The sequence below is a fragment of the Agelaius tricolor genome, unplaced genomic scaffold (genome assembly GCF_023055355.1).
Source record: "Agelaius tricolor isolate 1412-34295 unplaced genomic scaffold, bAgeTri1.0.p SCAF_3, whole genome shotgun sequence".
Taxonomy (NCBI): Eukaryota; Metazoa; Chordata; class Aves; order Passeriformes; family Icteridae; genus Agelaius; species Agelaius tricolor.
Window position 1 is genome coordinate 8,439,739 of NW_027269263.1, and position 115,996 is coordinate 8,555,734.

The window sequence follows — 115,996 nt, forward strand, 5'->3', positions numbered from 1 at the left end:
ATGTTTTCACTCTTTTTGTTTGCTTTTTCCTTCTGTTGCATATACCACCTATTCTTGCTACATGGTGACCTGATGGAATAGGAAAAGTGGCAAATGTCTTCCCAGCCCTTGCAACAAAAAAAGCTGATAAAGTCTACTGATTTGGGCATGCTGAGAGGTTTGAATGCCATCAGGCTAAATGTGGAATGAAATCAGATCTCCCATTGATTGTGCACATCCCTCAATTAGCTTAAAATTTGCAGGGGGAGAGGGCAAAGCCACAATGCCAGAATTTTTGGGGTGCCCAGTGCTACACCTTTAAGCATGCCCTCAGCCTCTCATGGCACACAACATAACCAAAATCACTTGAAGATATTTTGGGTTCAAAATCAGATAGAGCAGGGAAAACCAGTTGTTTCCACAGAGAAGCTGCCAAATTTTTTTTTCAGTTTTTTTCTAGGCTTTAGTATTTCAGATACATTTTTAAGTTTCTGTCACATCTATAATTTTTATTCTAAATCAATTTACAGAGAATCAGTCTCTTACCTGTGTTTGAATTCATATGGTTTTTATTAAAACTACCTGCCTGCAGAATCCCCACAAGAATTTGTACTCATACTGTACAAGGGGGAGAATTTTCTTCATTTCACATTCTTCAAACCCTTACTTTCCAAATAATGTTTTATATCATTTACCTTTCCTGCAGATTTTCGTCTGGATATTATCATTGTTGGTACTTCCCAGCTTCAAATACTTTTTTGTACACATAACTTCTAGAGCCAAATCAGTCAGTAAATTTCTTGGTAATTTAACATGCTGAAAACAATCCTGTACTGCTTTAAACACATTCCGTTGTTGTTTATTAATCAATAAATAAGCAATTGACTTCAGACAAAACACTTCAAGTAGCCTTTTATGCAAATAAATCTTACTATCAAACATATTTCCTGCTGCTCATGTTTTGTTTAAACAGCATTTATCTTATTTTACCCATCTTTTCAACTTCATTCAAATATTACATATTCTCTGCCATGCCAGCCAGAACCACTGCACCAGTTAATATTAAAATATGCCTTCCTATACTTAATCTCACTTTTTGCTCTACCTATCTCACCATCCGTGCTGTTTTGAATCTCAAAATCAAAATAATTTAAGGCTGAACTTGCAGCCTGCTAACTGTATCTAAGGCCTCCAGTGATTCAAGGAATTTCACCAGCACCTTACAAACTTAGACCTCACGTTCAAATATGGATACTTCTACTGCCCTCAGAGGTAACCACTCATCCAGGTTCTCCTTTTTAAATTTTCCAAGTTTACAGCTTGTGTTTTTATACCCTGTAGAATGCCAGAGTCCAGCAAGTCCAGCTCTGAATACTTCTGATTAATTTTGAGGATAAAGTCAATCTTCTTTCTAACCATTCTATTCTGAGACAGACTGGAACTTTCCTGGGCACTAAATAAAGAAATTCTCTGGTTTGAATGATTTCTCTTTTAGTCTTTCTGCATTTCTACTTCCTTTCTAAAAGGAAGAAGACTGGTTCTTTAAACTTACTTATTCTAAGCTCCAGCGCAGTAACAGAATTACCAGGATGAAATGCCATCCAAGACTTGGGCCAAGACTCAGTAAGTTATTTTAAACAGTACATAAATATATACCATAAGGAGGTCCATTTAAAAAAATCCTTTCTCAAAAATGAAAGTGATATTGGTACAATTATTAAAATTCTTATTCCACAAATATTTTTCCTGTAAGTTTATTAATATAGATATATTATATTTTTCCTTTATGAGCTCATGATATGCCTCTTGCTACTTCAACAGAAGGCTTTGAAATGAGTTTTATTCTTTTTCAATTTCTCTCCTTTTTTCTTCCTTCACTGACATTCTTCAACAATATTTAATACGCGGTACATTTAAACTGTATTTCATTTAAGGATTTTAAATTACTATATGTCTTTCAGATAAATTAAAAATTATAAACTTCAGGCTTCCTATATTTCATATAGCTCAAACTTGTCCCCCAGCCAGAGTAAAACTCCCTTGACTAGATTTTCTTTGGCTAGTTTCCATTTATGCTGTCTTACTTTTCTGCCTTCTTTTACTTTCTTCTATTCCTTTGCCAAAAAAAAAAAAAAAAAAACCAAAAAAAAAAAAACCAAAAACAAAAACAAACAAACAAAAAAAAACAACAAAAAAACCCAAATCAACATATTTTTTCTTTGATTTTTGAAGGACCATTCTCAAAGAGTAAGGTTATTCAGTGGCCCCTAGCACCATGAAGATTTTTAATTTCCTTACACCTTCTGTTTTCTTTATGCAAGCAGATCTTTACTTTTCAGGTAACATTGTTGACTGAGGAGCCGCCGCCACCATTTGTTGGGGTCAGCTTCCTAGAAAGTGTATATACAATCCCATTAAGCTAATACAATATAGAATCATACAATATTCTGAATTGGAAAGGTCATCAAAGTGCAGCTCCTGGCCCTGCCCAGGACAGCACCAAGAATCACATCATGTGCCTGACAGCACTGACCAAATGCTTTTTGAACTCCAATCAATGACCACTTCCCTGGGGAGCCAGTTCCAGTGCACCCTCTGGGCAATAAACTTTTCCTGATATCCAGCCTAAACCTCCCCTGGCACAACTTCATGGAGTTCCCTCAGGCCCTGTCACCAGAGAGAAGAGATCAGTGCCTGCCTCTCCTCTTTCCCTTGTGAGGAAGCTCTAGACTGTAAGAAAAGAACATTCTGTAAATGTGTGATTGAATTTTCATCTGAAAGTAACTTTCCAGTATCTTGATAAACTATTGCTTCAGAAAATGGCAATTATTATATCCTGTCCTAAAACAATCTTTGCTGGAATTATCTTGAGCATTCATCAGTACTGGAAGCACTTTCCTTTTTACTCTCTGCTCCTTTTTCAACTGTTGTGTTGTGTGCAAACAAGTTTCTTTATACAAAAAGTATCAGTGCTAAACATTCTTTCCCATTCTTCACATTCTAGTAATTATCCATCCAGAGAATCTCTCAGAAAATATTTTTCACCCTATATGCCTTCTTGTGTGAGAGTAAACCTAGGCCATGAGCAAGAAACTTTGCCTGCTCCTTGGAGTGCTTTCTATTTCTTCAAGCTTCCCAGCAGCAAATAAACACAGTAACTTATTTACTTAAAGCTGAAAATTTCCAAAGACTATTTTATAAACCTCCTTCATTATACCTCTTACATTCCCAAATATGATAAATTATTCACACTGTTTTTATTTTATTATGGATTACACGGAATAACTTCCCAATATCAGTCAGCACAATAGTGTTAGATACAGGTAAATTGTCCTTGGGACCTTGATTAAAAAAATCAGAATTAATCCATGACAACACAGTAGTTTTCCAGTATCTTGTGATTTCTTCCTGACTTGTTATAACAGTTTCTTAAACTCTCTCAAGCTTTAGAGAAAGCAAGAATCATTAGATGTATGCAGCACATGCTTGTGCAGATGAGAGATCCTCCAGCTGCACAAAAAGCTGACTTAATGTGCAATATACAATTTGAAAAGGTTATCCAATCTATCAGTGCAAACAGTGGAACAAACAAATGCAATTCTTATTTGGAATGTCTCTTCTATTCTAAATTTTTTTTTCAATTTTTGGCTAGAAAGAATCCATGGTAATTTATAATACAGCAGATTCTTTCCTATGGAGCTTGCCCCCCTTATCCAGAAATGTCTGTTATTTGCCAAATTTTAGAATGTTCACACAACTACAGATACTGCTCAGGAAGAGAATAAATCTGAAAAATTTTAACCTAAAAAGTTTCAGGGAACTGAAAGGACAAATGCAAAAATGTAAAAGCTAAAACATAATAGCAAATATATAATAATCTATGACAAAAGCCCCTCTAATACTCTCAGTTTAGAAATCTGTTGTGTGGTACCTCAGATTACTGAAGTCTGAACACATTATCAAGGTGATATGCCGTATAATTTGAACATAATAAAAAAGTTGACAGTAACTAGTACAGATAAATTATGCTATGAGATCATGGAGGAATAATTCTTTTTACTTCTGGAACGTATCACAGTGTTTTTCAGGAGAAAATTAAGCAGAATTATCTTCTTTTTGCATCAAACAAAAGCGAAAGAATGAATTCTAGCTAATTTGCTAAAATCAGATAATTCAAAACAAAATCAAGAGCAGCACTCAAGAATTCCAGCGCTGGTTTTACATTCACTGTTAAAACCAAATACTTTGCTGCAGCCATTCTATTATTCTAGAGTCAGAAAACAGAGCATCAAGTGTATGATAGACCTGATGAGAAAGGAACTGACACCAAGGGGAAGTGCTGTCAAGCACTTATACAAGCATTTATACAACGTTCTTATCTAGCTACAAAGAGATTATCTATATTTATATACCATGGGACAATGCCAATTCACTCATTTAAATCTGTTGCTTATGTCTTTAGGCTTGCCTTTAATCATTGCTGATCACTGTTTTAAACTCTTTGTTTGCCAAAGAAATTAATCTGTATGCTAAAACACACACATAAAGTCAACCCAGGCTTTTCAGAGTAACCCAAAAAAAAATTAAGCTATTGCATTCATTTGAACATAGTGTTAGATAAACGTATCAGATATGTGTGTGTATATATATATATATATACACACACAGAATATATTTATCTCACTTATAATGCTGTACAAGTTAAGTATGAAAGTCTCAGCCATTGGAATCTACCAGACTGCAAATTCAGAAGGTGAAGGACAGTAAGCTGCTATTTTAACATCAGCATAGAAATCATACTGAAACCACATAGTACCATCCTCAGATATCAGAGCCCTTCTGAACAGGCCTGTAAACTAAAACAAATACACTTTTCTACAACCACTGCCAACACTTGCCATGCACTAGTTTCAACTGCAATCTGAACTATATACCTATCAATAACAGGTTTATTTTTATTATTCTTCTGTCAAAACAGAGTCTCATTGGTTTCCTGAAAAAACATAGATAGAAATTCAGCTACCAAGAGAAATAGTAAAGGGATTTTGTCTCTAACAATCACTTAAGAAATTTATGTCTAGATGGGATCAAAACAGGAATTAAGATCATGAAAGTAATCAATTGATATTGAATTAAGAGAAATCAGCAATGGCTACATGTTTCTCAACCCTTTTTTTGCCAGTAGGGTTGCATATGCTGTCAAAATGGCAAAAACTTCAAAGGAGACAAAAATCCTGAGATAGTTCAACAAAATAAACCAATACTTTATGAATTGCTAAGAGAGACCCTTCTTCTGACCACCATCTGGCCAGTAAGATTTAAGAATCTTGTATTATAAGGGAAGCAAGATCTTCAGACAAGCAAGCTGTAACAAGTACACTCTAATTTACCAGCTGGTTCAAGTTTTCAACTTCAACTTAAAAAGAGAATTCTTAAATGAAATCATATAGTGAATACAATTCCTTCAGTCTCTGGAGAATAAAACTTTACTCATATAAGAGGAAAGACTAACAGGCAATTCAAAAATGACTTATCAAAACCAAATAGAGGCAATTAAAATGTGAATATTCGTTGATATTCCTAATGACATTCAAAGAGTGTTTTTATGCTTAATCAAACGAGATTTGGGCAGTTTCTGAATACAGAAAAGTCAATACACTAAATCACATAATTATTTGTCATGCTCTCTGCTCAGAAGAGGACCGAGATTTTGCTTATTTTAAAGGCATAGTAAAGACATCTCTGTTTCCATACTGGGCCAAGAAGAAAGCAGTAAGTGTATGGAAGCATATCATTATTGACAGAAGAGAAACATTCACAGAATCATGAAATGCTTTGGGTTGGAAGGGACCTTATAAATCATTTAGTCCCAACCACCTTGCCACATGCAGAGACGCCTTCCATTACACCAGGATGCTCAAAGCCCCATCCAGTCTTGAACACTTTCAAGGACAGGGCATATACACAGATTCTTTGGGCAACCAGTGCCAGGGCCTCACCACCCTCACAGGAAAGAACTTCCTAAAATCAAATCTAAATCTACCCTCTTCCATTTTAAGGCCATTCATCTCACCTTAAATTCAAGATCTGAAGAAGATCAAATTTATAACTAAGAAATTATAGTCCCAGTTTCCAGATGACTGCCAACTTATACTTGGAAAATATGCTATGAAATATTTCAAGAATTTAAACTTGTCCGTGTAAAAAATCTTTTGTTTTGAAGATCAAGTGTGACTTCTGCATATTAGCAAAGCAGCATTTTAAGGAGTAAACACTTCTTTCAAACTTCTCATTTCATTGTTCTAGAGGATGCAGAAGAGTTCATCCAGGGCAGAAATTTGGAAAAAGAATGCCAGCTGACCCAGTTACAGCTTTGGGATAAAACATCTAAATTTGGTTATCTATATAAACAAATATATGCACCTATCTCTATAGAATTTTAGACATCATGAAACACTGAGCAAGTGATTTCTGGTTTCTGCTAACTTTAGCTTCCAACTTTAGCTTAGCATCTGCTTGATTCACTATAGGAAAAAAAGTAAGAGGAATTTTCAAGACATTTCTTTCTCCACTGTGGTGAATGAGTGCAAATGAACAGCTAGGTGTAACTCTTGAAAATTCTAGTTTTCAGGCCTGGCTCTTAGACAGTTGAGAAAAAAGTCCTCTGGAAGTGTCAAATTTATCCTGCCATAGATATTATGAGCTATTTTAAATAACAATGCTTCATCTCCCTATTAGCACAAAACCTATGACTGAGAAATCAAAACAGGGCTTCTCATAGAGCAATTTAGAACACCTTATCACTCCTTTAACATCATGCTATAGATTCAAAATTACAATCCCCTAGGGACAAATTTGTCACATCCTAATACAAAAACACCACAGAGTAAAGAATAAAAATGAAGAAGGCTGTTATATTTTGCACATAAATTACATTAAGCAAGGAGAAGTATTCTTCACCTTTAGCAAACTCAACTTACTTAACTATTGATTTCATTCCAATGGAGCCAATTCATAGTAAAGTCCACATTCAAAACTAGGGGAGGAAGAATAGAAAACAGAAATAAAATACAGCAACTTCAGAAGCATTAAGGCTTCCACCAGAATGCTGTGCTCAGCTTTTGCATCAAAGTCCATAAATGGTCTTGAATGGAAAGTACCAAAGCGAAGCAAAAATAACCACTGGTCTAGGAAACATGACAAACAAGAAAACATGAAAAGCTTGGGTTCTTTCAGTCTTGGAAAAAGATGACAGAATAAATGAAACACATAAAAAGACTGTTGCCTTCCATTAACTGCATTGTCTGACAGGCAAGTGATATCAATGAATCTATAGAGCACAGATAAATTATTAAAAAATTAGCAAAATATCACAGATATGCATAAACTTGAGTTCAAAATTCAAGATTCTGCACATTTCTTTTTAATTCTTCAAGGAAAATGTTGAAATCTGCTTCTGGTGTAAATTTTTAAATCCTTTATGCACACAGGATTATGCAACATAATTTACTGGAAATTAGAAATAATCTACTTATTTTTTTTTAATGTTCCTCTAAACTGTAAATGTATGTGACAGAGAGGTTTTTGTTTGTCAGATGTAATCTAAACCTATTTCCTTTGTGCAAGACCAATAGCTGAAATTTGAAGGAGGCATAGATTTCAGATTCATGCAGTACCCTTTCTATGGCTATATTATTTTAGGTTCTGTCTCTGGAGCAAATTCTCAGCATAGACTCAGGGCTATGCACAGTCTGCAAAATGTTTGGCTCTCTAAAGTAACTTCTTTCTTAAAAAATGCATGGTTTTGGTGACTTATCTTTCAATAACACAAAAACCAAGGCAAGTTCCCTACCTCCATAGCAATGGAAATCCTAGGAGTTTATACACATTTATTACAGTGCCACTGGAGAAATGTTTACAGTGAGTAGGGCAGTTAATAGAGTATTTCACTGTTATATTGTTGTTTACTAGAAAAAAAAAATTATCTGGTTTCTCCCCTTGGAATTTCACAGATGTAAAGCAGCCAAAAGAGAAATTTTTTGTATAATACAGAATTAAGGAAAACCAGACGGGAAAGGAAAATCAAATATGCCGAGTGGAAACCTACAAATGAGAAAGCTTCAGCCTGCTCTGAGCAAGAAAGAGGAGCAGTGACACCAAGGAGAAAACAGACTGAGAAACTGAAGCATAGGGAACATTTGCCAGGGATGACTGACCAGGCTATCTCTAAGGAAATTTATGCAGTGCACATTTGGGTTAGCTAAGCCTTGATTTTAACAAAGTCTTTTTTGCTTCCTTGCTTTCAGCCCTGCCTTTTTATTCCTCTTCTAGCTCCCACCACCCCTGTTTGCCCTCCTTAGCTTTACTTCTCTAACTTCTTGCTGCAATTTTAGCCTCAGTATATTCAATGAGCTTAGTTGAATTTGGCACTCACCTGATGGTTTAAAGTGACAGACACAGAATTTTAAGAAGGTTTGGAGAGAAGCTGCAGCTCCCTGACTTCAGTATAGCTGAGGGTATGACAGCTCAAATGTGATGCAATTCTGACTAATGGAATAATACCACTCATATGTTTTGTGCAGTAGATGAGAACAGCTCAGAATAATTCAATTATACATTCCTTATATTAAAAAACTAACAGTAATTCAGCTATAAGCCTGCCCAAAAGCCCCATCCAAAATAAAGTATGATCAGTTAAAACCCCTTGTATTAGTGGAGCCAAAGAATGGTTTCAGGTTGACTGGTGTTTGGTTTTGTTTGTTTTACTAGAAAGACATAGAGCATGACTATTCTTGTAAAGCAAGTATTTTTACAGTCCATCAACCTTGTAACAGATAAGTAAAAAAACAAGTTGGGGAAAAAAACATCTAAAATTCTTGTGAATGCATTCATGGCATTCAATTCAGAGAGAAATCAAGCTTTTCAGCTTTGATGTCTTGTTTTGAGACTGGTTAATCAAACACATCGTGGCTCTCTGTACAATACCAGATACAGGTTTAGTTCCTACATATAAAAACTGGTGAAGGCACTGTCAAAAGAAAATTCCTGAGTCTGTGCACAAGAATAAACTGGAAACTTATCCTTCCCAACATTATGAAAAACACACTCATGATATGGCACTGAGCTTTAGAGTGCTAACATTCCAAGGCTCATGCACCAGGCAACATTCCTGTCAGCCAACTTTACATGCCAGATGTCTTAGAGGAAATGAGATCCTGGAAGGGAGAAACCAATAGAAAAAAAAATACTAGATTTATTTCATGAAAACATGATCAAGTTCCTTTAGTACAGAGAAAACTACAGACCAAATTCTGAAGGTCTTAAACTAAGCAAAAGTCTCACGATAGTCAAGAAATTTACTGATTATAAATCATATATTTTGGCTCAATATGATTGCTGCAAGACCTGTCATGCAGTAAATGAAAATGTTATATGGATAACATAACATTTCCCATAATCACTAAGCTCATAAACACATAGGGAATGGGATAAGAGAAGGGGAGAAGGGATTTTAGGATTTTAACCATTAACTTAAGTGGGTTTCTAAGTGAAACTGTATTTGATAAATGAAAAGGTTACCTAAAAGTTAATAATAAGAAGAGCACATGGGACCAACAAATAAGATAGGAAAAAACCCTCTATTTCCATAGCTAATCCTAGAATGGTTTGGGTTGGAAGGGACCTTAAAGATGATCTGGCTCCTGTACAAGGGCAGAGATACCTTCCACTAAACCAGGTAGATCAGGGCCCAATCCAGCCTGACCTTGAACCCTTCCAGGCATGGGACATCCGCAACTTCTCTGGACAACCTGTTCCAGTGCCTCACCACTCTCACAGTGAAGTTCTTCTTAACATCTAAATGGAATCCATGTCTCTTCACTTTCAAATCAATCTGAATAAACAGTGAGGATGCTGTATCCCTCATCCTGAGTACTTGATTGACACCTTGATATATTTTAGAGTAAGGTGTTTTATTACTTACTTTTATATCCTGCTATTTGTATGAAATTATGATTCTCTTAAGTCATACTTCAATGAGGAAAAAGTGTGCTACTAATGATTCTTTTCGCTGTTTTCATTTGTGTAAAATTTTGCACAAAAGAAACTCAAAGCCTTACATACATTTCTGCAGGATGGGATTCTAAGATGCTTGACCAGAGTGAGATGCCTCCAAGTAAGAAAGAACCCGAAGTAGAGCAAAAAACCTTAACATTTAGCACTTGTTACTCTATGTAAGCTCCATGAAAATAATTTTACTGATCTGTTTCATTTGAAGTCACATTTCTTGTCCCTCACTGACCTTTACTGAAAGACAGTGCATAGAGAAGACTAGATATTAGTGCAAATTTGCAACTGGAAAGTATTTACCCTTAGAAGTTACAAATTAATTCAGGGGAAAGAATTTTGAAGAAGGAAGACTAATTAGGAATCTTGTGTTACTGAAAAAAGAAGTTCAGAAAAAACATAGGTAGCTACTGTCAGTGGTTTTGCAGTTCAGAAAGGTTAAATTGGAGATTTTTATTATTTATTTTCCAAGGTAATGCCAACTTCCTGGAAAGGGCAGAGAGAGAAAATGTTTTTTGGCCATTTTGAGAGAGTGAAGAACAGTCTGTCAACCAAAAGGAAATGATTGTATGAACAGGGTGAGCTAAGGTTTTTCTAGTGCTGTTTATGTACAAGGACACACACCTCCTGATGGCAGAAATCAAAATACCTTTGAAATAAATGTACTTTAGTATTCCACAGTAATAATTACAACCACTGCACCTTAAATGTTACACAACTGCAGACACTTACTGTAATTTTTTTCATTTTTTAAACTGTAATGAGAAATATTTGATTATTATACACACTTTATACACTAAAATAACATGCAGAGGTCCTAGAAGACATTTTAATTGGGAAATGGGAAGAATGTGATGATTTTAGGATCAGCATATCTATAATAAAATTATCAGGAATAACAAAAATACGACAATAAGGAAGTTGGGATAAACTTTAGAATTGTATTTAAAATATATAAAGCAGTTTCCTCAAGTAAATAAAAATAATTTCCAATTTTTGACATAGGAAGAAAGAGTGAGAAAGCTAGGATCATTTATCCATAAGAAGAAAGATTCAACAGAGAATGTGTCTAAATCTCAGATGCAAGGCACTACAGAAGACCGAGCCAGGTAATTTTCAATAGTAACCATTTAAAGTTAAAGAGACACCATAAAATAAAGGAAATTGGTCTCATAGAAAAACCCTTTTTTAAATGTAAGAGAGCTGAACACCAGAACAGGTTGCCCACAGAAGTTGTAAAGCCTTCATCCTTGGAGATGTTGAAGCCCACCTGCAAATGGGCTTGACCTCCAAAACACTGTGCTGTAGATGATTCTGCTTTGAGCAAGAAAGTTGATCCATCCCACCTCAATGAATCTATGCTTTGGTAACAACAGAAAAGAACAAATGAGGTTTCTTTAAAAATTATAGTAGCTAATTAGCAGTTATAGTAGCTAATTATTGATTTGAATTTATATTTACCACATGAAGTGCAATAGAAGTATTGATACTTTAGCAAGAAATGGGTAGGTGGACAAACCCCAACAGCAAAGTTTGCTGTGCCTCTTTCCAAAATGACCAGCCTCACTCATTCTAAAAGAACTATGAAAGCAAGAATTATTTTTAATTTCTAGGTCTAACAATTTGCACAGAGATGTCATCTTACAGTATGTTCAAAGCAATTTTGCTACATTTGATGGTGTTATCCAACACTATCTGCAATGGGTTTGGCTTAGCTAAATGAAGAATATGACAAAACACTGAGATAATCTAACATTCCTCTGTCCCATAAAGTCTCTATTACAGTTTCTTAGCTATTTTAAAGCATTAACTTTTGACCATTTTGTCAAAATGAAACTTCCCCAATTTTATGCTGGATCATTAAAAAGAGATTGCTGATTAGTTAAGACAGCAACTGCCTCTTCATGATACATATCTCCTAGCTTTGCCATAAAAATTGAATCCCACTCTAACATAAGAACAAATAAGCAAAGGAAATGCCAACAGCATGATGCCTTCTAAATGGGAATGTCCACATCTTTTTAGGTTTATTGTCAAACTTCACAGAAATGCAGATGGGGAGTTACCAATTAATATCAATTAATATGATTTGTAGGTGTTCAATATTGCAGAAGAATTATAGGTGGCTAAAATGTGCCAAGATGTTCATTTAAAGAACATCTACTTGTGATAGATCCCTGTAAATCCCCAGAGTGAAGTGTATCAAATGTTGACATTTTATGTCAACACAAATATTTAAAGGAACCAATATTATTTCTGGTATCCCTAGCAAAATAAAAGGTAATTATAAAGAAGAAAACTAAAACTATCAAAATAACGGAGAATCATCAAAATGACAAGAAGAATATTCCATTGCTTCCAAGAGGATGCTTCATATTTGGATTAACATACACATTCCCACTGTGGATGAGCCTCTCCCAATAGTTTTTAACATCTTACTTGACCTACATTTAAAACCAACATTGCAATACTCATATTCCCGTGTTTGCAAATTAATAAAATTCTCCTGGAAGTTTCTAGTCCAATGTCCTTGAAAGCACTTTGGTGATGAAGAAAGCAGTAACCAGCTGCTGCTTCACAGATGCTGAAAAAGCAGGGAACAAATGATACTGATTGTAATGATATGTTGCAAAAGCAATAGCAGTGGAGCACTTCTGTTGAAGACAGCCTTCCTGTTAAACAGAAGACCAAGCACAGACTCTTCCTCTTGTTCTGTACAATATGACTGCTACAGATTGCAAATCTCTTAAAAAGCCAACAGGGTTTCTGACTAAAATTGAAAAGAAATTAGAAATCCAGCTAAGGGCCAAACAATATGAGCTGAGACTCCAGTGTTAGTGGAAATTATATAAAGCTTTCAGTTAGCTAGTAGGACATGGGAATTGCAATCAGACAACATCAAAGTACAGATTTCTTAAATTTAAGTTAATTTACTAAAGTTATTTTATTTTCCTTAACTTTTGCTTGAGAATAATTTCTACTGACAGCTACAAATCTGTCTTACTTTTCTGTGTCGTAAAAGATGTATTAATTTCTCTTAAAACATTAAAACATACAAGGATATTTAATTGGAAACTGGAGGTTTTCTGCTGCCCAGAAAATGCTAGCATCAAAAAAAACAAATTCCAAAACAAAAACAACAACAACAAAAAAAAAAAAAAAAAAAAAAAAAAAAAAAAAAAAAAAAAAAAAAACAACACGCCAAACCAAAAAACCCGGGAAAATAAAAATCTTGGGTAAGAACAATATAAATATCAATCAAGAATTCATTACACAATATTTCAGTTTTTCAGTAAAGAAAAAGTGTTATTACAGACTGTTTTTCTGCCCAGACTAAAAACATAATTTGACATGGTGAAGAATGAAGTCATCCCAAAACCTTGGAGGAAATAAAAGATGTTAGCCATCTTAGGAGAACAAAGTAATTTAATCTCTTTGTCAAATTTTACACACTTGGAAATACTAACAACTGACAATGACACTTAACATCTTTTAAAAAGCATTATTTACACAAACTCCTTTGTGAAGCCTTCAAAATTTATTACACATATACAACAAAGGTAAACATGCAAAGGGTTACTACCTAAGTGACAGTTCTCTAAAGAAATATATAACAAACTGGGAATGGTGAGTTGTTAACAAACACAGATCTTATATTCTGTACAAGGGAAAATGAAGTTTTCGAATTGATTGAGTGGGTACGTAAATCATTTTATAGAAGAGAAATTCCCTTTCCTTTGTGAGAGATGATTACAAAGTTTGTACCATCTCTGAATAGTCAAGGGTCATTGGCTAAACTACAAAGAAACATATTTAATAAAAAGGGAGGGCAAAAAGTGGGAATAAGTGAACACTTATTTCAGACAAACTCAAACAAAATCATGTCACCAAAGGGCATGTAAAGAATTTATCTGCCTATTTCTTGGGCTCCTAGAGCCCTAATACAAACCACAATTGGAATTTTTCATTCCTGAATGTATATTTAATGCAGTTGATATTGCACAAACCTGATGGAATCAGCTGCATGACTGAGCAACATCCTCACTCGGTCTAACATATTCAAGAGGAATCAATCTGATAAGAAGGGAAGAGCAACATTTTCTGTCAAAAAAACTAAAAATTGAGATTAGTGACAAACCTGACAGGTTGCCTTTTTAGAGCCTATTGGAGTCCAAGGTGCCATTATTGTAGTAGTTGAATGCCAAATCAAGAAAAGAACTCCTCAGCCTTGTTGAGCTGAGTTGTGTCACAGCTGGGGCAATTTCAATCTCTTAAGACTTAATTCACTGACTCTGACAACAGCTAAAGATCAAGGTGAAACTTTGGGGTGAAACTCTACTCTTTATCCCTGAGAGAAACATCACCTCTCTGTGCTGTCTGTGCCTGGTTTTGGATAGGTCAATATTATATGAACCTCCCAAAGTTAGATCAGTTTTGGTGGTTCTGCAGGTATATTTCCATTATCACCAAGCCCAAAGGTGCTGCCAGAGTTTATAAAGACCCTGACAGATGCAGGCAGAATCTGAGGCTTGATTTAAAGTCTTTTAACTTTCTTCTGCCTCTTAGTAGCAAGGATTGTACTTGGCTGTCACACTGTACTAGATACTCTTTGAGGGGGTCACGTGGCCTTATAATCCTCTTTTCCTGACAATCTTTTTTTTTTTTCAATTTGCTGATTGTAAATGAGATACAATAAAACTTCAGTGACCTTAAATAATTTTGCTTCTCTCAGGAAAATTCCACCTTGGTAGCTACATACACCCACCAGTTGAAGGGTTCCGAAGCACGAGCTCCTTCTTGCTGACTTCGCTGTTCAGAGGGGGAAGTTGCTTCCTAAATTCTAAAAGCAAAAAAGGCTGATTTAAAAAAATGAACTCTGTTTTTTAAACCCATTACCTGCTTTCCATTATTTAATTGGCATTTCCATAGACTCCTTTTTTATATGTATTACAACTGCAGATCCTGCCTCCTGCCTGGGGACCCAAATTCCCATGCCACCATCCAAAACCAAATCAGGCAGTAGAAGCAGGTGGCTCTCAGCAGAAACAAAGAACTACTCTGACAAAGTCATACACAGAAACTCTACAAGAAACTTTCTAAGGTAGTCTTTTTTCCTTATGATGGTCAATTTTAAAATGCTTTCAAATGCTTCCCCAAATGCAAGTTCCTTAGTACATTTTCATAAAAGTCAAGATTTCAGTTAAAAAATTTCACTCCTTATATATATATACACACATATATATACACATACACACACATGAATAATTCTTACTGTATCTGGAATTGTTTGCTGCTTCAATCGATTCTCCAAATTTTAAGACATTTTCTTAGCAAAGGTTATTATGGGCAGACAAGACAGACAAGACAGACCTCTAATGCCTGCATCCAAAATTTAAAAAAGGAGGACGTAATGAGTCAGAATTATAAAATAATGCAAGAAACTAAATCTAATAGTTGGGTTTCCATTCTAACTAGAGTTATTTGAATCATTTTGGCACAATATATGGCTAAATATATTATTTATTATTTGTCATAACTATGCATTCATCTGGAAAAGAGATATTAATGTTTCTGGCACAAAAAATTCAAAATCTCAGACAATCCTTCCCCTACAATCTTTTTCAGTGTTTTTCCATCACACTGAAATCCACATTACTGCAAGAAAACAAATATATTATTCTACGGAGGACAAAATAGCCATACTCAGTGCAAATGTCAGCTCTTCTGACTAGCTCTTTATTGTTAAATAGGAAAAAAGTTTAGATCTCAACAAAAAAAAAGGAGGAAAGAAAATAAACTTCTTACTCTCAATTACCAAATTAAATACATTTCTCATCATCAAATAAATAAAATGCTCATTTTTTTTGCTATCATGCTACCACAACAAATTTAAGTGATAAGAAGCAAAAAAACAGTCCATGAAGAAAAGTAGTTTCATCACTGAGATCAAGTAGTCTCACACTCATAAGTCACATTTAGAACCTACAAAAAAACTGGTGTGGATTTTCTGTTTCAGCAGCTATTCATCTGAAAAACTCAGTGTTTTAAGAATGCTTTTTTCTTTCTTAGACTTCTAGTAACTTTCTAGATTTTTGACAGTCATCCAAACTCACCAGTACATAGCAGCAGCAAGTAGCTACAGAGACATTCATATTCTTTCTTGTAAAAATAATATATTTAAAAGTCATAGTAACTTCAGTAGAAGTAATTATTTATGCTTCCAAGTACTGTGAATTTACTCAAGTTCCAAAGACATATTTTTGGACTATACTTGAGCACTTTTAAACAAGATTTGGAGCCCAGTTTTGATCCAGTCTAAATTTAGATTTAAGCAGCTCTGGCCTACCCAAGCTACACTGATTCAGGCTGATGTAGTAAAGGTTGTGTTTTTGGGGGTTGGGTCACAATTTTTTTTTCCTGTTTAACAAATTAAAATAGTTTTTAAAAGAAATCAGCACATAAGCATGTTATAAGAGATGTTAGAATAACATGTTTTAAAGTGTTTAGGCTAAGGTAAAAAGGCTGACATATTCCTTATTTCATGCTCTATTTGGCTGCAAGCACAAGAAGTCTCCAGGAAAAGAAGAACTAACCATGATAGTGTTATGAACATTGGGTAGGATAAGAGTTTATGAAGTTTAGAGTAGAAAGATCTGAGAGGTTGAAATCAGTGTGGGGGATATCCTTTCAGTTTTTCACAAGACATGAATTTGAAATATATTCATATGTAACAGCTTTCAGTAAACAAAACTCTAGATGCAACTTTATCTAGATTCAAGATTGTGACCTATCAGCTGCTAAATCAGGTTCACATCCATTTATACTGATTATGCTAAATCACGCTCTCATTTATACTAACTATTACATATATATTATATATATAATATAAATATTTTATATAGATATTATAAATATATAAGTAATATATTTATACTGAGTATTCCCCATCCAGAAAAAAAATCATAATATATGGGGATGTTGCATCAATTTCAGCGTAGGATAATCAAAACTCATAACTTTGCCAAAAGAATTTTTATCTGTATTTGGCCAAAGTATTGTAACTTACTCAATTTACAAAAACTATATTTCCACAGGATGGACCCTAATTTTTTTTTTATTTTCTCCCTATAAATGAAATCACAGTCTTTCACTTCTTCACTTCCAAATTAATGCTTGCTTTCTTTTAAATAATCTCATGTGAAAAACTAGATACATAGTGAACTCTAGAGAAAGACCTGTGTATATCAGAAAGCTGAGGTTACACTTCTCATATTCCCAGTTAAGGCTGCCTAAAAATACAAACAGTAAGTCAGAAATGGAGGTATGCCCAGTCTCCTTAAAATGGTACCTTGTCACATCAAGGAACTCAGGGTTAACTGAGGACTAACTTTATTTAGCCACCTGCCAATATTGCCACCATGATTATACCAGTCCACTTAGCCCATTAAAGCAACAGAAAATGGAAAAGTGGACTCTGACACAGCAGCAGTAGAGGCATCACTTGATCCTATTTACTATGGGAACACATGACAACTTTGACTTGTAACCCAGCCCAGAAGCAGATGTGCATTTATCACCAACCTAAAGCCATATTCAAGGTATAGGGCTGAACTGTGGGCAGAAGGTCACAGTTCTGCTGCCTGTGCTGTTCAAGGACAGAGGAAAAGTTTCAGAACTGACTCAGTACCTTTTACCAGCACTAAATTCATATTTGGAAAAAACAAGACATAAAAAGGCAATGACTATAATATACTAAATGAGAGGCAGTACTCTAGGCCAACTATTATTATTTTTGCCTTCAGGCTGCAATTCTTTATGCCACTAAGCTTCTGGTGACTCACACCACCATATTGTACCAACAAATGCTCTGAAAATGCAAATTGCTAATGACTTCTTTTAGCCCAATATAAACCTAGGAAACAAGTGCAATTCAATGCAGTATTTCCAGCAGTGCCATAAACATCTTTGCACAATAGTTTAAGCTAATGGCACTCAAAGTTTTATCTTATGCCTAAAGCTATTGTCATACTGAATAGCTATGATATAATCTTTGGAAAAGAGCATTAGCATTCTTTCATAAAGCACACTGCTTCACAGAGTTGACGTACCTTTTATATACTTGAATGGGTATCAGTAGAACACAACAAATGCTTTCCCTTTCTAAATAGATTTCTATTATTTTTAAGACTCAATCACTTTAAAGTATTTGCCTTATTGTTAGCAACAAGTTCTGGGAAATCAGCCAGAATACCTGATACCTGTTGAGTTGGGAATAAACACAAGAAATTAAGAGCTCTGTGTGCAGTTGCAGGACCTCGATATTTCTATGCTCATGGAGACATAGTATAGCGGCTCATACATCCACAGTGTTCAAACAGATGGAAACAGGCTCTTTAGAAAGGACAAGCCATGAAGATGAGGCAGTGGAGATGTCCTTTATGTGACAGAACATTTGGAATGCACGGAGGCAACCGAGAGCATTAAAGGGCAGCCCAGTGTGGGTGACATTACATTGGATGTCTGCTCCAGGCCACCTGGCAAGGAAAAACAAGCACATGAGATCTGCTGACAGCTAGAACAAGAACTCTGATCTGGGGTACTATTTTCACTCAGTGGAAAGTAAAAGATATTCCCACAAGACTAAACAGCATGCAGATCAACTGACCCTTATGCCACAGGTAAAAGACTAGCATCCCACTAATTTTCTGCCTTTTCCCCACTATTTTCAGATCAGACAAGGTTAGGTAATGCATTCAGTTTCTATTTAGATACAATGTCAAACGACAAGTACATTTCTCAGTGAATAATCTACAGGTGAATAAATTACTTAGGTCTAGTGAGGCACATGTAAAATATGCAGTGCAAATGTGCTCACTTCTCATCAGTTTCTGGAGCCAGACAGATATAAACCTACGAACTGAACAGGATGGTGGGTGCCAGAGAGAAATACTTGTTCCCCAGCCTTCTGCTAAATAATAGGGTTTTCTTCAAATTGGTGTTAGCTAGTATTACATTAATGCAATTTTCTTCTTTTGAGGGTAAAATTAAATGCCAGTGACAAGAACTACCATTCACCATCACTCTACTAAATTTCTCTGATTACATATGAAATTATTAAACTGGAATAGAAAAAAGGCCTGTTATAATGCTGCTGGCAATACCACTGTAGTATACTACCTGTCCCAGCCACAAAACAGCAGTTGATGAGCAGATATACACCGACATCATAAAACATTTTTAGGGACCTTGATGGCAATAGAACAGTGTAATCTTTGTAACATGGAGTGTTAACACAGCAGCACTGCTGCAAAAGGCAGGAGCTACCAGAGTTAATCACTGGTTCTACTGTTGCCAGCAGTGTTAGAAATGGGGTTAAGTGTTTTGTTGTTATAAATCCGCTTCACTTTTTATTCTCTAAACAGGATGAAGCAAATGTGATTATTTACAATCTCATTTGCAGCAGTTCTTTGTCATTCCTTTCATAAATGGTTTTTCTGCTACTGTAGTTTCTCACTTTCAGAAGCACTTAGCACAAATACAGAAAAAAATCTTAACAAAAATTATTTTTATGGCTGTGTTTACATGTATTTTACATGAAAGATCACACTATAGCAAGTGTTCTAGTTAAAAAAGCGATAATTGTATATCTGCAAATGCTTCAGACAGACCTGATTTTGATTCTTTTATTTAGTGCTTAACTAACACATTTCACCTCTCAAAGTGACAAATGAACCCCATGAGTAAATTACACAAAATCCAATTACCTTATTTACCTCACCCACACCATTTTACACCTCAGGGAAGTAAAGAATAACATAATTAAATTACATTATTTACCTGAAAGCTTCTCTTACTAGCTAAATGCAGGCACAGCTCCTCTTTTAAACTTTGCCACTCATAGTTTAAGCTCCTACTACTGAATTACTCATTGCCTTATTAGTTTAAAAGGCATAATTCTCCAAACTCATAATATTTTCAAGGACTTCAGATACATTATGTGATAGACAAATGAATTTCAAAAGAATAAAATGCATTCTATAATTTCATAGTATTTCTTCTTTTCAAAATTATTCCCACATATCCCTTTTTAACCTATTTTAATTCATAATCTTAAAACTATCTTAGTATTTGTAACCCGTTTAACTTAAAAATAGGTATTGTATATATGGGCAACTATAAAACCCAGTGTTTCTGCACTAGCCTAAAATTAAAACAACCTAACCCCTATTTTAACACTTTTGAAAGTGAATTTGAAATATGGTAGAATAATGGCAAATTACTAGAACAGATACAGAAATAACACAGAGAATTTTACAAGCTTTATTACACATACAGAGAAAAAATCCAAACAAAACTGCCAGAAATTATCAGGAAACCTTAAGACTACAATGCTTCTTATGAAAAATGCAAGAATGCTGTATTGAAGAGAACATCCCAGTCCTAGGAATAAACAATACACAAGCAGTGGAACATGCTTGCTTACACTAATGAAAAAGTGACAATAGACATTAAGAAAGACTAGGCTGTAGAAGTGAAAGAATGGTTCTTAGCATCTGGAAATACAATTTTGTATGTTGTATGCCAGAAACAAAATCAAATGTAATACCTCTTGCATACCTACCTATGGCAAATGAAAAAACAGCAGAGTTCTAGTTATTACTGCTAAAATTTAAAAATATAGTCTCTATTCACTCCAAGGAGTTTTGCCTATATGCAAAAATCAAATACTGGGCTGCAGTCACACTCTCAGATCTGTTGTGCATGCACCTAATTGCCTTTGCAGGTATTTCTCTGTTTACAGGATACACTTTCCAGTGGGTGAATATGCAGACAGTCCTGCTAAAAGAGGATTGTCAGGCAGTTACTGTGCAGTTCAGCTTCTTGCTTTAGTGCAGCCATTGGGACACCTCACCAAACAAATACAGGGATTGCACAGACTGCGGAGGGTTGATTTCTCATTAGTTTTGTGAATATCAAGCACCACATGAAAAACTATGTGACATACTTCATGCTGACCCAAGCTTTATATGGCAAAATAAAGAAAAAAAATATTTCTGCATTTACTTTTATCTTCAATGCTAAAAATGATTTGCAAATGAAATCTCCTTCCTAACTGGAAAATCTACAGGAAATGACAGTATGTCATTTACCATAGCTGTTTATAGGGATCTCTGATTAAACTTTGATTTATCTATCAAAGAAAGCATTGATATCTCACTTATTCCCAAAAGCAAAGGGCCATGAACTTCCTGAGTTCAATTCCATGAACTTCCAGACTTATCTTGCATTTTCAACTCAATGTCAATTTGAAAAGTGCATTTCTCTCCTAGGTTCTGCAAACAAAGTATCATTAAAGAAGATACAGTTCCAGCATTCTTGATTTTAATTTACAGACTAACCAGAAATATTAGGGAAAGGCACACCATTTAAAAGCAAGCGGTGTTCATAAGAAAAGATCACAGAAAAATTAAGGAGGAGGAGAATTTTTTGCAAAGGTGAAGAAGAAAGAAGCCAAGGCCCTCTTTGCACCTGCAAAAATAACAGAGATATGCAAGTACAAAATACTATAAGTACAGAGAGGTTCTGTTTGCTCAGCATGCAAGGGTCCCATCAAGAAAGGACTTAAGAGATGAACAGAAAAAAATTAGCAGAAATGAAAAGAAACACTCTTAGTCAAACAAGAAAAAAAATATAAGCACTCTTCAAATAGGACAAAGCATATGATCAGCTTGAAAGGGAAAAACCTACATTTACTTCACAGTATAGCCTCTCCTCATCAGCAAGGTCTACGAGCCTCTCTAAAGCACAAACTAACCTTACAAGCTCCTGACTTGATGCTTTCACTCAGCAGCAGCTGGCAGAAGTGATCTTCTAGGCCTTCCCTGTGGAAGCCCCCAAGGACATGTGTTCTTGTGCCCAGAGTAGTGAACACAACCCTTTCCTACAAACCAGAGTGCTCACAATTACAATCAACACTTACACACTTACCTGGTATCTCACTCGTCTTTTAGAAAAGTAGCCAGCTGTCTCCAAGACCCAGTATTGCCAGACACAGGAGATGCAACATTACAAAATTTATTACTGACCTTTGACTGCATTATCTACCTTTGGACACCCTTTGTCAACACTAATGTGCTCAGCATTTGGGGATTCCAATAACTGCTGTTACGAATTTCATAAACTACATGACATTTCTCCATGTGAATTTCCCCCCAAACACACTGACTCCAGCCTGAGTTCTATTCCATCACATGCCAATAATATTTGTTTATTAAGCCTGTGACATTTTAACATGTAAGATGAGATATTTCATTGTCTGTCTAAGCTAGAAACTTCAGGGCAAAAAACCTCAATGAGACTCATTTTTCAGTCCCAGAATATTCAAAGAAAACTAATGTTATGTTTTTTAATACATGTACTTGTACATAGATGGTTCTACTTTAATAAAAAGCTATTGCTGGTCAATACAAGAAGTATTTTAGATGTATATTCATTTTCTACCTATGAACTATTTTGGACTACTACTAATTAAATATTCTGTTGGCTTTTTGACCAAGGAATAGAAGAAAGATGCATTCAGACCTTTTAATTCTTAAAACAATTGTTCTATAGCAGATGGTATATAGGGAATGCATTCTATGCATTCCCACTTAGGTATGTCATGGATTTGACATTTGTGAGACCCTAAGACCTCAGCCTCCAACACATGAAATTTCTCTATGACAGAGACCCCCTATGTTTGCAAATTATTGTAAATCTTGGCACATACACACATGTTACAAAACATTGCGTTTTCATTTGCAGATTTAATTCAACATTTATCATGCTTTTCAAAGTAAACCATGAAATACATAATTCACATAAATTTCTTATATTTGTATTTTAAACTATAATTCACAATTACTTTTAACATTAACAGTCTCTACTATTTCTCTACCTTTTCACTATTCTAGTTCAATACCTGATGGTCAAATTCTTCTGTTTCCTACAGCAGGTATATGTCTAGGTCTAATTGTGAGTTTAACTTCAGTCATCTCTTCTGCTTGATAAAATGCAACCTGATTTGACAAGCTTCATCTCTAAATTATAAGAAGAAAGAAGCTAGTGTTTAAAATTGGAAGGAAATGTTACTCAGCTTCTCTTGATAATTAAAACCAATTTTTCATTAAGCACTACAGCTCTCACAAAAATATGTAAAGTTAATGACAATACCTAGCAAAATGTAGAGCTTGATTATTTCTAATGAAAAATTATGTAAAGAACTGCAATTAAGTCATCGGAAGCATGATTTTGCATAATCATTATGTGGAAAATACTGCAGGGATTATCTTATTCAATATAATCAATGTCATATGTAACTGTTTAGCTTTTGTACCCATTTTAGGATGCTTGATAAACAATTTCCTTACCATTCTAGAAATGTTTGCCTGTTTATGAAAGAAAATTCGACAACAGGAAAAAATCTAGATGATTGCAACTGACACATTTTCCTAACATAAAAACACTGTTGGTTTTTTGGATTATCTGTGACTTCATCTACAAAAATACTCAAGAGATTATGTAATCAGAAATAATAGTGCAAGGAGAGCGCCAGAAAAGGACTAATACGTAATTGTGCTTGAGCAGCAGCTTACTATCAAAGTATCACAATAATGCTTAGAAACCTTTTTTTCCTCTTTCAACTTACATATGCAAGGAGGAGGTAAATAAAACAGCTTGGCAACTAACCTGGACATTTTCATATCTTAACACAAAGTTTTTAACATATTACCCCATGACTTTGAGAAAAAAAATATTCAGTTTAGAGACAATATTACATATTACACATAAATCAGAAATAAAGTCACATTCAAAAGTTAATTATGGCATATTCTTCAGACAAAATTGCCCAGAAGCATAGAACTATACCATATGAATTAAACTCTCTTTATTTTCTTCAACTTCTTTTTCTATTCATGCTCAACAACTCCACAGAATGTAATAAATATGAACTTGTTGCACATTCATTAAATATGAAATAAATTTTAAAAATGCTCTTTACCACTTTCCAGCAATGAATATATGGCTAAATAGGTGGCACTGCATTTCCCACTAACAAATATAATGTTTCCACAGTCAAAAGTCTTATGTTACATTTTCTGGAATGTTCTATGGCTTTATTAAATATAGTAACAAAGTATGTTAATGCAATTACATTTTAAAATAAACATGAAAAATGTGTATTAATTAGAACCCACAAATATAAATACTGAGAAAAGTTGTCAATGGTTAAAACTATTTGTGCAGAAAGTGGTGATATTGCAAGACAGATTTTTATACTTGCAAGACAAAGTAAAAGAGTATCATTTCAAGTTAAAAATACTTATGCTAAATGTTAAACTCAGACATTTATTCATTCAATGAACTAGAATAAATTTTACTACAAAAGATCAGAAAGAAGACCAATTCATTCTCATCACTTACAGATAATGTTATTAAACTTGTTTCTACTCACTTTTACACCCTGAATTGTTTTTGTTGAATAATATAGATCATCTGCTAGATGAAGTAATAAATCAGGTAGACAATGCAGGTTAAATATATATCTGCTGAAACAGGAGATATAAATGAAAGTTAAACTTATGGCATACTAAAGTTTATGAAAATCTGAATTTAGCAAACATACTCCCCTGTGGTGTAAAAATGAATTCAGCAATTCTGGATCCGTCTTCTCATCCAGACTATCACACGGGTTTGTCCCAAGCAGAACTCTAACCAGAGCAAAGTTTATTCCTCTGAAATTCAAAGTTGTGATCTTATTTGCACTGTTCTTTTCTTCCAGGGTCCTGAACACCATAATTTTATGGTCACTGCAAACAGACCTAAGACAATCTTCATACTCAGTTCCTAATTTTTAGCACCAAGTCCACTAGAGTGCTTTGCCTCATCAGGCCTTAAGTCAGCTTGTGTCAAGTCATCATCACTGCACTCCAAATGTCTCCTGGAATGTGTGTGACTTGCTCTGTTGTCCTTCCAGTAGGAAGAAATTTATAATTTTACATAAAATCCAATCCTGAAACCTGATTGTTCCTTGCCAGAAATTGCCTAACATGTTTATTTAAAATTAATGTTTGCAATTATAGATGGGAACTCTGAACCAACAGGTAGTGGTCACCAAACTTGATCGTGACTGCATATTAGTAATATCTTACAAGTTGTAAACTAGCTCAACTGAATCAAATCTTAGCAGTTCAGAAAAATAGTTAACAGCTGAAGATTCAATAAACACCAATATTCATGCACAAAATGTATGAAATTATTAGTAGCTCAAGTTTACACATATTTTTAATTTGGCATGGGTAAGCAATAGGTAAATGTAATCTCTGCCTCATGTTTTGGTCAAGAAAAACTTATGTAAAAAACATACATGAGATTTCAAGACCGTAACTATATAATATATCCCTATATAATTAAGACAGTGGTATGATGGTTTTTTTTCCCCTCAATAGTCCCATTATTTTGAAGGGCTTGCTGGTTTGCAGTGTGATACTGTAAACAAGTCTTCAATCCATGGTAAGGAACATTCAGATCCTAAGTACAACAACACTGGCAAAACACAATAGATCTAGAAGGTTCCCTGCAAAGTAGCAAGAAGTCTTCTGGCTGAAGCTGTAATCCTCATTAGTTCTATTCTTTGCATACATCTAGCACTTCCACCTATAAAAATCATCATCTTGCATAGAACTATCATAAGTACTCAGCTGCCTCATACTGGTAAGTAGAGCATAAAGGGCAGGAACCTTTGCTCACTTAAAAATTACTCACAAGTGTCCACAGCAGGCAGTGCCAGCAGAAGTGAGAACAGAGTATGATATGGGAAGTGTGCTGATAGATTTCAGAGGATCAGACATGCTGTCAGCAAATGATTATTCTTTGAAGGTGAGTCAGTGTGAATGGAAAAATGAATGGCAGACAGCATCCTCCAAAATGGTGAGACAGAATAATTTCAGTGGCAAATAATATTTCTAACCAAAACCTGTCTCCTAAATGAATGACCAAGATGAAGTCATAATGTTTGGAAAAGGTTATTGCAGCACTACACTTATCAAAGAAGGTAGTTCTTGTTGATTACCTTTGAGAAAATGACACTTAATAGTCAAAATATGGGGCATGTAAAACAAGTGCTAAACATAGGGATATCTAACCGTTTTAATTTTTTGCTTGGAAAAAACTGAGTCTTGTAAAGTACAAAACTCTGGCTAAGGTAAACCTTTCATGATTCTATATCAATGCAAATTATGATTGATATTTCATTGACAGCAGTGCTATAAAAGATATGTCTGATTAAAACAACACCAGATCATAGCTAGAGTAAGATAATTTAAAGCAGGTTGGTTTTGCTTCTAATTAAATAACATCTGGTGTAATTCTTTACCTTGTGGCATTGTTCTTTGTAGACCTTGATGCTCGTCTGTCCAGTGGACTGCTGCCATGGCTAGCAGTCCTGGCGCCAGTGTACGCAGACTTGTTCAAAGCCTGCAGAAAGACTGGATAACAACAATCCACCCATCTGGATTGTCAACACCAAAGAAGACAACATCTGCCAGAGTAATTTGGCTGACTCTAACAGGTCCTCATTTATGGGAATTACCAGGCATGCTGGCATAGAGGGACGTGGTATGTCCAGAAACTTAGTTGATTTCTCCTGGACAGCTGCCATCAGAATCTCCAGTGTGACTGCCATTCTGTGCAGGAACTCTTGAGAGCTTTTATAAGTATCTGGCTGTACTTTTGAGTATCAATGGTAGCACAGTCTCTTCTGCAGACAAAGGTAATACACAGTAGAAACTGTATGATTAACAGCCTGCAATTCCTCTTCCTCAGAGTCTGCAAGACAGATGTTTCAATCATACACAAAGTTCACATACTTGGGATGAAAAAGACATGACTGGAATTGATATAACAGAAGCAGGTACAATTTGGTTAGATTGTTAGCATAGATAATAAAGAAAATACGTTCAAGGATACGAGTCACTAAATCATAACGTGACTCCCAGTCCTTGGACAACAACCACAAGCATTGCAACAATTAAGGGAACACACATATTGTACCATTCTCTACACCATTGTGCTAATACCATATGAATGGCAGGAGTAGCATCACAGAATGGTTTACTTTGGAAAGGACCTCAAAGATTATCTGGTTCCAACCCCTTGTTGTTGGAGTAAACAGTAAAAGAGCCAAAATCTCAGATTGGTATGGCAAACCAGAGAGAGAATACCTGGTGGGTCCTTGTAGGTTTTAAATTTTACTTCACAATTACAGAATTAAAAGATAACTGATTCTTTTTCCAGAATTCACGAGGAGAAACCCAGACCCACATCTTAGGTATGTGGCTCAGCTTACCATGTGAAAACTATACTAGAGCATTTCTGTGTGTAAACACCTCTGACTTCTGTGTTTATTTAAGGAATACCTTACAAAATAGCATATCTCAAAAATGTACCTGACATCCAAAAGAGTGTAAAAATATTTCATGGACTCATAATGCAGCATTATTGTTCCATAACTACCAAAATTCCAAACAACTGAGGCTTATACTCTGTCATAAGAAAAAAGCATTAGTAGAAACAATTCAGATGAAAAGGCAATTGTGTTTAAAAGAGACTGAAATGTAAAAATAAAAATTAAAAAAAAAAAAAAAAAAAAAAAAAAACCAAACCTAAAAAAAAAAAAACCTGACATTTTTGGTAAAAAACCCTGGTGAAAAACAGTAAATCATTTTGATTTTGATGGAGTGCCAATTTACTGAACAATTGCTCTGCTAAAAAGAAATTGAGCAGAGTTGGATTCATTCCTCTGTCTACATGAGAACTGCATCTTATCATACAAACTGACAGAGGATCCAGCTCAGTAAGAGAACCTGGACTGACATGTGTAGGACACAACTACATCATCAATAGGATTCATGGATAATAGGAACAATATTGATAATAACATTCATTTACCTTACCCAGACCCCTTTCAGATAATAGCAAAGAGAAGAACCGCTGCTCTGTTCCTCTCAAATGCCAGCTGTGGTCAGTCTTACCATCACTGTGCACCAGCAAGAGCATTCACTGCCCTTCAGGGGGCTTAACCCACCAATGGTTCCTGCACCATTGGTAAAGAGATGTCAAGAATCAATATTCCTAAAAAAGTTTTCCTGCCTTCATGTCAGTTATGCAAAATAAATTACTCCCCTCAGCACTATCAAAACCATATGAACAGTAGTGGTGAAGAGTAGAAATCACAGGAATTTTAGCAGGCTTGCACTGGATAGCCAGCTTCAAAGCCTCTCACAGATATCCTGTGCTCAAATGAAGCTCAAAATTGCAGTTGCACCTCCTGCTTTTTCCTGTATTTTTTTTTCTTGGCTGAAATCCTCTCATATGCCTGCAAAGCAAAGGGGCCCAGTCTTTTTTATCCTCTTTATTGTTCTCATAAGGAAGTTCCTGCTGTTGGTTACAGAATAATTGAGTGCGCCTTGTCCATAGGCATTTCTCTCAGAAATGCAGATTTTTACATGAGAATAGAATATTTCACTATCACCACTGGTTTTTTCTTAATTAAGAAGCTACTATGGCTTGAGCAATCTCCCTCTTTTCCTCTTTTCACTTCATTGATTAATTGGGCATCCTTAATAGACTTACACATGGACTGCTTTGCAAAAGGTTCTTCAGAAGAAGAAACTTAGGGAGGCAGGGATATATTTCAGGGGGGTTTAATTTGTTTTTAAACAGTGAATCAGTTAATTCTAAACCTAGTGTATTGGCAAATCTTTCCTACAAGGACAGACCATTTTATATAATAGAAATAATTCTAAGAAAGGACAGACACAGTGACCAATATGTTTATCACTAACTTCGCTAGAAGAAACTATGCATAAATTGTTCTCTGCTGCTGCTGCACAATTCCTTAAGAAATATTCACATTTTTATGTACTTGCTTCAAATGAAATTCTGAAATGCTTTTCAAAACAAACAGCAGAAAATATTTTTAAAGTCTTCCCAACTGTGAAATTAATTTGTAACACAAACAAATGTAACATTTCATTCTATAAATACACAGACTGTAATTCAACAGAGGACTGAAATGATACCTCGGATCTTGGGCAGAAATTTGGTAAAAATAATTTAGTTTGCAGGGTTTCACCCCACCCTTTTCTTGTACATTCTCCTGACACATTTATAGAAGATGACTTTTAGGTTCTCCAAATATTTAGAGCTGTGCTCCTGCAGAAGTCCAGAGCTGATATCTTATATGCAACATTGTGCCTATTTCATGCTGAATCAATTTACTGATTCCAGGTGACTACCAATTCAGCAGGAGGAACAAAAAAACAGTGCTAGGCAAGAGTCTTAATTTCCTACAGTCAATAATGAAGTGTGCTAATTACCTCTTATCTGCCTTGTGAACTGCTGACACGCTCTGTCCATTTTTAGCACAGAGAATCTCCACTTTAACACCTGCTTGTTTGGTTTGGTGGGAAGGGTTTGGAACTAAAAACTGAGGTATTTAGATGGAACAACACACAAGAAGGGATTAGTATTTCCACAAATCAGACTAAAATACAGCTGTTTGTATAAAAGGTACAAGATCCAAACCAAAAATAAAACAAACAAATCACCTTTTAAAATCAGAAGTAGTAAGCCACTGGGCAAATTAACATTGACCAATTGGTTTTGTGCTATTTTAAGATTGACTAAAATGATTTATTAAGGTTACTTAAATAGTTCCTCTTGTATTGTGAAGTTTCTCAATTTTGATAATAGAAAATAATTGAATTTATACAGTACATACCTGCTTCATTTATTCTTCAGTCATTTATTCTTCTTTCTACTAGGAATTGGGTTCAAGCACTTGTACACAGCAATTACAGTAGTTACAAGACCAAGTGAAACTATTGCAATTGTTTTGTAACCCATTCCTAGAATTCAAAATGAATATAGAGAAAGTCCAAGTATGTTATCACCTAGATTTTATTTACTTACATATACCACATGAGATTTCTGATGTTAAGAGTTCATATTTTGCTGTAACAAAGTAGAAGCAAGAAGTATTTCTCTAAGTAATGGTTATTGTTCTGAAAGCACTACTGGGTTAATAATACTATTTATATTTTTTAAGTCCAAATAACAGTAAAACATAGAAGGTGATGTATTAAAACATTTCACATTTTTACTAAAATTCTAAGTTGCGGGAGGAAGAAATTAAAGCGTAGATGTCAGAGTGCTAGGATTCCCCCAGGCATTATGAAGAGCTGTACACAAAACACACATTGCGTACCTGCAGGTGTACAAATGTTTTCTGCCTGTTCAGAGCAGTTGATAAGTCATTGAATCTACAGACATGTGCTCTAGATTTCTTGGCAGCCTAGTTAGAAGTTTCTACTCATTATCATTCACAATCACCTTGGATCTTCAAACCTTAAAAATTAACAACTACTTCAAGATCCTGGGGCAAGTAGCATAAGTTTGCCCTGTCAAACATATTCCTTCACTGACATCAGCTTGTGTCTCACAGTAGAAAATCAGCCAGACACTGTAGCCAGACAACCTGAATGATCCAGGTCAGCTGTACTCCTTGGAGCTGTGCTTTGTATTAAATAACAGAAGCATTAGAAAGTGAGCCCCATGTGAGATGCTGCACACCTGTGGGTGCCAGAAGAGCTCCAGAGGAGCAGAAGCTCCTGCCATCTACACAATTACTGGGCTGATAGCTTGTTTTCTAACTCTTAATTGGTAGACCAACATATGAAAAAGAACAGCTTGCTGCCACCACAGCTCCAAAGCACTCCTGTTCTGTCAAGGCTGAGTTAAATGAAAAGTACCTGCAAGAGAGCATACATGGCTTCTGCTTTATTAATTGAACAAAACTGTACAAATACTTAACATGAGGGAAAAATAAAAATTATTGGATAAATATTAAACCACATATGATCAACTCTCAAATTTGTCTCCTCTGTAGCCAGACAGTTAAAGTCAAAGGAAAGAAAACACTTCAATTAGCCAAAGGCAAGTACAGGCTCCATAGCAAGAAAATGAAAATAATGAGAAGCAACAATTCTGTTTGTGAGAGATGCTTTGCCTAGAAATGAACTTCTCATTTGGAGAAAAGAGGGTACACCAAAAATGTTTCTTAGTCAAAATCTGCTTAGTCTGGCATGACATATTTTCCCATGAAATGTCTTACCAAGAAGTTACTTTGGCAAGGCAGGTACTTTTCCAGGAAGTTCAGCAGGGAATAGTGGCCAATTTCCTGGTGCTTTGCCTTGAATAGCAGCATGGTCCCCTGCACTAAGCTAAAGGATGAAACATGAAGCACTAGCTAAGAGGCACACGGCCAATGAATGTGTGGTTTCTATCACCAGCATTAACAGATTAGCTAAATTTCAGCTGGCCCTATTTGCTTTCCAGATAAGGCAAAAAACCCCAAGCCAAACAAAAACAGCCAACAACAACAACAAAAACCAGCCCCACACAACAACAATGCAACACTAGTATGCAGAAACATTTATATTTTCTTCCACAGGGTAAAAAATACATTTCAAAGACATTTTAAATGAAAAACTGAAGTTTACTCTCTAAATTCTTAGCAAGCATATTTGACTATATTTGTAGCAGAGAAAGGTCCACTTTCAGTAAGAAAACACAAACATAGTTAATTAGGTACAAATAAATATTTCTAGCCATTAGTTCTTTGGTATAATGCATAACAGACATCAAAATACAAATTAACTATTTCAACTTTAACATGGTAGCAGTCTCAGCCATCATCAAATTTCCAGAATTTCAGCTCTTCTGTGAATCCAGTTTCACAACTATGATGCATCAAACAATCCCTTTTACTTATGTAGATTAGTTCCTCTTCTTAAATTGCCTTAACCAGAGGTAAGGCTTTATAAACAACTCAAATGGACATCACTTTTTCTGTGAACTTTGTCATATTGATCCACCAAAAGAAACTAATCTGTTCTAAAAACATACAAAGAAACAAATTAGGTATGACAAAGAAATGTTTTAGTTCTAAACAGATGGGATTAGGAGGATTATAGAAAAGGTTACTCCTTGAGATGAGTCATTTTAAAAGCATGAACTCATCAGCCATTGAAGTAGTTTCCATTCAACCTGTAAAATATATAAAGTGTGCCATTCCAGAAATGGAAAACATAATTATTTACCACTGGAAAAGATTTCTTAGAATTTGAGAAGTGCCAAACCTATATGCAAGTGTTAAATAACTAAAAAATGTGCATCTCATCATATATCCTAATTCTCTCCCTTCTCTCTCTTTTTTCTCAAGGTTTTCTACTCTCTCTTTCAAAGTCTCTGCAAGAGGTAGAGGATGAAGATATGTTGCTTGCTGCTTTAAATCTAGGAAAAACTCTACAAAATGGAGATAAAGGTATGAACAGAGGAGCTCTACCTTTGCTGAAGTACCACAATACTGAAGACAGCAGTGTCTTCAATTATAAGAATGCTGGAAACACGAAGTCTTTGGTGAGTTCATTTTTAAATTTTGGCTTAATTGTAAAATTGAAATTCATTTATACCCCTTTAGAAAACAAGTGCAACAATTTAAATCAATAACCAGGTAATTATATAAAAATACCAGTTCAACATAACATAGTCAAGAAAAAAAATTCAATTCTATATATCTAATGCCAAGATTCTAAATGTGTAACTTGGAGAGTTGAATTAAATCTGATTTTCACAGACAGTAGCCAAAACTTGGAGGATGGGGGTTGGGGGTGGGGGGTAGGGATAAGAAGAAACCTATATGTATATTTGATGATGTCCCTATATGCAGCAACAGGTTTTTAACTTTGCCAAACATGGGACTCATTATTTAATTATGTCCATTACACCATTTTGGCCGAGGATGCAATACAGGTCATTACTATTAAGGTATGATTTTGAAACATAAAATAACTGCGCTGTTGGAACATAAGAAACAAAATAAAGATAAACCTCTTGTCTTCCCTCAAAACAGGACAGAGGTTCCAGGCATGATTTCTTCAATCATGTTATGCCAATCAACTTGGGAAGAAAGCAACTACCTTATCCTGCACTGAAGGGAGCCATAGCTTTTCCAGCTGACACTGAAATTCAAAATAGTGAGTCAATACAGGAAAGAGAGACCACAGATGAAGAAAATTCAGCTAAATTACCTATTGGAAGAAGAGATTTTGAGAGTAAATATATTTTATTTTTACACAGAAAATTACTTCACTCTGGTAAAGTACAGTGCAATGTCAATATAGCAATTTGGTAGAGATTCATTTTAAGACTCCATGACTGTTATGATTTGTCGCATGGGGGAGGGAGCATTTGTTAAATTAATATTTCCAGAAGCCATAAGAATTCTGGTTCTTTGATGGTTTAAACTTTCAAGCTCTTTTTCTCTCCTGTAGTCCTCAGGTGTATGCTGGGAAGAGTCTATCGACCTTGTTGGCAAGTGTGAAAACTGCTTATCCCCACCACCCTCTCTGAAGATTAAGCATTTTATTCTGAATTTAATGTAATTTGGAGCTACTGAGTCTTAGTGTAACTGCGCATACACATCCAAAAATCATTTCCCATTGCACTGTAGAGGGATACAGAATTCATTACCAAAAATACCAGTGTAATCATTCACAATGTACTGTTATTAAAAAATAAAATACTTCAGCATAATCCAGACTTGTAAGCAATTGTCTACTATAATATACAAGCTACTTTCAATTATTTACATATGAAAGGAAGTAATTCATAAATTTCACCTGTTTTCTTGCAAAATTTTACATCTGTCAACATATATGTATGTGAAAAAAAAAAAACTTAGACTTGAAAAAAGCAAGTTAATTTTGCCTGACCAGCAATCAACTTATTCTTACTTGCAGTTTTGGTCTGTTTTCTTTTTCCACCAACTTTGCTGTCCAATTCCTTCTTAGAGCTGCTTGAAGTCTTAAGTCTTTTAGTATTTTTTTGCAAAGATGGTTCACTTTCCTTGTCACAGATTATTTTGTCATTATTCAAATCCATCTGTTCATTCTCAGAGCTCTTGTTCCTTGGCTGACAACTCAGCTTTCCCATTTCTGTATAACTTCTAGTCTGGTGAACACTTTCAGAAATAGTTCCAAGCCCTGGTACATCAAGACATGAATTTGGACCTTCTGTCATGTAAGAATATCAAAAACATATGTGAGGAAATAAAAAGTTACCTGGGAACACACATCCTTTTTCTATAAGGACTGCCATGTTATTTTTTTTAATCAAAAATAATGTATTACCAATAAAACAAAGCTATGCTTGTCATTGCTATTAAATTTGCTATGTGCTCGTAAGTGCATTGCCAATTTAAAATTATATTGCTCAAAAACATGTAAGAACTAACTTAGGGAAGTGGATTTATAACTTTAAGATATTGGAAGAGAGGGTTAAAGGGCATAGAAATTTTATATATTATATAGCTTGTAGTGCAGTAAAACAAATTTTCCCCCCTTTTAATGGCAAAAATATAAATTGCACTTGGCTTACTTTTGTAGAATAAGAACAAATATGTCATATATGCAACATATATCACTTTTTTATTGCAAGATAGCATCAACACACTTTTCAAACATTTATATTTTCAAAGCATTGGCACTACAATTTGATTGCAAAAAGATTTAACTGGCATATGAGACATGGAGAACAATGAGACATTTTTGTTCCTTTTCTTGAAAATATTTGAATTATACTAAAGGCTTCTTGGATAGCATTTAAAGTATTACCCATCACATTTATTTATTCAATCCTACCACAGCTTACCTGTGGGCTTTCCAGCTTTTAAATGTTGCTTTGGTACAGGATGTTTGCAGGTTGGAATTGCACAGGAATGCTGACCATTCATTTCACTCAAATCATTTTTATACGTACAGGCAAACTGGGATTTAATTGAAGATTGCTTCATCTGCAAATACCAATCTGCTATTAGCTTCTATAATTTAAAAAAGTGAAAGACAACACCAGCCAAGACTTGTATAATAATGAGCTTTACCATTCTTTTCACATTAAATACCAGAAAAATTGATATGCTCACATTAAAGAGGAAAATTAGATATTAATTTACAAAGCATAAGGGCTTTCAAGAATAATCATTTATTATTCTATTAAAAGTACTAAAATAATTCAAAACTATTTTTTCAGCTCTTTCAGAAAGGTACACATTAACTCTTAGATCTTCAAATTAAAGTTTTCTGTCTTAAGTTAGCCCTGTCTTCTGATAGGGCTGTTTTGAGTAGGTGTTGCAGCTACTACAGTCAATTTCCAGACTTCTGCAGCTCAACATCTGTACTTCTATATGAAAATACCAAGTACTATTTCAGATATCCCATTTATTCACAAAACAAAGCCATTTCACCACTGAATGCCAATGTCTAACTCCTCATTTGCCAAAACATACCCATTTAGCTCAAGTCCCAGGTAAAATTTTCTCAGCTTATTCTTAAGTCACAGCTTCAGATCAGCTGAGAATTTCGGGTCAAGCATTATATTTTCTGTACAATTGACCATAAATGGTATAGGTTCTGCAAGACAAATTCTGCCCTCACTTCCATTTGAAAGTGCACTGGATTATATGAATTATATTGAAAGACATAGCCCAGAGTAGATAATAACAATACAACTGGATTTTTAGCTAATAATTCCATCACACCAAGCACAGGCAAATTTAAATCAATTTGAGCCGAACAGGTGCTTCAGTAAAAGCATCAGGGAAAAGAACAAGTAATAAGCACTGTTACAAAATAAATATTACTACATAAATAGATGGCCGGAGTGATTTGTTGAATAGGAGGTTTACTGACATTTTTCTGATTAAAAGGTTTGCATTATGCAAGTCTACTTTTCTTCTTAGCACAAGCAAGATTAAACCTTGCAGTTCAGATTTGACCCTCGGACATATACTTTTCTTCTAACTTAAATTCTCAGATTTAGACAGAAGGAAAGAGAATAATGTTCCCAGAAACCTCCTTTCCCAGAGGAAGTCATCCACAAAATTCAGTAACAATTGATGCCACTTTGATCAGATCCTGCTTTCCTACATATAGGGTAACAGACTTGAGCCTATCACTGAGATGCAACCTAGATATCTCTTCATGATACTGCTGTTGGCCAAGTGAATACATTGAGTATTTGGTAAAAAAATACCTCATTTATTTACCAAAATATAGTTGTTCTTTCTGGTTCAATACACCTGGACATACATTGTTTTACTTTAATCCTCAGTATACCCTTCAAGAGTCAAAAAGACCAAGTCTTCCCTGTTGTCTATCACTCTCAAACTGCAATTTATTTGGGCCAGATAACAGACTGGGAAAGAAAAGGAGATTTAACAGGGCAAACTAGCAAGCCTGACTCTCAAAAACTCCAATGTCTTCCTAGTGTTAATCTACTTTGTACTTTAAAATATTTACCACAAAAGAAGACTACATACATAGACATTTACAAGGTTTGTATGCTTCAAGATTATGCCTCAGCTCACTGACTGTAAGTAGAATTATAGAATATGCTGAGTTGGAAGGGACCCACAAGAACCATCAAGTACAGCTCCTGGCCCTGCACAGGACACCACATGCCAGAGAGCATTGTCCAAACACTTCTTGAATTCTGTCAGGCTTGGCAGTCCAACCATTACCCTGAGGAGCCTGTTCCAGTGCCCAATCAACATTCAGGTGAACGTCTTTTCCCTAATTTCCAACCTAAACCCCTCAAAAAGCTTCATGCCATTCCCTTGTGTCCTATTGCTGGCCACTTGAGAGTAGAGATCAGAGTCTGCACCGCCTCTTCCTCTCTACAGACTGTATATGTCATTTTATTCTTTTCAGAAAGTGTTTTGAAGGATAGAGCAGCTGTCTAATTTAAATTTAGTGAACATCATATTGTACAATTACAATATTAAGGAGATACAGGACTTCTATTTCCTTTCAGCTTCAGGTTACTGTAATATTAATGAAAAATATTTTCCAGTACTTGATATGTTCTTGAAAAAACTTCATTTTAATCCTTTACAAATTCCTCAATTCTCAATTATTGTTCAGTAAATGACACACATCAAAAATTATGCAACTTGAACGGCTTTCTATCACATTCATATTGCAAGAGGCAAATAAGCTACAATTTTGCAAAGTTGATTAACCTATAATAAATACAGCATGAAGAACATAAAATTTGAGCAAGAAAGCCTGACAGTTCCCATTCTATAACCAACAATAAATGCAATTATTTTTTTATAAACAACAGCATTTCTTTTTACCACTCCCATCTTTCAGTTCACTGATTCAGTTTGTAGGGATAAAATATGTGGAGTCAATAGACAGAAGTCAAGCTCAAACACTGAAAAACTCACAACATAAACCCATCTGTGTTTCAACTTCACTGAAGCTTGAAATATGTCTATTGCATCACATACCAGTCAGGCATTTGCAAACAGGACACAAAGCCCTACCAAATCAGATTGTGGATGCTAGAACTAATCTAGAGGGTGTATATATAGTGTAAGACACCTTTGTTGAAGCAGTCAAACTTCTCAACTAGTCTAGGAACATATATCCACTAGTATAAAGAAATATACTACAGTTCCATACTGTATTACATTGGTTGAAGTAGCAATAAGCACATTTTATTGTGAAGCACATTTTAACAGCCTGAAGGCAGCACAAAGGAGCACAAGTCTATCGCTGAATTAGAAAGTAGAGCTTCACTGGAATGTTTTTAAGAAGAAAGATCAACCTAAAATTTACTTGAAGCACACAATAAAACCTGTCAACAGCTTAAAAAAGCTCATAGAAAAAAGGCCCTTAGAGTTCTTTTATATTAAATTCCCTAAAATTCACTGTTTTAAGAGCACCACACCAATGACCCACAGCTCTGGGAGAGAAAAAAATGTTGGGAGATCAGTGTGCAGAGTAGCTGCACACACTCAGCACACACAAAAATGGCACACAATGAACTCAGTCTTACTATTCCTTCTCCTCTTCACAAGAAAGTTGGATGTTGCTCTTATCCCCATACAAAGAAATGTTCTACTGCATTTCAGAAAAAAAGGTTCACTGTTACCACTCTTCAGCTGGGAGAAAGTAGGATAGAATTTACAACTGTTTCAGCACAGGTAGGTCAATTAGAAGTCCTAATAAGCAGACAAAGTAGTATATTCTCCCTCCTTAACATCTGTATCTAGAGAAAGCTTTCAGTTGTTCAAGATGCCCATATAAAACATTTGCTTTTATGTGAAATATTAATGGTGCATGCTCTATTTATTTCTAAAAGTTAGATTATAATCTGTTCCAGATCTCCTTCCAGCATCTGCATACAGACAGTACTGCCAATATTTAGTCACTAAGAATGTTGAGATTTGGTTTTTATGCACTGGAATGGCATAATAGAATTTGAAAACCTACATCAGTAACAACAAACACATGTTTTTATTTTCTAGCCAAACAACTAGAGTACTATTTAGAAGGGAAAAAAAGATAGAAAGAAAATTTATTTTCTCCATCCTTACCCTTGTCCTTTGAGAAAAAAAATATTCAAGGTAAGTTGAAAGAGGAAGTTGAAAAAGGGAAAGGAGTAAAAAGGGACAAGTAACAAAATAATAAATTATATCTTCATCAAGCCAAGGTATGTTATTAAAAAATATCCTTGATATCTCAGGAAGGCTTTTATTGTACTGCAACAATCAATTTTTTTTTAGCACGATATTGTACCAGTCTTTTGCTATCCCAAAATAACCTGCTACTGTTTTGAGAACATAAACCCCAAATCACCTCATTAGTGGCTTTCAAACAAAACTCACAGCTATGGACACTAAACAAAGTAGTTTAGGGGTCTTGTAGAAATAAAAATGGTATTTTCTACACAAATGTGGTTTATCAACTGACACAAAGTCTTTCCTCAGATTTTGTGCTGAACATGTAACCTTTTCATTCTATTTACTTCCCTCCTCTACTAAACTACCAATCAACTTTGGTGTTCTCCATACTTATATTGCACTAAGGAAACAAACATTTCTTGCAACAATAGATGAGACTACTACCTGAAGAAGATTGTTTTCTCTATTACTATGACTCTTCTGTTCACAATTACAGTGGGCATACAAAAAAACTCTTGATAACTTCCTGTTAATATTTTCCAAGTCACAGTTTATTTGTACTGGAATCACAAATAGGCAAAACAATTCTCTCAAGTAACAGCATTTAGAGAACTAAGCTATGAAAAATAACAGCAGTGCATGAAGCTAGATATTAAGTCATTTTATAGAGACATGAAAAAGTCACATGAGAAAGGCAGACCAGGATTTTTGCTTTTTTCTTGGAAGGATTTCTATACACAGTAAAATTACAATGAGCTTCAAGCATGCCAAGATTTGTTAGAGTTCTTAAGCCACAAATTCTTCTTAAAACTAGATCTGCAGCCATGTTCCCAACTGGAGGGAAATAGTGCCTCATATAGGAAAGGTTGTCTCCGGTTACATTAAGAAATAAACCGCACCAAACTACTGAAAGTCCTTGCAGCTGTTTCAGGGTAAGTCTGCTAACAATGCAGCAGGCTTTCTAAAACAATATATCAAAAGGCCAAAACAATCTTAACTTTACAAAAAAAGAACTGTTGCACTCTCATATATTGCATGCTTACAGCCTAATAACTTTGATTCTTCAGTTCTCAGTTCTGAAGTTCTCAGTTCCACTCAATCCCATTAGTTCAGGAACAGGATTTCACCTACAACTTGAAAGTCTCAATATTTTGCAGTGCAAAAAAAAGATGAAAATCTTATTATGCAACATTTTTGTGGTCCTAAGTTGCTCCTCAGCCTAAACAAAGCAGGTTATTCTAACAGCCTGTTCATTCCCCTCTCACACCACTAACCAGAGCTTTTAATAACCCATTGAAATCTACAAAAAAACTAGTCAACAACAGGTTTCTACTCATTTCACATAAATAGAAATATGATTCAAAAAAGCAGACATAAGGCTGGATGAATCCTTTTCAGGTAAAACAACTCTCTCCTGTCCAATTAAGCTTCTTATGTATTTCAATAAAGCAGACAAGTGACATAACAAGGACAGCTGACAAGTAACATAACTCAATACATGTTCCACAGACCTTTCTGAATTAAAGACTCCTGCTACAAAATACTATTCACCAGAAGACATTTCACTTAAACAACAGATAAACTAGAAACTAAATTGGTTCCCAAAGGAAAAACCAAGTTTCATATTCTTATTCTTACCTACTTCTGCTAGAGGAAATGAAACAATGCAACATGCTTGTTTCCCCAGACTTCTTTCTCATCAAGCAATAAGAGCAACAGCTTTGCTTCCCAACAAATGCCAATATAGTTAGGTTGTATTTCTGTGTTTCTTCCAGTATTTAATGAGGATTGAAAGACAAAAAATATTTCTTTGTCATTCACGGTTGCCAAGAATTTGTTTTGGCACAATGGAAACATCCACAAGATTTATTTTATTTCTGAACACCAATTCCAGTTCATAGCTACCTGTTTATTTTATCCACTGTCCTTATTTTTAGATATTAAAACACATAGTGATGATGTGCCCTAGGTCTAAATATTATCAATCTGCATTCCTCCACATAATTCCACAGAAGTTGAGAACTCAGATCCTCTTAAGGAAAGAGAGCAAAACAAATTTTATCTCTTGCTTCATTAAAATTTCATTTTTAATTAAGGTGTTTCTGTTTTTTCTTTCTAAATTTGCTTAAATTTCTTCATTTAGATATAGAGACTCAGCATACAACCAAACTAATCACCACTACTGAGTTTTTCTTCCCTTCTCAAATATCATGGAAAAGGTAACTTTTATGGGATAAGTCCTAATAAGACATCCTTAGCTTATACTGTAGACTAACCACCTAACACCCATCAGAGGCAGCATGGTAAAAAGCCATTTTGGGCAGTCTTTTGGAACTAAAGTTACCATCACACATATGGCAAAAGAAACTTCTCTGAAGGATCACAGATATTGAGAAGAAACATTATATTGCTACTCCCTTACCAGATTTTATTTTTTAGTATCTCCTGAATCATTTGCTGACATGAATACACTATGCATAACAAAATTTGTAACTGTGAATTTAACAGGCAACCTGTACTCATTTCAAGATGTTTTCATGGAATAATAAGGGAGACTGACACTCAGTGTAACAAGGTGGTACATATTACTACAGCACTTGAGATCTACAGCTATGGAGAAGGAATTCTTTGTGCCAGGTGCTGTACAGTAAGTACAGAGCAAAATTTATTTCTGCCAAGAGACATCACAATCCTAGACAAGAAATATATGGATTCACAGTGAAAGGAACTGAAATTAGTCACTGTAATGGGCATTTACCTCAACAAAAAGCACTACTAAGATGTGGGGAGAGGTTGATTTAAAGGTACTGAAAAAGGTTTGAAAGGAGTATAATGAGTTCTGCAGATATCTATAGGAAATCCCTTCAGCCATAAGAAACAGTATAAAAGCTAAAAGGGTTCAGATGAAAATTAACAAATGAACAACAAAGACTGGTACTGCAGGCTGAATATAAGCAAGGACAGACCAAAGCAGCAAATCAAATAACGAGTGGATTCAGACAGGCTAAAACAAGTAGCTTATATGTACCACAACTTAAAGGAACAGACTGAGATAGAAACAATAGGATGGCTCTAGTGTCTAATCACTTTGGTAACAATCTTTTGAACAGTAATCTTGGTGAATGAACGTGGGCTAAAGTTGCAACTATCAAGTCCAAGAAAAACATACAGCAGCACATCAAAAAGTAAAATGAACACGTAGTAAATTACACTTGAGTAGATATAGGGGAAAATATTCCAGAAATGCCATGGAGTGAAAATAAAGCATGTAAAATATCTTCTTCACTGTTACAGAAATACACCAGGAAAGACAGACCTACCACCTCAAGATCAAGAGCTGGGTATCCACAGGATAGTGTAGAATTAACAGAAGATCCCAATTTTGACAAAAGGGACACTTAGGTCACTCAATCTCTGAATTGTTGATACATGAAGTTTTGTTTGTAGACGTGTGCAGCACAAAGAAGGTACAGAAAGAGAAGAGAAAAATACAGACTTAGAATATGGAGAAGTAGAAACATGCAAAAGAAACTAGAAATAGTTAGAGAGGTAGAGAGAAAAAAAATAAAATGCAATATCAACATTTTAAGAAAGAAGTAGGATTTTATGTGAGAGGGTGGAAATCAAAAATGAATGGCAGAGAAGTGAGTCTTAGTTATAAAAGTCGTTAGTTGTTCGGCAACAACCATTTTAGTTGACTTGTATTTTTGCTTGTTTCTGTTAAAAACATGTCAAACCACCTCAAATGTGACAGGTAATTACTTTTAGATAATAATTTTTGCACTTTGATATTGAACACAACTGATCGTGTAGCCAATTACAAAAGTTTCATTAAGAGAATTATGTATTTCAACATTTTATACAAACATCATGACATTTTTGCTATTTGATGAGTAAAGCTGCAATTTAAATGTTGTTTACATAAAATAAAGATCCTTTATAAATTTTTCATAATTTCCCTCTAAGTTTTAAACTAAATTTCACCCTAATTAGTGCATGTATCCAAAATGCTCGTCATTGACCCAACCTACAAAAAAGGACTCAGAATGAAGTTGGAGCACATTTAAAATGCATGCTGAAAATACTGACAGTGCTTTTCATTTTGATGTCTCTCTACTTCTTAGACATGCACTATGTGTTCAAGTTTATCTAATGTCCAGTGAAAGATATTTTCCATGGTGCTGTTCTAGAACCAGTTCTGATGGCTTGGAACACCTCTTCCAAACATGCTAATTAGATTTGTGTTTTTAAATATTGTCGAGACTAAGTCTGTAAAAAATATTATGCCACTACTTTTATTTAGCTTTCTGTTGAAATACTGCAGAAGACAAGCTCTGTCTCCATTCATAGTCCCAACATTCAAGTTTGCCTATTTTAAGGAAAAATACTTTGTAAAAATGCAGTGCACTGAAAGACAGCAATTTTCAGAAATATTGTTCTTTTGAATAGAGCCCCTCACAATACCAATGTGCTCCTGTAAAGTTCCTTTTCATCTACAAAAGCAAACATTAGCATCTTTATTTTACTGTTCACAAAATAATGTTATAGAAATGCCCTCAGATTGGTACAAATAAAAAGCATCAAAAGAAAAACCACAATGAAACCATCACTATTACACTTTTTCAATATCTATTTTATCAGAACTAAAATGAGGTGCCTGTATTCAGTTTTATCTCTGTTTTCAGATAGCTTGGTTTATTTCTATGGTCCTGAAATACACAGATAGGTAAATGAAGAGAGATTAATTCAGTACACCTTCACTAAGAAATCTTCATTAAGAAGTACTTCTAAGTTTAAAGCCTCCCTCTTCTGGAGTTTTAGATATTTCTATTCATATGACAATACTGCTCTAGTTGGGCCATTTCCACAGTTTCATCACAATTACATTTCTTTAGCTATGGGATGAAAATCTCAGATACCTGGCTGAATTGTAACACTGCTACTATTATTTTATCACTATTATTACAATGCCTCTACATTTGCATAGCAATTCCTACAGAGTACCTTAATTACTTTTTCATCCATAGATTTCAGAATACGTTGTCTAAGAGGTTTTGGAGAAGAGCCACTGGATCGTGCTGGAGATCTATATCAAAAAGAGAAGTATTTAGGATATGTAAAAGCAATTCATTAATAAAAACTGTTGCCATACAAAGTTCCTCAGAAACAGAAAGGCAAATACCTTTACTTGCCAAGCTTTATCTTATTTTCTACTTTCTTAAGGAACAGCATACACTGTGACACCTCAAAAGAGGACAAAGAAACCAAACCTACAGTTCCAATTTCTGGTACTCATTTTGCAGTGTGTTTCCAATATTGTAGTTCTGCAGACACAATATTATTATTATTTGTAATGCTAGTGATGATCCTCTAAGCCACCATTCTACTTACACCCTCCTGAATAGCATCTGGTTGACATTCAATATAGTTTTCCACATATTTCACACAAAATGTTTCCACTCTCTTACATGTCATTATGCAAGTAGTTTCATTATGCAAGTAGTTACATACATCAAGGAAAAAATTTGATGCCTATAATGAAAAAAATTAATGATGCATATAAAGGGGATTTTTTTTTTGTCTTGAAATAAGAACTAACCTATGCCTTTGTAAGTAATTACTTCTCTGTTTAAGGTCATGGCAGATCAATGTGCATATGAGGACAGGTTCTTCAACAATGATTCATTATTTATTTAGCACATTTTGTCCAATTTTTCATAAATAAAATTTGGTTTGTTTATCTTGTTCTTTATTTTGTTTATTTCTACCTGTCTGTGGTGCAAAATTTCTGCCAGCCTTGCAATGATTCTCCTATTTTAATTGCCAAAATACATAGCTTCAAAATAGCTCCATCATGTTACTGTCTACACTATTGGTCTGGTTCATGAATCCTCTTTGTAACCAATGATTCTTTGTAACCAAATCCTCAGCATCCTGTTTTTTCAACAACTGATGATTCCTCATGACCTGTGACCAAATCAATCATCACTGCTTCTTCAGTGCATGGATAGGTGAGTTTCCTTGTCAGTGCCCACAGAAATGGGTTTCCAGTGTCCTTCATAGAGTTTGTGCAGCCCAGAAATGTACTATATCAAAAAATCCATGTTACAGAACTATCTTGAAAATAAATACAAATGAAGACTTAGAAAACTTCTGAAAACTTGAAACTGTTCTAAAGTTGCTTTCCCTTTACGTCTAATCTCACAGCAGACTGCACGCTGGTTATTTGCTTTGTGTAAGTAACATCAATGCTTTGTTAGACTCAGATCCTTAAAAAAGTCACAAACAAAGTAACACAACAAAAGCAACCTCCTAATACTAACCTGAAGAGTGTCAAAACAGAGGTGATGCCACACAAATTTAAGCTTTCATTGTCGCACAACAGATCTGCTTTGTTCTGGGTAGGAGGACTGACAGCTTCTTCATCCAGAAGAACTAGCAAGACTTTTACAGTATCTCTGCCACAATATGCAGTGCCATGATTTATGGAATGCAATTTTGGCTGAAAGTAAATGAAAAGGGAACATAAAACAGCAAAGTTCATCAAGCCAGGCCAATAGTTCGGCTCCAAAATCAATCTACATCAGCACAAGGTGCGAGAATGCCCTCCTTCCCTTTTGCAGTACGGGGAATTTATGCAGAATTTCTCCACGGGAAAATTTTTCTCATCCCAAGTAGTTAGTGGAGTTTAGATCACTGACAGCTACATGTACACACTGATGAGCAAATCACACAGAAAAATATATAAACCTGTGCTGAAACTGTGCAGCAGAAATGAACCTTCTATTTTCTGGTACACAAACACATTCTGGTGAAGTCCAAGCACTCTGACTAACAATCTGCTAAAGCAGTTGGTTAAAAGTGAGATTTCCATCAAGATTTGACAACAGAGGTACGTGGCATAATTTCCTGTTGTTTGAGTGAATTCCCCACGATTTTCCACAAGAATAAAGAATTCCTTAAAGAAAAAAATCAATCCGCATCTGGAAGTGCTCAATGCAACAGTCAGCAGTACAGATGGAGAAATCCATAGCCACTGTGGGACTTAAAATATCTTGAAAGTTGCTATATTTTTCTTTGAAGGTACTAGGAATTCCACAGAGAAATTTAGGGCTTAATACACAGTGGTAGTTATTTAAAAACTATAGGCACTCTTACAAATACACAGAAACATTGAATACTTTGACTTTATTCTGAAGGGCAAGACAAGCAATGAACTGCATTTATCTAATCAGTTAACTGCTTTTAAACACAGTCTTGAAAAGATCAAATTCTATTTTTCTCTCTATTTGATTACATCAATTAGTGTATGTAGCTTTCAAGAAACCATAGCAACACATGTCAGTCAGCTACTATAAGTTATAATCAATAGCTAGAAATAGCAATTACAGAAATGGTTGTTACTTGGCTTTATAGAATTGGCCTATTTCAGTACCATTTAATTTCCTCAAAATTTATGCTGAACCTCTTCAGTCATTACATCACCATAACATAGATTTTTATTAAATGTCATGTGTGCCATTGTGAATTTGTCTTAATGAAAGGAGTACAAACTTGGCATCATCTTGACTGATAATACACAAAGAAAAAAATCTATAGAAATAACTTTCAGAAATCTCAAGTACAACACCAGAGCCTTACTCTCTGTACTAACCATGGACAAAAGTCCAAGGCAAAATAAGAATTCCAGGTAAGACAACAAAAAGAGCTCAGTAAGATAAAAAAAATCATGCTTATAAATAAGCCTAATCATGAATCAAATTATTTTTTAAAATAAAATGGTTACAGCCAGACTTCATTTACAGTAGTAATTTTCTTAGGAAGAAATAAATCATAATTCCTATTAGTCACTCATGCAGGCTTCAACATAAAATAGTTCTTCCTGCTGCATAAAGTAATAACTTCTCCTGGAGCTCTAGATTCTTATAAACCAGGTATTTGCAGGAAAACTGAGCAATGATGGAAGAAAATTGTCACTGCGAGGAGAAATGCAAATATTTTTCTAATGAAGTTACACTTTTCAGGTACATTTTATGAGGAATCAGCCCTAGCAGGAGGTAGTGGAGGCATAATTTTCTACACTTAAGATCATACCTCTACACTTAAGATCATATTTTAAGTTTGCACTCAAAGGAATTATTTAATCTCTTGCATAGGAATAAAAGCCTATTAAACCAAAACTTGAACTGAATATAGATCATTTTTTTCTGAATAACTATAGCATCAGGGGGCTTTCTTATTAAGTTAAATCAAAACAAAACCCCCAAGCTCTATGTAAGAATCAGAACATCAATGTCTTCTGTCCTGAGATCTTAAATAGAACAACACAGATGCTCTAATTTCCAATAGAGGTTGAATTAATTTGAAAAACTAATATTGGACTTTTTCAATTTTTCTTTCTCTTTTCATACAAAAGGCAATCTACCCCTCCATATGTTTAAGTAACATCCACACCAAGTGGTTCCTCCACACCAAGTTCCACTAAAATATGCCATTTGGTATCCCTATTTAGCATTTGTCTAAGCTCCCTTTCCCACTTCAGCTCTCTGAATCATATGCTTAAGGATAATTGTTAAAACAAATTCATCACAATTTTCGCAGACTTCACTTAAATCAACCAAAAGAATTCCCCACACCAAAATAAACACGATGATGACAAAGGCAAACAATTTACACACATTCTACCCCTCATCCCTCCACAATTACAAGAAAATAAGTTTCCCCACAGTTAGTCTGTTCTCTACCAATGTTCAGTCCACATTTGCCCATTACCTCTCTCAACTACTGTCCTTATCTCTAATTCCTCAGGCCCCCCAAAGGACTGTGCTGGTTGACCCTGGTTAGCTGCCAGGTGCTCACCAAGCTGCTCTATCCTTCCTCCTCCTAAACAGACTAGGAAGTGGAAAAAATCTTGAAAAAGGCTGATGGGAGTAACATGAGGCCAGATCCCTCACTTACACATCATAAACAAAAGAGATTTGACTTTATGAAATTAATCTAATTTATTGACATTTAATCATAATGGGATCCCTTTCTTCTTCTTAACTTTTCTACCTCCTTCCCTCAAATGGCACAGGGGGATGGGGAATGAGGATTGCAGCCAGTTCCTAACACTTTGACCCTTCTGCTGCTTCTTCCTTACACTCTTCCTCTTCTTCCCAATGTGGAATACCTCCCAGGGGATACAGCCCTTCATGAACTTCTCCACTTCAGGTCCTCCCCACATCATCAGGATACAACCATCTTTGCCATCTTCTGCCTCAACAAGGATACTGCTAAACATTCCTACAGAGTCATCAGACTGAATTTCTGGAGAACAGTAAGAAATAAATATTTTGGAAAAGCAACAGTGAATTTCTCTGAAGAATGAAGTTTTAATAAAATGCTTTTACCTGGCTTATAATGATCTACATGATTTTTAAAAATTTTGTTGGTAACACAAGTAGCTAAATAAAGACAGACCTGATGATAGTTATAATTTTCTCATATGGGAAAGAAAAACAAATAGAAGGACATGAAAGGGAAGCACGGCAATACAATGAACAAATATTCATAGCAAACAGGAAAATGAGGATGAAATATATATCCAACATACTCAGTGGAAACACACATTTAAACCAGTTTAACTAGCCAATAGGGTCTGGCTGGTTTTACCTGTCTTAAAAAAGAAAAAGGATACTGAAGGTTTGATTAAAATTTGTTCAAAATCTTTTGCTACCATAAATACAATGACTTCACAAAACAAAGCATCCTACCAATTCTAAACACATTGAAGATGTCTATATTTTTTTTTAATTTGCTAGAAAAACAAATGACATTAGTTATCTTATACATCAATTATGTAAAATAAAATAATTAAAGTTGGTTGATTTTTTCATCACAAAAAGATTATAATCTAAACCTGAGTAGATTCACAGGACATGAACCACAAACAGAAATCTTGTATTATGCCCTCAGCACCTGACATACACAACTTTAAATGTCCTGATTCCTTCCATGAAAACAAAGTCATTAATAGTTTCATTACTGTCTTGAAACACTAAAAGAGAAAAGCTTACACATGATTGTTTGGGACTTTAATTCCCTTCCCACTCCACATTTTACCATGCTTTAGATTTCTTACATATTTAACCTTACTTTGAAGGCCTTACCCTTTGAAATACTTGATGCTGTGCTAATTAAAAACTGTGTATTTTAATAAAAAATTACTGATACATGTTCTCAAATCTTAATTCTACTTTCATGAGGTTCTTTTGTTTGGAAATTTGTTATAGATTTACTGCTTTGAAATTAATGGCAAATCTGACACTAATAAGTATCTAAATTTATAATAATTGCACAACCAAATTAAGCTTTGAAGAGTATTTTACTTGCAATTTTAAGGTAAGAAATTTAGTTTATGTAAATCAGTTCTTTGATATCCACAGTGTAATCCTCAAGTATAAGTCTTTCAACAAGTTTAAAATCACAGCGTAGCGGAATTGACTACTTTTACACAGTTAGGAAAAAGATCATACTCTATAGACAGTCTTTTAAAAATGTAAAAAAAAAAAAACAAAACAGGCAAAACATTTTTGCTTTCTTATAAAGCTAAACAGTAAAGAGAACAAAAGAAGTCCCATTACCCGTGCTGGACTGACTCCAGTAGTGCTAGCAGTTGAGGTTTCCTGTTGTGAATCAATAATATTTTTAATCTTCAAATCCAAGTCTTGTACAGCTTCCTCTACTGCCTGACAGAAAGGATCCCCATTGCTTCGGCCTTTTATCAAATGCATCTTCACTGTTGACAGAATTCGCCCCCCTGCGATTCTGAAAATAGGCACAGGGTCATCTCCACATTAATCTTGGCAACACTTGAGTACACCTATTAATGCTGAACATGGCCAGCCTTCCCTGCTCATCAGAGAGAGCAGCTTTGATCTTTCAAATCAAACAGCAGCATAGATGTATTGTTTAACACAATAGTTTGCTAAAAAAAATAATTATAAGGTAATGAATTCAGCATTTAGTAATACTCTGAGCTGCAATACAAAACTAATGTCTCCTTAGAGGTTCAAAGAAAAGTACTTTCTTTAAACCTGTATGTACAGTTTTGCTCAAACTCTTAAGTGTAAACAAAATTTTTCACTCAAATACGCATTCCTGTTTAATATCCCATTAGATTTGAGTTTCTGTGCTTTGTGAAGGTGCTTCAAAATCCCAATCTTCTTTCAGTTTTATTCAAATAGATAGTGATTAGACCACATGAACTTCCCTATTAGCTATAAAGGCACACTCCATTAATCTCTTTCTTCAGCTCATGTGTCTGACTACTTTAATTAAGATTTTGTGAAAAAGAGAATAAGCTCCTTGAGTTAAAAGCTTAACAGTTTTTTCCAGTACCTAAACAAAACAGCATCTATGTTCTACCATTGCTTTGTCCTGGGCAAAGAAAATAAAGCATTACAAGAACCACTCAGCTCTCCTATATAATAATGCATCTCTTCCCCAAAGCTTCTTTTTTTTCCTAAATAAGGTTTGCAGTTCACATCAAAGCAGAAATGAGCTGTTTTGAGCAGTTATTGGCACCTACAGTAGAATTTTTAGTACATTTATGTACATTAGTACATTTATGATGCTGCAAGTGACAGTTCTGTCAATACCCCAAAGCAATGGCTTCATTACTTCAGATCATATAGCCAAGAGTGATATGACTCAGGTTTCAGCTTCCTCCAAACTTACTGGTTTCCTTCATGGTCCTGCCAGCTTGCCCTAAAAGGAGACCTTGCAACTGCAAATGAAGATGTACTTTGTACACATTAAATTCTGAAGATAAATTTTAGAATTCCAGTTGGGAGAACCTTCATCAAATAAAACTCTTCATGTTTACATTCTTATAAAATACAAAATAATTGGGCAGAACTAGATAAAAATAGGAATTGAGTCAGAGGAAAAATAGTTTGTTTATATTGTTTCCACTTAAAATACATGGAGGGAACTGGGCCAGAGATCTTACTGTTTTGGCTTATTCTGGCTGAAAAAGACTCCTCTAAATAACTTGAAAAACCTGATGTTAACATGAAACTTTGGGGGGGAATTGTTGTTGTTTTTTTTTAAACAGGAAAATACCAAATATTTCCACACAATTCTCAACTTCAACTTTTACAGACTAAAGATTATACAATTCACATTAGATTTGCAGGCTTCATTAAACAGAAAAACTTATGCTTTGAAAAAATTTAAGCACAGAGTATGCACTTGGCCAGAAGAAAAATTACCATGTCCAGTCTCTCTGTAGGCATGTCAAGACCCATCCAGATCTTGGAAACGACAGTTTAAAAAATATAAAAAAATCTATTGTACCACTTCTCCAAACCCCACAATTCAACCACACAAGAATTAAAAGTTCAAAGGGAGGGAAAAAAAATCCACTGCAAGTTGTTAAGAGGTAAGGGGAGAGAAATGTTGAAGAAGAGTTCTGTTTCAGAGATGCATATAGGAACTGCAGCCAAGTCTCCTGATGATTCTTGCCAGACTGATCTGTTTTCCTCATTCCTAAACTTATATTTTCCAAAATCATACCTTCAAATGAGAAAAGTATTGTATTAAATGAGAACTAAACCTAGAACTTCAAGACTAATGAGCAGGTGAAGGGATTGACTAAAATTCCCTGTGAAAACCTGGTTCAGTTATTTCTGTCTACAGATATGTTGAACTTACTTGTAAATAAGCAATAAATTTATTATTTCCACACATTTATACCCATATGTATCCTGGAAGAAAAAAATATTATTATACAACTAGTACTGGGCACCAGCACAGTTAATTAACATAAGCATGCCCTTAATTTAAATGCTTTGCTCTGCATGTAACTCAATTATAGAGTCATAGATTTTCAATGGGAAAAAATAAACAGAAAATATTTTTGTGAAAGGTTATTTTTTTGCCTCTATTGCCCAATGCCAACTAAAGATATTTGCTAGCAGAAACAAAGTTCATTTAATCTCTTCTTCTCCCCATATTCCTTCTTTTCCAGGAAAGAGCTCCAGTCTCCTATCAGAGATACAGAGTACTAACTGGAGCAAGGAAAAGTTTATTTATACTTCAACTAGAATTTATATCAACAGGCCAAGACATAAAATGCTGATTCAATGTGTGTGGATTAGCACTGAAATGCCCTGCCACAGACTATGCCATTTTACACCAGAACACAAGTTGTGTTGTGTCATTGGACATATATATGTGTATATATATATTCATATAGATATAAAATGCTGAATCTAGTTATTAGATCCGTTTCTAGTGAAGTTCAAAAAGATTAACTGAAAGCATGATGATAAAAGGAAAATGTAGTAAAAAAGCATCTGGGGAGTTTGGGGTTTTGTTTATTTTACCAAGATGACACCCTATTACAGATTGCTCTGTTATTACTCTTTCATAGATTTATATTACGCAGAAGATCAGTTGAACTTGAATGAACTTTAAAATATCTGATATAAAAAAATTTTATAGGAATAAAATAAAGTTGGAAACTGCTATCCACTTTGCAGCTCCTAACAGCTAGAAGGACCACAAAGGTTTGTTTTAAATATGGAATTACATGGCATCTCTTAAGATAATTTTTACAGCAGAAAAAGAACTTTTGTTCTTTTTAATTCTGAAAGAGAAGCAAAAAAACTATTTGAATTCAAGAATGAACTTGATATATTAAAGCAATGCCATTTGTCTAAGGCAATTGGAAAGACCTTATCCCCTCTAGTCAGTGCTCCTGCTAAAAGGTTTTCTGTGATGTTCCATTCAGATCACAGGTTACTGAGATAAGCTACTCTAGGATAAAGTGCTTCAGTATCATCCCATCCACAGTCTAAACTGAAGGAGGACTCTTATCAAATCCAGTCAGCAAATACTGTCATCAGTTACCACTATGGCAGAGGCTGTAAAAGAACACTTTTTAAAAAGCTAGTAATATGATTCTGTTCAGAGTCACATGCAACATTTCTTTGCTCAAAAGGGACGAACTGAAAGAAAACTCAACCAGAAAACCAAATTCTTTTTCTATGATAGAAATAACCAAAGGAAATTCACCAGTGTCATTATAAATGGAAGAAAACCCCAAACACTTTAGAAACAACCACCTTCCACCGTCCAACAGAATGTTTAAACACAGATGCCTGAAGTCAGTAGAACAGTGGCAATTGTCGAATGTATCCAGTCAAGTCCAAATGTGACCATCAGCATGAAAATTCAAAACTATTTTTGACCAACTGACAGAAGGAGTGGTTTACCTTCTTCAGCTTTTTGAGCACTAAAACAGTAGACAGCTCAAGCAGAATTCACCTGTCTCATAGCTAGAGAAAAACAAACGTCTACATATAGATAAAATGAATCATAAGTTAAAAATCCATTATTTGCACCAGAGCTTCTAAAGAGTTTTTAAAAAAATAGTGCAATATAAAAACTCCACTTGTTACCCAGGCACTGGCAAATCTGATCTTCTGTCACCGGTTTCTTCTACTAAAAATATTGACAGATCCTGTGCCCCCTAGAACCCCTTTTGCCTTACATCATCTGAGTCCCAACCTTATCTTTTTCTATCTCATTTTTCTTATCAAACCATTTTTCCTTATGCAGAAGTAACTAATTTATAAGAAACTAATAGCAAACTTTGTCTGTTTTGTTCCTACTGAGCTTGTCATATAAACAAGCTCCTCTGCTGACCAAAAATCTAAATTACAATGGCAAGAGCTCTCCCTCCAGAACTCAGGCCATAGTGTGAAAAGTTATGATGCAGGAGCACTTTTATTTATTTTCTGAAAATACATCTCTTTTGGAAAAGCTTAAAATAGCAAAAACAAGGAAAAAAATGTTGAGGATATGGACAATATTCAAAACCTGATAAAAAGCAGAACAGAGTCCTGAAGTCTATTCCAAGAACAAAAAAGAATATGTCAAAATTCCATTATACTAATGTTAACATTATCATTCATTCAATTCAACTTCAACAGAGGTAAAAAATAGATGACAAATATATAGCAATCTGACTTAGGTAGTGGGAACAAGTATCTTAAAAAAAATCACAAACACCCAGTAATCATAGGGTGAGAGGAGATCACAGCCTTTTTTCCTTGTTATGGATTTAAAAGATGCTTTATAACTTAACAACTGCTCAGTTCTCCAATTTTTTAATTTAGAGCTATAGAAAGAGAGTAGCAGTAATTCCATTCTCAAACACAAAGCAACAAGATGCCAACTAGAGCTCCATCTACCTGGGTAAAAGAATGGGAAAAAATGTGTCTAGGAAGAAATACTATACAAATATTTCTAACAGAGCAGTAGATGTGCTTTTAAAGCAAATCTAAAGCCTTATTTCTTATAAGCATAAATTTTTAAAAAAATTAGCAGTTTGTGTTCACTTAGATTTCAAAATTTCAAATCATAGCATAGATATGATTTTATGTTTATCAACATAAAATCATAGATTTTAAATATATCTGTAAAGGAAAAAACTATATCAGAGCACTCACAGTACTCAAAAATTCCACCTCCAGCAATGTACGTATGATTATTAATCTAATTTTCTGACAGATACCAAAATTAAGTGAAGACTCCTCCTTAGAGCCTTTGGAGCTTCAGATTATTATATCCATAACAAAAACACAGCAAAAAAAGCAACCTGTTGCAGAGTATTTTTCCATCTTGTTGCTGCTACTTTTGCTGTATTGGCTAAAATTTCTCGTTCAGCTCATTGGAAGAAATTAGAAGGACTCTTCATATTCTCCATCCCAAGCTTTGCTATGCAAGTCTGGTGACAAAGTTGCTATAAAAGTAAACAAGTATTCTTCCTAGAATAAGTCTTGATGAGCAGCCACTGAATTCCCTGTGAGAAAGTTCTAAAAGGCAAAGGCGCTCAGGCAAGCTGTTATTAATCATAATAACATAAATTATATTACACTATAATAATATTACGAGCACAGGACCATTCCATCACAACACTTAGGAAAATATGCAGAAATATCAGCAGACCAGCTTGGCTAAACAGTGAACTGATGACAGAGCTTGAATGCAAAAGGGCTTCACAAAGAATGGTGAAGAAGGGACAGATTACAAATGATCTAAAAACATCACCTGGGCATTTAGGGATTATCCGGAAAACCAAAGCTCAGCTGAAGTTGACAATTACAAGGAATGTTAAACGAGCTTCACCTGCTGAACAAAGAAAATGAGGGACCTTTGCTGAAAGGCAGATTTTGTAACAGTGTGGGCACAGATAAAACAGAAGTACTCTGTGCCTTCTTTGCCTCAGTCTTTACCAACAGTCTGATTAGAGTAATTTTTCAGAAAAGAGCTGCCAGCAGTGGTTAAAGATCAAATCAGACTTCACTTGACAGTACTATGTTCAAGAACATTGAACCAAATGGATTGCATCCAACAGCCTTAATAGAACTGGCAAACACCCTCATAAGAGAACTTTATATCATCTTTGAAAAGTCAGGGTGACCAGGGTGACAAATGGAGAAAAGAAAATAATTGCAAAAAAACCCAAAAAAAATACCACCTAAAAAACCCTGTAAGGATAGTCTGGGAGACCACAAGTTCATCAGACTCACTTTGTTCCTCAAGAAAATAATGCAAAGTCTTCTAAGAACACATATCTGGGCATATGAAAGATTAGGTAGCAGCCAGTAACTATAAGCAGTTATCAAATGTAAATTATGCCTAACCAATCTGTTTTTCCCTTTAACAAAATGACTGGATCTGCAGACTGGGGAGAATGGTGGGTGCCATTTCCCTTGACTGTAGCAAGGCTTATCAATACTGTCAGGGAATACTCTCAACATAGGAGTACTGATGTTACAGTCGGATGGATGGATAATTAGAGGAGTTAACAACTAGTTGGATCATCATGCTCAGAAGGTAGCAAACGTTGTAACAATGGAGTAACATAGGGGCCTATCCTGAAACCTGTTTTTTTTCCTATTACCTTTGGCAGTGACTCTCTAAAATAACATGCTCATCAAGTTTGCAGATGACACCAAATTGGATGGAACAGTCAATGCTCTTGAGGGCAGAGCTGCCACGCAAAGATACCTAAACAGACAAGAGGAACAGGCTGACAAGAACCATATAAAATTCAACAAGACATGCAAAGTCTTGGAAAGGAATAACCCCTTGCAATGATACAGGCTGGGGAGCAGCTCTGTGTAAAAAACCTTGGTGCATGTTCAGCAAGCAAGCTGCAAGCCAGGAGCATGCCTTGGCAGCAAAGAAGGCCTACAGTATCCTTGGCTGCATCAACAGTAGCGTAGCCAGTAGTCTGAGGAATGTGATTATCCCTCTCTAATCAGCACTCGTTGGACCAAATTTAGAATACTGTGTCCAGTTTTGGGCCCCCAGTCCAGGAAAGACACTGATAAACTGGAGCAAGTTCAGCAGAGGGCTGCCAAGCTGGTCAGGCAGACATGCCCTGTGAGAAGCAGCTTTGGGAACAGCTTGTTCAGGCTGCAGAAGAGAAGGCTTCAGGGGGATTTACTAACAGCTTTCCAATACCTACAGGGTGGCAAGCAAGAATATGGAGCCAGACTCATGTTGACAGGCAGTGAAAAAAGACAATAGGTATAAACTGAAACAAGAGAGATCCCAACTCAGTATAAGAAAAAAAAACCCACAACTTTTCACCGTGAGGACAAAAGCAGTTGGAATAGGCTGCCAAGAGGGAGATTAAAAACCTCCAAGGATGGAGACTGTACAAAACTTGTCTGGATAAAGCCCTGATTAACCTGAGCTGACTCCATAATTGACCCTGCTTTGAGTGGGATGTTGGACCAAAAACTTTCTGATGTTCCTTCCAACCTGAATTATTCTATAATCCTAAATTTAAGCAATCCTATATACAATGTTTTGCGTATGCTTGCACAACTTTCCAGCAACTTTGGACCGCAAACCTCCAGGGCTGCCTGAACACTGTCCAATTAACTCAAACATTCAGGACAAGCCTAGATAGAGTCCAATTTGTTTTCTATTCCTGAATACTACCGCACCTCGAGATGCAATCGCCTTCCCAAAGGAAGCATACAAGAAACAGCATTTCCCCTGTCGAGGGGAAGCAGAGAGCACAAGTCCACACGGTGGAGGCGAGCTGTGCGATGCTCCAGCGGGCTGCGGAGGCTGCAGGGGCCCGCGATGCGGAGCCGCTCCGGAGCGAGCGGGACCCGGCTCCGGTGTGAGCTGGGCGATGGTGACACCCAGCGGCCGCTGCCTGCGCCGAGGGCAGCGCCCAGCTGAGGGGAAAACATGCTGCCAACCTCCCAACTCTGCTACTCTGCAAAATTAGTGGGGATTTTAACGTCTAGGTATAGGTACACACATGCCCCCGTACCAACCATCAAGCACAGTAACCAGCGTGACAAATGAGTTTTTGCATTCCAATTTTAAGTCACACTTTTTAAACAAACTTGGGAAAAGTCATTTTCAGGAGTTCTTCTGGCCTAAAAGAAAAGGGTTTCCGAAATGATGGATTGGAAGTGCAGCTTTTCATTTATACCAGCAGGAAAGAGTTTTCAGATCTTAACGTGTTTAATAATCATCCGTTCCACTGACAAATACAACACTGCTATGCTCCTTGTCAAGAAGCAGGTGTAAAAAAGTAGAACATCCAAGTTCTCCATTTACCGTATTAACATTGTCCAAGTCTTATACACACCAATCTATAAATAGTTTTAGCATTACAAGTTTTACAGCACCCCCAATGTTACGAATATTCATGCTACTGATTCTTGAAAGATTAGTGATGTCTTCTAATATTAGACATCTAGAGAATGAAGACAGGCAAACAATTTCAACATGCCAGAGATTTGTAGGAATGTTGTCTTCAGTGAATACACCTTGAAACTACCAAATTTCATTTTGTCTTTCCATTTCTCCTGCTATCAGGAGTGCCATATTTGAACCAAACCATCATAGTTTCATTAAACTTCCACTCTGTTTGAAAGATTTCCCTTTGTTCATCCAATCTACCATTCACTTTCTCAACTGAATGATGGGGAGATGAGAAACATTTTTGTTATTCTCCATAGGTTAACAGATACTTGGTTGCACAATATCTCCTAAGTTCAAAATATTCTTGAGCACTTCCCACCACTGTCCAAGATCTTCAATTTGGTTTCTAGATTCCCAAAGCAAAGGAATCAGGCAGATGAAGAAAGCCTCTTTTCAATATGCATCCCACAGTGACCCACCATTTATTTGGCTACTTTGTATTTTGTGCAATTACAAGTTTCATAGATATCCACTGTAACAAATTTGAACTAAAAGAACAGATTTCTAATCATTAAGTAAAAAACACAGCATTTTTCTTGTGGTATAGCCAATACAGAGACCTGGTTACTGCAGGTTGGCTAATCTCTGCATCAGAGAAAGAGCAATGCTGCAGACAGGTTGTCTAGCTTGCTTTTTTATTTCTCAGCAGGCTTCTATAGATTAGGTAACTCAGGATTCTGCTGCATTGCTGCCTTTTCCTTCCCTCTGGTCTTTACTTTGCAGCAGTAACAGAACTAGAAAAAATTTTTTGCACAGAAGTGGATCCTCTAGAACTCCCAACAACTGGCACATGACGGGCAGGACACACAGACAGTCCTCATCCATGTGACATAGCAAACACTTGAAAATATCTATAGATACACAAATGAAAAACATATTTTACATTGCAAGAGTATAAAGGCCATGTGGAGTACGAGAGGTGCTACAAACAGCACAGTACAGCCACCTTCCACTCCTGGTTAGCAAGACAAACAGCAACACTTACACGTGTACAGCCAATTTAACAATACTTATACCCCACAATAAATGGCACAGTAGGTGCAGCAGGGTAAGCTACACAATAAATATTGAAGTGCTAAAAAGCATTTCCAATCTCTGGACAATTCACCCAGTGAGAAGCTTATAACTCCCAGCAACTATCTCACTATGATTTTTCTCACATTTAAACATCCTCTTTTAAACAGAAGAGTAATTAACAAGATGCAGCATTTTATGCTACACTTTTCTGAACTGTATTCACCTGATAAAGTCTTTTCATCCTAAAAAGCTCGTGCATATGCATATTTTTCCATTTCTCATTTTTTATCAATATACAGTGCCAGATATGATTTAAACAAAGGAAAAATAGCATATACTATATGTTGAGCAAATAGTTCTCTTTAATCAACAGCACAGACAGTATGTCTCTGGCATACAGGATGTTGAAATGAAAGAATAAAAAACAGAATAAAAAAGACAAAACTGCAAAACAACTTCAGAAATACATCCCACTTCCAGCTTCATTGGAAACTGAATATTAACTTAAATAATGCTTACTTGTAACATTTTGTTTTCCACTGTGAGGATTAGACTCAACTAAAACCTGAAAAAAAAATTCTTTAGTATCAAGGACAGAACTCATAGCTGATTTGCCAAAGTTTTGTATGGAAAAATTACTGATTATAAATGACAAAATTATTTTCAATGAAGCTTAAGAAAATAGCTCTTCTCTCTGTAATAATGCCAGTACTTACCAATTCAAACCTCTGTGTTACATTTACACTTCTCTAATTAATCACAAATTTATAAGCCTGCCCAAAAGACTAACTTCAGTTCTTCAAACATAATCAAAATCAGCAACTCCACCAGAGGCTCCCTAAGAAATAATTCTTATGCTTCGTTTATATAGCTAAAATAAAAGAAACACTGTCATTTGTTAGCAGCAATAAAGACTCCTTTACAGAAGGGTAAACAGAATGAAATGGCCAAAAGGAAGGAATTAAGTAGCAAGAAGTAAGGCACATATCAGTTTATGCACTTACCAGACTCAAGTTGGAAATCTTCATAACTTCATTTACAACTAGGGAAGTAACCAAACCACCATACATACATAGATTTGATAAAAATTCAAGAAAAAACCCCAAAAATTCATAAGCCTACTCCAGTTGCTTTTCAATTATATTTTCAAATAGGGTTTAATCTTTAAAAATTTACTCTGAATTCCTTAGTGAGTACATTATTTGATTTTCTTTTGTTCTTTTTATTCAAGCCCAAGAAAAGGAGGGTCTCACCAGGACAAAAATCTATTACCTTGTATTTAAGATTTCACCAACAATTTCTTGCAGCTTGTCAATAAAATTCACAAAGTTGGAAAGCCCTTTTACATGGGCTCTCAAAGGATCATACAAAGAAGATGCAGAGTCTCTTCCTCCAAGTTCTATGGTCCGGATAAAGGATGTTGCCATCTATTAGGAGAAATAGCCAGAAATATCAAACTACAGACAGACATGGACTGTATATACATTGAAATGAGCCTTTCCTACAGGTCTGCAAACTGTGTAAAAGCTGGCTGGCAATAACTAGAAGATATAACTAGAAGTTATAGTGATAATAACTAGATAATTGATAATAACTAGAAGTTTGATTTCAGGGAAGAAATAATTTCCCTGAAATCAAACATGCTCTGTACATCTCAATATTTTCAAGGTCAATACTTTAATTGAATAATAGTATTAAAAAAAAAACAACCCACAAGCCAAAGTAAAATAACCCAAACTAATTTGATGTTTACATCAGCCTCTTGAAAGCTTAGGACAAAAAACTTATTAAATCATCATACAAAACTCTTTTGTTGTTGTGGCCGTTCAAATGCTCCTGCTGGCCTCACAAAAACTGCTCTTATATTCTGAGGGCTCTCTATGACCCAAGGACAATTTTATCATAAGCATGTAAATGTTGACTTCAGCTTATAACAATTTTCAGAGATGCAAATAATGTATCTTCAAATCTTATCAGAAATGATGACAGCTAAGGCTTCTGTCATTCTGAAAGTGTCCACATATTTTTATATGCTGTAAGACAACACAAATGTGCCAAAAGCATACCTTAGAGTACAACCCCAAAATTTTAAGGCAACAGTAAGAACAAAACCCCTAGCAGTTGTCCAGGAAGGTGAAAGTAAGGATAACAATCCAATTTGACATGGATGCAGTAATGTTAATTCTACACACAAATTTTAATTTCAGAGTACAGAGCTAAATCATAAAGCTCTTAAGGCTGGAAAGAGAAAAACTGGAATAACTAGCACAGAAAGTAAACCTGCCAGTATTCCTGTCTTTGTGCTAAAGATTTCCTATGGATCAAGTACACAATTCATAGGACTTTGCCTTCCCAATGGAAAATACTCTCATTTTCAGGATTTCTACAAGACACAGATGCCAGAAAAGATGACTTCTTTACACAGTAGAGAAGTTTCCCCTCTGGCAACTGTGAAGAAGACATGGTAAATCCAGACCAAACACATACAGCTTTTTACACAATGTTAACAGAGCATTGGGAGCTAAAATAATTAAACCTGGAACTGAGATTTCACAACTTTTCCATATTTATTCAACAATAAAAGTTTGAGAATGCAGCTGCTTCAGTGACTACATACCCATACTGTTTTTAAACTCAGACTGCTGTTGTCTGCACTGAGGCTACACTGCATGCAAAATTCAATTACTATTTTGAGTATGAGGGACTACAGTGGTTCTTTGGAGAAAGAATTCTTATTTGCCTTATTTCACCTATTTTTGAGATGGTTCTTTGCTGACAATTAAAGCAAGATCCCATTTTAGAACTCTTAAGATACACACAAACTATTTTTACTGTCCACCTTGAGATCCCATGACCAAACAAGAAACTGTTTCTCCCCACAGAATCTATTGTCTTTTTGGCTTTAAAATCCTGTTCATGGTCTTTTCAGCTTAAAAATCCTGTTCTTGGTGGTACTGGACTCAGCTTGCAAACATCAGTGTTGCTTATTAGATTAAAGCCATATTCTCTGTTCAGAGATCTAATTTATTGGCCCTGACTTCCAGGAAGATTCCTTTGACACACATACCAGAAAAATGGACATTTTTCTCTCCTGTGAGGCATGTTTGATGTTAGTGAAAGCTTCTCTACCAAGTCCTCTGTCAGGAACATTTAAAATATGAGCCAATGCCAGATCATCCTTAGAATTCACCAAAAGGCTTAAATATGAACAGACAGACTTCTTTGCCAGGACTGCCACCTGTATGAGAAAACATCACACAAATTGGTCCTCCTGCTGCTGAAAATAATGTTTCATTTTATTTTAAAGTTAATTAGACATGTACTGATGTAGTTTTTGGAAGAATATTAATTCACCTTGCATCATTTCAAAATGCTACTTTATGCATGAGGATTCTGGGAGTCTTGATGAAAACAAACATGATAAATAAGTTAGAATTGCATATTTGGTGCTTGAATATTCACAAGGTGTTTGAGGGTTATTAAAATTGGTTATAAATCTCTGTTTAGAAACCTCCCCACAGACATCCCTTTTCTATCACAAAGCAAATGCTAGTACCATTAAACCACATAAGAGTTTGCCATTAACTTCAAAAAGACTAAGATTTTAAACCAGTTGCCAGCTCTGTCACAGATTCAGTAATTTTTTCTTTTGGGTTCCAGGGAATTTCAATCAAAGAAACTCCACTGACGGAGTTTGGACAAAAATTGTGATCCAGCCCCACCCACATAACCAATATATTAACATTGTAATTGCTAATATTGCAGCACTGTTCAAGACCCTGTGAGAACAACAGCCCCAGAACAGAAGAATTTGCAGTTTTATTGGAAGCAAAGAAAAAAAATAAATTAAAAAAAGAGGCCATTAACAGAAGAACATATAACAAGAAAATTTATACCTGCTATGGAATATCTTCTCATACCACAGTACATAAACAACAAAAAATATATTACAAAACCAAACATGTACATGTGATAGTCTGCAAAGACAGTCCCCAGAGGAGGAAAAAAGAGCAAAGAATATTTTTACTGCAGAAGTCAAAGCAGTAAGAAAGCCTCTGTGTTAGTGGTAGAAGTGCTGTTTAGGGGAAAACCTCAGTTCAGAAAATATTTCCTTGTCCAGAAATATTTTGAGTTATACCAAAGTTTGCTTTGAAATTGCCATTTATTATGAGAAAAGCACGTTTGGACATGACTAAAGCTACAGCATTTCAAACACTGCTAGAAAGTACCCAGAGATTCTTATTGTGGTGGTTGAAAGGGTAAAGGGAGAGAGTCCTCAAGTCCTCTATTGGGACAGCCAAACCTTGTTTGCTTTGCTCCAGCTACCACTACAGTGGCTATTCAGATTTCTTCATATGTAAGGGACTACAAGCTAATAAAATGAAATCAAAGGAGAGTACTTCAGTTATTTAATGTTCAGTCAAAACAATGTTTGAGTGATGGTGTTATTTGTAGAAAAATTTGTTCTACATCAAGGGCCTGTCATGCTGGACTGCCCTCCAGAATATAAATTTCAGCACATAGCCCCCCACACACCTACGATATACTCAAGTGATACAGAATTTGGATATGCAGGTTTTTTTTTTTCAACCCAGCCACATGTGAATAACAATCACTGGAAAGTAAAACTATGTTATATTTCATCTTTTCAATGGATACAGAACTTTACAAGAGACAAAAATAATTTTTACCTTCACATGCTCCTTGTCCTGTCTGTTGATTCGTGTAGGAGTAGAAAGAACAGAACCATTTTCTTGTGCATTCATTACACCAGAAATAAATTCCAAGAGTTGAACCTTTAATAAAAAGATCATAATAAACTTAAATATGAAGATTACTAGAGAGCAAAAGTGGGTGTAAAACCTGGTGTAAACCAGTCACTTTGCTTGTGTTTGAAGTCAGCACAGCCCTTACAGTCTACTTTTAGTTTTAGTCTTCTGAAGTACAACTGTTCTTGTAGAGAAATGAAGTGCAAGATTAAAATGAACTTAGAAATTATCTCAAACAGTTATGTTATACACTTGCACTAAAAAACCACTGCTTACACTTTGGAGAATATTAATATGTTATGCCAAGTTCAGGAAGAGCTCATTAACTCATCTAAGTTCTCTATCTTCCCCATGAAAAGTGGGAGGAAGAGAAAACACATTAAAACTCCCAAATAAACAAAAGACCTGCAATAAACTACAACAGAGCTGTAACTGAGTGGCTGAACTGGAACTTCTGAAAAAAAAACCTTAACATGCAAATGCATATATTATACAGAAGTTTTGTTTAAAACCCATGGTGTTTTCAAAAGGGTAATCATTAAAAATATTTTGGCTGCACATCAACATACAACCAAAACTCCATGGCATGTAAATTTCTAAGCTTTGTTCCAGTTTTGTCAAATCTCTTCAGTTTATTTCTCATTCTAATTTATGGCAAGGAGTCATTCATAGAAGAGTTGTGGGAACTCACGATCCAGCAGGACAATAGAGAAATAATTTTTGAGTGAATTTAAAATCCCTTTAAAAAATTTAGTAATTTGAACTCAAGGACTTCCCCAAAGTTGTGAATAATCCAGAGGTCCAGGGTATAATTAGAAGTGTCATAAATCCATAACAAAGCAAAAATATGTCAAAACAACATAAGAGGTCAAATAAACATAATACTTACAGGGTATATGCTTTCATCTTCAGCTAAAACTCCAAGACTACAGCACTTCTGATATATGTCTATTAAATCTAACATATTGCTTCTTGCTAAGAAGGCATGATAGGCTTTTTTCACATCACCATAATTTTCAGGTTCTTTCATGTTTTCACTCAACCCCAGTTTGTCATGTAACAAATAGTTCCATGTTTCCAACACATCACTAAGAGATACTGTGAAGTCTCCAAGATGCTAACAGAATCAAAAAAAGCAAAAACAAAAAGTTTCATAATTCAGCACAGTTTTGAAAAGAAATTTAAAGCAAGCTGCAAATATATAAACAACAAACATATATTTGCAAATCATTATAATTTAAATTGATCGGAAACCAAGTCTTACAGCTTCACATTGACAGTTGAATTTTGTTATATTCTGTCAGTATTTGTTCCTGATCTTTAAAATACCAAGCACGTACATTAAACTTCACTCATGAGAAAATACAGTGAATGTTGCAGGACTACTTCTTGCATAAAGTTCTTTATTTGCAGAAACAGTTATCAGCATGGCAGGCATTTACTTCCTAAAGGGAGTAAATATGGCTCCCTTACTTTGTTTCAAGCAGTAAACTGGGAGAACATATGTGAGTTTAAAAAAAGGAGCTTTTCTTTCTTGTGCTAATACAGTCATACTTTATCATAACATTGACAGTGCTGCTACACAGTTCTAAAAAATGCATTAAAGCCTGCACATCCCTCTGTTACTACTACTAATTAACATTAACTATGCAGTATAGACTACATTCTGCTGGTGAAAAATATCAGATTTTGTTCCATGTGCCCCTCTGCTATCTCCTCCAACCACTTGCTCTTACCACCTTCTCTTTCACAACTTGTCCTCCTCATTTTTGTCCACACCCTGCTCTTTAAACTGAGTACCAGTTCCCAGCTCCTGCTGTAAACTTTTGTCCACACTCCTCATATCTAAAGCACTCCCCAATATGTGGCAGCAAAAAAAGGTGGTTTTCACCCTGTAACATGAGATAAATGCCCTGTTTCCAAGTAACAAGCCCTGCTTTGCACTGTCCATAGTGGCAGATGGCTCCTGTCTACAGCAAAGGTTTAATTCTATTTCATGACATTTCCACATAAAGCAAATTAATTACTTATAAACACCATTAGCAACAGAACACATGAAAATAAGGAAACATAAGAAATTCTAACAATTTACATTGCTCCTGCGCCAAATGATCCTTCCTTTGGGTTCTAACACATTTAGTACAACTTTCTCAATAGACCTCAATACACAATTCCAAAATCCTGAAAGTCAACTATTTTGATGTTGCCTAGGCAAAGAACAAGGAGAGAAAATTAAATAACACTCATGCATATTAGCTGCAGGGCACTTTTCTGCCTTCTTATTTGTGCATGGGTTATGAGAAATCAGCACTATGAACTTGCATATTATTCCACATATTACCAGAATGTTAAAACTGCATATGTGTTTTCTGAAAAGCACCTGATTTTCATTTCAGCCTCTCAAAAAATTAAACATATAATCATATTATAACTCAATTTAAACAGATCAAAGCAGCAGCAGATGGGGAAAAAATGTTGTTTTCTCACTTTTTGAATCAAAATCCTTCAGGAGTACCAAGTTAAAGTACAACTTCATAAGGTATCTAATAAATCAAAACCTTTCCTCACCAGATCAAGGGCCTGCAGAGATTAGCAAGGTTTATGTTAGTGCTACAAAAATATTTTAAATCCAAATATTGCATTCCAGATATTAACCTCTGTGATCAAGCATTTACTGTGATGGCATATTCTATTACTTACACAGTCATTTTTTCAAGTCTCTGATTTTAAAATTAATTTTAAAAATACTGTGGTGTTTTGCAGTAAGCATTTGTCAACTGGCTAATAGCTTAAGGAAGTTCAAAAAGTCCCATGCTTTCATTCTATTACAGGCAGAGCAAGTATTTCATTTCATAGGAATAGAACCAATACAGTATTATAAAGTACCTTCACTTCCTGGTAATACATCATATTAAATTACCTGGGGACTCTGGTCTTAGAATGTCTGAAATCCAGTAGCATCATTTCATGCTTAAAGACACCATTTTTTACTATTTTGAAGGTATTGTAAGTTTTCTAGTGCTAACTGCATAGCAAATTAATATCTATTTTGACAGCAAATTGTTTCAAAAACTAGAAAGCTGTGCATTTCAGCATCAAAATTTTGGCTTCCACCTTCCCCAAACAAAGGCTCACCAACCCTTTTAGGAATGTGTGTGTAAAAGACTGCTTTAAGCACCACCTCTGTGTTGGGTCTATTCTTTCCAGGCACACTCCCAGACTGCAGCATTGTTTTCTGGCTTTGTCCTTGAGTTGGGTTCCCTGGATTGCCAAGCAATATGTATATTCTATTTACCATCTGTTAGAGGTATGGCAGTTGTCCTCTGTTAATTGGGCAGTTTTTTCCTTATCTCTTCTACAACCACTCCTCCCTCTGGGGAGGCATCTGCTGATAACAGGCCATTGAATGCCACTGCATGACTGATAAGAACTACAGCATCCCACTGGGAGATGCTCTGCCCAGAGGGAGGAGCCAAGCATTCCCAGCTGGATATAATCTGAGATCCTGGGATACCAGAATAGCATTTCCACTGGATTTCCCAGAGGAACAGCTGCCCTTTCCACTGGATCTTTAGAGGAAGAACACACCCTTTTCTACAGGATCCCTGCTCCAACAGAACCACACCTGACACTCCAGGAGGGCTGCAGCCACATTTCCAATGGGACTGCTACCAACACCCTGACCCACAGGCTGGCAGGTTGTGTTCTGACTCTGTCAGTGTTGTTTTGATTTACTGCATTGTTTATTTTTTTTAAATTTTCTTTCCTAATAAAAGAAATGTTATTCCTGCTCCCATATCTTTGCCTGAGAGTCCCCCTTAATTTCAAATTTATAACCATTTGGAGGGAGGGGGTTTACAGTTTCCATTCAGGGGAGGTCCTGCCTTCCTTAGCAGACACCTGTCTTTCCAAACCAAGACATTATGCAATTCTGCACTCTTGTTACCTCTAGTCCTGCTCAGCCTTCCCTGCTTCCCTACACTCTCACACAGCAGAGAAGTTCCCAAACTGTGGTACATAAAGTACCTTAGGATAGGAAAAAGCAGCATTTTAAATAAGTTTCCCATCAAGCTGAGGGTGCTGTGCATGGACTGAGAAACAGGTTCATGTGAACACAAGCACGTGGACATCAGACAGTTGTGAGGCTGCAAAATGCAGAAGCAGTAAAGTCAATAGCTCAAGCTTAGAGAAATTACAATATTATAAAATAATAAATAAAATGACAATGGCATGGGCACTGAACACTTTTTTTTTGTGGGCAAGGGGGAGTGTTGAGGGACAAAGTACCAGGGCCCAAGAGAGTAGATGCTCTATTTAAAGATTACTACTACTATTGTACATATGGGACAGTGGAACAGTAGTTGCAACAGCAGAATCACAGAACAGGCAAAGCAAGAACTGTACCCACCCAAACAACAAACCAGCACTTTCTAAAGCCAACCCTATCAACTATAGTGGTGATAAAAACAAAAGACTGAAAATTTAGAACCCTGCTGGTTAGAAACAAACAAAACAAAACAAACAAAACCCCCCCACAAAAACAAAACAACTCCACACATCCTTGCTTCCTCTCTTACCCCTCAAAACAGACACCTGTAATACTATGGACAGAGGGATGGGAGGGAGAAGAAAAAGTCCTATTGATAAGCTAGGAAAGATGCATCAAGACTCAGGTAGCAAGAGTTTTAACACAGTTAAAACAACCTCAAGTGTTAAGCAAAACAAAAATACATGAAATTAGCTTACAGATAGGATTTGATTACACAGGGTATGGGAAAGACAGTAGAACCGCCTCATAATGGAGTTTTCTCTAAAAAAAAAATCCAGGGAAATATTTATTACTCAAAATTCTTTTCTAAAGAAGAGCCTGTCCCTTGTAGAGAAGGCTACTCAGCATTGGTGAGACCAGATTTAAGTACTGTGTCCAGTTCTGGGCTCCTCAGTGTGAGGGAGACACTGGAGAGAAGTCCAGCAAAGTTCACCTATCACCCACAGACATCATTAAGGGACAGGAGCACCTCACACATGAGGAAAGGCTGAGAAGGCTGTGGCTGTTTAGCCTGAAGAAAAGAATGCTCAGAGAACAGTTCCTCAATGCACACAAATATCTGAAGGGAGGGTGCAAAGAGGATGGAGCCAGGAGATTTGCTAAGGTGCCCAGTGGTAGGAGCAGAGGCAATGGGCACAAACTGAAATGCACACAGAAGGTTCCCTCTGAACATCAGGAAACACCTTTTTACTCTGAGGATGCCTGAGTACTGGCACAGGCTGTCCAGGGAGGTTATGGAGTCTCCATCCTCAGAGACAATTTGAAAGACACCTGAACAAGTGCCCTACTTGAGGGAGGCTGGATAAGATGACCTCCAGAGTTCCCTTCCAACTTCAACCCTTCTGTGATTCTGTGAAAAATTAATCATGCTGTAGAACGGCCAAGACAACCTCTCTTAGCAGCATCATCATGATAAGCAACATATCACACAAGCAACATATCACATAAAATTGCTACAAAGTTAGTTAAGAGTATCTCATTACCAAAAGGGAGACAGATAGAACAGTTTAAGAGAGTAACTGTAAAACTCCACATTTTTCTTCATTTGCCAACATGGAAACAGGATAACTAGGGAAATCATTTGAAGAAATACAAGACACCAAACAGAACAATATTCTTCAGTCAGCATGCAAAATGCACTCATGGAAGCACAGAACAGAACTAAACCTTCTAAACTAAACACTTCTTTCAGAGACACTTTAGGGTTACATCTCCTCTTCACCATTTGACACTTCGTGTACACACACATACCAAAACTGCTTTTATGCAAAATCAGAAATAGAGAAACACAGATTTCAAAAGGGAAAATATATTTCTAAAATCAACAACGAAGCATTTTTTCCTCCAGTATCAAACTTCTCATTCTAGAAGAGATTTACAACACATTTAAGTCTGACAACTTAAACTCACAGATTCTGGAAAAATAATTGTTTTATAAACTTCAGCTTCCCACCCCAGTAGCTAAAACAACCATAGTCTGAAAATGACAGGTGATTATCTGACCTAACAACTCATCCTCTACTCCTGCTGATCCACAGGTACAAACCATCAACTTAAAGCAATTACTCTCAGCTGAACTTCATCTTGAAAACTGTTTGTACTATTTCAAACCTTGAGGAAGGTTCTTCTTGAAAAAGTTTCTAGATTTTAGATCTGTACTAATCAATCTAGGTGAAAGGTTCCCATTACAGACCTTATGCCACTTGTCTTTATGCCACATGGCTACAACTGTGCCACAAACCAAAGTATTTTCAGAGGGATTCAGAGCATACTTTTTTTTTTCTTTCTTTCATCCCTGCTGTTTGATCAGGGTTTATCACAGTTTTTGCTACCCTTGTTCTGGTGAAATTTAAGATTAATAGATTATGACGCTTTTAAACTTTCCTAGAGTTCTCCTAAAAGCTTTGTTATTTTTCATTTCCACTGCAAATACCAGTGGAAATGTTATTTTGTTATTTTTCATTTCCACTGCAGGTACCAGTTAAAACACCAAATCCATTAAAATTGTCCAGGCTCCTAAAGGAAGAGAAGTGTAATTTGGTTGTTTGTGATAGGTTGGATGTGTTGGGTTTTTCTCAATATAGCTACTCAATAGCCTGTTAATGAAGTTATTTTTATTGCAGTAATTGACTTTACCAAAATAGATTTCCATTCTACAGGTGCTAACAATCCAAAATTACTGTATTTAAATCAGAAACCCAACAAGGGTTTCTGATTTAAACTGTAATACTCTGCATCTTAGTTTGAAGCTTCAGTGCTGGACAAAATAAACCAGACAGATTTTGCTTTAAGATTGTGAACTTCAAAATGGATACCATCTAAAGAAATTGTGCTTCAGAAGCAGAACATCCAAATGCTAAAATAATTTTAATCCGCACGTGGAAGCCAATGTTTGTCTTATTAGACCAACTAGTATAATCAGAAAACACATATCAGGGTTTTGAAAACTTGTTCTTTCTTCAGATCTGAAGGAGAAGCTAAACATTTCAAAATTAATTAGTTGAAAATAAGTGCTATAATTTTTGTTAGAGCATCTCTGAAAGAAAAGATATTTCTGGAAGAGAGGAATATTATCTGGAAGAGGGGAAAAAAGGATAAAGTAGAATAAACTAATTACCTCTAGTGGAAGAAGAAAACTTACTGTAAGGAAAACAGGGAGCAATGAACCATAACCTTTTCATGTCTATAAGTTTTGGCATACAGTAGAACAACACATTTTAGTTCCTATTTTAGAGGTGGCTTTGGAAAACTGTTTGCAGTTTTCCCTTGAGAATCACAACAAACATGACAAACAGCAATCACCTCCATATGTAGTTTTCCATTAATGTCTTTTACCAGTTTTCCAAGAGTTAATTTTGATGTACACTGATTTTCTCATTTTAACCTACACAGCTATTGTGAGGACACCAGGCTCCTGGCTGGAATATATTACATTCCAACAAGTACAAATTTAGTATCTTGGCATTCTAGTATCCTTACTGTAATGTTTCTAACGATGGGGGATGACTTAACCAGTTTTATACTTGATGTTTAGACAAGAGATACCCCTAGTCTGCACACTTTAGACCCCAAAATTTTTTCTGATGCACAAACTGAAGCAGGTTTTCTGTTTGGTTGGGTTTTTATTGGCTTAGGGATTTCATTTTGATGTGGTTCCCTTGTTTCTGGTATGTTTGTTTTGGTTTTCTTACACTAAAGCTTTGTGCTACATGTTTGACTTACTATGCACCACTTAAATAAGTCTTCCAAAAACAGTCAGTGTTGTTTTCATCAATAATTAGGTTAATTAACCTAAAAAGGTATCTTTAAGTTATTAAAAGAAGTATTGCAATAGTTCTCCTTAGATGAGACACAGGCAAAGGCCTGATTGTACATTGCAACTGTTTCTGGTACGTTTCAGACATCCTCCAGCTCTGACAAGCCATAAGGCTTCTTTCAGAAACACTTTAGGGTTACATCTCCTCTTCACCATTTGACACTTCATGTACACACACAGAAAAAGCCATAAAATTCCTACTGGTACTGGGCACGCACTCACAACTTACAGGTACATACCGAAATTCATTCAGAAATATTTTTGGAGCACCCAGAAAAAAAAAAATGCACCCCAAATTCCATAGTTCTCCCACACTGGTCTATAGCACAAAAGAAACATAGGATGGAAATAAACAAAAGTGACATGGTCAGCAGAAATACACTAGTGTTTAAACTCCAGAGCTCAAATATACACATAAAGCACTTCCACCCTCCCATTTGTCTTGCAGCTCCTTTTTCTAAAGCCTGCTTCAATAGTGCATTTGATCATATTAATTTTCTTGCCCTGCTGCATCTGGCCCTCAGACACATCTTGTTTTAACAAACATTAAGGAAACAACCAAAAAGTCATTTCAAGTTGGTGTCTAAGCACTAAGTGCAGCCAGGGAAACAAGTCTGAGGTGTGCCAAGTACCAAGAACATACTGAAAAGAATGCTAACCTGTTTATTGACTTCAGCCATGGACAGCTGTAACACCATCAACATGCAGTCTGCTCCACATACAGTAGTCCTTTCAGAGTTGGAAAATAAAGGCCATTGTCTTCTGAAACACTTGACCAAGTGTAAAATTTTTTGCTGGAAAGTAACCATTGTCCAGACTAGAAGATTGATATAATCAAGAGAAAAACAAATATAACTATGCCACAGGAATATGCAGGTCTTCACATCCCTACAAGCTGTGCAAACCCTGTTGTATCTTCCTGAAGACCAAGTTTCTAGAATAAACTCTTCCAACTAAACCAGATTTGCCTTACTGTGACAGAGCAACTATGAAGATAAGGGGTTAAAAGTGCTTATGCATGTCATGCCTTCATGAAGCCCTTAATTTCCTTGTAGATTATGCCAACACAAAGGAATGTTATCACAAATACGAATCTTTGTCTCCAAAGGCAGCCTCAGAGTGTCTTCAGTACTTTCTGCATTTGCTATACATTTGGATGAGTGTCTGCGAGGATGTTTTAAACCTGGAAAAAGATTTAATATTTGTAAGAGTTACTAACACAGATGACTCTAAACACTTTTTTGTTATCAATATAGTCTTTTCCCTTTCTTTTTTTTTTTTTTTAATTTGGGGGTTTTTAGTTTCTCTAGCAATAATTGGACTACTACATGCTTTGGTCTCTCTCAGCTTCTTACATTTGTCAAGACAAGGTACATGACAATGTAGCAGAAGCTTGCCTTTAAATTTCTTCTTCTCTGAAACAAAGTTTCCTAACACTACAGTGACACTACAGGAGCAATACCCATCCCACTTACTTCCAGAAGACAAAACTCAATCTTTCACCTTTTCCAATACAGCTGAGGCAGAGCCCATAGCGCGTTTGTTTTTTGCTTATTGGCACGACTGTACCAAAACGAGGAAGCGTGGCCAAGGGGCAGGGAGGACAGGAGACATGGGGAAACAAGCACGACTGCAACAGCAACTTCTCCAAAACGTTTGAAAGGGACAACCCACTTGACAGTGTGAACATCACATGGGGCTCACAGAAGATGAAAGTCAAGTGGGGCAGAGTAAAACTTCTCTGAAGGTTTTTCTTTCTCACCACCCTGCGAGCTTTCCAAGGGGGACCATACCTGCAGCTCCCAGCGAAACAGCCCGAACCCCTGCGGAGCCGCCCCTAACACCCAGAAGCCGGATTTGGCATTACCATTGCAGCCGAGCGGTCCGGCTGGGCCGCCCCAGGCCTCGCAGCCGTGCCCTGAGCGCGGTGCCCTCAGCCCGGTGCCCTGAGCCCGGTGCCGAGGGCTGCCGTACCCTGAGCGCTGCGCCCTCAGCCCAGTGCCGAGGGCTGCCGTGCCCTGAGCGCTACGCCCTCAGCCCGGTGCCGAGGGCTGCCGTGCCCTGAGCGCGGTGCCCTCAGCGCGGTGCCAAGCGCAGCTGTTGCCGCTGTGGCTGGGCCGGGCTAGGGCGCGGCGGCCGCGTTCAAATCCGCCGCGCGGCCCAATGGGCGCGGGGCCGCTGCCCCGGAAGCAGCCGCGCCGCTGCCGCCGGCCGGGGCGGGCGCTGCTGGGGAACGGCGGGGCCGTGTGGGAAGCCGGGGACGCTGAGGTGCGTGTGAAGCGGGCTTTGGGCACTCCCCGGCCCGGGGGAACTCGGGTAGCTTGGCTGGGGAGCAGCAGCTGGGCCCCGAAGGGAAAAGGAAGGAGTAGGAGGGCAAAGGATGCGCATGGATGCGGGGAGGTAACGCGCATCCACGCGGTCTGTTTGCCCGAATCGTGCTTCCTAAAAAATGAAGGTAATGGTAATCTTGGTGTTTTCCAGCTGGTCTGGTGGCCGATAATTCAGGCTGAGAAACTTGGAGTTGTTCAGCCTGGAGAACAACTGGAGAAGAGTTTGAGTGGAGATCTCATAGCACCTTCCAGCACTACAGAAAAGCTGGAGAGAGACTTTGTCAGGGACTGTAGGGATAGGATGAGGAGAAATGGGTACAAACTGAAAGAGGGGAAACTTTAGTTACATGTGAGGAAGAAATTCTTTACGCTGAGAATGGTTAGCCACTGGAACAGGTTGCTCGGGGAGGATGTGAATGTCCCAATCCTGGCAGTGTTCAGGGCCAGGTTGGATGAGGCATTGACAGCCTTGTCTAGTGGAAGATATCCCTGCCCATGGCAGCAGGGTTTGGGATTACATGATCTTAAAGTCCATTCCAACCCCTTGACATTGTAAGGTTCTATAATGGCTTGTGTTCATGGGAACCCTTGGTGGAAGAAAACTTCTGATAGAATTAAAACTTGCATTTGGCTTCAGGAGCAAAGCTATCCAAGTTATATGGCTAAAGTGTTTACACTAATATAGTGGACTATTGTATGAATTAATACACAAGCACACAACTATGGAGAGCCTCTCTGTGTTTGAGGGATGCCTCTGTCAGACCTGGCTGGCTCCCAAGCAAAACATCCAGTCTTGGATGCTGAGACCTTCCAATCGTTCACGCACCAAAATCTGTCAAAGGTCTGAGATTTCAAGCTGGTTTGCCACGTGGAGTGTAGTTAAAGGTCTGATTTCCCAAAAAGACTTAAACTAACGTCAAAAACTGTACTGGGACTAAAAGGAATTGATTCTGAAATCAATTGTGTGTCTTGGCCTCTTGTGTTCTAGGACAGAAACCTGGTTTTCGTGAAAACTGGTTGAATGCACAACCTTATTTTCATTTACAGTTTTGCAACCTTGCTTAACTTGGTTCTTAGACTCACAGTCTGTAAAGAGGTAGAGAAGTAAAGAGAATTTGAAGGTAGCGCCATACTGTTTCTTCTCATTTGGTTGAAAATGCTAAAATGCTGTATGTGACTCTTCTGGAGTGTGTGCAGTTACTTGGTTTTTTGTATTGGTGTTGGGTTGCCAGGGGTAGCACAAGATCTGCAGTTATTGCTGAAGTCTGTAAGAGACAGTTTTGAATGTATGTTAGTGTAGTCAATATTTTGATTGATGAAACAAACAGGCTATATCTAATAAGCTTAAATACAGCTTTTGTGTTCTTGAACATGCTATAGGAAATGTTTATTTGCTCTGCCACAAATACTTTACATTTTTTATTCATGCAATTTTTTTAAATTTTTGCGTAGGAATGTGGATTTTCATCCTGGAGAAGACATCGCTTCTGTGATACCTTATCTTAGTTGACTGAAAATGAAGCAAGATTCTACAAGAAACACTTCTTACACTGTGGATTGTGAGGATTATGTGCACGTGGTAAAATTCAATCCATTTGACAGTGGAGATTCATGTTCCCTCATTGCTTATGGTGGCAACAATTACGTGGTTGTTGGGACTTGCAGATTTCAGGTTAGTTGTTTTTGTTAGATGCCCCTGAAACTGATTTTGCCAGCGCCTCTACTGCAGGAAGACTCTGGTCACTTCCCTGTTTCCTCCTCTCCCTTTGGTAAACAAGGGAGAATTTTACTTGTTTATTACACTAGCAAGTCTAGGATACTTGTATTTCAGGAAAATAGAAATATATATATGTATATATATAGATATGTGTGTAAAATACTAATATATCTGTGCTAATTTTGTAGGTATGTCTTTTTAGGGATGAACTGTAGAAATCCCTAATTTTTTTCTTCTCCCAATTGTTTTTACTGGATCTCCCTCACAGACTGTTGGAAACAGTAAAATTTCTTACCTTCAAGTTATTTACAATTATATTGTGAAAAATTTTAAAATGGAAAATCCTGAGTATTATATATTTTTATACTGGATAAAATGTTTTTCATTAGATGGGGGTTTTTTTGCCTAGATGCTTGACAATCAATTGAAGACAATTGCTTGGAATTTCTAAGCTTTTTTCCTTCATCCGGTTTCTTTATTATACAATATTATTTTTGTAATTTGCCTACTATGATTAATAGTGTAGCTGATATTTTTATTATTATTATTATTATTATTATTCCCCATGGTCTTACTGTTGGAAATTTTCTGAAGAGCACCTAGTGCTAACCACAAAAACACACTGACATTTCTGTTGCTCACTGCCTTGTTTCTGGTGTAGGCCTTGAAAAGGAAGTAATTAAAATTTTGACAACCACTGACACAAGGTGTTTTTTTATAATTTTCATATCCTCCCTTCCACATGCAGAGTCAATGAGTATTTCAGAGTAGGAGAGGAAAATGTTATTCTTTCTTCCTGTTGAGAAGCATTGAAAAACTGTGGGTAATTTCATGCATCCTCAGCTGGCTTCATCTTGGCCTCTACATTATGTAGAGGGCGTACAGAGAGGTTCTTTGTCTTAAAGCAGAATTGTCACATAGAGAAAATTGTGTAGGAATATCCTTTGAGGTGCTCCATTGGATGTTCTGAAAACTTTTAAAAGCTTTTTAGAGGTCAGGTTATTGACAGAGTCCATAATCCCAACTCTTGTTTCATTTTCCCTGTTATCTGGTGTTCTGACCAGTGGTAAGAATAAGCAAGCTTGTATTTAGGATTAGATGACAGAGGGCACCTTTTTATCTCCTGCTGTTTGAAAAGAGATGCTCTGGAAGTGACAGCATTTTTCTATGGTGTAAAAACAACTCAGAGAGAAGACAGATGAAATTACATGTTTGCTTTTGTTCCCATTGCTTCTTCTCACTGCAGTGTGTGCTAAATTAAATTGCCATCCTGTTCTAAGTGGCCTTAGTTGTATCTGTGAAGATACTGCCTGTACAGAGAATGAGCTCAGCATCTTCATAGCTCAGTTCTGATTTTTCTGCCCTTCATTGGCCTCTGGCTTGAGACTGCAATCAGTCATAATTTACTCATACTTTAATGTATTTCTAAGTACTTAAATATTTCAAGTTCATGCTTTCTGTATGATCCAGGTTTTCACTTTGCAGGTGTTATGATCTGAAAAGATCCCAATACGTATAATTTTGAAAGCCCTTCGATTTTGTAGCAATCTGATTTGTTAGAAGTCACCAAGACCTTGTTCTGAATCAGCTAATTGCAATATTTCTATAGGAGGAGGATGCAGAAGTGGAAGGCATGCAGTATAAGACACTAAGAACATTTCACCATGGAATCAGAGTTGATGCCATAGCATGGAGTCCTGAAACTAGACTTGATGCTATACCTCCCCAGATAAGGTACTTAACGATAAAAAACTACAGTGAGTCCTTGTCTCTTACCTGTTTTCCATAAGTCCTTAATATTGGGCTGTTCAAAGCTTATGAGTGAAATCCAACTCCTTAGAAATCAGTGATGAATCTCTGAATTCTTCAGTAGAGAATTTATTCTTATAGTCTTTTTTTGTTCATTTGCTTGGTTTTTGTCCTCCTTGTTGTGACCCTTGACCCTCTCCCTACTGAGCAAGCTGTAAATAATATTTTTTCATTATTTTTATGGACCTCAGAGTTTCTTTCTTTGTACATCTCTGAGGAGCCATTTCTTTACAAGCTTTAATAAACCTGAGATCATTTGAATGCCCCCCTTTATAAAGCTATTTGCACTGATTTGCATCATATGTGCTGTGTTTCAATGTAGGTTAGATACTTTTGTGAGAGCCTTTGAGATGTAAATCTAGAAAATCTACAAAGATAGCTAGCTATTAAGTGTAAACTTCTGAATTAAAATGTACTCAGTAGTTGTTTGATTCTTCAAAATTACCATAGCTGCTTGCTACTCCCTTTTCATACAGTCTTTTGGGTTAAAATATGTTACATAGGAATTGGTTTATGAATTTTATATTATAAAACACTGATAATGAGGGCAGTTTTTTGTGCCTTACCACTTAACTTCTTCCAAGGAAAGTTTCAGCAGCATTTATGAGGGATATTTTAGGTGATTGGTAATTGATCCAGATTTTGCTTCGTAAAAATATCTGAATAATTTTCTTGGCACTTGATGCACACTATTTTACAGATAAGCTCCAGTTATAACTCTGTTTGTGGCCAAAGCAGAAGAGTTAGATGCTTTTGGTTTTTTTTTCAAAATCTATTTTTTCTTTGCATTTTTAAGATGAAGGAAAAGGCATCTTTGATTAAAAGGCAACCATTGCAATGTTGATTGACTGACAAGCCTTTATTTTGTCTGTTGAGTGTAGGTTTTGTACTGCAGCTTCTGATAGGAAGTTAAGGCTGTTTACTTCAGACCTGCAGGACAAGAATGAATTTAAGGTAAGGGCAGCTAATGTGATTTTTAAAAGATTATTTAGTTTTTAGTAAAGTCTAATCTTTAACTATCCTTCTACTCCACTTGTGAGAGATCTTAGGTCCATCATCTCTAGGGTAATAATTGTATTGTAAGTACCTTTCTGTCTTTAAAGGGGGAATTTCTGTAATTATCACCTACATGATCTTCTGATTTTCTTCAAAATTCTTCCTTTGAAGCAATGTCCCAATCCAGGTACTACTGTTAATTAGATGTTTGTGCTATCCAGTGTAAAGATTTTTGGTGAGGTCTTAGTTAACAGTAAGCAAAGCTAATTAACAAAAAAAAAAAAAAGGGAGAGAGTGAGTATTCCTTGGCTTTTACTGCTTTAGAATATGATAGTGCCTCTTTTGATGAGAGTGGTTTACTGGGTATAAAGGATAAAAAAATAGACTTTTATTTTTGGTGTGTTAATTTATATTAGTAAGACAATGAGATTTGACATACTGAAATTAAGTGAATTGTGGATGTCAGTTATGAGACCATACTGATAATAGAATGAATAAAGGCGAGGCATAAGAAGTAAAGATGGATGCTACTAAATGTCTTGAAAGAAATTGCTTTTTGTGTTGCTTCATTCATACTTTTAAATTTCCTTCTTTTAGTGTTGATCATACACGATTTTGCCACTGAGCAGTGGGATAACTGACACAGTCAGCTTGGTGGGATTTCTGACAAATTAGTTCTAAAGGTTCTTTATGCTCTTGGCTTGTGAGTTGATGTCTGTCATTCTGTATTTAAGTTATCTATTTCTGTAATATCTACAGTTTTGTGAATTTCAGATAAAAAGCTTTAATGTTAAGCTGTGAATTAAATCTTTTAACTTAGCAGAATGTAAAGTTTCTTTAATATTAGTTAATGGATCGATAATAAGTTGAAATAATGAAACAATGGGATAAATTTGGTACTACAGACTCTAGTGAGCTAAATTCAACATCTAAGTTCTAATTTTTAATTTATTTTGGGTTAATAAGGCCACAAGCAATAGTGTGGTCAGCAGGAGGAAGGAAGTGTTTATCCCTCTGTACTTGGCACCTTGAATCCTCTCTTCAGTTTTGTGCCACTCAGGACAAGGAAGACATTGAGGTACTGGAGCATGTCCAGAGAAGGCAGTGGAGCTGGTGAGGGGTCTGGAGCAAAAATCCTATGAGGGAAAGTCCAGCTGAGGGAACTGGGGTTGTTTAGCCTGGAGAAAAGAAGGCTTGGGAGGGACCTTACATCCTCTACAACCACCTGAAAGGAGGCTGTAGCCAGGTGGGGGTCAGCCAACAAATCTCCCAGCCAACAAGTGATAGGACAAGAGGAAATGGCCCCAAGTTCAGATTGGATATTAGGAAAAAATTCTTCTGTAAAAGGGTGGTCTAGCATTGGAACAGGCTGCCCAGGGAAGCAGTGTGATCTCTGTGTTCACCTTATAGATGTGGTGCTTAGGGATGGACCTGGCAGTGTTAAATTCGTGTTTGGACTCAGTGATCTCAGAGGTCTTTTCCAACATTAATGATTCTATGATTGTTTGGTGCATATGCAGTACAAATGAGAAGTGTTGGCTTGAATTTAACAGTAAAGCTATTAGCTTTGTTTATGCCAGCTCTACCACTGAAATTAGCTGTCCAAAAATTTATTAAGGATGTACTCTGGCTGAGGAAAAAGTGAAAATACATACTGTATTTTATATGGGTCAGGCTTGGTCTAATGTTTAAAATAATCAGAAAACAGCTAAGAATACATATTTTTACCTATTAGCGAGGAACTCATTAACAAAAACAAAGAATGTGGACTAGTGTGTTTATGTCAGTAAAAGTTGTCTTTGAGACTCTCTTCTAGGATTTTTTGATATAAAGTGTGGAAAGCCCTTTCTGGCAATCAATTAATTTCTTATATCTGAACAATTATTGTACTCTAGATTTCTTGCCAAGAAAAGTAACACCTAACTCTGATTTAAAGCACATGCAAAATCCCAGATGTTCGCAAATTCTGGGTGAGCTATGCTGATCTGGCTTTCAGTAAAGTTCGATACAGTGGCCTCTTATGAACAGTTAACTGATACCTCAGAAAACCTATTTCATAAACCTGAGGTTGAACTCATGACGAACATGTGGAAAATTTTGATCTATTATATGGTACACACTTGTGACACATGGGATCTTCAGGAGAGGTCCAGACCATGGAAACAAAGCTGAAGGAAGTATGTGACTACGTTCAGAATGTAATCTCTGAACATTTTGTCTTTTATAGTAAACAATTAGTACGTGTTGCTTCTGGAGGGATAGACAGAGTAACCTTACTCTGTTTTCCCCATGGAAAAACTGTCTTGATGTAATTATCAACAAGGAACTTGAAGCACACTTGAGTTTTCCATTACTCTGTCGACACGACTAATCCAAAATTTATGGGTTGGATCAAGCCCAGAACAAAAAAACAAAAGGTAAAATATGACTGATGGATCTTCGTGAAACCTTTTTCTTCTTTTGAGGTTTTCATTTGGAAATGAATTATGGCTTCCTTGTCCTGTTTCAAATTTTGCTTAATAAAAAGCATATTTCATCAGAACTGTAGAAGTAAAATGAGGCAGGATATTTGAATTCAGAATGCTGAAAATTGTCAAAAGACTTGGCATTCTGTCTAAATAGTTTAGCATCATCTTAGGGCCTATTAGTTCTAGTATAATCCATTAGACTTTAATAAAATAAAGGCAAAAAATATTGGAAAAAAATAAGTTGGCTGCTGCAAATGTGTCTGTATTGAATTGATGAGGCATTCTTAAAACTTTTAGAGAGGGGGATTTAGTTATTGTGCGTGCTTGAGATTTTCTTTTTTTTAATCTGTTCTGCATTTGTTCCTCAGAATAGCTACACTTAAAGGTGGTGTGTTTTTCTTTGAGAAAATTGTGGAACTTGTTTTCATTCGACCTTGTTTTCCTCTGCAATCTCTCAGTCTCATGCTGTTATCAAGAGGATATTTTTGTCTCATTTTTATGATACCTTGCTGGGCAAAACAAAAGCAGCTGTGCCTTGAGACTTAATCAGTGAGACTGAATAGAAGAGGGTGGAACAGATACATCTACACATGGAAATTTGCCTGGCTAAAAATTTTGTGAGATTTCTTTCAAAAACACCATAGGTGTATTTAATGAGAGATTCAGAGATCAGAGTTACTTACCAGTAATCAGAGTTCTTTAGTGTAGGTAGATAATGTATTCATTGCCTGGTCATTCTTCTCTTCCTTTCTGAGATTTAGTATCTTTGACCTTCTAAATTCAGTGGTTGAAAAAATGATAAAAAGCTCTAGTGTGATTCACAGATCTCTGTCAAGCAAAAGCACCAAACTGACCTTTGTGCTAATACAAGGAGTAGTGGGAGGAATCTTTTCACCTGCCGTACGAATCTACACGAGTTAGATACTTTAAAGAAATACAGTTATTGATAAAAACTTTTTTACTTCATATTAAAATTATTGTTTTATCTTAACACACATCTTTCCATTAGCAGGTCTGTTAAATACATTGGTGGAACAGTCAGCTCTAAGGTAAAAGTATTTCTCTTTTCTGCTTGGCAGACATTTGATGGCCACACAGATTACATTAATGATCTCGTCTTTGCTCCCAACGAAGGTCAAGAAATTGCAAGTGTAAGTGATGATCACACCTGCAGGTATGCATTTTGTTCAAAACACTATTGAAAAACTAGTATTGAACTTTTTCTATCTGTGAATGTTTTATATGTCCACTTAAATAAATAAGTATTTATATTTTATTTTTCATAGGCCTCTAACAAGACTAGTCCATTAACAAGATAAGAAATGGACTATTCTTGTTAACTTGGGTTGTGGACTGGCTTTTTGTTGTGATTTGTCTTTTTTCAAAGCAATATTTTGAATCAGCTAGATTCAAAATGAAGAAAACTTTTGCCTTGGATTTGCATACACTATTTTCCTCCTTCTGGGATAGGAATAAAATGAGAATAGGAGAGAGCAGACACATACAGCTCAGTGCTGAATTGTACAGACCTTCTCTATGTATTCAAGTGGGTGGGTTGAGTTTAAAGTCAGTGAGAGTCAGTATGTGAACTTGTCCATCTACCTAAGTGTAATAGCCTTACCAAGGAGTGGGATGACATTGCCTGAAGACAGCACCATCCTGATACAATGGTAGTGGCAGCTCAAAATACCATGATTACAGCTGCTTCAAACCCAGGTGTTTGGATACTTATAGCTGAAAGTATAAGGGAAGCATGGTTGAATGCTTTGAAGCCTGCTGGGTAAAGGTTTTTGATGCAGGAGTTTGTCCTTGTCAAAAGGTCACCCATCTTCTAGTAGAAGAATCTGTCAAGCTGCTCCTCTTTCCCCTCCAGTGCAGGTGGAGAGATCAGGAGGCCTATGCAGGTTTTTCAGGTCATTGCAGTAGGGCAGTAAGAGAATTGGGAAAGCATCGTCTTTGACTTTCTCTACTCTGATGAGCAGGCAGTTTTTCCATAGATGTCTAGTCAGTATTTCCAACAAAATCATTAGGAATGAATAGCAGAAATGTATGACTTAGCTGTGTCTTCTTCTCATTTATTTCCTATCCTTGATTTCTTTGTTAAATCTAAACTCATATTTGGCTTATTCAATAAAAAACTGTTTGACTCTGTGGCCTTTTCCTGTTTCTTTTATGAAATGCTCAGCTTTCCTGGGATGAAAGAAAACTGTTTTAAAACCAGTTGTCTAATTGATACTAATTTAAAGGGAAATAAAATGTATGTAATTAATGTATACCAACAAGATTGCAGCTTAGTACCTATGAAAGACATTTTATGCCATAAACCATAAAGTCTTTGGTTAAAAGCCATGGGAAATAAGTAGGATTTTTTTTGGCTACTTGAGTTCTTATTTTTTCCATTCATGCATGTGGGGCATGAAGAGTTTTTCTATTGAATTTAAAGGTTACACTTTCAAAACTGATGGAAAATGCATTCCTTGGGACTTAGCAAAATCATTCTTTACTTACTCTGTAATTTGCTTCAGTAGTAATGTAAGAAGAGGCATAATTCTTCTGTCTGTACTGAATTTCTATCATGAAATTGTTCTTAGGATACAAAATCTGCTAATGCCTGTGGAATAAAGTTCTAGAACAATTAGTACAAGTCTTGAGTTCCACTTTTAAGTCTTACTGAAAAGTTGTTTTAAAACTTTATTATGTACTGACTATATACAAGCATGGTTAGGTCTTCCCTGATTTTCACTCAAGAGAAAGTTTAGGTTTAAGTTCATCAGAAGCCTCTAGTGAAGTGAGATTTTCAGTTTTTATCCACTAAATAGTCTTGCCTCAAGCTGCTGCAACTGTGACATCTCAGAGAGGAGTTCAGTCATTTTGGCTGGAGGACAGACAGAGTAAGCTGGATACTGGTTATATCCAAAGTTCTTACCTTTACATTGCTGCTGTGTCACTCAGCACTTCCTGTTTCTTGCACATGGTCTTTATTGGCCTTGATCTCACAACTCAAAACTTTTTTGCAGCTGTGAAGTAGAATTGCACTAAAAATACTCTAATCACTAATTCTTTAGAAGCAGTGACATTTCTTTTGGCCACCAAAAGAAAATGGTGAACATGGGTCAGCTTTCTGAAGGAATGTTTGTACATTTCCTCTGAAAAGACTTCATAAAAACTTAAATATTACACCTTTCTCTTGTTCTGACCAGACGGAGGAATCTCTACAGTTCCACTCCAGCCTTTCATATCCTGCCTAGTACCCTCCAGATCTGTCATAGCCAAATCCATATGGAGTTGGCAGAAGACCTTAGAGAAAGCCAGTGTTGGTTGTATTCTCTGCAGTATTTCCTAATGCTCTACTCTAAAGCAACTTTCATGTTGCTTTTCTGAGATCTTCTCACTCCTTGTGCTCAGTGAGGAACAGCTTCACCTTTGTGTGTACAGGAATCTTGCCCTTCTCCATAGTCCTCTAGGCTTTTCAAGAGTGATAGGATTTTACTCACACATGGAATATGTCTGATGGAGATATAAAGAAATGTATTTAAGTTAGATATTAAAAAAAAAAAAAAAAAACAAAACCATGTTGGACAGGAGTAATCTTTGAGTAATGGATCAAGTATAGTTGATCATGCTTTATGGTTGGAAATCAGATGTGAAGGTTTCTTCTAGCCCCCACCACTCACTAAAATTGTTAGAAATCTTTTGTTGGAAGAATTCCCATTTTCACTTCCATCTTCTGGGGATTTGAGAAATGCCTGAAGATTGCAATCTGGTTTAGTTCATTCACTATTGCAACAATTAGCAGTTGGTTCTGCTAGTTGGACTTATTCATAATTCAGAAAATTAGAAGATAAGGATCATCTCCATTGCCACAAGTTTTCAGAGTTCTAATGAGGTACTTTGCTAGCTGCAATAAAAGTCCACTGTATGATGATATTGCTGCACATATGCATCCATATTCAATTCATGCATACACAATATAATTGGGTCAATGGAATTTTAATATCTTCAAGCTGTAAGATAATAACAGTTTTCATTTGTTTGTTAGTTACAGGATTGGAGTGACAAGAGAAAGATATTAGTATCTCAAGAATTTTCTTTAACAGCATTTGCAACTGTCTGGATTTGAGTTGGTTTAGTTTTCTGAATACTGCAGTAAATAATTTCTCAGTCCTTATTTACTTAAAAAATAATTATTTTCCTGAGAGGATTCGGTGTTATTTTTGAGACTATACATTAATCAAACTTGGGCACTTATTTTAACTGTGTTTATTCAAACTTTTCTCCAATAAATTTTTTGTGGAATTTTTTTTAAATATCAGAAAAAAATACCACAAGCTCAGTGACAAGTCTATGCCACGATAGTTGCTTGGAAGAGAAGAAGTAAGAGAGTGACACATTGCAGGGTTAAAAAAGATAAGGATGTTTGGAGAAAAACAGACAGTTCTTTTAGTTTGGTATAAAATCATGGCAGTATTAGTAAAGTTTCAAGAGCTTTGAATGGGAGACAAAATCCTCAGTCTTTTTGGATTGATTTACGTAATAGGAATGTGGACAAAATGGGGAGACAGCATCTGTAGCTGATTTGGTTATGATTACTGAGTAATTTAGGAATTGAAAATCAGTTTGGCTAAATTGTTGGGATTTGCACGTTTTTTACTTGGGTTTTTTCACAAAGAAAGATTGAAAAGAGTTAATTGAACACATATGTAATTGTATAGACATGATGCATTCAGACAAGGATCTATCTTGATATGTATTACCTGGTTTGTGTTTTGGGGGTTATGGCTTTTTTTCCCCAAAACTAAATAATATTATCTTTAGTATCAATAAAGAAAACATAAAAGAGGCTTTTAGACCTTCTCCTCACGATACTGTTTGTTACTAACAGTCCTGCCATTCTTACAAAGTAAAACCTACAAATTTGGTAACTTTATAAATAACAAAGTTACGGAGGTAAAAAGCATAAATTTCTGTCTCAACACCTAATAACATCACTCACTTCAGGGAAGGAAACATAATGGCATATTCCTTTTGCCAAAATGATTCACCATCTTCTCTTGTATCATAATTTTCTCCCTGCACAGTAAATACACATGGGGAGTGTTGATTTGACTTGGACAAATCTACAAGGCAAAATTTTTGGCAGTAGAAGAAAGTATTGTATGTTTCTAAATTACCTAATCAAGGAGATATTTCATTTTTTAAACACTTGTCAGGTTTTTGTTTTGACTTTTTTTAGTAAGCACACTGATTCTTCAAGATTAGAGACCCTGTGTTTTCTACGGGGAGAACAAATATTTGATCTGTTGTGGTTTGGCATAAGAAAACAACATTGTTCATTAAATATATTTACTTTATTCCCATATATTTTGTCTAGACTTATGATGTATTGGTTAAGAGTTTTTTTAAATCTCTTAAATATAAGGCTCTATGCACCCTGGTGAGATATAAACTGAAAAAGTCTGGAGGAAGTCAGCAAAAATCCTCTAGAATAAACAATAATAGTACATAGCCACTCATCTAGCTCAAAAGACTGGGCAGAACACTACTTAAAAAATTGGCTGTTTCTCAAGTTTTGCATGGCAGAGAGGAAGGATATATGTGTATGTTTCAGTGTCCAAATGTATATAAATAACATGTAGCCTTGTGGTTTAGACTGCTGTTCACAACTGTGATATCTTTGTTCCTACAACTCAGCTATCGATTTTGTAGGAAAAGAGGGAAGTGAGCAGTGGCTGTGAGGTGAAATAAGTCTCAGTTTTGGTTTTGTTGCATTTTAGAAACAAAGTAGTTCCATGGCTCATTACCACTCTTATTGAACACATCCAAAGAAAATGCACCCATCACCTAATCTAGTTTTGGTGTTTCAGCATTACACTTTCCTGTCCATCCATATTGGCCAAATACTGATTATTTAATTTTTTATAGCTGCCAGATACGTATTTTAGGTGTTTCCAAAGGAAAAGGTAAAACTGGCACATGCAATTTACCTGTCAAAAGCTCTCCACGACCCTTTCTTGGTTAGTGTTACCTCTGCCATAGATCCTTCTGTTTGCTTTAGCTTCATTTCTGGTTTCTTATATTTCCATTACTCAATCTTGTCTTACCAGGAAGTACTGGAAACTGTTATATTAGACAGCCAAAATACTTTAATAAAGGGTCTTGCCCTTTACATGACAACATGGATGATTTAAGTTGTTTGGTACCTCATTTTAGGTTGCTTGTATCAACTAAACCAACACTGACATTCCTGCTTTGTACTGCCCCACTGCTATTTATGGTATAGTACAAGGCTGTAGTGTTGACTTATGAAAAAATGGGAACATCTCACTGAGATTTCATGTCTAGATAACTTAAAATGTCAAATCATTTGAATAGTTAAACAGAGGCTCTGCCTCGCTCATCAGTGTTAAAATACACTATCTGCAGCACTGGCCACTTGCGATGACTTCTTCAAATGATACAGCATGAACACTATTTCATTCAGTCACTTCCTCTGTGAACATATTGAGGCACTAGAAGTTAATGTATTTGCAGTCAAATGGCAATAGTTTAGTACTTTACTTTTTTTTTTTCTTTCTTTCTTTCTTTCTTTTCTCCCCAGGGTCTGGGATTTGGAAGGAAATGAGAAGGCCCATTTTGTTTTACGTTCTTCTGGAATGAGTGTTTGCTGGCATCCTGAGGAGGCTTTTAAGGTTGTGGTTTTCTCCCTCACCACCTTTAAAATAACAGGAGGGGGGACACACCTAAAGTGTGAATCTTTGATGCTGTAGTAACATTAAAGTTTGAGGACCTAGTTTACACTGTAACTGGATATTGGTTGGATCTACTAATGTGAAGAGACTGTGAATGAATTCTCATTGCCATTCTTGTCATTTTACCCTCAGTCCCTTACTCCTCCCATCAGAAATATTCCTTCTTGATTAGGTACATCATTCGTTGATAACTATTCTGCTGATTGCGTATTAACTGACAGTTACCAGAGAAGAACTCAAGTTTTCTCAGTCATGGTAACACAGTTCACCAATAATACAGACTCTTTATACAACTTGCCAAGCTTTGAAAAGTATCTGTTTGAAGTTAACAAGAGACGTTTTTGTTGTTGCTCTTGCTTGAAGTGTATGAAATATGTTCTGAAAAATCAAATCAATAGGCTGTGATTTTATACTTATCTTGTTACTGTACTGAGGAGGTTTAATCAGCTGGTAAGTACCCAAATATCCAGTTTCATTAATGGTCTAGTCCCTGCAGTCTTGGATTTATTATTACTATTGTGCCTATCAATAACTGCCTTAAGCAGATAAATATGGTTGTTCTGGTTACCACAAAAACACACACTTAAAACAGAGAAAAGCAGTCACATAAGATATCAAAATATTTACACAGCAGTAGGGAAGGAGGATCTCTAATCTCATCACACTTTCCACCAATATCAATATCTGTCCTTAGTAAGAAAGGAAACTGTTAACTAAGAAAACTGTTGATTCAGGTGGCATCAGAATTTAATGGGTTAGCTGCTGTTTGCTACTGGGCAACTTTTTTAGCACAACAAAATTAATAGATTTTCCCAAAAATACTGCAATAGTATGCCAGTCTTAGTTATTATTATTAGCATGTCTTTTCTGTGACCATTATCAGAGACAGGCACAGGATTTTGGGGTTGTTTTTTTTTTTTTTTTAAAGAAAAGCCCATTCCAACACTCATAAAACTTGATAGATTTAGTTCTTGCTGAAAAGCTTATTGCAGGTCAAAATGCTTACTGCACCATGACCTTTAGTTTGTAGGAAAGCATGTTTTGGTGACAGTTCTGTTTTTCCAAACAAACTGGTATTACTGGAGTATTTTTTTATGCTTCTTTGCCTTTCTTAATTATTGTTCATGACTATCTGAAAACCATTTTTCCTCATTAACAAAAATCTCGTGTCATCATCTGGGCATTGGAATGGGTTGCCCAAAGTGTTCAAGACCAGCCTGGATGGAGCCCTGAGCGATCTGGCCTAGTAGGGAGTGTCCCTGCCCATGTCAGAGGATTGGAATTAGAGGATTTTTAAGTTCCCTTCCAACCCAATCCTTCTATGATTCTATAATTGAATCAGGAAGCTCTTTCTACAGTACTTAAAAAACAACTGCTTGAGTGTACTGCTGTAATGGAAAAAGTTGAGATAAAATATGTTGCTAACTGTATATAGGATGAAGTAAGAGATGTTATATAATATCAGTAAGAGTGGTTCTACAGATTCTACAGCCATACTAATTAATACTTTGCTTAGAATGATAGAATCATTTAGGTTAGGAAAGACCTCTAAGATCCTCAAGTCCAACCTTTGATTGAACACCATCATATCAAATAAACCACAGCACTAAGTGCCATATACAGTCATTTCTTGAACACCTCCAGGGATGGTGACTCCACCACTTCCCCAGGCATCTCTGTTCCAGTGCTTGAGAACCCTTTCTTTTTTACTGCACTGTGTGTCAGTTGGTTCTTTGTGCTCAGAACAGAAACTGCTGAATGTTAAAATAATAACTTCTTGCTGTATGAAAGCAGAGTGCTTTGGTGGCTGTGAACTGGTGTTTCTAACCACCAAAATTATACACCTAGATATCTATAGACATATAGAAATCATATAATGTAATCATTATGTATAACAGTGTAGCAGTAGTATAAAGTGGTTTTTATTTATTCGTTACAGAGTGTCCAAGAGAAAGTTTTCTGGTATGAAGTGAAGAATTGTACTTCATTTATTAATTAAGTAATATTAAGTATTATTAATATTTGTTTGAATATATTCTAGGTTTTCTGTAGAGTAGAAAAAATTTAATTTCCATTGCATGCTAAGTTTACCACATTCTATTAATTTCTTTTAACAGCTGATGGTGGCAGAGAAGAATGGGACAATACGATTCTATGACCTGATTACACAGCAGGCCATTCTCTCCCTGGAGTGTGAACAAACACCACTGATGTCAGCAGACTGGTGTTTGAAAAATACTTTTAAAATTGGAGCAGTTGCTGGAAGTGATTGGCTGATCTGGGATATCACTCGCTCCAGGTATATTTATGCCCATGGCATAGGTGTCTTTATTCTCCTCATGAGGAAATGCAGGTACTTGGCTAATAAAGTATGGCTGTTACAGAATCACAAATGGGTCAGGCTGGAAGGGACCACCGTGTGTCAGCTGGTCTGACCTACCTGCTCAAACAGGGTCATCCTAGAGCACAAGGCAACAGGATTGTGAATATCTTCAGTGAGGGAGACTCCACACCCTCTCTGGGCACTGTTCCAGTGCCTGGTCACTTGCAGAGTAATGAATTTCTTCCTCATGTTCAGGAACTTCCTGTGCATCAGTTTGTGCCCACTGCCTCTCATCCTATTGCTTGCAGCACAGAGCAGAGCCTGGCTCCATCCCCTTGACAGCCCCCTCCAGATACTGATGGACATTGATGAGGTCCCCTCTCAGTCATCTCTTCTCCAGGCTGAACAGGCACAGGTCCTCCAGCCTTTCCTTGTAAGAGATGCTCCAGTCCCTTACTCGTCTTTGTAGGCACATAAATAAATGAACAATTATCAGGAATTATTATATTGATACAAACAATTCCCTGGTATTCTTTTTTTCCTCTTTATCAATATTTTATGTTAAAAATGTAACATTGTCTTTTTGTCCATTTGAGATAGTATCTCACTACCATTTGCCTCTCACTGTATGTGTTTGTTAAAATTTCATTCCAAGTCATAAGTAGGTAACTATTGATCCATAATAAACTGGACAACTGCTTCAGTTTTCCTACTCCAAAATGAGATTAAAACTGCAGGAATGCTCTGGTTTTCCCTCAGCTCCTTCACAGACAGTAGACAGTGTGTATTTCACTGTACTTTTAGTGCTTATAGTATGAGCTGTAGTTGTTTGCAGAGCAGTTTTTTACCTTGAATGTCTGTTTTAGTTATCCACAGGATAAGAGACCTGTCCATGTTGACCGAGCCAGATTATTCAGGTATAAATGTTGTCTTGATTTTATGGGGTTTTTCTGTTTAAGTCTATATCTATGCAAACAGTTGTGAGTTTAATAACCTGGTTGTATCTCACTTTAGTCATTTTTAGGGGGAGTGGGTGTAGAAACTTTCTGAAATTTGTGAATGACCCACGTTTAGTATATATGTATAGCATTCACGTGATACTTTTTTTTTGTTTGTTTTACAACACTGGGCATATGGGCTGTGGGTAGGGAATCATTTACAAGCTAATTCACTAAATCTGTTTCTCTGCTGTTAGTAGAATACGTGACATCTTCACAGTTAGTCCCAAGGGAGAGAACTCTGCTTTGTGTGCACTTCTGCTGCTATGACAGGGGTATTTGGAAAGAACAGTCATTTTATTCATAGGTGGATTCATTTTATTCATAGGTGGTCCCGAGCGAATGAAAATCTGTTTGCAACCACTGGATATCCAGGAAAGACAACTACTCAATTGCTGGTTCACCATTTAGGACACCCCCAGGTGAATTTTTGACTGGAGTTGCATCTGTTCTCCTCAGATCAGATTCATGTTACTTAAAGCTACAATTAAAAACTAGCCCAAACCATTCAGAACTGCTGTTCCCGTGTACCTGTTTTATTTTATTTTGGTTTGTGGCATTCATGCTAAAGAAAAAAAAAAATTGGTGCATACTTAAACTGCTAGTTTAGAAGCTGCTTGATCTATATGTTTTAGCTTGGTTTGCCATATCAGTTCTAAGGGGAAGAAGAACACCTTTAACCTGATATTTAATTAATCTGGCAATATTTCTAGTTCTTAGGAGGCTAAAAACACCTAGTGGTATATTTTTATGGTTTTAACTAATTATATTTTAAATCATTAATGGAAATGCGAAGCATAGGAAATATTTTGGTTTTGCTGGAGTCAGTATGTATTTGCAATTCCTATAGTAAAAATATTACCTCCAAACATACTAGTTATGAATATATTGAAATAAGAGAAGTAATTTCATTGTAAAAGGTTTCTAAGTTTGATATCATACCTTTATAATAATAGTGTTTATGCTAATGTAAAGAGTTGAAACTATTTGTTATTACGGAATATTTTGCTGTATGTTAAATGTTGTAAGCAGCTACTGGAACTATGTAGCAGGGATTCACATTTTTCATTAGAATTTCTGTTGTATTTTAACTATATTTGTTAAGGAGTATTTAATCTGTGGTGGTTTTTTTGTCTATGCAACTTGATATCTGCAGTTTAGAAATCATTTGTAAGGGAAGTTGTATTGATATTTTTCTCTCTATTTTTTACAGCCCATCCTTACTGGAACTGCAGCTGTAGGATCTGGTTTGACGTGGCACAGAACTCTTCCATTATGTGCAGTTGGAGGAGACCATAAAATTTTCTTCTGGGTTACTGAAATGTAAAATAAGCATTTGCCTTCAATATGAAGCTTGACAGCATAATGCCTTTTTTCTAGTAAAATGAAGAAATTTACTCTTTGTGATGGTTTTCACTTGGACAACAGAAGAAAGAAGCAAGCAAGATATAAATCACTTGTGTTTGATTTTTAGCTTGCAAGTACAAGAGCTTTTGAAAAATTGGTTGTCATACATCTTGGTTATTTCTATTAGAATAAAATGTACTTTTTAAACATGGTATTTGGTGTGAAATGAATTTTTTCAGGAGTTTATAAAGAGATTTTGTGTCCCAGCATGTCAGTCTGATAATCTCACTCAGTTAATAGAGCTCAAATACCTGATATTGTGCAGAGTACCTACAGAAAGAACACCTCTCTATATTAACTTTGCCAACTATGACTGTCTTATAAGAACACAAGTGCAGTAGTGTACTGTGATGAAATGTTGTTCCTGGATGTTTTTGAATAAACTAGTTAACACTACCAGTGAAGAAGCTAATGGTAAAACCAGAATGATCATTTGAAGCAGTTTTATTTCTCTAAAGACAACAGAGGGATTTACTTTAGGCCTGTCAAAACGCATAGTGAGGTTTTTTTTCTGCTTGCAGCCTTTTACTTCCAGTCTTTACAGCAAAATCAAAGGCATTCTGCTTTCTAGAAACATATTTTTCCTGTCATTCCCACACAAGACCCAGAACAGAAGTAAAAGACAGAGACAACTCCTGTCTTAAGTATCTTTTTTGCATACTTTTGCAAGTGAAGGGATGTCAGGATGTTTCACTACTGTAACAGCTCCTTACAGCATTGTAGCCCTCCTCATTAACTGTAGTTAGATTTTAAAATATTCATTTGGTTGTTCCTATTTATGTGGGACACATAAAAGCAGTTCAGAAGTAGGACATCAATAAGTGAAGTTACAGTCACCTTTTGAAACCTAAGGCCATATTATATTTCTCATAATCCTTTATCCTTGAGAACTTTTGCTTTCCAGTTGGCACCAAAATTTACCTAAAATAAATATGAAGTTCCTTATAAGTTCTGGTGGACTGGTGCCTAAACTGCAAAATAAGCAGGTATTTCAAGGTTTATCCATTGTCTGACCAGAGATAGCAGCCTTAAGAGGAGGTTTAATTCACTTGTAGCTAAAAATCTTTGTGGCTCTGGGAGGAAGGATTGGCCTGAGGCACTGTTATCCTTTTGGTGTGTAGTGGAACTGAAACAAACATGCGGTTTTCTGTCCTCAGAGCAAACTTCACACAACTCCTGCCTGTGCAGAATATATCAGGACCCATACAGACAAGGGCAATATGCAAGGGTATGTGCAGGTGCACTCTTGAGTGAGACTTTTTTGGTTTAGAATTGCTTAAGACCCAGGAGGGCAAAGAACAGAAATTCTTTTGTTCTGTAGTTAATTCAGAAGCCAGGATGTTTTCTTTTCATACTCTGTATTTAAGGACTACTTAAAACTGTTTACCCAGGAATGATCTTGCCAAGTTCAAGGCTCTTCATTTTATACTGGAAAGAAGTAATATGAATACTTAAATAAATAAATAAATAAATGAGCAGTTAATGTTTTTAGCATGTTCTCCATGTTCTTTTGTACAGAACAAAATAATTAGTTAATCCTCTCATGTTGCTTCAGCACAGTACTTGGAAAACTGAAACTTGACAAACTATTTTCAGAGAACTGCAAAACATATATCATTTAGTTCCCTTTTTTTTTTTTAAGAAACCTACATAATACCTAACATTTGTATTTCTTAGTCTATTTAACTGTGAAGGGTTGATAATTTTCTGAACTGTTTGCAAGAATTGTACAAATTCTGGCACACTTAGATTATTGAGATTGGGGGGGGGGGGCATTGCTTAAATTCAGAATAGAGAAAAATCATTGAGGCAATATCAGTTTCATAGAGAAAATTTTTCTAGAATACCCTTTGCAAGCATGGCTTTAGAAGACTCCATGGGAAATCAAGCAAATGTTAATCCACACTGATCTTTTCAGCTGTTCATTGGACCACCTTATTAAAAACAACTATTGCCCCTTGTGGAGGATCAGGTGACACCATGTCTGGAAATTTTTTTGGATCAGCTTTTTGTTTCTGTTTAATTTGTCTCTCAGTTGTATAGCTATTTAAGTTCTGGGCTGATCCTAACCTGAATGTGGTGTCCTGGGACCTGTAACAGAATATAAGCACTAGAGATGCATATGAACATTGTAAGCTGCAGTAGCACGTGCCAGTTTTTCTCAGCTTGTGCAGTTTTGTTTTGCAGTTGACCTGAGGCTCTGATTCTGTGCAATATATGGAGCAGATCCGTTTCAATGCTTTGAAACCTGTGTTCTTGCCTTCACTTTCCTGTGTACCCTCATCACAAGTCAGGTATTTTTTACCAGTGATGAAGATACAGCTCTGATCAGTTTTCTGTACACACAGCTTTTCCACTCCAAGCCAGGCTCAGCATCTGGAAAGCTGACATCTTCAAAGTACTAATGTTCAACCAAACTTCATTTTGGTAACTCTTAAACACTCTTTAATCTCTTTTCCTTCACTGGAAGGTGGAGCTACAGAACAGGGCCTTTAAATGACAGTATATATATGTACACATGCATAGGGTAAAACTGCCAGCAGTCACATACTGTACAGTACTTATTCCTCAGCCTGACATTTATCATCCAGCATGGGTGCTGGTAAAAAATACATTTTCAAATCATACACACTATAAATCTGGATGTTAACACTCGATTATTTTTTTATAAATCCTTTACTTGGAAGTTCAGGCATTTATATTTACAGCTGAACAAGTTAGTTCAATGTAAACTTTTTAAAGAGGTTTTGGGAAATTTGGATAATTTCCTCCTTTCTGTTTTTCACTTTTCATACCCTGCATTTCCTAACTCCAGCTGGGAGGAAAAAGTGCTGTGTTGCACTTTTCTGTGCAGTATTTTTGTGCAAATTAAAAGCAGGAAGTACCAGAAAGTTCATAAAATAGCATATTCTTGGGAGATTTCTTATCCAGCTTTACAGACCAAGACATTCAGATAAGATCTGGCTATGCTCTTACATTAATTTTCAGTGCCATTGCCTGGAAAAAATTTATTATAGACACTTAATGATAAACGAGATTAATTCTTCTTGCATATGATTTAGTTGGAAATTAAGGTAATTATAAACAACTCAAATTAGTGGCAAAATAACTCAAATGAACAGCTCTGTTGCCCAACACAAATTTGCACAACTCCTGTAAGCTAGGGATTGAAAGCTAAACCCACTGAATTTTGTAGGTTAGTCTGCTGCTCATCCTTTGGAAGAGGTGAGAAACTGAGCCAACAATATGTCAGTGCTCCAAAGCAGAGTATGAATCAGATGTTCAATAATTCAATTAGCATGGACAAAAAAACTTTGTTATACTATCTTAGTAAGAGAGTCATAATGATGTGCATATGACAGCAGGTTAGTAATAAATACATTGTGAAAGTAATAAAGCAAAAAAGCTGCTTCAGTAAATAATTGAGAATTTTATGGCAACTGGAGTAACAGAACTAAGTGCTCTGTGTACAGCTACCATTGATTCTGTATATGGATTTGTATTCTACAAATTTGGAAAAGTGTGATGATTTGGAAGTAAACTGAGAATTCTGGTAAATTTTAAACCAAAATTAGCATAGTACATTTGGGATCTAGTCTTCAAAGTATTGCAGTAATCAGTGTGTCTTTATTCATCTCATCACAAGAGAAGTTTCCACCTGACAGCCTAAGACTATGATGGTTTCTTAACTGCCCTGAATTTAGGAGGATTCATTAAATGCAGCAGTATTTAGATGTAACCATGGAAAATTTCCACTAAATATGGAAATCCACTATAGTGTCTTTGGATTTGCTGCTGTAAACAGGACTCCAGATCACCCCAAATTTGCCTATTTTGCAAGAACCCAGAGCCATTCAGTGCTCCTTATTTTGACTCCCCACATCCAAAGTGTGGCACTTCCCCACTCAAATTATGCGTGTGAGCACAGGAACAGTTCCTTCACTGGCTTTTCTCATTATTTCCTTGGCGTTTGACCGCCGGGGACGACACTTTCCAAACACCACCATGCAGGGCCCTGTCCTGAGGCCTGTGGAGAGCTGGGTGTCAGCGTGACCCCCACTGGCATGGCCGGGCCCCTCAGCGGCTGCCGCCACTTGCATCGCAAAATGCAAAAAAAAAGCAAAAAAGCGGGTGCCAAAGAAGGCAGCCCAGGAGCTCGGGGTTTATCCCGGGGTTTATCCCGGGGTTTATCCCGGGGCACAGCCGGCCGTGAGGGCGGCGTTCCGGGACTGCGTTTCCCAGGAGGAAGCGCGGGCAGCGGGCGCGCCCCGCCCCGCGGCGCTCGGGGTTTGTTTCCGGGCCGAGGCTGCGGAGCGCGGCCGAGCTGCGGAGCGGGGCAGCGCCCGGCCCGGCCCGGCCCGGCCCGGCAGCATGGACGAGGACGGGCTGCCCATCGTGGGCTCCGGCATTGACCTCACCAAGGTACGGGCTGCGCTCGCCCGGCGTTCCGGGGCTGCCGCTGCTCCTGCCCGGCTGCGCTGGCCCTGGTGCTGGGCGAGCCCCGCGTCCCCCCGGCTCCGGCCCGGCTCGGCGGCAGCGGGCGAGGGGAGCTCCCCGTGCGGGGACGGTGCCGCCCTCGCAGCCGGTGCCGAGCGAGCTCTCGTCCTTATCAGTGTCTCCAGCTGTTTTCCTGCAACTTCTGCGATAACTTCGTATTTAAAGACTAAGCCGTCTCAAACATCGATCTGGGAGGCAAATCCTGTGCGAAGCTGTGTATTAGTTTATTTAAATGATGGAGAAACTTTCTTTTTAAACTTAGTTTTCTCAATAGAGAGCGTAAAGACAGGACAGTTCCAGTTCACCCAGTGTTTCTTCCATGCTCTGTGCCACCCCACAGATTTCTGCTGAAGTCATAAGCACATGCAAATTTCTGCTTGGCAAATTTTGGAACCACAGAATTGAACTTCAGCAGATGCTGTTGTACAGTGCACAGGCTGAAGGCTCAAGATAATAGCAACAAAAGTCTCACAAAAAGTCAGAATGTCTTAGGATGGCCATAGTGAATTGTGTATTGAATGCAATGATAAATCAGCAGCTAAAGAAGAGGTGAAGACCAGAGGGTCACTGTATTCACCAGAAAAGTGCAGCAGAATCTTGGCTCCCAATAATATTCCTTGTAAATCTTTCACTTAAATCAATGGCAATTTCATAGGCTGATTTCCTTTGTGAAGGTTAAGACTTAAAGCAATTGTCCAAGGTTATTAACCCTGAGGCACTAAAATTTTATACATAAACTTTTGCGTCCAAATTCCTGAATCCACTCTTCTGTAATGGTTTAAATAAAAATGCCAACTCTGTGTTACAGTATGAGCACCATTCTTTTTGGCAAACATAGGATTCTACATTTCAGTCTGAAAAGCATGTGAGCATCGAAACTGATTTGGAGGATAACTTTTGGTCATTTTAGGGTAGTCTGGACGTGCAAATGAGAACCAGTAGGGTAGCCACTAAATACTTAGAGCAACATCACTACACTTCAGTTTTGATCATGGCATTAGTTGTAACTGAGTATTAGTATGGCTGGCCAAGATTGTTTTTCCTTCTGATTTTCAGGAATATTCACCGTTTCATCTGAAGGTGTTTTCTTTAAGATAACAATCCTTCGTTTCTTAGGTCTTGTTGCCTTTTCTATGTGTCCCGTAAATTCTCTGCTGTTGTGTTAGTAGATTTTTAGTAGCAAAGGATTTGCATGAGTGTGTATGTGTATTAGAAAATGGTTTGTGTATGTATGCATTCATATCAGGCACACTTAAGACAGATTTCCAAATAATATCTTCTTAAAAATGTGCATTTTAACAGATATTTCAATCCAAATGTGAAACTTGACATTGATGTGTAACCTAATTTTCTTGCCTTTTTTAATGCAGGTTCCTGCTATTCAGCAAAAAAGAACTGTAGCATTTCTAAACCAGTTTGTGGTTCACACAGTGCAGTTTCTCAATCGCTTTTCTACTGTTTGTGAAGAGGTATGTTTATTATTTTCCCAGCTGGCCCTTGATACAATTAAAAGAATTTCAAGTAATGGGAACCATTCATTTAAACGTTTTTGATGCAGTAATACTGGTAGCTTAAATCAAAAATGTAGTCTGCTTTCTGTTGAAGGTTTCTCTTTAGTAAGTGCTTAAGACAGAATTTTTCCCCAAGGGATCTATGTGAACTCCTGATTGTGCCACACTCCATCCACTGTTTTCTTAAACTTTTGCAGTTGGAACAGTCTTTGAACTTCTTGATACGGGGAATTTATTCTGAGCAGCTTCATCTCTGGCTCTGATGTTGTTATGAAAGAAGGATGCCATGTTCTTGTGGTCCATCAAAACTTAACTTCTGATTTTATCACCTTTAATTTAAGAGAGTCATAGGCTAAGCGCTGAATGTAAATAGTTTTTATGTTGAAAAAAGGACATTTTTGGCAAGTGATTAGTATAGAACATGAAGCCTTTAACTTCAGTTTCCTGCAAAAACAGAGAAAAATATAAACATTTAGGATTAGTAAGTTTATATGATGACTTTAGAGTCAATGGAAATACACCAGACCAACGAGATTAGAATTGTCCACTGAACAGAACAAGAGTCCTCCTTGTAAAAAGGGTGTTTTCTAATGTGGCTTTGAGGGTAACCTTTTTGTCTTTAGAGGTTTTTTGTACTTTTTCATTAGTTTATTCAACAAAGAATGCTATACAGCTCTAGCCGGCTGAGCCAGAGCAGCAGTCAAATCCAATTAGACTAAGCCATGTAATCTGAGAAATTCTGTTATTTGTTGGTGAAGTTTAGAGCCAGATATGTGACAAGTATAAGATTTGGCTATTACATGAATATATGGAGCTTCAGAGGAAAAAAGTCATTTTTCCTAGTTTTTTAAACTTCTTGTAACTTGATAGGTGGGACAGTGTGACCGCCTGATGATGCTGTTGTCAGTTGTCCAAGAGTCACTTGTCACCTGATATCAGAATTCCCTCTTCCATGGTTCCTGTGGAAATCAGAAGACCTGTATTTAAAGCCACCTTGAGCACACAGCAGCACTGTGAAGTCTGCCTAATAAAACAATTATTAGTTAACCAAAATGTGCTGTTACTCAAGAGACTAAATAGTTGCTTTATATACTCCTTGAGAAGTTTTTCGTATTCGTGAAGTACAGAAGTGTTTTTAATGTGAAAGGTCACAGTGTAAGTCAACAGAAGCCAAGAAACTCAAAATTAGAGCTGACACCATCCTTAACTCTAAATTTCTTGGCTCTTGTCTAGTCAAATAGACCCATAAAATTGCATAATTGTCTTTTGTACATCTTTCCTCCCCCTTATCCAATTAAATGTAGAACACATAGTTCCTTCCAATAGGAGCTGACTCCTCTTCGTGAACAAAGGACCATCTGTAAACAAGTCAGTGCTCTATCCAAAAAGACTAACTCCTGTCAGTCTCCTGCTTTTTCTAGCATATTGGCAGAACTGCCATTTTCTTAGGGTGTTAAAGTTCTGCTTCAGAGCCAGGCAGAATCTTGCCAAGGTGCCAGAAAGCTGTCAGAATGGTACGTATCTGCCAGCCAGCACTCTAGCCAACTTCACTTGGACAGGTCTGGTGGAGTATGGTAGTGATTAGTTAAAAGACTGGCAGTTCTTATGGAGTAATTTAGAAAAACTTAAGTTGTATTTTAAAAAAAAAGTCACAATTTGATTGAGGTGCACCTGGAGCATATAAAGTGTCTGGTTAGTTCGGATTCATTGTGGATTTTGACTGTATAGGACTATTGAATCACCTGCTGTATTAGTTATCAGATTTTCTCTCTGTATTTGCTCAGTTACATTCACACACATCATCTCTTTTCATCTTCCACATTTGGAAAAAGTTTTGAAGAAAGATCTTTCAGTAACTGGGAGAGTACAATGTGTCTACCATTATTCTCCAGTTGCCCAAAGTAATACCCTATTTACTTTGGCTTTCTTTTGTAAATAGTCTGTCTTCATTTCTGTCATTATATGGGAAAACCAACTGCAGAGTAAAATTATTTAAAATTTGTACCGCTGTAGCTACTGTTCTAAAAAGGGTTGTCATTGCTTCATTCATTTTATAATGTGATCATCTCATTTATGCTGTTCTCTGCCTTCAGCAGGGAGAAGCTAAAAAAAGTGATTTTTTTTTAACTAGCTGCAAACTCTTTTATATGTCCAAGTGCATAGGGGAGTGTTTTCACATCCTAATTGTTTTCTTTTGTTTTAGAAATTGTCAGCACTTTCTCTCCGTATCCAACAAATTGAAACCACGCTCAATATTCTGGATGCAAAGGTTTGTATGGATGTAGACTTCATCTTCTAACAGTGACAGCCTCCTAGATTATGTGAACTAGCTTTCTTTTTAGAGTCTGAATTGAGCAAGTAAGTTTTCATGATGATTTGAAAGAGCCTGATATCAAAATCCTCATATCAAATCCTGATATCAAAAATTCTCTCTTTAACTCCCTTTCCTAGTTAATGCCTTACTACTTCTACTGTGTAACATTTGAATAGTAGTTGATGCAGAAGAAAGGAAACAACAGTACCTAGTGGAAAATTTGAGTTTGTTAAGCATATGGAACAGGAAAGGAACACTTTTTGCCATACAAATGCTAATAAGGAAATTTTTTCCCCCTTTGTAAAATAAAAGTATCTTTGTATGTTACTGGACTGTAAGGACTTCAGCTGATATAAGTAACTAGAGAGAAGCCTTGTAAATCCTTTTGATATTGAAATGTGACCTGAACTGGATCTAAGCTAATGTAAATTAGTTTATCTTCTTTAGCTGAAATGACAAAAAGATATAATCTGTGGTCTTAGATAGGAAATATAGTGTATCATTTACTAGGAAAAAAAAACCCAACAAGATCCCAAAGTCAATCAATCAGGCACTATAAAATTTTAATAAGTTCATCTTTCAATAATGATGGAGGCAATTTCAGTTGGCTTTTCTGGGAGCAAGGCTGGAATATTTTGAAAGTGTTCATTAAGATCTTTGTGGGGAAAAAAATAGTGTAATAATACAAACAGCTTGCTAACTCTTATTTATTTCAAAATTTTTAGTAATGATCTGAATTGATGATTTTTGCAGAATTCTTCATAATCATGTTAAATAGAATTTCCTTCAAATAGATTTGTGGTGTGTTTAATATCCACTCACATCATTTCCTTAAAAAAAGTGAAGATGTAGAAAATCCAAAAATTTGTAACCGGTCTCCCATCTGTTAGGTGATAGAGCTGTTCTTGCCATGATTTCTTTCACTGTAGGGGAAGTAGCAGAGATTGCATGGCTCTCTTGTGGTTGATAAATGCAGTAGCAAAATTCTGGGAAGGTGTGGAAGCCTTTCCTGCTCTGCAGCCCTGTGTTAACTGTGAAAGTTTTTATTGTAGAAGGCAGCTGGATAGAAATATTTTTTCCCCCTATCAAAATACCAAAACTAGGGGCAGAAAGTTACAATTTTACTAATGTAAAACCTACCTGGACAATAAATGGTAAGCAGGGTGCTGCAGATTTTGTTGTACATATTGTCTTATGAAGTGCTCATTGCTTATTTGATGATGTTTTTTGCATTCAGTTATCCTCAATTCCTGGCCTAGAAGATGTCAAATTTGAAGTGTCCAGTGCAAATGTGAACAGTGTTACAAATGGTCCTGTAGCACAGGCTGCTACAGATCAACAGACAGCTGGATCACCTCAGCCTGGAGTAAGTAATGAAGCATAACTCATACTTTGGAGGAATAGAGCTCTCCAGGTCAAGTTTTTAATGTCATCTGCAGGAGATAGAAGAAGCAATTCTATTGGAAGTGAGCAGTCAACTGTAAAAGTCCAAGAGTAGGCTTTTCTCTACTGGCACTGTTTTAAAAAGTGACTTAAAACAAAAAAGGCTATACCCTTTATTAACTATGTGACTTAAATAATTAGAACTAACTCAAATCTTGTGCTAAATTTCTCCTTCCTTTTCTTCACTCACACTAAAATATGAACAAGAATTGCATCAGGGTGCTGGGAAGGTCATGAATGAAAATAACAATTCAAATCACATTATTGCAACTCTTTTCTCCTTTCTTCAAAATGTGAGCTTTTAGCTCAAATTGGAATTTCTAGAATGCTTAATTCTAAAGAGTTTATTACATTGAAGGTTTTCTGTATATTATCCTCCATGTACAGTAAAGGCCAGCGTATTAGTAGCAATCAGCATTAAAATACTACCCCTGCAACTAACTTCTTGTCATTTTGGGGAATTTAATGTGTGTGGTTGGTTGATTTTTTAACCCAGACATTTGAATCCCATGATCATCACTTAACTAAGTGAGGCTTGCAGGCCCATTTGTAGATGGAGTTCCTTTCCTGGTTTACCCTTACAGTTGCTTCTCATGGAATCCTCAGTTCTGATCTCTGCTCATTCCCTTATTTGCTGGAAGTTGCTGTGGAAAAGCAGTAGCTGGAGCACTCTGCTGCTTTTGCCTGCCTGTCAAAGATTGCAACTCTGATTTGCAGGCAGCAGTAGGGGAGACACTGGACAGCATTGCATGTTCCAGCCACATTAGAGAATGACTCACCATGAGTTCATTTTCTTTAAAATGTTCCTCCTCTCAGATATGGAAGTATATAAAGTATATTTAAGTATATAAAGTTCATGTATTTCACACTTTCAGGTGGTTAGTTTTGTAGAAAAAAACACAGTTTTCTGTGTTCTTTTGAAAATACTAGAACTTCTTGTCATTTTTTTATTTCATTTAAATTAAATACATTCAAGGAATCTTTGATTTTGTTACATTATCCTTTGAGTAATGATACATACTCAAAAGTATAGTTTAGAAGTTACATGACATGTATGAAACCTTTGTCAGGGAATCAAATATTTTGAGGAAAAAAAGCATTGGACTACTGGGGGAGATTTATAGGTATACTTCTTATAAATATTTTTTATTAAAAGACCATTTACATTTAATACTGTGATATTTTGTTAAATGCAACTTAACAGGGTTATTAGGGTCTTTTTGGTTTTTTATGTGTTCAACAACTTTAAATTGTATCTAAAAGTAGGAAGACAGTCTTGTAACAGTGAACAACAAAAGACCTGGATTTGTGATTTCGTACATCTAGGAAACGTCTAATTTTGTGAGTGTGGATCAGAAAAATCTTGATGAGGAAGAGTTGCACTTTATCCTAAAATACCCAGTTTTATTGTTTGGAATCACTCCATGGCTGTGGTGTGTGCACCTAAACATTAAAGGGTTTGTTCTTCACATACAGCAGAACAATACACAAGAAGAAGGGATGCAGAAAACAGAGGTAGCAACAGAAAATGTCACAACTGTGGCCAAGGATCCAAGATATGCCAGATACCTCAAAATGGTACAAGTGGTAAGTCAGTTCTCATGTCATTCTTTGGCTAGCATGTAATTTTTTGGTGGAATGTACCACACAGCTGTAAGTGAACCTTAAATATCTGAAAACATCTATTGCAACAGTAATCTTTAAGGTAGGATAACATCATAATATTCTAGCACATCTTCTCTAATAAATGAATTAATGTAATATATTCCCTCAGACAGCTTCTGGCAAGATCTTTCTACAGAATTCTGCTGATAGACTTGTGAACTGAAGGTGTGAAATGTGTAAATGCAAAGTGGTATTAGCCGGAGGCACAGAAGATGCCACTGAGAGTGGAGTTGTCCTGGCAAATTGGAGTCATTCCCTGCATACAGAGTGATTACAGCCTGATTTTACTGTAGGGTACAAAATACAGCTTTGCAAGTATAGTCCAGAACAGGAGTACTTGATATTTCTGTAAGGACCAAAATAGAGATACAAGAATTTTGGTTCATTATCTGGTTTTACTCCAGTTTCCTGTTATTCATGATGCAGGTTTTGTTTACGTCTTTATCTGTGGTCTGTGCTACAGATAATTAGGAAATAAATGATTGTAATCTCAATATTAACATGTGTGAAATCTAATGAAGGAATGAGAAAGTGAATGGGAGACTATTTGTGATATTTTTAAGAGGTCATTTCACATCCACAAACATAAAAATGAGATTGGAAACAAAGAGTTTATTTCCATTTATTTTCAATTTGTCAGTGGAAATTTTCCTCTAAAATACATACGATAATTCTGGAAAGTATTACTATGTCATAGTATTAATAAAATGTTGCTTATGTTAAAACTAACTTCATGGTTTCACTCAGTCTTCAGAGAAGTTATTACAATTGGTCTGCTTCATCCCTTGAATGGTGTTCCAAACCTTATTTTTCACTTGAATCACAAATTGGAACTTTATGGGTAGCTCATTACAAACCATTTGGAAAACCTAGCAGTGGGATAGTAGCAGAGAGTAGAACACTATGTTACTGTATTGATTTAATGCCAGACTTCAAAGTGTATTTGAAAGTGCTGGATGGTCTAATTACTTTGAATTTTTTTTTTTTGTGACTGCTAGAGGAGTGAGATCTCACTTTCCACATTTCTCCTGTGTACTGGCAGTTCCTGGTGACTCCACTGCCAGTTGTAAACAGTGTGGTAGGAAAGTCAAACTAACATACTACAAATTAATGTGTGTTTTTGTATTTGCCAAACTTGTCTCCTTGTCCGGTCAAGTATTTCAGTTAGTGTCATTTATTTGCCCAAATTAAGTTTCTAGCTGAAGATTTGTTTGAGCTGATAATTTTTTTATTACTCACTATGTTTGTAGTATAAAAGAGCACCATTCTAAAGTAAAAGTAGCTCTTCCATGAAATTGTGACAAACTCATTTTGGTGGAGTGCAATTGAGGATACTAAAGTCTTACTTTTTAAAATTTCCAACAGTATTCCAAGAAATCACACAAAAGCAGTACCATATTAGCAGATTAAAATTTAGGAAGCATGAAAGATAAAGTAATTGTAATGCCCTGATTATATTATAAACAGATATAGGTACAACCTTAAGTGTTTTCCTTCAGATAAGAAGTCTAAAGAGCATTTTGATTAAACTTCAGATTAGTTGTGGATCTGTGATATATGAGGGTACTGAGAGGATGTTTTTTTCTCGCAGATTTTAATGCACACAGTGTTAGAATAAAACATACACCAAGTGTGAACATAAAACCAACCCATTCTTAGAAGTCCTATACCAAATTCCCTTTGACTGAAATGAAATATGAATTCTGCCTTGCCTGATCTGACTCAATTCTGTTTTCACCTGGTTTGAATTGATGCATAAACAACTCAGCAGTGGCTTCTGAGGTAGGGGAAAGTACCCTAAGAGCAGTGAAGCAGGGGAAAAGTTAGTACATTAGTAGAAGATGGTGTGTAGACACACGATCCCTGGTGTCCAGATTTTTACTAGAATAACTGAATTTTTAAACTGTCATGAAATACTCAAATAAATATTCAAAATATTCACCTGTGTAATGCACATCAGTTGTGAAGTAATGAGATATTCTTTTATTTCAAGGTATTACATTGCAGTTGCTTGAATGACCTTTTTTGGCATTATTTCTGATAGATTGCTACAGCTAAGTACCTGTGTGTGTGCTGTTCCACAGTGCACATGCACAAGCTTAATTGTGATTCATACCTTGGAGCTGTCACTAGAATCACATCTTTATCTGGAACATTAGTCATGCCTGCCCTTTATTTTAGCACTATTTTACTTGCTTTTGGACAAAAGATACTAGCCCTGCACCACTTTTCATTTAGAATTTCATAGACCACCCGTAACTTTGTCCCTTTCAAATCAGAAATTGTATCCTCATATGGTTTGGGGTTTTTTCCCATATCCTGTATTGGCATGGAGTGATCCAGATGGTTTCCAACAGGAGATGGCAAAGCAACAAGTTGCCTTTGAGCAACTATAGTGGAAACATAAGAGCAGTTTGTTGGAATGTATCTCGTGAGAGGACGTGGGTCTTGGATATGTGATCCAAGATAAGATGATGCTTAGGTGTTGATGAATAAAATAAAGTGCAGAAGCTGGACTTGCAGTGAAGGGAACAAAGTTTTTAAACATGTACGTATTTGGCTGAAATCTGTCCACAAGTCACAGAAGATTCAAGCCTGACTGCACAAGCAGCTGTATTCAGAGAATTCACTTTTAAATTGTGCTTCTGTTCCCATGTCCTGTTTGCCTTTTTCTCCATGCTTTTTAGACTTCTCCAGCTTTTAGCACTGCCTTACGAGATCCTTCTGGAGTGGTAGCAGATGCACTTCCCTGGTTTTCTCCTCTCTCTTGGGTATACCTTCAGCATGCCCAAGTCTTTCCTAGCACAATGTCTCTGCTGTCTTTGTGCTACTTTGTGCTTTCTCCACGTTCTTACCCATACAGATAATGTCAGCTTCATAATTTTGTGAGCAAAATTGCAAATATATCTATCCAGTCTTGATTCTTCTCTCCCTGCAACTTTCTCCAGATGTTTTACCATAAATACAACATGGATTAAAAGGGCCTTTAATCTCAATCATTTCTTGCTTCTAGGTTCATATTGATGGGAACTGAGATTAATGTTCCATGCTGTTGTTTGACAAGTGACATGCATAAATTTATATGAAAGTGTGGTTTAAAAGGACCTGTGTTATTTAACTCACCTGTTTGTGTCCAGTAGTTTTATATTATTCCTCCTCCTTCTACACAGGGTGTTCCTGTAATGGCAATACGAAACAAAATGATTTCCGAGGGGCTAAATCCAGATCTTCTTGAGTAAGTAATTTGTGACTCCCAGTAGGGCTGCAGTGCAACTATGTGTTTAAAAAACTTGGACAAACATGTGCTTAGAAAAGGTTGTTTAAGGTGTTCTGAGCTTAGCAGTGACAAGCTGGCATCTGACAATGTGCATTTAGCAATGAGGACTCAAATAAAAGGTCAGTAGCCATTTGCAGTACCCTGTGTGTTTTTTTCCCAGATACTTGTTTTCAACACTCCAATAAGAAAATGTCATTATTGTAGAGTAGTAAGAACAAACTCAGTCTTATTTTGTTGAATGCTTGAGGGACAACACAGTTGTTTCCAGTTTCCTTCAGCAGATGTAGTGTACAACTTGACTTCAAAACCGACAGCGTAAATTGAAGTCAGCAGTTCAAAATTATGGCTGTTGATTGATTTAATCTGATGTGAAGACTACTGAGAATAGATAGTAACTTTCAAAGCTTCTTGTCTGGCCATAAACGTTAATTTCAGTCTGACTTTACAGTTGACAATTGATTTAGTTCTACTGTATTATTTCACAGAATTTGTTAAACTGATTAAAGTATTAGCTATCATTCTTACATTATAGACACCAAAATGTTTGAAGTATTTTTGCATTCTTTTCAGAAACTGTCAGGGTATTAAAAAGTCCATTTTTCATTTCCAGTTAAGTCCTTTTACATTTTGTAAAGGCTTATTCTGAAACTTGCTACTTGTTAAATAAAATAAACCTGAAGTATCATCATATCATGAATCACTTTATCTCCCAGTTACTTCCTGGTCTCGATAAACCTAAAGTAGTTATTCCTCAGTTGTTTTCTTTACTGATTGAATAAGACATAAAAAAAGACCCTGTGTAAGTTGGAGATAGGTTTAGCAAACATGGGTTTTCTGTATGTGTGTTAAATGTATTTTTTGCTGTGCTTTCAAGTCCATACCTTTCTACAAATGCTGCTATTTCTTCATGTTTGGGTGGATTTTTATAGTAGATAAAACAAAAAGATAATAGGTTAAAATTTCAAAATCTGTTTTTTAAAAAGTGTCTGCTTTTGGACTGCCTATTTTGCATTAAGACAGAAATGTTATTACTGTGGATTGAGGCTCACAGAATATGTTTGGGATTAGATCTCAAAATCCATCTTCAGAGATCTGTGCAACAGTGATGCTTAGTCAGATTTTCTTTAAAATGCTTGAAAACTGGTTAAAGAAAGCTAATTATTTGGCAAGGTGCATAATGTGAAACAAGCTATCAGGGGTGACTTTTCAATTTTCTTGCTTGTCATGATACTGTAGACTTCTTCTTTCATATGTGTCTTGCCATTCACACTGCATTTCTTGGATCTTCAGCTTCCTTAGGTCTGCTCACTCAGTCCCAGAGAAAATTAGGAAAATGTACACATGGCTGTGTGCTCAGTCCCTTACTGCAGACTGCCCCAGCTCCTTGCCATTGGCTGAGCATGGCTTATTTGTGGCTGTAGGTGTGCTAATTCTAATGATACAATATTATTTCTACACTCTGCTTTTGGCTTTTCCACCTCTCAACCTTTTACAGCGTTTGGTAACTGCCTGTTCTATCAAGCTCCCAATTTACCTAGCTTTAATTTTTGTTTCTTATTTTGTTTCTTATTTCGTTATTTCTTATTTTGTTTCTTCCTCTTTTGCCTATCTTCCATTCCAGAAGAGTTTGTCCTGCTCTCATGAGCTAAAGGAATTCAGCCTCATCTTCCTCTTCTTGATAAATGAGAGGTTTTGCACTGGTCTCTGCAGATCACGTCTTTGCACAGCTCTTCTGTTTTGTCATTACCATGGCAACAAGGAATAATATTGTGAAGTGGTATTTGCATGAGAAAGCAAATGATTTCTTCATTTGTTTTAGAGGTGTGCAGGAGGGAGGGAAAAGGCTCTTCTGCAGTTCTTTCACACACTTCTCATCTTTGCACCAAAATGTTTAGGAACACTTTAAAGTTACCTAAGGGATTCCCAACAGAGAAATTATACTAAACAGAACTAATGTTGGAAAAGAAATTCTATACTCCCAAGATAAATAAGAACAGGATGATTAATACAACTGTCAGCTTACTTTAAAATGCAGTATTTTATCCAAGAGATGTTAACTGTCATACAGGAAGTGAGGTTCTCTGAATGTCATTTTCCCCCGAGTATAATTATGTTTGTATTTTCTACCTTGCTTTCAGCCTTTATCAGGCTCTGTATTGCTAGAATGTCAAATTCATTACATACTTAGAAGGGAGAGCCCATGGAGAGCCAGCATCTTCAGGCAGTAATATTAGTCTTTAGATGGCTTGCTTCTCTCACCTTCATTTCCAGTAGATTCCCCAAGCAAACATTTTGCCACAGTGTTAAGATCCATCCTAAATATGCACTTTAAAACTAAATACAAGAGGTCTGATCATTTGTAGTCAATAAAAATCCCATGGCTGCTCTTGCATGTCAAATTTAACCCAATGTTCTAGCCAAATTCCACTCTGAGTAATTCTTTTTTGCTTCACTAAATTATCCCTGTAGTTTTAGTTGGATACAATATTGTTCATTTCCTGTCTTATTTTTTTCGTGTACTATTTACACTGCTCAATGGTGTACAGAATGTTCCTTTCAGCCCAACAACCTCTGAAGATTGAAAAAAAAATTGAATTAATCATTATTGCCTGCTTTCAACTCTTTCTACAAGTGTTTGCCACTTCTTAACGATCTGTCATCATTTCTGATGGCATCAAAGGCGTGCATTCAAACTGGTGTCTACAGAGTTTTGATGTCTAGTGAGTTACAGTTTCTAGTGTTTGCCTTCCAGTTGTAGGTGAAGCAATACCACAAAGGTGTGAGTTTGTGAGCCATAAACAGTTGATGTGTTAAATGTTGTGGCAATAAAGTGCCTGCAGTTGTCGTGCAAGGACAGCGGTGTTACGTGCTGAGCTGCTTGTGCTCTCCGCTGGATTTACAGCACAGAATGTTTTTGTTGCCTGCAGGACCCCAGATGCCCCTGTGCCTGCCTGGGGAGATGATGGCAAAGCAGAAGACAGTTCTGATAGTGAATCTTCATTCAGTGACTGAAGAGACTGATTCCAGCCTTTGGAAACCTTTGTTGAGTGCTCATGTGTTTGGAGCTTTGGCAGACAATGGTTTTGTGTGGATCACACGGATGATATGGTTTGTCTGATGGCGTTTTTAAGAACTAAGACCCTCCATGTTCTGTTCTGGAAAGTTTGAACAGGCAGCATGTTTCATCCTGAACCCTTCCCCCATGAAAATTACTCATGAGATTCTTGCAGTTTTTATGCTGCATCATGTCAGATTCATTTCTGGTTCTGCTGAAATTACTTTGTAGGGCTCTAAGAATTCCACAACTCTAAACCTCCATGTCTCTAAAACTGCATTCTGGTCATTGTTAGATTTTCTATGTAACACATTTAACCTACGTTGCCTTCTTTCTGCCTCATAACTTAAAGGTAAATTAACTTTGGAAAATGAAAGTGCTTCACTGAAAAACTGTACCTTTTTTGCAATATCCTGTGTTTGCAGTGATGCAACAAGAATTACATATAAGTCACCTCTCTTATGGTGATTGCAAATCAGTGATACTCAGATTGAGAAGAACTAAAATACAAGTGAACAATATATTAAAACCCATTTTGAATCTATTTTCAAGCATGTACTGCTATTCAGTGCCCCATTAGAGTCTGTATGAAGCTGTTAAAGGAACTCCTACTCTTGAAGGGTTGATTTATCCAGTTCAGATTGCGGTGTTGTAGAAAGGTACAAACGTGGCAAGGTTGGTTTGAAAATGACACTGGGAAAAAAGCAAGGGAGATCATTAATAGAATCTCACTACTTGTGAGATTCTGCTGTGTGGGTCAGTTGAAACCATTTTCTGACTTCATTGGCCTTACTCGATAGAAGCTGTGGCTGACCAGTTTGCTTAGGATGAGAAATCACCTCCAGTTTGGTGCCTTTGCTGATAATTTCAGCAAAGAAGCTAAAATTCAGGTTGTATAAGAATAAAACTATCTTGGCACCTCTTGAGACACTCATTCAGGAACCATATAAAGAAATGCCTGATGTGCCCTGAAGATTCTCTTCAAAATTACTTGATGTACTCCATGACTCAAAAATTACATTCATTAAAGGATCTTCTTTAATACAGTTTGTTCCACATGAAATCCTTTGCAATCTGTTTGAATTCCCCAGACTGTTGTGATTATACCAGAATGCTGTGTGCCATGCAGTCATTAACTTTCTCGTGTTTCACATTCTTGCTGTGACCAAGAGAAGCCTAAAACTGAATCTCCAAGTGTATAAGTTTGTTAGCCTTTATGACTGAATCAATACCTTCTCTCTTAGTTATTTGTGCCATTTCAGTAGGTTAACTGCTTTTTTTTTTGTGTAAGTTAAGCATTGTTCCCATTTCAGCCTAGCAGACATATTTATGCTCTCCATAACCTGTAAAACAGAATAATTCCTGAATCCTTACAAAAGCATATATGCACTAGAGAATGTTGAGAGATGGTATTTCAATGATGGGTTAATTACTATTGAACACTTAAAAATGTTCTTAATAGGTAACACTTGGTAAAATACAAAAAATATTAGCATATTAGCAATAAGTATTTCAAATGTAAATGTGATAATGTTATTTCAGAATGTATATATTGAAACACTCATGACTTTTTAAAATCTATATTTGAAAACTCATTTAAGCAGTCTGTAAAATAAAAGCTATACTTTGTAAACCAAAGTTATGGTTTCATTTTATTCCTATATGTTGTTCTAAACAAGACAATCACAATTCCTCCAAAGCCTCTGCAATTCATTTTTTCTCCAGAACTAACTTTGCTGAAGTTGTATCACCCTGCTAGCCTAAGGGGAGAGTTTTGGAAATTGGGGTTTGGAGTTAAAGTTAACCCATGGTGGCACTCTGACTACAGGAGAAGTGAGTATCCCATCACCACTGTTCTAAGAAGCAAATCTAAGGAAGGCTGAAATTAATGTGTATTATATGTTTGATACTTTTGAACTGACATGGAAATAGCATGATTTAAAGAGTTGAATTGAGACAGTAGTTTATTATTTTTCTAAAGAAACAAGCAAGGTTAACAAAAGACATTAAAGAAGGTATAGCTTCACGTTGTTTAACATTCTGAAGAAAATTTTTTTGTAAAATAATTTTAGTTTGAAAAAGAAACCCTAAAATTAATTGTCTTTTACCCCACTGCAGATAAACTTTTACATGGAATGAAAAAGAAAGCCTCTGGCCTACAGAGACTTGTTAAAATAAGGGATAATTAATCAGTAATTATATATGTCACAGAATAACAGTTTCATTAATAGGGATTGTGAGTTTAACTGCTTAGCAATTGGATGATCTTTTCAGGGTAGACATTTACTGTGGAGTACTGCAACATTGGTAAACTTGCAGAAACATTAAGAAAAATCTTGCCACTTTGTCTCCTCTCCCAGTTGAGTTGTAACTAAATCTAAATGTCTGAATTGTGGGGAACTGGGGGAAAAAAAAGGTAAGACCATCCCTTTTTACATTCAGTGTCTCAGCAGCCATAGTGCTTCCACTGCCTTTGGAACCTCTGACCACTTTAGGGTCTTCTGCTCCTAAACACATCCCTTTGCTCTTATGCCAAATTCAATCTGAGATGTTTCAGCTGACAGGAGGAGCTATTAAGTATGGGAAGGTTGGTTTGAGGCTGAATTATGTCAGCTGTGCTGGTGCTCCTTTTCCTAGCAGTTTTCTAGAGATGTGGTGCTAACCCAGAAAGCTGGAAAGTCCTTAACCGCAAGCTGAGTACTGTAAGTGGAGAATATTCCAAGGTGCTCGTTATTTGCCATCTGTTTTGGAATAGAAGATGGAGGGAGTATTTCAGCTTGGCAGCACAGTAATCAGATATATGTAATACTTTCAAGGGAAAAAGTCCATTTTTAAGAGACTTTTGTTTTTAAAAGCTTCCAACAGCAATGAACTTTTAAAAGATATAGCATACAGTAAGAAGTGTCAGCACATCTAATATACACCAATTATGCATGGATTTGAACTCATCATCTGGGGCAGTATTACAATTTGTAGGTATAAAAACTACTGCAGTGTTCCTGGAATAACCACTGAATGCATCTGTTAATACTACTTGTAAACTATAATGCATAAACTGAATGCATATGTTAATACTACTGGTAAACTATATATTCTTTGTTTAAACAAACATTTTTAACCCCATCACCATATTCCTCATTTTGCAGGTGAATGGGAGTGCACAATGCATAAAGGTCAGTTTCTTAATGGTATTACAGGCATTTAAAATGCATATAGATGCCCTTAGACTAGATGTATGTCTGTATTTTTGTAAGTAAAACCTCAAAACCTGTCAAAGGCAAAACCAACATCTGGACATGATAACTTTATAGTGAAGTCCTGGTTTAGCAGTTGTAATCATTAATCTATTCCCTCTCATGTCTTCTGTTCAGCTACATTTGAAATGAAAATTGGTGGTTCTTTTTCCAAGCTGAGTCTCTTCCTCTCTCTTGTTTTTCTTTCCAGTGTGTGTTATTTACACCAGTGAGTAAGTGTATAATTTGACGTTCTGCGAAAAAAAAAAAAAAATATAACAAACTATAGCCTGTACTTGGAAAAAGAGAATATCACTAAGATCAGCACTTTGAGCTGTGTGTGATCAGGTCAGTTTTGCTTTCCATACATAGCAAGAAACTTCAATTCATCGTGGGCTCAGTCTGTCTGGAGATCTAGTTTTCTCTCTGGAAAGCCAAACAGAGGTAACAGTCTTACAATGGGTTTGTCTGCAGAACATGTATTTTCATATGCATGTATTTTCTTATTCTTCTGAAAATTTGGCATCCTGCTGTCTGAAATGCCTGCACTGGTGTCCAAAGTGTTACTCTCCTGATGCTTCATGTGATGGTGTCTCCATTCAGGACACTTTGCAAAGCACAGGCCAAACAGGAACTGCCACATTAACTGGGGCCCTGACTTGCTTAATTGTGCAGTTCTGTGCTACAAGTCAGTACTGAGTGCCTTAAAGAAAGATGTGAAGAGCACCATAGTGTTCCTGCAGTCCCTTTTCCTGCCACCAAGACTTCAGCCACAAGCAGAGATTGATGTTCAGTACGAAATTGCAAGTTTGTTGGTGTTTCCAAAAATAATTTCATTAATTTGGGAAGCTGTGGATATTCCTGCCTAGTGTTTGACTCACTAACTTTGTTAATACAATATTTTTTTAAGGGAGTTCCATGGACTTGTTCATTGTCAGGGTAACAAAACAAAAAAGTAAAATAATATTCCTCATGCCATACAAAAAATGAGTGACAAAAACAAGCTTAGCATAGGATATGTCACATTCTGAAGAAACAAGTCTGAATAGCCATAAATTAAAATGCACATCATTGGTCTGTGTTAGGTCTGTGTCTTGACCTTAAACTAATGGATTATTTTCTCATTCAGTATATTTCCCATTTTCAGGTTAATGGGTGCAAAGGAAAATTCTGAATAAGCATTCAAGTTGCAGACAGTTGGTTTTCTTTGCTTCAGATTTCAAAACTGGTGCCCTCTCCCTGAAGGAATGAAATGGTAAATAACAGTATTCTCTGATTTAGGTAGTACACCCTTTGCCTCTCAAGATCTTGTATATTCTAGAATATGGACTAGAAATCCCTTCCTGGGTTTCATTATGGCTGTGGTCTGTAGAATCAGAAGTTGTAGTAAAATGCTAGCCCAGTCTTTCACTGGAAGGAGCATGTATCCAAGTGCTGAATATACAAGGCAAAACAAAGGGATCTGAGAGTAATTTTTTGTATTTATATGAACAGTTATTTTTATAGGTGATTACCATCAACTGTTTGGTAAACCTTATCCTTAAAGTCATTTGTAGTGGTAAGAAGTTGAGTACCTGTGAACCAACCTGCTGTGAAGAACTGGAGAGTGGAAATAAACTTCCAAGGGCTGTTATACATAATAGCTCTCCAAGAAACTGTGATGATACATTTGCTTTCGAGCAAACGATCTCTAGTGTTCACTCCATGCTCCCAGCAGGTTGCATAATCCTGGTGTGATTTCCTATATCACAATCCAGGACCTGGGGAATCCTTCCTCAGTGAGAGTCAAACTGTTCACAATTGATTGTATTGATTTATCTTTACTACTTCCCAACAACTCTTTGAAAAAGAACAATTCTGTGTGCTGAGATGATCCTTTGGTCTTCTGGATCCAGTTCACCTATTTTTAAAGGAGATCAGAAGTAGGGAGGGAAATAAACAAAGAAAATGAGTTGTCTTTTTCTCAGCTGTTTCATCATTTGCTTTTCCCTCAGGGGACAGCCAGTATTTTTGTAAAAAATTGATAAGGTTAAAAATGGTACATAATGCTTTATCGTGTGTTTGTTGTGGTTTAGGAAACTGATGTTAGAAGCTTGCCTGCCTGCACAAAAGCATATGTCAAGATAATTTCAAAACAGCTGACTTCAGTTAGAATATCATGGGTGGGAGTTTATTAGTAGTATTTTTGTTAATGTAGCTTCTCCCTGCCTCTTACTTGGCTTTTGTATTTGCTTCCTCTTCTGTTGTAAATGTGAGGTTTTGTTGCTGTTCTTTCAGCCTCCTGGCATCCTTGCTCTTCAATATTTGTTGAGCTGGCCTATTACCATATTTGTAACCAAGCTGTCTTTTGAGCTCTCCCATTTTACAGGATAACTCTGTGATGCTTTCTGCATATTTTAATTGTGAAAAGTGTTTAGCTTGATTTACTGTGGAAAAACCATCCCTTTATACACATCTGTCCTTAGTTTCCCTCAACTTTCAGAACCTGTTGGCTAGTTTCAGTCACATTTGGGTAGGGATGAGAGGAAGGCATCCCAGAGAGTGGGGTTCTTATGGATTTGATAAAAAATAAATAACCAAGTAAAAAGGAGAGATGGTGTAGCAGCATTTGAGGGGTCCATGCCACAAAGAGGTGTTACCCAGGATCCCATTCATGCTTTTCCCCTGAGACTGGGCCCTCTCAACAGAAGCCTTTAACCCCCTCTGGTTACAGCCCTAAACCCAACTATAGGATGATCACCTGGATTTTCTTTATTCAAGCCATGTGTCAATCAGCAGAACACCACAACACTAATTCATCAACAGTGAGGTCTGACTAGCAGGTAGAACCTGAGGTGCAGCAAACAGAGCTTCCTTTTTTCCAGGGTCTCCTGTAATGTTTTATGAGCATAAGGCTGTGTGGATTGTAGCCCTGCTGTAGGAAATGCACAGGTGAACTTGGATCTTAGAAACCAAAGCCAGCCAGGCACATGCTCAACCTTCCTAGGAAGTCAAATTCTGTTCATTTCCCTGAACTTCTTGCTCTAAGTTACCAGAAAACATTTCAAAATTGTCTTTTACACCACTGCAGCTTGGATCAGG

The 115,996-nt window shown here is 36.3% G+C and overlaps 4 protein-coding genes across 12 annotated transcripts; 3 read left to right on the forward strand and 1 right to left on the reverse strand.

Annotated features, from left to right (window-relative positions):
• Positions 1-30,909: 30,909 nt before the first annotated feature.
• PARPBP (PARP1 binding protein) lies at positions 30,910-73,250 on the reverse strand. Of its 5 annotated transcripts, XM_071422353.1 has the most exons (11): positions 72,991-73,250; positions 71,783-72,306; positions 64,148-64,375; positions 63,181-63,285; positions 61,557-61,727; positions 59,762-59,916; positions 49,303-49,486; positions 45,001-45,179; positions 43,682-43,763; positions 34,858-34,999; positions 30,910-34,220 (listed from the first exon to the last, which is right to left on the reverse strand). In XM_071422353.1, exons 2-11 carry the CDS (start codon positions 71,930-71,932, stop codon positions 33,886-33,888), a joined length of 1,731 nt encoding a protein of 576 aa, XP_071278454.1. In that variant the 5' UTR covers positions 71,933-72,306; positions 72,991-73,250; the 3' UTR covers positions 30,910-33,885. The 5 variants fall into 5 exon arrangements, with proteins under 5 accessions (XP_071278454.1, XP_071278455.1, XP_071278453.1 ...); XM_071422354.1 differs by having other exon boundaries at positions 30,910-34,190; positions 71,783-73,250; XM_071422352.1 differs by having other exon boundaries at positions 71,783-73,250.
• PMCH (pro-melanin concentrating hormone) lies at positions 32,314-33,600 on the forward strand. The gene is made up of 3 exons (XM_071422360.1): positions 32,314-32,565; positions 33,059-33,260; positions 33,480-33,600. Exons 1-3 carry the CDS (start codon positions 32,314-32,316, stop codon positions 33,527-33,529), a joined length of 504 nt encoding a protein of 167 aa, XP_071278461.1. The 3' UTR covers positions 33,530-33,600.
• Positions 73,251-73,323: 73 nt separating the features above from the next.
• On the forward strand, positions 73,324-92,072 carry NUP37 (nucleoporin 37). Of its 2 annotated transcripts, none has more exons than XM_071422358.1 (10): positions 73,324-73,391; positions 74,906-75,125; positions 76,780-76,904; positions 77,861-77,933; positions 81,523-81,617; positions 87,042-87,132; positions 89,310-89,491; positions 90,382-90,432; positions 90,842-90,935; positions 91,727-92,072. In XM_071422358.1, exons 2-10 carry the CDS (start codon positions 74,970-74,972, stop codon positions 91,838-91,840), a joined length of 981 nt encoding a protein of 326 aa, XP_071278459.1. In that variant the 5' UTR covers positions 73,324-73,391; positions 74,906-74,969; the 3' UTR covers positions 91,841-92,072. The 2 variants fall into 2 exon arrangements, with proteins under 2 accessions (XP_071278459.1, XP_071278460.1); XM_071422359.1 differs by lacking the exon at positions 73,324-73,391 and adding an exon at positions 73,429-73,578.
• Positions 92,073-96,186: 4,114 nt separating this feature from the next.
• On the forward strand, positions 96,187-111,320 carry WASHC3 (WASH complex subunit 3). 4 transcript variants are annotated; one of them, XR_011678499.1, is made up of 8 exons: positions 96,187-96,342; positions 97,788-97,886; positions 100,132-100,197; positions 101,480-101,608; positions 103,162-103,272; positions 106,521-106,585; positions 108,249-108,448; positions 109,555-111,320. XR_011678499.1 is itself a non-coding variant. In XM_071422371.1 (7 exons), the coding sequence occupies exons 1-7, from the start codon at positions 96,292-96,294 to the stop codon at positions 109,637-109,639; spliced, it is 606 nt and encodes a 201-aa protein (XP_071278472.1). In that variant the 5' UTR covers positions 96,187-96,291; the 3' UTR covers positions 109,640-111,320. The 4 variants fall into 4 exon arrangements, 3 of the variants coding, with proteins under 3 accessions (XP_071278472.1, XP_071278473.1, XP_071278474.1); XM_071422371.1 differs by lacking the exon at positions 108,249-108,448; XM_071422372.1 differs by lacking the exon at positions 108,249-108,448 and having other exon boundaries at positions 103,165-103,272.
• The last annotated feature ends 4,676 nt before the right edge of the window (positions 111,321-115,996 follow it).

Excerpts from the sequence above, each read along its gene's own strand:
- PARPBP (XM_071422353.1), bottom strand. The coding sequence starts at position 71,932 with ATGGTTACTTTCCAGCAAAAAATTTTACACTTGGTCAAGTGTTTCAGA. Across the intron at positions 64,376-71,782 it reads TGGCTGAAGTCAATAAACAG|CATCTTGGAGACTTCACAGT; the intron begins GTTAGCATTCTT and ends TGATTCTGTTAG. Across the intron at positions 59,917-61,556 it reads GAAAAATGTCCATTTTTCTG|ATGGCAACATCCTTTATCCG; the intron begins GTATGTGTGTCA and ends TTCTCCTAATAG.
- WASHC3 (XM_071422371.1), top strand. The coding sequence starts at position 96,292 with ATGGACGAGGACGGGCTGCCCATCGTGGGCTCCGGCATTGACCTCACC. Across the intron at positions 96,343-97,787 it reads CCGGCATTGACCTCACCAAG|GTTCCTGCTATTCAGCAAAA; the intron begins GTACGGGCTGCG and ends TTTTTAATGCAG. Across the intron at positions 101,609-103,161 it reads CTGGATCACCTCAGCCTGGA|CAGAACAATACACAAGAAGA; the intron begins GTAAGTAATGAA and ends CTTCACATACAG.
- PMCH (XM_071422360.1), top strand. The coding sequence starts at position 32,314 with ATGTGCATCTCATCATATATCCTAATTCTCTCCCTTCTCTCTCTTTTT. Across the intron at positions 32,566-33,058 it reads CTGGAAACACGAAGTCTTTG|GACAGAGGTTCCAGGCATGA; the intron begins GTGAGTTCATTT and ends CCCTCAAAACAG. Across the intron at positions 33,261-33,479 it reads TGGAAGAAGAGATTTTGAGA|TCCTCAGGTGTATGCTGGGA; the intron begins GTAAATATATTT and ends TCTCTCCTGTAG.
- NUP37 (XM_071422358.1), top strand. The coding sequence starts at position 74,970 with ATGAAGCAAGATTCTACAAGAAACACTTCTTACACTGTGGATTGTGAG. Across the intron at positions 90,433-90,841 it reads GACCGAGCCAGATTATTCAG|GTGGTCCCGAGCGAATGAAA; the intron begins GTATAAATGTTG and ends TTTTATTCATAG. Across the intron at positions 90,936-91,726 it reads ACCATTTAGGACACCCCCAG|CCCATCCTTACTGGAACTGC; the intron begins GTGAATTTTTGA and ends TATTTTTTACAG.